General features: G+C 43.9%; 1 protein-coding gene across 1 annotated transcript; it reads left to right on the forward strand.

Moving 5' to 3' along the window:
* The first annotated feature begins 21,046 nt into the window (after positions 1–21,046).
* On the forward strand, positions 21,047–101,404 carry Ryk (receptor like tyrosine kinase). Its single transcript, XM_051140750.1, has 15 exons — positions 21,047–21,230; positions 49,023–49,144; positions 55,092–55,191; positions 58,389–58,523; positions 60,509–60,562; positions 65,871–66,015; positions 71,874–71,974; positions 77,159–77,284; positions 79,728–79,814; positions 82,934–83,003; positions 87,951–88,083; positions 89,266–89,375; positions 89,533–89,692; positions 99,051–99,187; positions 100,297–101,404. Exons 1-15 carry the CDS (start codon positions 21,047–21,049, stop codon positions 100,406–100,408), a joined length of 1,776 nt encoding a protein of 591 aa, XP_050996707.1. The 3' UTR covers positions 100,409–101,404.
* Positions 101,405–144,179: the final 42,775 nt, after the last annotated feature.

Here is a 144,179-nt window from a genome sequence, read left to right on the forward strand (position 1 = left end):
AAAACAAAACAAACACAAAACAAACCAAAAACAAATGAACAAACAAACAAACAAAACAAAAACAAAAACAAAACAAAAAACCCCAAAAAAACATGGCTTCTAGTGTTAATTTCTTCTTATTACTTGGCCACCTAATATATATAGTAGAGCAAATTCTGCCAGTGTTCAGATTTTTTTAAAAATAAGCAAGCATAAAGAACCACAGAGCTTCTTCTTGCAACCTGAGGGATGCCTTCTGCTTCTATCCATGGATAGTCTGATGAATTCTTGGTTTTTAGAAAAACAGTCATTCTAAGGTATATGCAATGCATTTTGACAACAGAACAGCCTACATTGTAGTTGGATTAGGTAGCATGGGTCCATGAAATGTGTGTTTGCATGTTTGAGATACAGAACCAATGAGATGCTAGACCTCAAAAACTGTTTTTGATGGTATGAGGCTTCTGAGCTTGAGAGATTTTTATTACTTTATTTGTACAAGAATAGTTTTTTTTTTAAAGATTTATTTATTTTTATGTATACAGCGCTCTGCTTGCATGTACACCTGCACACCAGAAGAGGGCATTAGATCACATTATAGATGGCTGTGAGCCACCATACGGTTGCTGCGAATTGAACTCAGGACCTCTGGAAGAGCAGTCAGTGCTCTTGACCTCTGAGTCTTCTCTCCAGCCCACAAGAATAGTTTTAATAGCTGAAAAATTAATGCCACCGATCTTGGGGTGTGAGTACTTACTTCACTGGGGCCTTTGAAATGCCAGTTCACTCTCTCTGTCTGGTTCTCCTGGCTAACGGCATGGCTGCTGTCCTGGTCTATCCCTTCAGCATCTTCCCAAGGATTCTCTCCATGGCTCTCCTCTATAAAAGACCTTATTTCCTGAAATCCGTGTGTCATGTGATCTGAATCAGCCTGGCCATTTCACATCTTTTAGATTATTTTGGTAAATATCCATAGATTCTAAGTGTCTTCTTGATAATACTATTGACAAATGAGACTACCACCCTTTAAGGATCTCCATGGAAGGTTTTAGAATTCTATTTGATATATTGATGAAATACGTTTACATATTTTCTTAAGGATCTGGAAAGACAATTCAATTTTTATTATTATTATTATTATTATTATTATTATTATTATTATTATTATTATTATTTTGGTTTTTCAAGACAGAGTTTTTCTGTGTAGCCTTAGCTGTCCTGGATTTGCTTTGTAGACCAGGCTGTCCTCAAACTCACAGCGATCTGCCTGCCTCTGCCTCCTAAGTGCTGGGGATTAAAGGTGTGCGCCACCACCGCTCAGCTTTCTATTTATTTTGATCTCTGCCTTTTATGTAGAAGAACTGCCTCAGTTGTCCGATGGTCCTCAGATTCCCTTTCATGTTTAGGGGTGTAGTGCTAAAAATTTAATGACCTTTGACTGTCGACCTTTACCCAGAGCAATCTGAGTAAGAGAACACCAAATGCCAGTATCTTTAGGCATTTTCTCTTAGATCAGATTTCCTGGGGGGGGGGGGGCGGGAGTTCCCTTCCAGGTTTCTGAGAATGAAGTGTAAGAAGAGAGCTGAAGGTGCAAAGAGGGGTCTTCCTATTCAGTATATCACTTCTACTTTAGTTTCCCAACTCAACTGTCGTTGGTTCCTGTTGTCCTTTGTCCTTTCCAGAACACCATCTTCACATAAAGGAGACTGCATATCTATGTTTCTCCTTGAGATAGTTTATCCTCCCATTCCTAGCTCTTGCTTTCCCTCTTCAGAGATGCCTGCAGCCTCTGGCTCCTGAGTTTTAGCTAAGTCAGTTGCTGTCACTCATCTGCCATTAGCTTTCAAAATATCGCCAGTTGTTGCTGTCTCTAGTCTCACTTTCCCTTTGCCACCTGGGTTTGTGAAAAATCCACTTCCTGCTATTTCATGAAGGTTTGTGGAGATTGCTGAGATAAAATTTGTGTTTAATTTACCACCATTTTACTTTAAATATAATTTTAAAACTTGTTCTTTTTATCTTTATGTTGGTGTGAAGGTGTGTGTGTGTGTGTGTGTGTGTGTTTGTGGGTGTGTTTATTGTTTTTTGGGGTTGTTTTTTTGTTTGTTTGTTTGTTTGTTTGTTTGTCTGAGACAGTCTGTGTAGCCTTGACTGTCCTAGACTTGCTTTGTAGACCAGACTGGCCTGGAACTCATAGAGATCCACCTGCCTCTGCCTCCTTGAGTGCTGGGATTACAGGCATGCACTACCACACCCGGCTGTGTATATGTTTATTGTAGTGTGCTTCTATATGTGAACATTTGGAGGAAAGATGTCACTACCAGCTGTTTTCTTCTATTTTTGGACAGTCTCTTACTAAACCTGGAACTTGGGGCTCAGTGGGTAAGGGCCCTTGCCTTCAGCTGACACTGGATTTTAATCCCTGGAATTCACAAGGTGGAAAGAGAGAATCAACTTCTGCAATTTGTCCTGAAACCTTTGGTTGTGTTCCATCGTATGCTTGCGTGCCTGTGCATATGTATGTGCCATGTACACACACACACACACACACACACACACACACACACACACACACACGTAATCCAGAAGCTCTCCAATTGGCCAGGCTGGCTAGCCAGTGACCGTTAGGGATGCTCCTGCATCGTCTTCCCAGTGCTAGGCTCATATGAGCTTGCCACTATGCTCATGACTTACCACCTTCTTCTTCTCTTCTTCCTCCTCCTCCTCCTCCTCTTTTTCATTTTTAAGAGATATTTTATACGTATGAATGCTTTGTCTGTGTGTATGTACGTGCAACACGTGCAGTGCCTGTAGAGGTTAGGAGAGGGCCTTGGATCCACCTAGGACCTGAAATTACAATTGTGAGCTGTCATGTAATTGCTGGGAATCAAACCCAGATCCTCTGGAAGACCAACCAGTGCTCTTAACCCCTGAGCCATCTCTCCACCCTCCTCCTCCTCCTCCTCCTCCTCTTCTCTAAAGCAAAAGGGTCTCATTGCTTTTGGTCCCGTTATCTAATTTGGAAACTACCCGAACTAGATCAGCTGATGTATCACGTTAAATATCCTCTGCGGCCTTGTTCCATTTTCTCTCCACAGCTCAGGTTCTGCATACAACAGCCCAACCCCCTGGGCCACCTTCTGCTTTGCCATCAGACTGTGTCTGCGCATCATATCCCAGAGAAAGTAGAAGTGACAGAATGCGTGCTTCTTCACTCTTCTTTACCACTTCACGAAAGTGTCTACAGCTGTAGCCGTCCATATCTCCAACTCAGCACACACTGGCCCGCCTCTGCGACAGGCCCTTTCTGAAGCTGTCCAGGGTGTCTCAGGGCATCCTGCCTACCACAGAGACCATGGGGTGTCTTTAAGGACCAAGCTGTCTGCGTCTTTGGGAAATTGCCCCATTTCCCTTTGTGCTTTGTGTCTTTGACCTCCTTAGCACATTCCTTTCTAGTTAAAAACAGCTTAAAAGTTTCCTCTGTGTGTGTGTGTGTGTGTGTGTGTGTGTGTGTGTGTGTTGATAAAAATGGAACCCAGAACCTGACACATATTTGGCAAGTGCTCTACCACCAAGCCATATCCCAGCCCTAAGTTTCCCCCCCCCCCCCATGTTTAAGGACTCGCTCTAAATCTTTTTTGAGCCATGTGGTGGTGGTGGTGGTGGTGGTGGTGCATGCCTTTAATCTCAGCACTTGAGAGGCAGAGGCAGGCGATCTCTATCTAATATACACTGAGCCTACTGGGAAAGCCAGGCAGCCTGGTCCCCAGCCTCCCGCTCTACCATTTTCTGCTCAGTGCATCTTCTCTCTGCTGCAATGAGCCATCCAAGATGCTTGTGTTGTGCTGCCACGTCTCTCGTAGGCACGTTTCCATCGTGATTAGAATTGCAGTAGAGAAGAGGAAAGCTAATATTTAGAGTCCTAACAGAACACAACTGCTTCTTCCCCTGGGGCAGACAGTCCTCTTCAGCACAAGGCTCTTTGTTTGGCAAAACGCCTGGGTGGACACAGAAGGTGCGCCATTGTGGATATGAAACAAAGAGGGCCAAGCTTCTCTGCAGAGGACACAGGGACCGGAGGGACTGGAGGACATCTAGAAAGAGAGGAGCATCGAGGAAAGCCTTGGAGGGGAAAATACCACCTCATTATCTCTGGAGGAGGCTTCGGGGAAATTGGCTGGGCTGGGAGTCGGGGGGGGGGGGGTGGGGGGGGCGTGTCTCATGCAAAAAGCCCAAATGTCCAGTATGATCTTCCAAGACTCAGACCATTTCACACTGCTCTAAAGAACCTCACCATTTTGCTCGTAACCTTACATCTCGCGGATGAAGCTCTTTATACAAACACTTCCCTGTAGGAGCTCACAGACGGAAGAAGGAGACTGTGTTCTTTTGGATCTGCTAAGAGCAGAGAGCTGAGGCGGAAAGGGGCCTCTGCGCTTCTGGGGATTTTCAGTAGGATGAGATTGAACCACTGACCTGGAGGACAAGAGATGTGCGGAGATGGGCAAATCTGATGCAAGCAAAAGCAAGGCTTCAAACACAAGCTGTTTCTACTTCGTCACGCCTCCAGTCCTCTTCTTAGGGACGGCTTTACTTTAACAGTGTTGTTATGGTGCTATATGGTAGCCATGCTCCCTCAGGACCAGGCATAGGATTGAGATTTGCAAGCACAGTCTCATACCACTTTCTTCTAGGCCCACTGTGGAGCTGGCATTACCAATTCCACCCACAAGGGTTTCTGATGTGCTGGGAGGCATAGAAATGGAGGGTTCTAGGTGTTGGGGTCTGAAGTCACATAATCATGGAGAATCTCTCTGCTTGCTGGTCAGTACTCTCCCTTTACTCTTGGATAAATATTCAGCCCCAGTTTTTAAATTACCCTGACAAAAATTTGTTTTTTTTTTGTTTTTTTTTTTGTTGTTGTTTGTTTTTTTTTTTTAAAGATTTTAAAAAAGATTTATTTACTATTTAAACAGTACTCTGCCTGCATATATCCTTTACACCAGAAGAGGGCACTAGATCTCATCATAGATGGTGGCTGGGAATTGAACTCAGGACCTTTGGAAGAAGAACCAGCGTTCCTAACCTCTGAGCCGTCTCTCCAACCCCCAAAAGCTCTTATTTAGTCACAGTTCTGAACAAAACTAGCAGGCCTATCAATTCAAATGCAGAGAGCCGACTCCAGGGAAGTAGAGGAGGCCATGTTGACTTGAACAAAGTTCCTTTTATCCTGAGTCTGGTGTTCTTTCTGCTACATCAGAATCCTAGAATGAGTCTGCAGAGCTAACAATGCCAACAGATGTACCATGGGAGAAGTGCGCTGCAGCTAAACAAGCCTGAAACAATTGGGGTGATCACAGCTTTTAACATACTTCTCAGAATCTCCCATGCTAATGTGCATCTGATTCTCCCAAAACAGACACTAGTAGGCTGGGTTTTCCAAACTCAAGGACCTGCCATGTAGTGGTGGCACACACCTTTAATCCCAGTGCTTGGGAGGCAGAGGCAGGCAGATCGCTGTGAGTTCGAGGCCAGCCTGGACTACAGAGTGAGTCCAGTGAGTCCAGGACAGCCAAGGCTACACAGAGAAACCCTGTCTCAAAAAACAAAAATAAAAACAAAAACAAACAAACAAACAACAAAGAAAAGAAAAAATACCTAACAAACAAACCATTCAAATTCATGGATAAAGCATTTGCTGGAACAGCAATGAACCTCTTATGAAACTGGTATAGCATGGAACAGTTTGAGAACCCCAGCTGTCCATGCAGAAGAACACTTAATTTGCAGAAATAAGGGCACTGCTACAAGGAAGAGGTTCTGGTAATGTAAATGAACTCTGTAAGAGGTTGTGTTTCTGCAGGAAGAAGAGGGAATCTCCAGAGTCCTGGGACTCCAGAGAGAAAGAACACTGGGGTAACAAGATGCTACAAAGGGTAGGCTTTGGAGTAAACAGAACTTAGTGCGAGGGGCTCTGAGAGCCGAGCTAGATATCAAAGAGTGCATACTTTCTAACTAGCAAGGATGCCTCTAAGTGCAAGAATGACACTACCTTTATTTTATTTTCTCCAATTAAAATAATCTGTCTCTGAGGCCAGCACCACGGTCTGCAGCAAATCCTGTGACGGTCATTCCCTGTGTTCTCTCTCCTTCTCTTTGATCATTCTGGGAACCAAGCTTTCAAGTCAGTAACATTTGGGGGAGATGACTTTCAGTCTTGGGGTATCCCCTAGGATAGTATTGCCTCAGGTCTGCTTTTTCCCTTCTGGTGTCCAGGCATGTTAGCCTGGAGCCGGTGGGCTAAGCAGGAGCTCTGTCTTGGTTGGTAGGTGTGAGTGCGGGAGAAAACAGCATACTCCAGAGACAGTCTTCAGTGAAACAGCTCTCTTTATTGGGGGTGGGGGGATAAGGGCTATATAAACTTTGAGGAGTGGGTAGGGGATTTTGGGGGTGAGTGTACATCATAGGCTGGGGCTAATGTGCTGGAAATGCTTCATTTGCATGAAGAGGAATTCCAGGTGCTTGCTGGACATGACTTTATAGGGAGAGAGGACATTTAACCTGTAACCTAGCTGCCAGGCTACAGGACTAACTACGTCAAGGATGGGAGAGGTGGGAGTCATAAGGCTACATGAGCTGGGACATGCAGGCCCAGAACAGGAGGTAGCAGTCCTACTCCTGTTGGTCAGCTAGACTGCTGAATATCCTGACAACTGAGACTGATATTCCCCCAAAGAGCCCAACGACCCTTCCCAGCTGGAAATAGTAAAGAGACCTACCCCGACCACCACCACCTCTCCCCACTAGCCTTTCTCTCCTACCTAGTGTTGGGGGGTTGGTGGAAGGGAGGCAGAGTATAAGAAACCTATATAAAATAGTTTTAAAAAGTAACATCAACAAAAGAGCCTTCTTATTTGTTTTTATATAGAGTCTTATATAGCCCACGCTCTCTCAAGCTCACTATGCAGTAAAATATAACCTTTAACTTACAATCTGTTTGTCTCTACCTCCAAATCCTGGGATTATCTGTATATCTCACAGGTCTGCCTTATGCTTTGTTAGGGATCAACCCCAGGGCTTCATGCACACTGGTTAAGCACTCTACTGACTGAGCCACATCCGCTGGCCAAACACCCTCTTGACTGGGGAAGACATGTCTTCTTTCTTTGACTAATGAAAATATAGCAGAAATTAAAAAAAAAAAAAAAAAGAAAATATAGCAGATATCTCTGACAGCATTATTTTTTAAAAGGTGTCTTTTTAAACTTTTAAAATGGATTCTTTATGAATTTCATATCGTGCACCCATTTCTTGCATCTCCCCATCCCTCCATATCTACCCTCCATGCCTGCAACCTCCCCCACTAAAAAAACAAAAACAAAACAAAATCTTATCACAGAAGCTGCAGTATGTCACAACGTGTCATGCAGAATATCCTTTTGCCCACATATCTTTACTTGCAAATGTTTATTGCAATGAGTCATTGGTCTGGTTCAAGTCCTCTGGCTTCTGCTACACCATCAATAGTGTATTGCCAATGGGACTGCTCTTGGATAACCTGTCCTTGCCCTGTGTCATGGAGATCCTGCGGCTTTGATTCTGTGGGATCAGCACCTTCATATGTCCCAGCAGGTCATAGATGGGGTGGGCCAACCCAAAGCCCTGGATCTGGGCCTGGGTGGTAGCTGAGTTGGTCTGTGTTTTCTAAAAATGTTTTATGTCACAAAAACACAGGCAAGGCTCTTATAGTAGCTATTATTACATTTTTATTATCATTGGTTTGCTTTGAAACAACCCAGTCTCCAAGGCGCCGTGAGATCAAGAAAAAAAAAAAAAAGTAAAAAACAAAAAAACAAACCAAACCAAAACAACAAAAAAAACCCCAATCAATTGGGGGTGGAGGAGAACCCAACAACAGCAGCAACCAACCAACCAAAGAGGCAGACAGATTTAGGATTACACACAATATAGCTCATTATGAGATGCACTGACAGAAGTGAGGTCCTGGGATGCAACAAGACCAAGTAGATACTCACAGTTTGGGTCAGAAGGAGAGGGTGCATATATTGTTTAGACCAAGAGTGACCTCATAACAGCGGAATGTACCTGGTTTATCTTGCGTCAGTATCAAAGAGACAGGCACATTCCCAGAACCACGGCCCAGCTGTAAAGCTCCGCATGCCACTCTAACGCTTGTGTCGTTTTACAGTTTGCTGAGAAACTATGCAGGAAAACCCAACCAGGTTATTCTGGGGCCTGTCCTGTCTGCTAAAACTCAAGATGGCTGCCATTATGTCAAGATGAATTCATTCAATAAAGAAGCCAGCAGAAGGACACACACGTCAATGGGGGCCCTAGTTCCTGTGGGAAATCCTTCCGTTAATGTTTAGGGGAAACCATGGAATGATTCTGACATGACTGACAATGACATGCCTGTGATCTCTGCTGTAGCGCAGGTGTCTGGAAAGTGTCACAGCTGAGCGCAGGAGTGAGTGTGTTGATGGCAACGCAGGCGGAGCAAGCCGGGCCTCACTGCTTGAAGCATGCCAACTTGATTAAGCTATGGTGCCCAGCTGTTTGGTAAACACCAGTGTAAACAATGCCAGGAAAAGTGTATTTTAGATGTAATTAACATTCAACTCTTTAGACTCTGAGATTGCCTTCCACCGCTGGGCCCCTCTTAGTTGTAGCCCTGACAGCAAACGCTGGTTTCCAGATAACAAAGAAAGCCTGGGCTGAGGTTTCATTCTGCCTGAAGGCTTGTGAGGTAATCCTTCCCTCAATAGTCAATGCCTTTGGCTGCTACAGGTTTCAGCTTTGCCTGTCCCACTGTCATGTCATGTGAGCTGATTCCTTAAAATCTGTCTCAGGCTCATTGTCTGTGCCTTATCTTTCTCCATGTGTGTGCACTCATACTATTTTGAGCATGACCGTATTCAATGGATTAAAAACTAAAGAGATACCTAGAATGAATGGGACCGTGGGCTTCATTCCTGACACTGCAAAAACAAACGAATTTATACATGCATAAATAAAAATAAAATCGAATCTAAAGACCAGACAGAAATATGGTGCAAAAAGGGGTACACACTCCTTATCCCTCCCAAATCCCAAATTCCTTTCCTGAAGTCGGAGACAGCATATAAAAGAGAAGAGAACAGGGAGGCAGGAAAGAAGAGTTATAATAGCAGTAGAAAATTAGAAAGCGTCTAATCAAGGAAGAACAGTCACCTGGATCTGAAAGTCTAGAAAGTACTCCAGGTCTGCAGGGAACTTTCTCTTTCACCCCGGTCCCTGTGCATTTGCCCCAGGTAGTCATTCTCCGTGCACTACAGATTCACACATTCAAACTGTATTTTCATCCCTCTTCTTGCTCTCTAAGCTTCCCAGACCGCATCCATATACTAAAGAGGTTTCTCAGTTTCCTTTATAGCCCTAAACCCAGATGCACTCACTGTGGCTTGTTAACCCTGCGATGTTGATGGGCAGATGCTTCCCCCCAGCCCCTACCCCCAGGCCCCCTACCCTCCACCCCTGTCAACCTTTGTAATCCTATGAAAACCATGCAATGAGTGGCTGAGCTGGCTGGCATTTTTGAGGAATCACCTCCATCAGATTGGCCCATGAGCGATTCTGTGAGGCATTTTCTTGACTAATGATCAAAGCAGGAGGGTTCAGACCACTGTGGGTAGTGCTGCCTGTGGGCAAGTGGTCCTGGATTGTCTAAGGAAACAAGGTGAGCAAGCTGGAGGGAGATGTTTCATAGCCTTTCCTTTAGTTTCTGTGACCAGGTTCCTGTCCTGAGTCCCCTCAGTGATGAGCTGTGATGAGGAAACGTAAAGAGAAATAAATCCATTCTTTCCCAAGTTGCTTTTGGTCATAGTGTTTGTCACAGCAATAGAAGCAAATCCGGGCAGCAGCCTTGATTGTGTACCTAATGTGCAAAAATACCTCCAGACTGAAGTACTAGAAGTGGCACAAATATGCACTTGTGAAATAGACAGATGATTATAAAAGTGTATAGGAGACTCTAGTGGTTTTTGCGCCATCAATCAATTATTATGAAAGTACCTGTTTCCCTACACTGTCAAACTGTTGAGAGTGGACTAGCTAATCATTATATTAGATTCTAATGGGTTTGGAGGCATACTTTTAAAGTCTATTTTATTTATTTATTTATTATTTTATTTTTTGGTTTTTCGAGACAGGGTTTCTCTGTGTAGCCTTGGCTGTCCTAGACTTGCTTTGTAGACCAGGCTGGCCTCGAACTCAGAGGGATCCACCTGCCTCTGTCTCCCGAGTGCTGGGATTAAAGGCGTGTGCCACCACCGCCCAGCTTAAAGTCTATTTTTATTTTGGCTTCTTATGTCTCTTTTTCCCTTCTCCGCCTCTATCCCCTTCAACACCCCAACACCAGGTAGGGGAGAAAGAAGGTGAGTGGGGAAAAGAAGCATCATTTTCCTTAGCTACTTCCTGCTGTTTAGGGTTGTCCGGTTCCTTGGAGCAAGTCCAATCCTCATTTCAGGACATCTCGGACCTCTCATGAAATTGCATCAACACAAGCTGGACATGGTAGCGCATGCCTTTTATCTCAGCACTCCGGAGGTAGAGGCAGGCGTATCACTGTGAGTTCAAGGCCAGCCTGGTCTACAAAGCGAGTCCAGGACAGCCAAGGCTACACAGAGAGACTCTGTCTCAAAAAACCAAAAATAAAAAAATCGCATCAACAGCAAGCAGGAGCAGCAGGGGGAAGCACCTGCAGTCTTCTTCTTTCTCAGAGCCCCCAGCCTTTCTCTGGGCCTGGCATTTATTCCCGCTGGCAAAAGACCACACCCCCGCATGAGACAGTTCTCAGCTGACAAAGATCACATGCCCTCTCAGGAGGCAGTCATCAGCTGTGGACAAACTGGAGCAGCCCTCATATCCCATACCTGGGAGTAAAACAAAAAAACTGTTTACATATCATAACCCAGAACTTCCGTAACATGAGTCAAGTATGGATTACTGATCAGGGAAGGTTAAATTTGCTTTTTTCTCATGACTGCGATTAAGGAGGCCAGGGAGACCGCTCAATAGTTTAAAACACTGATTCCTGGTGCAGAGTTTGATTCCCAGCATCCACATGGTGGCCCACAAAAGTGGGCACTGCATGCAAATGATACACATATACAGGTGGACAAACTATCCATACACATAAAAAGATTTAAAATTAAGCATTTTAACACATTTTCAAATTATTTGCATTTTTCTATGAATTGTCTGGTGTTCACCTATGTTTTTACTATTGTTGAATGGTAGGTATAATGGTGTGTGTATGCGTATACATGTGTGTACACCAATGTCTGTTTATTTCAGCTGGGGAAAGTTCCTCACATAACACAGGTTTTTGACAGTGGTGATACTGCAAAGATTTCTCTCAATCTGTCTTCTGGTTTTTTTTTTTTTTTTTTTTTTTTGCCTTTGTTTATAGTTATTTTGCCACGCAGAAACATTTTATTTCTTATGAATGGATCTCAAAAAGAAATGGAAAAACCATGTAAAAGAAAGCAGATGCTATCAAATTAACAGCAAAACAAGATCAGAGAGAATCCACATGGTAAACCACACCCGGAGAAAGTCCCACTTTGGAGGCGGGAGTGATTTTGGAATAGTTTCAAGTTCTGGGTCAAGGGACTCAAGGAAGGCGGGGAGGGGGGAAGGGGGGGGACCCCTGGGCAAACACCAGCGTATTTAATTCGGAGCGTCTGGTTGAAGAAACCCTCATTTTGTCCCTTCTGTGCTGAGCAGGCAATTGCAGTAGGGTTGTCCCCTGGGGAGTGACTGTGAACTGTGACCAGAGAGGCAGAATGATGTCCTGGCAGCAAATAGCCCCAGGACAGAGAAAGCTTGGGTACAAGATAAGCCAGCAGAGGGTTTGCGTGCCTCTCAGAGCACACCACTGTCTCTAGAACCTGTGTGCCCCCCCCCCCCCGAGACTTAAAAAAGTTGACAGGACATGAGCATCTGTAGAGATGGTCCAGTGGTTAAGAGCACTGACCACTCTTCCAGAGGACCTGGATTTGCTTCCCAGCACCCACATGGTAAGTCACAACTGTCTGCAATTCCTTTCCCAGGCTTTTCTGGCTCCATAGGCACCGGACATGAAAATGATTGCTCAGATATAACATGTAGGCAAAACATCCATAGAGAGAAAAAAAATTTTGTTTAAAGGTCACAGTATACAAGCCAGGGTGGCAGATAGTCAGTGGCTAGGAACTCATGGAGGAAATCAACACCCTGAAAGAGAACAGATATCTTTTTTCCCCCCTGACATTCCACCAGTGAGAAACTTAGGTAAGTCGCAAGGGAGGCTGGGAGATTGGCATAGCCAAAACAGTATGCGTGTTGTCAAAGAGAAGAATGGATTCAGGGGACATCTCATGCCTGCCAGGAGTATGAATGTCTCTTCCTTTTGGCTCTAACCATATTCCCAACCCAGGGTCTAGGTGGTTACTCACTTACATCTTTTCTGATATACTGGTGATGAATCATAAACATGGACACCTCCTACTGACAGACCTCCAGCTTCCAATCTCCTGGCAGACAGTACTTCGAAGGTTGTCTATAATATAAACTCTTACACACATACATAGATAAATGCTTAAGGTCGACTCTTTGATGCGGAAGCCCTGGGTCAGAAGGTGTCTACACAGTCTTCATGCTCACTGGAGAATCTGCATCAGTTGAAACCTCAGCCAGCAATGTATTAAACTGTCAGTTTTCTCACACAGGTGACAATAGAATGTGTTAATAAAGTTTTGACATTTGTTGTACTAGTGAGAAATGTTTCCACACTGCAGTTTTTAATATGGCTTCCAACCAAACCAAGACTCCTGGTTCCTTTTAGCACCACAAGCAGGCATCTCCAGGCTTTAGCCCAGGGCACTGCATAGGAAGGACATGCTCAGTGGTTATGAGCATTATTGCTTTTGCACAGGATCTGGGTTTGATTTGCAGCATCCAAATGGCACCTTACAACTGTCCATAACTCCAGTTCCAGGGGATCTGACGCCCTCTTCTGGTATCAGGCACCAGATGCTCACTCACATAGTGCCCAGACACACATTCACATACAATTAAAAAAAAAAAAAATCTAAAAATAAAAATTTAAATAAAAATTATATATGTGCATATATGTATTTCTTTGAGTGTGTGTGTGTGTGTGTGTGTGTGTGTGTGTGTGTGTATGTGTGTGTATAGGACAGAGGTTGATGCTTGGTGTTGTCCCATCTCCAACTGCTCAATTGCTTATCTTTTGGGCACAAGGTCTCTCACTGAACCTGAGCTTGCTAATTGGGCTAAGATAGTTGGCCAGCAAACCCCAGAGATCCTCCTGTCTCTAGTCTCTTCGGTTCTGGAATTAGAAGCGTGTATCGAGACACATGACTTTTCTTTCTTCTTTCTTTCTTTTTTTTTTTTTTTAAGATTCATTTATTATTTATATAGTATTCTGCTCGCATGTACAACTGCACACCAGAAGAGGGCACAAGGTCTCATTATAGATGGTTGTGAACCACCGTGTGGTTTCTGGGAAATTGAACTCAGGACCTTTGGAAGAACCCCTGAGCCATCTCTTCAGCCCTGACATTTGTCTTTTTATGTAGGTTCTGGAAGATCGAACTCAGGTCCTCAAACATGTGGCAAGTGCTTCACCAACAGGGCAGACTCCCTAGTCATTTCAAATGCCAATGTAATGTTTTACTTTAATGAAAGTTGTATCATTTTTATAGCATTTCTTTTACACTTCGGGTTGGCTTTAATAACTTTGGTGTGTGTGTGTGTGTGTGTGTGTGTGTGTGTGTGTGTGTGTGTGTGTGTTATGCTTATAAGAGATAAAGACTACCAAGATACTGTGGCTGTTATAATTACTTGCCTGCTTTAGTTTCTGTTATTGTACAATTCATGCAATTGGTCAACTGTTTAAAGTACCATGAAAAATGTAATCCATTAAAATAAAATCCTGAGCAATCTGGAAGTCCAAGCAAGACCATCACTCCCCAGTAGAAATAGACATGAATTATTTATGTGGCTTTCAAGAGGGTAAAAAAAGAAACAAGTGAAATAAAGTTCAACAAGATAATTTAGCACAAAATATTTAAAATAGTATCACTGGAGGGCTGGAGTGATGGCTCAGTGGTTAAGAGCGCCGCCTGCTCTTCCAGAGGTCCTGAGGTCAATTCCCAGCAACCACATGGTGGCTCACAACCATCCATAATGTGATCTGATGCCCTCTTTGGCAGATAAAGCACTCATATACAAATAAAGTTTTAAAAAAAAGTGTCACTAGAATGTGACCGACATAATACAGATCAATGACACTTGTACATTCTTCAAAATCTGGTATATATTTCACCAGTAGCCTTTTTCAGTTCCTACCAGCCCTATGGCAGGCACTCAGTTGCCATGCATGCATGACTAATGTTTGGTACCATGGGCTGGGGGGTGCGGAGGGGGTGGCAGTTCCAGAGAGCTCTGTGTGGAGGGGTGGAGAGAAGGAGGAGGCGGAAGAAGGTGCAAGCTTTTGCTTTGCTTCACGTTCTAGTTTGCTTCTGAGTGGAATATACAATATGCAATATAGCATACATGATGTTTTCAGCAAATGGTTCCCCATATGGAAAAAATAAAATTGTGCCATGTGCTGCTGTGCATAAACATACATTCCAGATGGATGAAGAAAGCAATTTTTTTAAGAGAGGAAAGCACAAAACATTAAAGATATAACAACGATTAGTTGGTAGGTCCTTCTTAAACGAGACACAAGATACAGAAACTATAACAGAAAAGATTGTCAGCTATGAAAAATAAAAACCCAAATTGGAATCAAAAAAATAAGCAGAGTTATGGGACAATGGATACACGAAAAGAAACACAAATGATTAGAAGCCAATCAACCAACCAAAAACCATGCAACAGTTACAAATATTTTATTGTACTCACTATTTATTTATTTCTAGTGTGTGTGTGGGTCATGCACACACCATGGTACATGTGTGGAGGAGTCAGTTATCTTTTCACCTGCACGCCAGCCCCAGGAACAGTCAGCTCCCGGCACCGAATCCTAGCCGTCAGGCTTGCTTGGCAGGCACTTTTACCCACATCTCACAGCACCCCTCTGCCCCCAATACTTTAAAATGTAAATCAAAGTGCATACAAATCTCTCTCTGTACAAATTGGCTATGTAAAAGATATAAATGTACACAGAATGCTCAAGCTCACTAGTGATGGAAAGAAATAAAGGTCAAGCAGTAATGAATTACTTTTCTTTTTCCAGTTGCTGTGATAAAACAATGGCCAAACAAAACAATACAAAACAACAACAATCACCCCAAAATACTTGGGCGATGGAAGGGTTTATTTGGCTTATAGCTCACAGTCCATCATTGGGAGAAGCCAAGGCAGGAACTCAAGACAGGAACCTCGAGGCAGGAACTGAAACAGAGAACATAGAGAAAAGCTGCTTACTGGCTTGCTAAGCTTGCTTTCTTATACAACCCAAGAATGGCACCACCTATAATGTGTGAGGCCTTGCCTCATCAATCACCAATCAAAAAAAAAAAAAAAATGCCCTATAGACATGACCAAAGGCCAATCTGATGGAGGCAATTCCTTGTTTGAGGTTCTTTCTGCCTAGGTGACTCTAGCTTGTATCAAGTGACAGCTAACCAATACAAATGACCTATTAAGCTCTCTAGCAGAAATGTGCATTGGTAATAAGTCTTTTGGAGAGAAACTGAACAGACTGCACCCAATTAAAATGTAACATCATTTAGCTCAGTGATTTCATTTCATGGAGTCCGCCCTCTGAAACATCTAGCTATGTGAAGTAGGATATGTGTGCAAGGAAGTAAAGTGTAAGGTCTCTCAGGGGCCATCTCAATCTGGAGTACCCTGGCGGTATCTCTTGTCATAGAAGACTCCTTAAAATCTCAAGTTATTTTGATGAGTTAAGAAGAAGCAAAGCATGTGCTGGGCATGGTGGTGCATGCCTTTAATCCCAGCACTCAGAGAGGCACAGGCTGTGAGTTTGAGGCCAGCCTGGACTACAGATGGAATTCCAGGAGAGCCAGGGCTACACAGAGAAACCCTGTCTTGAAAAAAAAAAAACCCAAAAGAAGAAGAGGAGGAGGAGGAGAAGAAGAATGAGCAGCATCAGCATCAGCACCAGCATCAGCAAAACATGGGCTAGCAGTGGGTCCTGGTGGGTAGAGTGCTTGTGGAGCATGTATGAGGTCCAGGGTTCATTCTCCAGAACACGCATAAACCAGGCATGGTGAAGTCTGTGTGCAATCCTGGCTCTCAAGAAGTGAAGGAAGGCAGATCAGAAGTTCAAGAACATTATCAACCATATACTGAGTTTGAGGTCAGTCTGGGCTAGTGGCTCCCGGCTCAAACAACAACAACAACAAACTAAACCACAATCACGTAAATCATGACCTTACGTATGAAATGGGAAAATTTTAAACACAGATGTAGACCTAATATATATGGGTGTGTAAATCCCTAGAGACAGGGCTATGGGACCAAGCACCAAGCTAGGTCACGGGGAAGAACAGGGAAGGTGTAGGTGAAGGAGAAAGTCTGTGTTTTATGCCACGTACCTCTTCACTGATTGACCCATTTACAGTGCAGCTGGGTAGGTTGATGTATTATGTGAGGAGCGGGAAGGTTTGCAGAGTGGCATTCTCAGATGACCCAGCAGATGACGCTAGTGGAGATGTAAGCCAGTCACAGGGAGGGGTGGGGTCATCCCTGGCTCTGTGAACTCTGGGCTACCTACATATCTATCTTGGAGGGTATCAGCTAGTGGAAACACTGAGGCTGTGCCAGAGCTGTGCATGGGACGCCTGGCAACTCCATCTCACAGCCCCTAACCCACCTGCAGTGTATTTATTCACCACCCTGTGGCATCTCAAGCCCAAAGCTGGCCTGCCTTTAGAGTAGTGAACACCGAGTGCTATGTTATTTCCTGATTTTCCTTAGCTGTGTCTTCTGTAGAAGAGTAAGGTCAACTGTGGTGACAGGAAAACCCCAGGAGGTTGGTGTGTGTGTGTGTGTGTGTGTACACAGAGTGGTCATGGCTGTGGCCTTCATTTTGCCTGGGGGCAAAGAAACCTCAGGCTGAGGCCATGACTTCCCAGCATGGAGATGCTGAGGGTTATTGGGAAATATCAGAAATTGCCACCCGTACCTTGGCAGGGGACAGAAGGGAGTTAGAGGGTTATGTGGTGCAGAGACCTCTGTGTGTACATCAGAAAGAGTGCAATTGGAACCTGAGGGTTCCTTTTTTTGTTTTGTTTTGTATTTTTTCGAGACAGGGTTTCTCTGTGTATCCTTGGCTGTCCTGGACTTGCTTTGTAGACCAGGCTGGGCTCACAGAGCTCTACCTGCCTCTGCCTCCCAAGTGCTGGGATTGAAGGTGTGCACCACCATGCCCGGCCCCGAACCTGAGGGCTCAATAAGAGTGTTGCAATTTTACTCTTATTCAGAGATTAATATGTGAGTGTGGAAGTGAGAAATGAAGTTACATGGATGTCAGAAGGAAGGGCATTCCAAGTCTAAGGAAGGATTGTGTCCAAGTTGGAAGAGAAAGACAGCCATAGTAGCAGTCATGGTAGCTGAAGGAAGAAAAGCGAGAGATCCAGTCAGAAGGGAAGGGAGAGGTGGGGCCTGAGGCCTGCCCTCTCATCTCGCAAGAAGCTGGCCTTTTCTTCTTGCTGAGCCAGGGAGGCGTTGGCAGCGAATGACACACCAGGCTGATGTTTTACAGGATGACTCTGCCTGGCCTGGTGGGAACACACTGTGAGGGAGGGAGAGAGTGGTAGGCAGGTGCCTGGGGGGTGATGGGGAGGCACCTGCAGCAGACCAAAGAAGAGATGAAAGCCGAGCCTTTCTTAACTGAGTAGCCAGGGGCTGAGGAGATGGCTCAGTGGTTAAGAGCACTGGCTGTTCTTACTGACCCAGGTTCAATTCCCAGCAACCAACCACATGGCAGCTCCCGATCTGACATTTAAAATTTAAATAAATAAATAAATAAATAAATAATAAATAAACTGAGTAGCCAATACCAGATGTTCTTTTTCCTGGTCTGGAGTGAGGCCCAGCATTTGCATTGCTATAATTCCCAGGGGGTGCAGCTGATTTGGGAATCACATATGTGTGTGTGCGTCTGTTACATTTTCCTTCACAGCACTGATGAAGACTTGGTATTAGTGACTGCTCACTGTAAGGGCTCAAGGAAACTCTTTGTCATTCTTGCGTTTCACACCAGCAAAAATGTATGTTGGGCACAGGCTATGGGCCATGTGCTGGGTTAGCAAAGGAACTTTTGGAAGGTCTCTCATTTGAACTGTTGGGTGGTGTTTGGTGATGAAACTTCACACAAGAGGCCATTACAGGGAAGGATTCATCCTGTCAACAGTGATAATAACAGGCATGGCATTTACCCAGTGCCTACCCAGGTGTTTTATTTATAGCTTCTCCAATTAAATCCCTGTAAAAGCCCGGCAAGTCAGGCCTTAGTGCCTCTGTTTTACGAAAGAAGAAACCAAGGCTCGGAGAACTGAATTTTCCCAAGGCCGGACCATTAGTAAATACCAGAGCCTGGCCTGGCTTGACTGACAGCTCTGGAATGCACTGTACCATAGCGTCTCAAGATATCACTGGCCAACGATGTCACCGGATGTATGAAAGGCCCTCTGCAAGACTTGGCTTCCTTCCTTGGGATTATTATCTTGCTCTGAAAATGTAGCCACCATACCGCCTTAAAGATGCACCACCCGCCTCCTTTTGTGTTCTTGAGAAGAGAGCTCTGCTCATAAATCATGACCCAGCCTCCAGTCCTTCCTGGTAGAGCGCTGGCTCCTTACAAGGTAGCAGAGGCCACAGCTGACTTCTGTGTTCTTCATCTTTTACTGTTGGCAGGCTTTTGTTCAGTCCATGCTCACTTCCTCGTCTCTTCCTGCAGGGCTATGGGCACTGTGTTCTGTGCTGGGGAATTGAAGCTTGACAAATTGAGGCCAGCTTGTCTCCAAATGGAATCCATCCCTCTCACTAGAGGGGGGAAAAAATCCTAAGATCCAATACTATTCTCCTCCTCAGTCTCTCTCCATGCCCTGGCAGGGGATAAAAATAGTGTCTCTCAGAGCCTGAGTGTGGATGGGGCAACTGTGAGCTTGGAGCTGGGCTGGGTAGTGAGCAGCTGCTCTCTCTCTCTCCGCAGGCAAGGAGGGAGGCATGACGTCAGAGCACCGGCCGCAGGGATGGGATGAGCCTTGTCTGGAGGCATGCTTGGGAGCCAACCTGAGTGATGACTCTTGGAGTAAGCTTGACTGTTACGGGAGGGGGCTCCCCAAAATTCTTCATCATAGTCTCTGATGTGTATCAGAGACTCTTAACCTGTTTTGAGAGACAAGAGATGAAATGTGAAAATCACGGCAGTGTATATGTGAGCATCCATGCACACAGACAGCAATTTGCAGCCAGAAGCACACACTGTCACAGACACTGCATGTTTTGGGGGCGGGGGGAGATATTGTTTTTAAAATTATCTGTATTAACTGTAGGCCCGGCTAGCAACCAAGCAAGACACAGACACTTGTTATATTTTTAAAGTAGCCTTGGTTAACCTGGGGCAGGGCAGATCTCAGTCCTCTAAACTACCTCCCGTAGTAGGGCAGGCATGGGATCCCTGTCTCAATCCCATGCCATCTGCTTCTAAGAACTTCTATCAAGCCACCTCCCATCCACAATCCCAAATACTTGCTAATGTTCTTCATCTGGGCCGAATTCTCCATGCACGCCGCTGGCCATGTGCTTCTCCTCCATCTAACCCATGGCGGCCTTCCTCTCTTCACTTCAGGTCTAGCTCCTTCTCCTGGTGGAGATCCTTCTTCTTCCCAGAATTCCTCTCTCTCTTAGCCCCACCTATCTCTTGCCCTGCCCAGGTGGGATGGCTTTTTATTAAGCAAAAGGTGGGTCAGACAGCAAGTAGTAATTAGCATCAAAATATGTCAGATTATCCCAACAGGGAGAGGCTGGCATGGGCCACAGGTTAAAACTCAGGATGCAGGTTGGTTTAGAGTAAAGTAGATCTAGAATGAGAAATACAAATTTGTCACATAGAAAAACAAGCTTGCTGGGCTTGGTGGCACAGGCCTTTAATCCTAGCACTTGAGCAGCAGAGGCAGGCAGATCTCTGTGAGTTTGCCCAGTTTACAGAGCAAGTTTAAGGCCGATCAGGATACATAGTAGGAGCCTGTCTCAAACAAAACAAACAAACCGCCCAAAACCAAGTCAAAACAAAACGCACAATAAAAACAAGTTTATTCAAGCTTGCTAAGGTCTTTCTGGAAAGTGTGTGGCATGCAAATCCCAGGGAACAGACACGTGAACGTACAGGCTGACCTTTAATGGTGGGATAACGGAAGATTTCTACTTACCCGTACCATCTCACTAAACAGAGCAGCACGCTTTTCTTTTGAGATCACAGCCAAGGCCCGGGACGCACCTGGGGAAGAATGAAGTGACCAGAGGCTCACAGTAGACCAACCAACCCGTCTCCTCAACGACATGGGCTGGGGACTGGCTATCTATACAGAGGGTGCATTGAGAGCCTGGCCACGGAGCTTCATTTAAAAAAAAATTTTTTTTTTTATTAACTTGTTCCTCTTTAACTCGTTTCCTTCATTCTTTGCGCATTTCACACACTGGAACAATGTATGTTATTTATACCAACTCCGACCGGCGGCCCCCCACCCCGATTTCACTTCTGTGACGCTAGCGCGCGCCCCCGAACCAGGCGCTCTCTGTCCGGCGGCGCGTGCGTGCGCGTCCTCGTGCACGGCGGTCACGCGCACGCGCGCGCCTCCGCCGGCAGCTCGCCCCCACCCCCTCCCGTTCCCCGGGCGGCGGGTCTAAAGCGGCGGCGCGATGAGCTGGCCGGCCGCCCCCGGCTCGGGGCTGTGAGGCGCTCGGGGCCGGGGTGCGCGGCGGCGCGGCGGGCGGCGGACGCTCCTGCTTGGCGGCGGCCATGCGCGCGGGCCGGGGCGGCGTCCCGGGGACCGGCGGCCTGAGGGCCCCGCCGCCGCCGCTGCTGCTGCTGCTGCTGGCGATGCTGCCCGCCGCCGCCCCGCGGTCCCCGGCCCTGGCCGCCGCTCCTGCGGGGCCCAGCGTGAGCCTCTATCTGAGCGAGGACGAGGTGCGCCGGCTGCTCGGTGAGTGGCGCCGCTCTCGGGGCCTCGTGAGCCTCGCTGCACCGCCCGCGCGCGCTCTCTCCGCAGCCTCCCTGCGCGTGTCACTCTAGGCCGCGGAGCTCCGGAGCCTCCGACGCTTCGGACCCAGGTGGCCGTTCCTTAGCTTGCGGTGGGTGGCCCAAAGGCCACGCTGCTGCGCGCGTGCTTTCTTTTTAAGCGAGTGGGGGCAAGGTGAGCGGGGAGCCCCGGGTGTGTGGCATCCTGCTCACCTTGGGGCCGATCGGACCTGCAGCTTTAGGGTTTGTTTTGGGTTCGTTGAGTTTGACCTGGTGCCGCAATTCCAGGCCATTCGCCTTACCCTGCAGACCCTGAAGTGAGAGGAGAGGAGACCTTGGCTTTGGGTCCGTCTGTGGTTCCGTTTACCTGTTAGGCTCCGTTGTTTGGGGAGTTTGAAAAATGACTCTCCCCTCTGGCTGCTTGGAATTTTGTGGAGTCTGAAAATCATCAGCCTTTCGAGGAAGGCCGGGCCAGGCATCAAAAGGGAGGCTCTGATACTTGGGAATAGCCAACCTTCACCTTCTTTTGTGTATTAAGGCAAATCCTTTCACTTGGTCTCAGGGTGTGGCGTTTCTTGAGTGAATTGTTGGAAATGAAAAAGTTGTATTCTAAACATCCATTTTCTGTCACTTTTATTTTAGTGGGCGCACATGTTTCAACCCTTTCCCCCCTCGCCCCATTCTGTATTAGAGGGGTTTTCTTTTTTTCTTTCTTTTCTTTTTGAGACAGGGACTCTTATGTACCCCAGGCTGTTCTGGAACCCACTGTGTAGACCAGGTTGGCCTCAAGCTCACAGAGATCCATCTGCTTGTTAATGGAGTTTCTTAAGGTCGGTTGAGAGAGTTCAGCCTGGGAATGAAATTGCTTTTAGCAGACTGTTTAGACATTGTTATATGTATGCGTTTATACTCTTTAACCAAAGAAGAATTGTGTTTTTGTCATGTCCTATCTTAATCCTGCTTGTAGTCTAGGAGAAGTAGGTAAATTTGGTCTAGCAGAATTGAAACCGCATATAAGTTACTCTAGGAGCATGGAAGAAAGGCTTAGGAAAAAACAACGATTTGTAAAGCAGCTCAGAGGCATGCGTGTTTGTACAGTGTTGTTAAAAGAACTTACATAATTGTGCTTTTATTTACGTGAGCTTCCTCTCCTCCTGTCTGAGCCAGGATGGGAGTAGAGGGACCGAGACAGCTAGCAGCGGACACGGCCAGAGAGCTTGCTAGAATCTTGCTGTTAACACCTTATTTATTTATTTATTTATTTATTTGTGTGTGTGTGTGTGTACACCACGGTGTGTTCTGTGGAGGTCAGAGGAAAGCTCAAACTCTGGTGATCAGGCTGGACAGTAACCACCTTCACCTCCTGAGCCATCTTGCCGGGGCCTGGTAGGGACTGACACATGTCACTTCATCTCAGTTTCTTGTTACCCAGTGGGGTGTCATGGGGGGAAAAGTGAGGCTTTAAGTCACTTAGCTTAAAGCAAAATGGTTTATTTCATATATTACACATATAACAGATGCCCACACAAAACAGTAATTGCTGGCTGCAGACTTAAGTTTTATCGAAAGGCACGAAGCTAACTGTGCCTATGTAGAAGTTTGTTTATGGCACGTTGGGAAAGAGACCACTGCTCATGAGTACTTGAAGTGATTCCTTTGTAGCCAGGAACTGATTATCTTAGGACGGTAGCCGAGTCGTCGCCCGATGGATGAGCACCTTAGCAAGTATGTGCGGAAGTGGGCAGTGTGTGGAGTTGGAGCAGGAGCTTGCTTCCTTAACCACCCTTAGGTATTTCAGTTCAGTGCAGACTGAGCTGTCATATTACAGTGTGGTCTCCAGATCTTCCTCGTCCAGAGCCAGGGCCTCGCTCTGTCCCTTTCTGCCTTCCTCACGTGTGCTGCCGTTAAAGTGTTCCCTGGCTTTGTCTGGGTGGCAAAGAGCATGTATGTAGGGCCTCCCGACCGTGGCTGTCATGGTGTGCAAGACTGCCTGGAATAGTGCTTTTTGGGTGCTTACAAGCTTAAGTGCCTTCGTTTTACAGTGTTCCTAAGACTGCGGGTTCAGTATGCCAAGTGAGAACTTAGAGGTGACAGCTTTGTTGAACAAGTTGTGCTTGTAGGAAAAGTGTTTTAATCCAGTCACTATATGCATATAGTAAAAAAACAAAACAAAACAAAAAACCAATCAAATAGCAAGGGCTTAAACCAGAAACCATCAGCATCCTGCCTTTGGCCTTTTTGTCCTCCAGGCTTCACTCCCTCAGGGGTCATAGCTCTCTTAACTGTTCTTCTGTTTATTTCTTTTTCTTTTTTCTTTTGAATTTCTAGACTAGTGTGAAATGAGCATCGGTCTTCTGGAATCATCCTTGTACTCCATACTCTCCAGTGCAGTTTTTTTTTTTTTTTTTAATTTTTAAAATGATTTATTTTTATTTCATGTGCATTGGAGTTTTACCTGTATGAGGGTGTTGGATCCCCTGGAACTGGAGTTACAGACAGTTGTAAGCTGCCACGTGGTAGCTGGGAATTGAACCCTGTCCTCTGGAAGAGCAGCCAGTGCTCTTCACCACTGAGCCAGCTCTCCAGGCCATTTTTAAGCCAGCAGTCAGTATTGATACCACTGTGTATAAATACACTACCCTTTCCTCAGTTAAATATAAACTGGTAGTGTCCCCACCGCGACCCTTTTGGTTTTCCTCAGAGCAAATAATTGGATTTTAAACTTTTCTGATTTATCTGCTTTGTGTCTGTGCATATATTCCCTCAGGTACCCCGGGAGACATTCGGAGTGTCCTTTGATCCTCCGGCACTTCAGGTACCACAGCAGGACATCTGTTAGTTCCATTGGGCTCTTGTCAGCCACGGCTTGGTTTAGCATCATCCATCCCCTAGCGTCAGGCTGGACAGTAGCGCTTTGTACCTCTTCTGGCCTCTCTTGCTTGCTTGTTCTCGTTTTTTTTTTTTTTTTTTTTTTTTTTTTTTTTTTATGGTTTGCTTTTCTTTGCTGATTGTGTGTATCCTCAGTAGAGTGCGGCTAAGAATAGGGAAAGAGAAATTATCTGAGGCCCTTCGTGTTTGAAAATTTTCATTTTATTCTTACACTTTGTAGATGGTCTGGCTGACTTTAGAATATTTAGATTGAACATAGTTTTTTTTTTTTTCTTACCCCCACAAATTGGACAGTGTTTTCTCTTGTAAGAATTGCAAATGAAGGCTCCAAAGCTACTTCTACGTCCTTGCCTCTCCCCTCACAGTTTTTGGAATTTCGGAATGTTTTCCTGTGGCATTCTGAAGTTTTATAAGTGGACATGTGCTTTATTTGTTAATCTGGATGCAAAGCCTTTCGTTTTGGGAGTGTCCCTTCACATTTTAAATAAATTCTTATACTTTTTTAAAAAACTATATATATATATATTTTTTTTTTTTTTTTAACTGCGATGGCTGGTGTGTGTGTGTGTGGTGTGTGTGTGTGTGTGTGTGTGTGTGTTTGTCCTAGAGTTGAACTTTATGTTTTCTTATCTTGCCTTTTATTTCTTTGTATTGAAATTAGTAGACAGAATTCTCCTTCTCGATTTTATCTTCCCAGCTTTCATATAAAAAAATGATACCGATGTTTGTAAATTTTAGAATGTTTGTTCTCTACAATTCATTTCATCTTGTGAATGTTTTGTCTTCATTTTTCTTTGTTATTAACTTTTTGGGGCCTTTATGTTTAAGCATTTTTAGAGTTCTTCTGCTTATGGTCATAGATGTGTGAGCCATGGCTTTGTGCAGCAGAGAGTGAGAAGCTGAGATCTTTAGAGGGGAGAGACTCGCGCGTGTGCTGACAACCCCTGATGTCTGCTGCCGTGCAGGTGGTTTCAGTGGAAGCCTGTCCAAAACACCAGTACAGAATTTTGGATCTAATTAGGGCTCTGCTTAGTGTCTGTAAAGAAGCCTCAGGAAACTTCCTGCCTCTGGAATGCTGGGTGATAAATCAGCTGCCAGCCTTGGGTTACCTGGTTGGGGGAGGAGTGGAAGTTATCACCCTTCAGGCTGTAGACTCTGACTCCTGCTTAGTTACAGTTCACTGGGCTTGCCACTCACTTTATTAGACCCTGCTCTACTACTAAACCTGGGGACCTTTTGGCTTTGAATATTCGCACAGCGGCTTCCTCTCTGTGAGGCCTGAGCTTCAGGGCAGCCTTTGGTACCTCCCAGGTGCCTCTAGGCCTGAGCCTCTTTGTGTCATGGTGGTGGTGGTGGGGGGGGGGGTCGTGATCTCTCCCCTACCTTGCTTTTCATCATGCAAAAGTTTGTTAAAATATGTGATGTTTTTCTTTTCCTGTCCTGACTTGATACATGCGGTTCCTTTACTGTCTTAAGGGCTTGGGTCATGCTTCGCTGTGTGTTGGCAGCCAAGCTTGGGCCTTCCTGAAGCTGAGATGTGGCAGTTGTTTTGTAAGGACAGTGGTGGTCAGTAGTGGTAGACAGAGGGATGCTTATGTGTGGTGGTAGTTTCCCCATGCCAAATGCTTACCTGTGTTTCCAGCCTGTATACAAGCAGGTCGCTGAAGTAAGATTTCATAAACTAAGAACCTTAGAGGCAACAGACATGTATTTTTCACAGTTCTGGATGCTGGGAAAGCCAACATTAAAGTGCTTGGTTTCTGGTGAGGACCTGTTTTCTGGTCCCTGGGTATCCTAGCTGCCTCCTCACACACTGGGAGAGTGGAAAGAGCTCTGAGGTCTTCATTACAAGGGCAGTAATCCCACTCCTGTCTTTATGACCTAATCCCCTCCCAAAGGCCCTGCTTGCTTATCTGCTCATCATGGGGGCTAGAATCACATGAATTCTGGGGAAATAGAAAGGTTTTTACTTTAGCAAGGAGGAAATGGACTTGGAGTGGGTCCTTCCTTAGTGCAGGCCCACTGCCTGCTGTCCTGGTGGAAATCTGCCTGTGTTCTGAAGACTCCATATCTTTGGAGCATTTAATCCCTGTGGTTTCTCCGATGTCACTAGGCCCTGCCTCACTGCTATTATTACTACCCTTAGCAGGCTACAGTACTGGCTACTGTGTCCACATTTTAATTCTGAGGCTCTTGATTCAGGGTGTTATGGACATTGAGGAGAAAGCCAGGCCTTGACTCAGTTGTGTCCCTGGAGCAGCTGCAGTTAAGCCAGAACTCAGACAGTGCTGGCTTGTGGTCCTGGTTACTGTCAGTGTCCTCCGAGGTTGATTACCGTAACTGCTGGAGCAGTGCCAGAGGTTTGGGTGGGAAGGCACGGTGGTAGTGATGGCTGTGCTAGGGAGCTGTCGTCCGTAGGGGTGAAGACAGCTTCTGAGAGAATTTGGGTAGCTTGCTTCTCCTTTTAAACTAAACAGCTTCTGGGAAAGTCATGCTTGTTCACACCTTATTTAAAGTCAGTTCACACCAGTTTAGACATTTGCTCCTCAGAGCCGACTAGGGAAAGAAAACTGAAGCCAAATCAAGTATTACATACTGTAGAGGCAAGCACAAAGGATGATTAGATTCCTTACCTTGAGGCACTGAGGCTGTTGTGCGGGGGAAGACTGTCCCATGCAGGACTGTAGCTCTGAGAGAGGAGTTACATTGTGGATTGACACATTAGTAGAGGAGTGGTCACTCTTGACTGTGATCGATAGGGCTAGGTGATGTGCAGGGTTCCTTTGCACTGTGTTTGTTGGTGGAGGCCTTTTTTTTTTTTTTTTTTTTTGGTCAGAATAATTACTTTTGAGAGAGAAAAGAGAGGCTTTAAGAGTTTGGGTGACGGGATCCCAGGAAAGAAAACATTAACATCTTATCTCAAGGTTGAGCTGGACAGGCAGAAAAGTAGTTAAGGCCAGGCAGAGAGCACAGCATAGCGTGTGGAGGCAGACGAGTGTGAACTTCAGAACTCTGAAGTGACTGGGGTGAAAACAGTGAGCAAACTGAGAGGCAGAGAAATCAGCCAGGAGGTCTGTGGGTGGTGGGCCAGGCATCTGAACTGTTTCTTAAGGAATGGGAAACCAGAGGAGTGTTTAGGCAGCACTTGGGAGGTGGAGGCAGGAGGATCATCAGGACTTCCAGGCAAGCCTTGTATACGGGAGACTCTGACTGCCCACCTTCCCACTCCACAAACAAAACAACAATAAGACCCAGCCAACAAAACAAAACACTGCAGAGCAAGTAAAGCAGAATTTAGAAGGGAGAATGCAGTCAGTACTGGGTTATAGAATAGTCCCAGTGTGTGGCTCCTTGTCCATACTAAGACACCTGTCATGGCTCGTGGGTTGGAGGAGCAGGTGAAGACGCGGGATGGATTTATGAGGAATTTGCGGTTAATTGGGAGGTTCAGCAGGCGGAGTTGTCGGGGCTAAAGAGAAGGTATTCTCTAGAGTCCACGTTTTAGATTTGGGTGTCTGAACCAAGGGACCCTGTCTCTATGGGAAAGGCAGTTGAGGAAAAGGAAAATGGATGAGCCAAGTATTCTCCCCTGCCAAGCTCCTCTCTGCCCTCCAACATCTCAGGCCAAATGCTCGGCTGGGGAGGGGTAGTATCTTCCCTGCCAGTGGTCTGGCATGACCTGCCACAGGGCAGTTTTGGCAGGAGTGGGTTAGCATCCTGAAGTGAACCCTTAACCCTAGGCGTTATGTTGGGGTTGGTGGTATTGGCACGGCTTAATCTGAGCCCATGTGTTCTTCATCGGAAGAACGGGGCTGAGACATTGTGCAATTGTGGGTTTGAGTTTCTTTCCCTCTTGCACATATGAGGGAAAATTCTGTCCAATTATGGCTAAACTCATCCCCTATGAGTCACATCCTGAGTTAATTAGTGAATTCTGAAGGTGCTGCCTAAAATGCTGCTTGGGTTTTAAGGACCACTTCAAGAGTACAGAACTGAGGTGCTCCCCAGCATTGCTTTGGGGGTCCAATGCTATATGTCGCTGTCCTTGCACATCTTCCCAGCCTGAGAAATAAGAAAAACCTGCCCTTGAGACCAAACCATTAAGTTACTCTTAAATTATAGTAAAAGCACACTTTCTGTGTGTGTGTGTGTGTGTGTGTGTGTGTGTGTGTTACCCTTGTTGATGTAAGTTTGTTCTAATCTGGATGTTACTAGACAAGGTTCCATTGTGTAGGTCTACCTAGGGTGTCACTCGCCAAAACAAACGTGTGTGTAGGGCTGAGTTGTATAGTAAGCGCTTGCTCAGGGTTTATTTTGTGGTTCCCAGCAATGACACTGCTGTGTGACTGTCCTTCTTTAGAACACTTTAAGCCGGAATAGAGTGCACACAGCTCTTAACTTGGGAGATACCTGTAATCTAGAGAGAGCAAACACATCTTACGTGTGCCAGGTACTTCACACGTGTTCTTCAGCAATGTCACGGAGCGTTGCTCACTTTCTAAGCAGCTAAAGCCAAGATTCTGGAAAATTACATAATTTGCTGGAGGTCTCAGATGCGTGCAGTTGCTTGGCTCTGAAGTGCATGCTTTGTGCCCGGTTGCTGGGTAGGTTAGCAGTCGCCTCGGCTCCCAGTGAAGTCCGCTTGGAGCTGCAACAGCATGCATATTCCTCGATGTAACCTTACTCGCCAGTGTAGTGAGCGCACCGTCTGATCCTCCTGCCTCCTCTCCCAAGCCCTGGCTTCCTGGGTACCCACCACTCCTGTATTGTGTCATTGAATGTCAGGCAAGCGCCGTGCCAGCTGAGCCAGGTCCTCAGCCTCTGCAGTTGATCCGAGATGGAGCTGAGATGAGGCTGCCTCTTTCTTGGCTTCTGAGTACTCTGCTTTCATTGACTGCAAGGTGCACAGCTTGTAACATAGTGGGCGCCCTCAGTTAACAGAAGGCTTTCCCCTAGTGCTATCTTCAGATACAGTGACGGACAAGAGGTGATGCTGTGACAACACAACCCGCTTAGCAGTTCAGTCCAGCCGCAGAGGCGCTGTGGTGAAAAGGGCCAGTGGTTTTTCTCTTTTCTAGTGAAAGCCTTAGATTTTCTTGGAGGCAGGGGTCTGTATGGTAAGTGTACATGCTTTGCCAGAAAGTTCCTAGGTTTAGGGTGTCACAGAACTCCTGGTGAAGTTCATGGATGTGCCTGAGTCCTGTAGAAGCTGGCATTTGTTACATTTTGTATGTTTATTTCCTTCATGAATTAAAAAACCAATTATCATGGGGCTAGAGAGACTGCTTAGTAGTTAAGAGCACTTGCTTTTGTGGAGGACTTGGGTTTGATTCCTGGCGACAACATGGTAGTTCACAACTGTCCGTAACTAGTTCTGGGGATCCAGTGCCCTCTTCTGACCTCAGGCACCAGACACACACGTGATGCTCAGATGTACGTGTGAGCAAAATTCTCATACACATAAAAAAATCTAAAAACAACATTTAAATAAAAATTGTCTTTAAGAGTTAATTCTGGGGCTGTAGAAATGGCTGCGGGTAGAGTGTTGTACAATCCTTAAGACCTCAGTTTGGCCACCGGGACCCCTGTAGGAGAACTGACTCTTCACAAGTTCTCCTCCACACGCTAGCCCCTCCCCATAAATGAATGAATGTATGTATGTATGCAATTAAAAATTTCACTGTGCTTTAAGCTTTATGGACTTTGACATAGTGTCCTGTATGCACTGCATCAAACACCATATAGAGACTATTATATACTAAATAGTCTTACTTCCCTGAAAAAAAAAAATCCTATGAAGCCCGGTGGCAGTGTCACATGTCTTTAATCCCAGCACTTGGGAAGCAGCTGCATGTAAATTCCTGAATTTGAGGCCAGTCAGCACTGCATGGTAAGTTCCAGGCCAGGGCTATATAGAGATACCTGTCTGAAACAGCAGCAGCAGCAGCAGCAACAAAAAACCCTCAAACTCTTTGCTCTTCTTTTTTTTTTTTTTTTTTTTTTTTTTTCGAGACAGGGTCTCTCTGTGTCGTCTTGGCTGTCCTGAACTCACTTTGCAGACCAGGCTGGCCTTGAACTCACAGTGATCCACCTGCCTCTGCCTCCCGAGTGCTGGGGTTAAAGGCGTGCGCCACCACGCCCGGCCAACTTGAAGTGGGTTTGTTTTGTTTTGTTTTATGTTTGTGGGTATGAAACAAATGGTGAGAATTTGGATTGGTCCCTCTTATTATAGTCTTGAAATTAAGTCTACTTAATTTATCAAGTATGTTCATGGCCTGTATTAATATAGTTATATCTATCAATAAGCATTGTGACATTAAAAAAAAAAACAAAACCCAAATCCTGTGAAGGGGCATTTGCATTTATAACAACAAAAACCCAAACAAACAAAACCAAAGATCGAGGAAAGAAAATTTCCAGTGTTTATTTTTCTGAAATCCCTCTGTTACTCTCTGACCCAGTGCCTTTTTTTCTGGTCTGCTACATTGTAGTTCTCATTTCTAGAGTAGACTTTAGTCTTTTTTTTTTTCAAACTATCTTTATTACTGTTCTATATTTCTGCTGACGTTGTTGGCCACTTGGAGTCTAGTTATGTACTTAATAATAACATCTCTGTGCTTATTGTGGGTTCGTTTAGTTGATTATCTAGCTCTCTTCCTCCCTCCCCCTCCCTCCCCTCTCTCCCCATCCCTCCCCTTCCCTCCTGTGTGTGTGTGTGTTGAATATATATTTGATTGGACAGCATACCCTGTGAATGAACATCTGAGTGCTGAGTGTGTGTGTGTGTGTGTGTGTGTTACAATTTTGAGCCTGGCTCTATTGCTTGCCCTAGAACTTGCTGATAAAGAGCAACTGGGTGGCCGTCAAGGGAACCTCCTGTCCCCACCTCTTCAGTGCTGGAATTCCAAGCACATGCCACTGTGCTCAGCGTTTATGTGGATGCTGAGATCTCAACTCGGGCTCTCACGCTTGTGTAGCAAGTGTGTTACCAACTGAACACCAGCCTGCCCTCCTGCCTTTCTTTCTCCTCCTTTTCTGTTTTTGCTTTTGTTTGTTTTAGGCAGACAAATGTTCTATAACCCAGGCTAGTCTTGAACACGTGATCCTCCTGCTTCATTTTCCCACATGCTGGAATTGGAGGTGTGTGCCAGCATGCCTGGCTGCTAAATATTTATGTATTCTTTTAAATATTCTTAGATTTTGTTCTGGGGTGCAGTTTAATTACTTGGAAACAGTTTGGGCCTTGTGGGTGTTGCTTATAAGGCTTGTTGGATGGAACAAAAGCAGTACGCCATAATCAGGCTCATTATCCCCCACTCGTGAGTTAAGACACCCCTGTACTTACCGCCAACGAACCGTGAAGCACGAGGGCCTCCAGCCTGGCTGGTGGGAACAGATCCAAATTTGGAGCACTGGGTGCTGATCACTTTTATCCTTTCTCTGCCCTTGCCTGACTTCCTTAAATGCATGCTCCATCATGACTCAGATCAGCACCGGAGTGCAACCCTCCAGATCGTGAATATTTCATCTGGTAATCTGCTCTGTGTACCATATCTCTAGAATTTTATCTTTCTGGACTTTCATCCTTTAAACATTTATTTTATTTTTTTATCTTTTGGTTTTTTGAGACCAGATCTCACTCTGTAGCTCAGGCTAGCTGCTGCTCCTCCTCCTCCCCTTCCTCCTTCCTTCTTCTCCTTCTTTTTTTTTTTTTGAGACAGGGTTTCTCTGTGTAGTCTTGGCTGTCCTGGACTTGCTTTGTAGACCCGGCTGGCCTACAGTTGCCTCTGTCTCTCTGGGATTACAGGCGTGCACCACCACTGTCCAGTTCAGGTTAGCCTCTTGAGTACTGAGATTATAAGTGTGTATCAAAGCCTAGTTTACCTTTGTTGATTCAGTTTTTTCCTTGAGCCCCCCCCCCCCCCCAATCTCCCTACTCCTATCTATCCATTATCTATTTATCTACCTGTCTGTCTATTTTCTATCTACCTGTCTATCTATTTTCTATCTACCTAGCCCATCCATCTATTTATCTGTGTGTGCACACATGCCACAACATTCATGTGGAAGTCTAAGGACAGCTCTGAGGAGCCAGTTTTCTCTTTCCACTCTGTTGAATTTTGGTTATCAAACTCAGTCATCAGACTCTGTGGTGAGTGGTCACCTGCTGAGCCATCTCACTTGCCCTCAGCATCCTTCTCTGCACTCTAATTGTAGAGCTCACCTACTTGTGGTCTTTGTTCCAGGGGTCACTGTTGCTTGGTGGGGGTGCTTTAAACTAGTGAATCAGTTATGTCCAATCTTGATTATTTCAGATGAGAGAGACAATCAAGCTCTTGTTACTCCAGTTAAATGTTTATTGTTTGTGTCTCCCCCTAAGATTAATTCCTTAATGATTTATTAGAGGAAAAATATAGTCCCTCTGAAAGAAACAGTGTGCAAGGTTTGGCTCTGTTTGTGCACACACACTTGTGAGCATCTAGTAGGTAGCAAGTATAGGAGGATATTGGATTGGGAATCCCCATGTTTGAGTGTTAATTCCATCCCTCCCTTCCATTCTACGTGGGTAGCATGTGTGGCAGCCAATCTTGATGGCCAGCTTGGCACCCTTGGAAAGAGGGAACCTCAAATTCAAGAGATGGCTCAGCTGTTAAAGGCTAGGCCCACAACCAAAAATATAAGAATTGCTTCAGCCAGCTTGGCCTGTGGACATATTTGTGGGGCATTTTTTGACTAACAATTGATGTGGGAGAGCCTAGCCCACTGTAGGCTGTGTCACTTCTGGGCATGTGGGTCTGGGCTTTATAAGAAAGCTATCTGAGCCGGGTGGTGGGGTACACCTTTACCCCAGCACTCGGGAGGTGGAGGCAGGTGGATCTCTGAGTTTGAGGCCAGCCTTCGTAGGAGAGTTTTTCTGTTTCTTAGTGTATTCTGCTTCATTTGCTGCCTGGACTTCCCTTGTTGATTGTGACCTTTGGATTATAAACTGAAATAAAACCTTTATTCCCCAAGTTGCCTTGGGCCATGGTGTTTATCACAACAACAGAAAAGCAAACTGGAGCAGCATATAACTGAGGATTCTTTCTGCATATGTAAGACGGGCTGCTCTTAGCAAGGGCTGTAATGCATTTGAATATGCTGCATGAGCCTCAAAATTTTAGTCACTGGTGCAGATTTCTGTATCTTTGCATTAAAAAAAAATATCCCAGACATTTTGGGCTGCTTCTTTTCTGGTTGGGCTCTGCCAAAGAAGGTAGGCTGGCACATCTGTTTGGTTATGAAAAAGGACTGGGAGTAAAGACACAAAGAAGGAACCTATTGGTCATCCCTAGGAAGTCAGGCACTTGAGCCCCTTTCCTTACTTTCAACTGCATGAGGAAACACTCCCCATGGCCTGAGCCAACAGACAACTTAAGCACAACCCTCTGGAATGTCTATTGTTTGCCAATACTGGTTTTTTGTTGTTTTGTTTTGTTTGTTTGTTTGTTTTGAGACAGGTTTCTCTATATAGCCTTGGCTTTGTAGACCAAGCTGTCCTCAAACTCACAGAGATCTGCTTGCCTCTGCCTTCTGAGTGCGGGGGTTAAAGGCATGCTCCACCATTCCCAGCTATTTGCCACTATTTTCACAGGACCAAGCCTTAGGTTACTTGGTCACTTAGATATTTGGTTGGTTGCCTTCAGTAGCAATATTCTGTTACACGTGTAACATGACCTTATTTTAGGAGCATGGGATGTATATTTCGGTGAATAAAATAGAAAAGGAACCTGGCCTTGTGGAACCAACTTTTGACAGAGAGCTATGGGATTTGCCTTTGAAAAAAAAATTCATATAGCTTTGAAACTGAATTCCTGAGATAGCAAGCACTCTTCTTCTGCCTTTTGCTGGCAGGGAAAAGCGAAGCTTGTGAGTTTCTCTGTGTTTTATGATAACAGCCTAGAGAAACAAGCAAGTCCTAGCCAGTCCGGCCTCTGGGGTAAAGTGTGCTCTGTTTGCAGTGGGGGCAGTGCTGGTGTGAAGCAGTGGGTACGTTCTCATCTCTGTGGCTGTGTCAGTGGTACAAGTGTGAACTGGTCAACTCGTTCTCTTTCTTTAGTCAGGGAACAATGCCAATCTATTGTCCAGAGTCTGTCTTTCCAGATGCTAGGGATTCTGGCCTCTGTGGCAGGGAGGTCGTGTTTTACATTTTTGCACTGGGGCACGTGTGTTCTTGAAAAGGATTTGGGAAGTACCTTACATACTCTTGGCTGTTGTACAAATCACATGTAATCATAGTTTTTAGGGAAATTTTCTTATGCATTTTTGTTTGACCTATGTTTTCATGGGAAGTAAAGTTTTTTGTTTTTTGTTTTTTGTTTTTTGTTTTTTGTTTTTTGTTTTTTTTTTTTTTTTGGTTTGTTTTAAAATTTAAAGTCTCAGCCATTTGCGGACAGTATTTGCTGATTAGATAAGGTGACAATGCAACTATTTGAAATCAAATGACAGTACTCTTCCTCCAAGTCTACATAGCTTCTTCCAAACACTAGCAGAGACAAACCAGGACACAGATTTGTGACGATGTCTTTGAGTTTCTGTGATGAGGTATCACAGAATTACCATGGGTTTTATGGAGACAGGGCTTAGTCTGAAGGAGGTAGCCTGAAATAAAAGAAGTCCAAAATGAGGGCATAGTGATCTTTTGTTGGTCATAGCGCACTCTCTCTTTCTTTTGTTAAAACACCCATGGCTTGCCTTGTATTCTCTGTTAGTGCCATTCTGCCAAGATATTTAAGGTTGAAAGAAATACATGAAGCAAATACTGAGTGTGGTGGAGTAGTATATGAAAGTTCTCAGTTTAGGTCTGGAGAGATGGCTCAGAGGTTAAGAGTGCCGCTTGCTCTTCCAAAGGTCCTGAGTTCAATTCCCACCACCACATGGTACTTCACAACCATCTATAATGAGATCTGGTGCCCTCTTCTGGCGTGCAGGTGTACCTGCAGGCAGAACACTGTATACATAATAAACAAATACATCTTGAAAAAAAAAAGTTCTCAGTTTGCATGACTTGTGCTTGAATAGCCACAAGGTTTGAAGACTCTGCTTTCTTAATTGTGAAAAAAGAAATTCTTTTCCTGCCATCAAACATTGGCAGTTCTCTGCTGTGAGCCACTATGTGTATGCTGGGAACCAAACTCAGAGCCTCTGAAAGAGCAGCCATCTCACCCACCCTGGCAGTCTTGGTTGTGTGTACTTAAATACTGGTTCTCAGTAAATTGTTTCAGTGTACTCTATGGGTGTAACTAGATTTACTAGATTTTGATGAACAAATGTATTTATTTTCAGTTTATTAGTTTACATAAATTGGAAACATTTGAAGAGCACTTTACTTTCATTTTCCATCAGCAAGTTTATTTATTTCGTGGTTTAAAATATATTGATTACTTTTCTCTGATTAGACCTAAAAGATTGTCTTGACTTCATGGTTCTTTTTAAAGTTTTGATTATATGTGGAGTTACAGATGATATCGTAGAATACTTATTCTTTGCTGACATTTGGAAACTACTGCCGTTGTCATAAAACTATAGAATTTTCAGTGGAGGAGAGGATTAACATCTACCTCTTTTGTCCTATAGTTGAGAAAGTTAACTTGAAGGTGATGGCTCAGGGGTTGAATGCCAAAGGCCTTCAACTGCTTAGTCTGAGAGCCAGGAAGAGAAATCTGCACCGTGAATGCCAGCTTAATTCTGTCTCCACAGTGTTATTTCTGTTTTCTTATTTTAACTGATTCCTGACATTTTTAAAAATAACTTTTTAAAAAGCTCATTCTGTCAAGTTCTGTGAAGGTAGCACTCTTCACTGACGTGCAGCTTGCCAACAGAAGGACAGCATTGGAACTGGTAGTTAACTGTAGTAGGGTGCATAGTTTTCCTCCCAGTCCCAAGCTCCCGGGTAATGACTCATGAGACTCAACATATATTTACAAATACCTAGGCCTTATAGCTAGGCTCTTGTGACTAACACATAACCCATTTATACTAATTTATATTCTGCCATGTGGCTGGTTACCTCTGCTCAGGAAACATGCATTTGTCCTCCTCACATCTTTCCAGGCAAATCACCTGGGCCTGGCTCTTTCCCAGAATCCTTTCTGCCTGCCAGATGTCCCACCTTCTATTTTACCCTTTCCTATAGGCCGTAGTTTTTGTTTTGTTTTTAATTGTCAGGCAATGCACCCATACAATACACAAGATATCCTCTCTATAGTTAACTTTAAAGTTATTTGGAACAATTTTTAATTAGTAGATTATTAAACTTTGTATTAAGCTGGACAGGCCACCCTTAAATTTAATTTGGGATGTAACCCTGTATAGTGAAAAACATTTTTCTTGATGGGGTCATGAGAATTTTGCAGGAATAACTTAAGTTTTTCCAGCATTAAATATGGGTTGTTTAAAAATTAAATCATAAACAAATGCTATCTTTGTTGTTGTTGTTATTGTTGTTTGTTTGTTTTGTTTTTTTTGAGACAGGATTTCTCTGTGTAGCCTTGACTATCCTGGACTCGCTTTGTAGACCAGGCTGGCCTCGAACTCACAGCAATCCGCCTGCCTCTGCCTCCCAAGTGCTGGAATTAAAGGTGTGCGCCACCGCTGCCCGGCTTATTCTTTCTTTTGAGAGAGTAACATTCCTACTTTGCTGGAATTGGCAACAAGAAACTTAAGTCTGGTTACTGAAGTTGAACAGTTGAAGTGTTTATCCTAAGTCAGAATGGTAATATTCTTTGCATTCTGATGACAGATGCCACCTAGTCACTCCGTGGCCTTTGCCTTGTCTTCCTCCACAGAACCTTTCCTACTCTGCCTATTCTACTTTCCTGTTTTGTTCCCTCCTCTCTTGGCTCTCCATTTTTGTATGCTAGAGACTCAGCTCTTGTGTGTTCTCTGAGTCTCCATAGTGCTGCTGCTTTTTAAAAATTATCTACCTATCTATTTATCTACCAATCATCCCTTATCTGTTTACCTAGCATCTATCTATTATCCCTCCATTATCTATCTATCTATCTATCTATCTATCTATCTATCGTGTGTGTGTGTGTGTGTGTGTGTGTGTGTGTGTGTGTGTGTGGTGTGTGGTATGTGTGTGAGCTATGCACACACAGAAGTTTGAGGAAAACTTGCAGGAATTGATTATCTCCACTTTTTGGTTTCTGGGCGTCAAACTCAGGTCATCATTTGTGGCAGATACCTGTACATGCTTAACGTCTCACTGACCAGGTCTATGTATTATCTCAGTGGATTCACACACTGTGTGGTGTGTTTTGTTGGCTACTTTCACGTAGCATAATGTTATGGAGGCTCACATATATCTTTTTATTCTGTTTTTATACCACAATTTACTTCTCATCTTTCATAGACATTTGAGTTATTTACACATTTTGGCTGTTATGAATTATGGTGTTGAGAGTATGTAAGTATCCAATTGGATATATGTTCAAGTTACATGTGTACGTAGACTAGAACTGAGGATCATCTAGTTACACTGTTTAACTTTTTGAGGCATTGCTAGAGGTATTTTTGGTGGCTGACTGTTTTGAGTTCCTAACAAGACTTCAGGGTGCTATTTCTCTGTGTCTTTGCCAACCTTGCTATTTTCTGCCTTTTTTTTTTTTTTTTTAAACTTATTCTGGGCAGTATGGAGTACTTCATTTTTGTTTTGGCTTTCCTAGTATTGAACAGCGTGGAACATCTTTTCATGTAGTCGTTGATGTGTCTTCTCTGGAGAAATGGGTGTTCAAGTCCCTTGTCCATTTTAGATTGCAGGCTTAGAGTGTTGAATTGTGAGGGTTGTTTATATATCCAGAATTCACAGGTTTACCAGGTGTGGTTTGCAGGCATCATCTTCCATCCCATCTGTTATCTTGTTTTTGTTGTTGTTTTATAATAGTGGATGTGCTTTGGGTTTCTTGTTTTTGTTTTTGTTTTTTGCATAGAATTTTAAATGTTTTATGAACTTGGGATTATTTACATTTTTCCTTCCTTCCTTTGTTTGTTTGTTTTGTTTTCAAGACAGGGTTTCTCTGTGTAGCCCTGGCTGTCCTAGAACACTCTCTGTAGACCATAGTAGCTTCAAAGTCAGAGAGAGATATGTCTGCCTCTGCCACCCGAGTATTGGGGTTAAAGGCATGTGCCACTACCACCTGGCTTGGTTGATCTACCTGTTTAATCCATTGCTTGTGCTTTTGGTATCCAATCTTAAGAATTCATTACCAAGGTTATAAAGGCATGCTTTTATTTTTTTTCCCAAAAGATTTATGGTTTTAAGCCTTATGTTTAGGTCACCTATTTTGAATTAATCTTTGTATGAGGTGTGAGGTAGGGATCCAATTTCATTCTTCTGACTGAATATCCAGTTAATCCCACCACTATTTGTTGAAGGTAACTAGTCTTTCTTTGGCAAGTGATCTTGGTACCCTTATCAAAACTTGAGTCTTTACATTTTGGGGGAGTGGTTATCAAGACAGGGTTTCTCTGTAGTCTTGGCTGTCCTGGAACTCGCTTTGTAGACCAGAGCTGGCCTCAAATTCATAGAGATCTGCTTGTGTCTGCCTCTGAAGTTCTGGAATTAAGGAGGTGTGGACCACCACCTCCTGGCAAGTCTTAGGAATTTTATAACTTCATTTCTGGGTTGAATTTTATTCTGTTGGTTTACATGGCAACCATTATGTTAGAACCATTGTTTTTTGTTTTTTGTTTTTTTAACTTTTTGAAATTATAATCACATTATTTCCCCCTTCAACCTTCCCATATATCCCTCATTCATCTCTTTCAAATTCATGGTCTCTCTCTTTTTTAGGGAGGGAGGAAGGGAAGGAGAGAGAGAGAGAGAGAGAAAAGAAGAGAAGAGAGATTCTAATATATAAATACAACCTGCTCAGTCTGCATAATGTTACTTACATGTATGTTTCCAGGGCTGACCATTTTGTATTGCTGTGCTTGTCGTTGGAAGACTATTTCTCTGGCTCTCAGCATTCCTTAGTTGCTTGTAATTATTTCTGTGGATTTGAGGCCTCATGAGCTTTCCCTCATCCATTTTAGATGTCTGTTGTTGTCCTTGTTAGCTCATGTTTAAGCAGTCATATTGGCGAGACTTTATGGATGTAGCTTCTGATATTCTCACAGCAAACTCCCTGTTCCTCTGGTTCTTACAGTCTTTCCTTCCCCTCTTCCGCAGTGACCCTTGAGCCCTGGCTGTGTAGGTATTGTGTTGTAGCTACATCTGTAGGGACTGGGCTCCTTAACTCTGCATCTTGATTGGTTTTGGTTTTCTGTAATAATCTGTTTCCATTGTAAAACAGAAAAGCTTCCTTGATGAGGGGGTGAAGATTTACCTGTGGGTATAGGATAAATATTTAGAATGTGGTTAGTGATTGTGCTGGTTTAGTAAAGTGGCAATTGTAGGTTGTCCTCTGAGATATGTGACCTCACTAGCTGGGGGTAGTTGGCTAGGTCTCTAGGACCAGGGATGATCTCCCTGTTGTTGAACAAGCAGGCTTAAGTCCAATTAGAGAGCGCTGGTTACCACTAAGGTAGGTGTGCCGCCACTGTAGTTTTGATCTAAGTATCTGTGTTGTTAGTTTTGAAACTGTGAAATGTGATCTTGTATACATTTGCTTTTAAGATTGATTTGACTATTTGGAGCAACTTTGCAATTCCATATTCATTTGAGGATCTACTTTTCTATTTGTGCATAAAAGGCAAGTGGAATTTTGATAAGAGATTGCACTGACATTGTACGTTTGGGGTATATTGTCTTTTGACTAACCTCGTCTTCCATCCCTAAACATGTAATGTTTTTCTCTTTGTTTAGTTCTTTCAGTATTTTTTTTTTTTAACTTAGTTTTTCACTTCTTTGGTTACATTACTTCCTAGGAATTTTATCCTTTGGGATGTGGCTATACATGGAATTGGTTTCTTAATTTCCTTTTGGAATTGTTCTTTGAGGAACCAGCTCTTACCGTGCGTCTACTTTCCCTTCTATTGCTTTGCCCAGGATGATGACTGCCAATCTTCTTCTCTTTTGTTGTGTGATCTTTACTGTATATGTCCTTTAGTATTGGAATTGAAAGACCTCTACAAAGTGAGCCCCAAAGACTTCATTTTCTAAATCCAATTATCTTTACTTACCTTCCTTTATTCCCCCATAATGCCAGAACCTGTTCTGATTTTCTTTCAGCTTTTTGGACCATGATGGTCCCAGTTTCTCAGAATCTTTTCTAAAGGCACATGTTGGAGTAAGTAACCCTGAGATTGATTCTGTTCTTGTCCTGACCCAGCACCGAGCCTTCCTTCTACTGCTTTTCCCGGTTCATGATCTTAGAGCATTCCTCTCCTTATGGTTTGCAGTAAAGCTGGCTCACTGACGCGCTGTGGAATGTGTTATTTTCCTCACTGCCTCACCACCACTCCTCAGTGTCCATGCTTACCCCACTGTTCCCTATCGGCCTAACCTCTGCCAGCCCCTCTCCTTGAGCTGAGTCTGCATTTAATTACAGTGGTTACAGTTGAAGCACTGAAAATTGCTAACAATTGGGGAGGGGTAGATTGTATTATCTTCATTTGCCTTTTTTCCACTTGGAGTATATGATGGGAAAGGAAAGAAAAAGGAAATTAAGTCCAGAAATATAAAGTATAATACTCCCTATAAATTTAATATTTGTCAAATACCAAGATAAAGTTGTTAAGAAATTTTTATTTCATTAATTTTATTTCATGGATGTCAGTGCAAAACAGTTTTTATTGACCATTTGGAAAATATATGTTCATAAAGAAAAAGAAAAATAGTAAATGTTCATTACCAACTTTTGGTAAATAATCTTTCTAGCCTGTTTTCCACACTCTTGTTTTTCTTTATGTGAGTGAGTTCTTATAAAGGTGAGGAAACTGGGCAGATTGCACTTTATAACCAACATGTGTTTTCTGTCTCTGTGTCTTTTCACTCATTGGTCACCACATGTGGCCTGGACATTTTCTGCCTTATGAAGTTGATTGTGCATTTCTTTACAGCTGATCACTTTTAAGATTAAAAAAAAATATATACTATTTATATACCTGGGGAGGGATGTGGAGGTCAGAGGGCAACTTTCAGGGGCTCTGCTTTGGGATCTGGGCATTGGATTAGCTTACCAGGCTTGTCTAACAAGCCCCTTTACCCACTGGGCCATCTTGTTAGCCCACTGTTTTGATTTTTGTTTGTTTGTTTGAGAACACTGTCTTATATAGTCCAAACTAACTAAAAACCTGGTAAGTAGCTGAGATGCCTTGAACTCTTGCTGCCTCCATACCCCAAATGCTGGAGTTACTAGTGTGTCACCAGCCTGGCTGCTGATAACTTTATATAACTGTCTGGTGGATGATTTGAGAGATATTTCTACAGTGTACCATCTTAATGTGTGCCTTAATTATAGCTATACTAATTATGGATGTATATGTCTTCTGTTCTCTGTATACTAATTTCATAGTCCAGTTATCCCTAACATTGAGTTCTTTATATTTCTGTGTTTAGAAATGTTTTACCTTAAAAAGGATTCATTTATTTTTATTGATATGCATGTTTGTCTGCATGTATGTATGTGCACCATGTGGGTGTGGTGCCTGTGGAGACCAGAAGAGGGCATCAGATCACCATGAATAGTAGCTACAGACAGTTGTGAGCCACCATGAGGGTGCTGGGAATCAAACCTGGGTCCTCTGCAAGAGCAGCCAGTGCACTTAACCACTGAGCCATCTTTCCAGCCCCAGAAACACTTTACATTTTGATTTAGATCAGTGAAGATTGACAGTTATTTTATCATCATAAGTCTATCCTCAGTGTAAATGATTCTCTGTTCCCTGTTAAAAATGAAACTTTTATGCTCTCTCAGTGTGATTTAGAGTTACCTACTGGGGTATGACTATGTAATGGGCTGTTTTCTGAGCCCTCTGAGAATGAGTTTTCTTTGCATAGGATCAAAATTTATCTGTTAATGGACTTTCTTGCCGGTCTCTTCTTCCCTGGAAAATTCTTGCTTTGTTCCAGCATTTTAGGGGTTTTCCATGTCAGTTTCCACAGCTAGTGAGCAGGGCCACTTGGAAACTTTCTTTTACATCAACCCCTCGTCAGTGCTGTAGGTGGAGATTTTTCCTAAAATTTGGTCTTTTGTTTTAGCAATTACTAACTTTTGCTTTTTGGTATCTCTTGGTATTTTAAGGGAAGGTAGAGGGAGGGCTTTCAGCTATTAATGAGTTGTCATTACAAGTGTTAGCTTTAATATACTAAAGATGATGTCTTCCAGTAATTTTTTCTTTTTCTTTTTTCAAGCAGGGTTTCTCCGTGTAGCCATGGCTGTTCTGGACTTACTTTGTAGACCAGGCTAGCCTCAAATTCACAGAGATCCACCTGCCTCTGCCTCCTGAGTGTTGGGATTAAAGGTGTGTGCCACTGTGGCTGGCTTGTAATTTTTTTAAGTGAAAGAAATTGAGGTGGGCAACCATGTACAGCCTTTTTTTCCTAGCTCTTATAAACCTTAATGGATTTTAAAAATAAAGTGTCTTAGTTGTTTTTCTGTTGCCATGAGGAGACACCATGACCAAGGCAACTTAGAAAAGCATTTAACTGGGAGCCTGCTTACAGTTTTAGCTGGTGAGTTCATGACCATCATGGTGAGGAGCAAGGCTGCCAGCGAGTGGGCATGGTGTTGGAGCAGTAGCTGAGAACTTACATCAGCTCCACACCCACAAGGTACACAAAGAGCTAACCAGAGTGGCATGGGTTGTTGAAACCTCAAAGCCTGTCTCCAGTGGGGACAAGGCCACGCCTCCCCGCCCATACCAAACAGTTTCATCAGCAGGACCAAGCATTCAAATATATGAATCTGTTAGAGCCGTTCTCATTCAAACCACCACAAAAAGCAATTGGATTTTGGCTTTAGTGACTTGCAAAAGCTTGTTTTTTTTTTTTTTTTTTTTTAAAAGATGAGGTCTCAGTATATTGTCCTGGCTGCTCTGGAACTCACTATGCAGGCTCTACCTGCCTCTGCCTCCCAGATGCTTGGGTTAAAGGCTTGTACCACCATGCCTATCCTTCATAGAAAACCTCAGGAGAAAGAAAAGAATAAAAGATACATTAAAAAAAACGCTCATAGTCCACTATTTAAAATTAACTACTTAGTACATTCTGGTATTCACTTTCTTTTAAAAAATGGAACATGCATATTGTGCACATTTATATATCATTCATTGTATGTCTAACTTTAATTTCTTGGACAGATATTGAACACTTTTAGGTGCCAGGCATTTTTGAAAATTTGCTACATACTGTTTGCATCTTCCCTGTTTTCATGTCTTTTCTTTCTTTTCTCTCCCCCTCCCCTTCCTTGTTCCTTCCTTCCTTCCTTCCTTCCTTCCTTTTTTCTTCTTTTCATCAGAGTTATTTTTGTGTTGCTGGGACCAAAACCTTGATGGAAGCAAGTTGAAGAAGGGAAGAGTGACTTTGGCTTTCCATTGCAGAGGGTCCAGTCTGTCAGACAGGGAGGCGTGGCAGCAGGAGTGCAGGCAGTGGCTTGTCCACATGGCAGAACAGGCCGCCTGGAGCCAGTGCTCTTAGTCACCTGCTTCTGAATAGGCAGGGCCTGCTCCTTGAAGGCTCCCTGCACAGCCTTCAAAATAGAGGCACAAGCTGAGCACCTAGCATTTAAAGCATGAATCTGTCAAGAGACCAGAGTCAGACCAAAGCAGTGTGAATGGGGACTGGTTGAATTATTGAAAGGCCATACTCCCTGGAGTACTGCTTTTAGGTGGTCTTCTACAAAGAAAGAAATGTGTAGGATCATTCTTACAGATGTGGCTGTTATTTGTTTATTTTGATTTTTTGAGAAAAGGTTTCTATATGTAGCTCTCACTGTCCTGGAACTCACTCTGTAGATCAGGCTGGCCTTGAACTCACAGAGATCCATCTGCCTCTGCACCACCGCCCAGCATGACTGTTGTCCTGCTAGGAATTTATATTACCTATAAGTTTATAGTCACAAATTGCTGCTACACTCTGCCCAGCATTCAGTGTTATATTTAAAGAACATAAGCATTTCTGTTATAATATGAAAACCACTCCTAAGAAAACTTTCGAGAGTGGGTATTGACTAAAAATAACAGGATTATGGTGAAAAGAAGGTTCAAGGCAGACCACTCAAGACTTCTACTATTTCAGACCAGAGAGCACTAACAATAGTATAATTGGTACCTTATGAGGTAAGGTGGGTCGCCTAGTCAAACCACTTATTGTGGCTAGGGCTGCCTGAGAGCAGAGCAAAGCTATTAAAGGGTGAGAGGATGGAAATTGCAGGCCTGATGGTGGTGAGCTGTGGGGCTGCTCTAGAGTGGTCCAGGGAAGTACAGCCTGCCCTGCTGTGGGGCTGCTCTAGAGTGGTCCAGGGAAGTACAGCCTGCCCTGCCAGGAGCCATGCGCAGAGCAGACTCCGCTCCTCTATAGACAGAGCGCTTATGCATGTGCTCACCTTTAATATTCCTGAAATGGAGCTGACAGGGCCCTGACTTGGCAGGGGCTGAGTTGGTTTGAGGTCTTCCATTGGAATAAAGGATTCTCTTCCTGGACTGGCCGTGTTGTTGTGTTATCAGGAGCAGTTCCTTATTTCCTGGGAAAGTATTCTGTGTTGAAATTTGGAAATCAATTACTTACGACTAATCTTTTTCTCTAAAATGATTTATTGGTGCTATCTTATTTTGTGAGTCACAGGTTTTGTTTGTTTGTTTTTGTTTTAGTTTACAAAAGATAAAAAAATCTTTGAGTGTTGTCTTTCACTCCTCTCAGAAAATTGAGATAAACTTACATAAAATGGGATGCATGGATGGATGAGCTTTATGTATTCAAGTAGATTGCTCTTTAAGGACTACCGAGATGCACTTAGTACTTGCCTAGCCTGGGAAGGCCCTAAGCTCAGTCTCCAGCAGCACCAAAACAAACAAACAAACAAATAAAAACCCACATGCATGCACATATGCTTACCTTGGGGCTGGAGAGGCGGCTCAGCTGTTAAGGGCATGTACAACTTATGCAGAAGACCCAAGTTCATTTCTCAGCACCCACCGCAGGAGGCTAACAACTACCTCTATCTCTAGCTCAAGGGCTCCAACACCCTCTTCTGGATTCTGCAAGTAGCTGCACTCACATGTGCACATACTCCTCTTCCCCCAAGATAAAAATAAAATAAATTCTTTATATACAGCTTTATGATTTAGATTCAAATCAAGATATTGAGCATTGCCATTATTACAGAGAGTTCCCTGTAACCCCCATCTCTCATCCTTCTTTCTAGCTGGCCACGGTTCAGAGTTTTATCACTATAAGTTAGTTCTGTATGATCTAGAAGTTTTATCTAAATAGAACCAAATAGTTGGTATTCTCATGTGTCAAGTTTCTTTCACTCTGAGAAGTCCATCCTTGTTACAAAGCCTTGTTTTTATTGTAGAGCAGTATTCCATTGTTGAGTGTAAACAGTTGGTATTAAGGTCAGTGTGGGCTGAGGACAATTGCGTTGTTTTACTTCTGCTTAGTAAAAGGCTTGTGAACATCTGCACAAGTGTTTTGTGGATACAGTGTTTTCATTTCCTTTGTGTAATGACCTCAAGTGGAATTGCTGGCCATAGAGTAGGTGTGTCTCTAATTTATAAGCCACGGTTAACTTTTCAAAGCAGTTGAGCATTTTTTCACACTCCCAGGGATGTTCTGAGCTGACTTGCCAGTATCAGTTGTAGTTATTCTCTTGGGTGCCAGTGGCTTTCATTGTAGTTCTAACCTTTGTTTTTCTGAAGATTAATGATGTGTTTTTAGCACCTCTTCACATTTTCATGGCCCCGTGTATATCTTACTATGAAATGCACCAATTTCCCTTCCACTCATATAGCGCAGTTGAACAAAGTTTGCTTAGGTCGTGAGAAGAGGCCTGGGCTTCTTCAAGCCCATTCCTTGTGGTTTCTCTGCACAGCCCTATCTAAAACACAAAAAGAAGGCTGACCAGCATTTAAAGGAGCAGCAGGTCTTTCCCAGAAGTGGAGTGTTCTCCTAAAAGCACTTGTCTAGCACAAATTCTCCACTGCTTGTTTTTCAGATTGTTTGGTAGATTTTTGTGGTGTTCTACACCTGTGATGTCTTGACATTGACAAGGACCCTTAGTGCGAAATTGAGGAGGAGTAGGGGCATTCTTACCTTGTTAATGATTTTAGAAATAAGAATTTAAGAACTCACTATTGAGCATGCTAGCTGTATGGCTTTGTAAATGTTCTTTACCAGACCGAGAAAGTATTTGCCTATTCATTATTTGTTTTTATCAGTATAGGTTTTCAATCTGAGATGTTTTGTTTAGAAATGTGTTTCCCAGGTTGGCCTCAAACTTGCTAAACAGCCAGGGATGACTTTGAACTCCTGACCTTCCTACTTTCTGACCTTCCAGCACTTGCACAGTGCTGGGATTACTAGTGTGAGTCACCAAACCCGCCTTTATTATTTTTTCTTTTTCTACTAATGTGGTGAGTTACTGATGTTTTAGAGGTTATGATATGTGTCCCCTTCTATATACTTTTCATATTTCATAATTATTCAAATCATGAGTCCACTCTTTGGGTTCTGAGGAGCTGTTAGGCTGTTGCTGTGGTTATGGGTTGTGTGTCTTCTCTCTTGGCTTTTGTTTTCTATATATGAAGCTTTCTTTGTTGCAGTGTATCTTTGGTATATAGGGATTCACAGTTGTAAGTTTTCCTTGTTTTTTGTTTTTTTGAGACAGGGTTTCTCTGTGTAGCTTTGGCTGTATCGGACTCGCTTTGTAGACTAGGCTGGCCACGAACTCACAGCAAGCCGCCTGCCTCTGCCTCTCGAGTGCTGGGATTACAGGCATGTGCCACCATACCCAGTTTTCACAGTTTTAAGTGTTATTAGCTAAAACTGGGTGTGGTGGTGCATGTTTTAATCCCAGCATTTGAGAGGCAGAGGCAGGCAGATCTCTGGGAGTTGGAGGCCAGTCTGGCCTACAGAGTGAGTCCAGGACAGTCAAGGCTACACAGAGAAACCATTTCTTAAAAAGCCAAAAAAAAAAAAAAAAAAAAAAAAAACCAAAAAACCAAAAACAAAGAAAACTAATGAGCGAGTCATTTCACCTTAAGTTATAACTGTGTGCTGTTACTTCTGCCTCATCTATCTTTCCATTACTTGTCTGAACTTTGTTTTAGCCCTGTCTTTATAAATCTATCTAGATTAGCATATCTCAGGCTTGAGTGATTCTTTTTCTTTTTCTTTCTTTCTTTCTTTCTTTTTTTTTTTTTTTGAGACTGGATTTCTCTGTGTAACTGTCCTGGACTCACTTTGTAGACCAGGCTGGCCTGGAACTCACAGAGATCCACCTGCCTCTGCCTCCTGAGTGCTTGGATTATAGGTGTGCGCCCCCACGCTTGGCTTGAGCGAGTTTTTGTTAACATTATTTTTATGTATATAGGTGTTTGCCCGCGTGCATGTTTGTGTACCTCATATGTGCAGTGCCCACAGAGGCCAGACGCAGGCATTGGGTCCCCAGGACTAGAGTAATGGACTGTTTGTTGTGAGGTGCCATGTGGGTGGTGGGAATCGAACTCAGGTCCTCTAAAAGAGCAATCAATATTCTTAACTCCAAGCCATCCAGTTCTTAGATGAATTTAAATTTAATTATTGTGATTATAAGTGTTTTCTTTGAATCCGTCTTCCTTTTCTATCAAGTCCCTACATCTCTCTGCCTCCTTTACATCCTTCTCTACCACCCCCAGCCCCACCTTATGTTCCTCAGCATTTCCAGTCCTGTCAGTAGGAGAGCCTTCTGTACAGGCTTCCAGCCTCCTCCTGGCGCATCTGGCACCCCCTGTAGGGTGTAAACAACAGTGCTACTCAATTTTGACTTAAAGGTACTGTCAGATCTGGGTCAGAAATGACCCACATCTTTGACAGGTGAACTATCTGTGAGAGAGTTGTTGGTCTTTCTCTGTGCTTAGGAAGTCTGAGGTATCCAGCTTGACCTCTTTATACCACCATAGGGGTGCAGACCTGCATGCTCAGTAAATGTGCAATTTAACTTCCATTTGTCCTACCTGAGTACTAGGGACATCTGGACTAAACAGTAAATAAGTTTAAAAGAAGTTACTCTGCCATTATTCTTTCACTCCTTCGGTTCTTTGCCTGTCTCTAACTCTTGCTAATGCCTCCCTCTCCCTTTTGTCAACAGTGCCCAGGGTGCAAGTTCACTGCCTTGGTAGCACCAGTGATCAGCTTTGTTAGTACTATTGTTTTATTTTTCTCCTCCTCCTCCTTCTTTTTTTTTTTTTAAATTGTATTTTTCACAAAAGGTTGATTTCCACTGAAGGTAGTAGTTCAAGGTTTTCTGCAGGAGCTGGAGTGATGGTTTAGCAGTTACAAGCACAGACTCACATGGTAGTGGCTGACAACCTTCTGTGACATGAGTGCAGGCAGTCTCCCTCCTTTTTGAATCTTTGTAAGTCTGGGCCAGCGATGGAGGCGTGAGTGGTGTTTCTCTGAGAGGCACCATTTTCAGAAGGCAGAGTGGCTGCAGGTGGTCTTGGCATGACTGTCTCAGAAGGAGAGCTATTTTCTGTGTGTCCGAGTGCCAGTCTCTCTGTCTGTGGGCTGTGACGCTGCAGCATCCTGCCTCATGAGGCAGCTCACGTGCCAGCTGTTGGCAGCGTACACTTGTGCATCAGGGTTTGCTCTCTTCACTCTACAGAGTATCTGTAGTACTGACAGCTGTTACATTGAAGACACTTGGATGGCTAACTGTTCTTCCTTTTTTTTTTTTTTTTCTAGGTCTTGACGCAGAGCTTTATTATGTGAGAAATGACCTTATCAGTCACTACGCTCTCTCCTTTAACCTGCTAGTGCCCAGTGAGACAAACTTCCTGCACTTCACTTGGCATGCAAAGTCCAAGGTAAGAGCTGCTGGCAGACGCATGACAAGCTCACCCAGTCTCCAGAAACAAGGGCTGTCCCTGGGGATGGATCTACCCCTCCACAGGAGGGGCAGTGGTGCTGTACTGTGGAGCACTGGGCCTTTACAGGTTTATATCTTACAGATATAGTCTTGACCCTGTTCCTCTAAAACTTTAGATTTAGGTGGCCACAGGTGGATGATCAATGCATCACACAGGACTGGGTCCTTTCAGGATTTTCCAGGGGCATCTGGATCTAGCACAGGAAGAGGGCAGTTGGATCTGATGATGACCCTGCCTTTAGAGAGAAGCCATATATGGCTGGAGGATGAGTGTTGTGGGGCATGGGGAGAAGCACTGCTGAACTGGGTCTCTGAACACACTTGGTGACTGACTTGGACCTAGTTTTCCCATTCACAGTGGAAGCAAGGTGCAGTGCATGCATCCTCCCATGTCACCGTGCTGAGCCTCAGTAACCCCAGAGGCCGAGCTGAGCCTGGTGTACTTATTGGAGAATTCCTCACATCCCTGACTGCCTAGGTTCTTCCAGCCCAAGGATCCTTTGCGTCCTCATTTTCCAGACTTGCCAGATAACACTGTTTGTACTGTTTGCTCCCCACTCCCTCCTCACCATTGCCCTTGAACTATTTGAAAACCGGTTGAAAGAATTGTGTTCCCTCACCCCTAAATACTTTAGTCTGCAATTTCTAAGGACACTGGTGTCATTTACATAATCAAAGCATAGTTATGAAAACCAGGAAGTTTAGTGTCTAACTCACAGCACTCACAGTCCATCAGTTCCTGTCAACATCTTCATGGTTGACGTTTCACTAGTGATTGATGCTGCTTTAGTTTGTGTCAGTTTGAAGTTTTGTTGCCCTGTCCGTGTGCTTCAGCCTCTGAAGTTAATAGTGATGGGGAACCTGCCTTGGAAGGGTCTTCTATGAACATATACGCTTGCAGGGGGAAACACTGAAGATGCTCAGTATAGCTCTAATCATTCCATTACCTTGTAGACTTGTTTCTTTTCTTCTTTCTTTCTTTCTTTCTTTCTTTCTTTCTTTCTTTCTTTCTTTTTTTTTTTGAGACAGGGTTTCATTCTATAGCTCTGGCTGTATGTAGACCAGGCTGGCCTGGAACTTACAGAGATCTACCTGCCTCTGCCTCCCAAGTGCTGAGATCAAAGGCGTGCGCCACCACACCTGGCTAGAGCATGTTTTAAAACTGCACCTTTGGGCTCCTTCTTAATGATATTGCAGCCCCTAATCCTAGTTCTCAGGTATGGTGCCTGGTGATTTTTAGCTCAGTTGACTAGTTGCAGTTTATTTAAAAAGTTAATCATATGAGTAAGCAGTGTATGGCTATGGTACAAATTCTGAAGGCCTGTATGAGTATCCAATGAAAAGGAAGGTTTTCTACTGTCATAGTAGCATGCTGAGCAAGCCCATCCAGATCTCTGTCATCATCGGCCATTGTTCCCTGATTCTTGCCTCGTAAAGAAAGGTAGTGTATGTGTGTGCAGTGTATGTACCCGTCAGTGCTTCCTGCTTTTGTGTGGTGCAGAGTTCTGAACAGTGTGTCCTGGAAAAGGATCTCTGTTCCTTTGTATTGATTTGTGTGTTTCTCCCTTCAAATAACTGTATCATATTTTCTTGTATAGTTGTGCTTTGGTTTATTGATCATGTCCAGCAAGAGGAAACCATGGCCCAGGTTTGGGAAGGACTTGCTTAAGTGAGTCTGGAGGCAGAGAAGCAGGAGCTATGGGGGAGCTAACATATCTGAGTCACCTGAGAGGGCAGGAGTGGTATGTTGGGGTCGCTTATCACTTGACTCTGAGATGTTGTCATAGACTTCAGAAGGAGAGCTGTCTCTCTCAATTTCTAACACTCTGTCAGAAACTCTCAGTCTGGACTGTTTAAGCTCTTGCCAGAAGATGAAATACTTGCTTCCGAGGATCTCCAGACTCCCTGGCGTATCACTCCCAACAGCGCAGATATTTCCACATCAGTTTTTCCACATCAAAGGTTTTTGCTGGTAGTGTTCTCCAGTGTTTACTTGACTGGTCTTGACAAAGATTTCCCTCAGAGGCTGGGGCTGTGTGCGTCTTTTTCTTAATATTTAAGTCACGTGTGCCTCAGTGAGTGGTTGAGGATGTGTTAATTGTATTTTAAGATGGGAGTAGAACGCTGGTATTGATTCTCTCCCAAGAGTAGACTACTAGGCGGTCTTAACAGATAATTAGTTTCTTGTATGTTCCAGGACATTCCCCAGTGTTCAAGAAACAACATGCAACCGTGTCTGTTAAGTGTCAGTAGCTATGCTAGCCAGCCAAAAGGCAGAAACATACTAAGACGTGGCCGAAGACTCCTACCACCCACTCTCCTTGGTCTCCGTCCAGCAGAGTCTGCGGGGAGCTTGTCAGAGTTCCAGCAGCTGCCTCTGGGGGCCAGCCTGCTGTGTCCCAGTGGAGGGAAGTAGCTGTGAGAAAGGCAGCTCTGGCAATTTCAGAGAAATTAAAAGGCCGTTGACTGTAGGCAAGCACATTCGCTTTAGATCTGTGTTCCAGAAGGAGATGGCTTCACTCATCCTCTACCTATTCACATAGCCATGTGTTCCAGGAAAGGAAAAATACCAAACATGTTTATTTTTTTTAGCTTATTCAAATATTTATATTTTCTCTAGTTACTTTCCTGAAGTATTTTGGCTCATTTATTTTCTGATACACAACTGCTGTTCGGAGTTTTTTGTTTGGTAGGCTGTGATGTTTTTAAATAGATCTGTTTCTTCAAAGGTGATTGACAAATGGTGTTCTTTACAGATCAGTACATGCCAAAGTAGAGAAAATTGGATTTCAATGAATGGAATCCTCTTCTCTGACTCCAAAAACTACATTTAAAAACTAGGTAGCCTGAGGACCCCAGTGTGAGGAGAGAGCTGCATGTGATGCTTCCATGTGCAGTAGTCTATCAAGGAGGGGTCTTAGGCTGAGGGCAGCCTCTTCACTTCTGACCGTGTGTTCCAGTCAGCTGCTGTTGATTTTCTCACTCCTCTTTTCAGCCTCTTTGTCACCTCTGCCTGTGTCCTGGCTCCTCATGTTGCCTGCCTCCACTTACAACATCATTTCTTTCCCCTTTCTCCCTCTCCCTGTGGCCACCCTGAGATAACCCTGCTACTACTCTTGGCCCTTGCCCTCAGCTCTGCCATTAGGGCCCTTTGACTCCTTGGCTGTGCTCAGTCTTTGCTAGGGTTTTTGGTCCCTGGGCAGCCATTTCTCAGCTTATAATAACTGAGACTTTTAATAAAAGAGTCTAAAAGAGTGGGGGGATCTTCAGGAGGGAGACTGAGGGACAATGCTAGGGAGGAGGGAGTTTCTGGAAAAGCTATTAATGCCATGGACAGACAGAGAAGAGGCAGTATGACAGGGGCCTCCAGGACAGTTCAGGCCCTAGCATCAGGACTGACAGCATGGCAGGACCTCTAGAGAGCGGAGGCATCAGAGCCATATGATGGAAGTGGGGTCTCAGTGTGTGTGTTTTTATCTGAGGATGGGGTAAGTTTCATAGCATTTGCCTGCAGGCAAGTTCTCTGATTCCCAGGCAGTAGGCGGTGATGGGAGTGGGGACCCGATGTGGCACCAAGTAACTCGCTTCCCAGGTGAGAGTTTCTGGGAATGTCTGTTAGCTAGGAATTCAAAGACAGTGTCCCAGCAGGGTGCCTGTCTGTGTCTGTGAGAGGAGGCTGCTACAGGTTGTGGCCTGAGCAGAGGCTGGGTTCTAGTGGCGTTCTACAGAAACTTGTTGAGTTTGGTGACAGGTAAGCTCAACTCTGACCACGTGGTGACCCTCCCTCAATGCTGAGGAGGGTATGCCTGGTAGGCAGTCATAGAGGAAGGAGAGTGAGAGACAAGCTGAAAGTTTATCCTGGCACAGGGAGGATGGAGCCTTCCTTGGGACTGGATGGAGCTCAGAGGGTCGATGCTCTGACAGGATGAAGAGCAGCCATTAAGCACAGGACTGCGGGGTCATCATGTGTAAACGCTGCTCTCCAGCATTTCATTCCCTCAGCAAGCTGAGCCAAGGCCAGTAGGGCTGTAGGTGCTGCTGCCAAGTGTGTAGGAGAGGGAAGAGCCAAAGGTGTCAAAACGACTGTGTCAGTGATGTCCCTTTTGGGGCACAGGCTGTGGGAACGTGAAACCAAGTGGTCCTGGCTGTGCTGGGAAGGAAGGGAGGAAGTGGTTTAATTGACCACTGCATTCCCCCTCTACAAGCGCAGCCCTTGGTCATAAACATGCCTCGTAAATGTTGGCTGACCTGGAGTAGTGAACACAGAGAACTGCTTTTGTAGGGACCAGGGTGGTGGCCAGAGGTAGTGCTGGGGTCTTGGATGTAGGGACCAGGGTGGTGGCCAGAGGTAGTGCTGGGGTCTTGGATGTAGGGACCAGGGTGGTGGCCAGAGGTCGTGCTGGGGTCTTGGATGTAGGGACCAGGGTGGTGGCCAGAGGTAGTGCTGGGGTCTTGGATGCAGACAGTGTTTTTGTATCTGTTTTGGACATGAAGAAGTTGAGTGGTGTGCCAGTGAACCCTGAATTTCAAAATTAACAGAAACATGGCAGGAGACAAAATGAGCCAGCTGTCAAAAACTAATCTTAGAGTCTTGTCTGTTAATGTGGAGGGCATGAGACATGCCACTATGAGTAGCCGTGAGCTTCAGAATAAAGAGCGTGATTCTGCACAGGATGTCTAGAGAGGGCCTCAGCGCCTTACACGAACACTGACCCTATGTGTGGGCCCAGCGGTCAGGAAAATAGGAGGATGCCTGGGGGGAATGCTACATTGAGGGAGATGAGAGTATGAGAGGCTGTGTAGAAGAGGGAGGTTCCTCACACCAGGGAGAACCGGACTGCAGCGGTGTTGGCAGCTCAGGAGGGTGTGTGTGAGAGTCCCTGGGGTGAGCAGGCGGCTGGTGACTCCTGAGAAGTGCAGCTTGGCAATGGGAGAGGCTGCCGAGGCTGCTGGGCCGTCAGTAAGCAGAGGGCCGTGTCACAGGCGTGTGCTGATGTTAGTCAGTGTATTTGCTTCCCATGCTGTATGATCCTCACTTTCTAAATGCTGAGGCTTATTTGTGTAGGTCATATGGCCTCGTGATTCCACATCCACGCTGGTTTCCTTCATGCACCCTCCGTGGCTTTATGGTCCTGTTCAGAGATCACATGGCATACTTACATAGTCAATGCCTCCTGTTGATGTTTTGTTGCTGGAAAGCCCCAGGGTGCCTCAATGATAGCTCTCTAGCACCCCTCGGTGGCAGACGTGGTGCTGTGGCGAGCTAAGTAAGAATGAATGCTTCCTCTCCAGGGTAGCAGTTAAGTCACTGGCTATATCATTCTTGCCAGGAAGGCTGGTAGATTTTAGGGAAAAGGGTGGTCCTGTTTTAGATACCAAATAGACGGTGGCCTTCAGGTTGAATTTTTATTTGTTTGAAAGTTCCCAGTTTTTTGTTTTTTTTTTAAAAGACAGGGCCTCATTTTTGTAGCCCTGGTTGGCCTAGAACTCATATATAGACCAAACTGGCCTGGAACTCACAGAAATCAATTACATCACCTGCCTCTCCCTGCTAAGTGCTGGGGTTAAATGCCTGCTCTTAGGAATCGTTTTGGTACTGGATTGTTTGCACCTGTGCACAGTTCAACTAATTGCTTACCTAATAAGCTCATTAATAAAGTCCTTTCTGAGCTGGGCATGGTGGTGCACGCCTTTAATCCCAGCACTCGGGAGGCAGAGGCAGGCGGATCTCTGTGAGTTGGAGGCCAGCCTGGTCTACAAAGTGAGTCCAGGACAGCTAAGGCTACACAGAGAAACCCTGTCTTGAAAAAAACAAAAACCAAAACAACAAAAAAAGTCTTTTCTGTTGCCACAGGTCCAGTGTTCTCTCTCTCTTCATTTTACAGGTTGAATATAAGCTGGGATTCCAAGTAGACAACTTTGTGGCTATGGGCATGCCCCAGGTCAATATTTCTGCTCAAGGGGAGGTCCCACGCACTTTATCAGGTGAGCCAGTGGAGACAGACTTAGCATACTGCTTTCAGCCATCTCCCTCATATCCCTACAAGGACAGTGCTTTTAGTGAATTGTTATGTCTTTGTAGAAGTGTCTTTGATTAGCTTGTCCTTGTCTCCTTTGCTGCATTGTTGGTATCTTCATCTCAGTCCCTGCCTCTGCCTCTGTCCCTGCCTCTGCCTCTGTCCCTGCCTCTGCCTCTGTTCCTGCCTCTGTCCCTGCCTCTGTCCCTCCCTCTGTCCCTGCCTCTGCCTCTGTCCCTGCCTCTGCCTCTGTCTCTGTCCCTGCCTCTGCCTCTGTCTCTGTCCCTGCCTCTGTCCCTGCCTCTGCCTCTGTCCCTACCTCTGCCTCTGTCTCTGTCCCTGCCTCTGCCTCTGTCTCTGTCCCTGCCTCTGTCCCTGCCTCTGCCTCTGTCCCTGCCTCTGCCTCTGTCCCTGCCTCTGCCTCTGTCCCTGCCTCCGCCTCTGTCTCTGTCCCTGCCTCTGTTCCTGCCTCTGTCCCTGCCTCTGCCTCTGTCCCTGCCTCTGCCTCTGTCCCTGCCTCTGCCTCTGTCCCTGCCTCTGCCTCTGTCCCTGCCTCTGCCTCTGTCCCTGCCTCTGTCTCTGTCCCTGCCTCTGTCCCTGCCTCTGCCTCTGTCCCTGCCTCTGTCCCTGCCTCTGCCTCTGTCCCTGCCTCTGCCTCTGCCTCTGTCCCTGCCTCTGCCTCTGTCTCTGTCCCTGCCTCTGCCTCTGCCTCTGCCTCTGTCCCTGCCTCTGCCTCTGTCTCTGTCCCTGCCTCTGTCCCTGCCTCTGCCTCTGTTCCTGCCTCTGTCCCTGCCTCTGCCTCTGTCTCTGCCTCTGTCTCTGTCCCTGCCTCTGCTTCTGCCTCTGCCTCTGTCCCTGCCTCTGCCTCTGTCCCTGCCTCTGCCTCTGCCTCTGTCTCTGTCCCTGCCTCTGTTCCTGCCTCTGTCCCTGCCTCTGCCTCTGTCCCTGCCTCTGTCCCTGCCTCTGCCTCTGTCCCTGCCTCTGTCCCTACTCCCTACCCCCAACTATTGGCTTGGGTGGCCATTGTACATTGTATATCACCACAGGGTCATCAAGGCTGTCAGTGCCTCCTGCTCTAGTCAGCTAGCACATCGCACATTTCTCAGATTTGCCCTGTGTCATTTTACCACTTGCTCTTGCCTGCTGCCCATGGCCCAGCACCCCAAGAGTCCAGTCTGTGTTCAGTTCTCATACCCAGGCCTTTGCACATGCCTCAGCATTGCAGCAGTTCCAGTTTGTCTATAGTTTTCACACCCAGGCCTTTGCACGTGCTGGCCTCAATTTGGAATCATCGTCCCCTTATTTCTCCCTGTGAATTTCCACTCATCCATTCTATAAGATGCAAAGTCTATGCCATCCCTTTCCTGTCCCACCTCCCATTGGTAACTCCTCTGTGTTTCCTGATCATACCAACTTGCATGTAATTGTTAATGAATTCATTACAGCACTGTGGTTCCTTGCACAGCAGTTGGTATGCCATAGGTGCTCAGTATGTGTCTGAATAAATGGACTGACTGCCTTATTATAGCTTGTGAGCGGACACCTTGAAAGGTGTCCTAGGCAGCTTTCTGTTGCTGTCACAAACATCCCTGGGGAGGAAAGGGTTTATTTCAGCTGCCTAGAGTCCATCTTTAAGGGAAGCCAAGGCAAGATCTCAGAGGAGGAACCCGGAGCCAGGGACTGAAGCGGAGATGATGGAGGATTGCTGCCCACTGGCTTACTTCCCATGCCTTGCTCAGTTTGCTTTATTGTATAACCTAGGACCACCTGCCATGGCTGGCACTGCCCACATCAATCAATAATCAATAAAATGCCCCACAGACATGCCCAGCCAGTCTGATGGAGGCAGTTCCTTAGTTGGAGATTCCAGTCTTAGGGGACTCTGGTTTGTGTCAAGCTGATAAAAGCTAAACAACACTGAAAGGCTCAAAGACTTGGGGGGCTTTAGAGGGATGCTGGTGCTGGTGCTGATGATGGCAGTGATGATGGTCATGATGATTTTAAAGAAAGCTACTGGGTGTTGTAGAGCTTTTCCTGGCAGTTTTATTCACCATGCTTAGTGTCATCTCATACAAGATCAGCTACGATTCAAGGCAGCGCTAGAAGGCTGGTTAATTTTGTGGATCAGCAAGGATGTTCAGAAATGTCTGAATCTCTAAACAACTCATATAGAAGGTGAAACAGTATCTTCTAAACTTGTAGGGAAGGAATCTTAAACTAAAAAAAAAAAAGTTTACTAAAATGTACTATTTCATCAACATTTCTAGAAATACCTTTAAAAGCTGATCCTATTTAGAAGGGCAGGGTTGTTTTTTTATTCATAGCTGAGAACTAGTCAGTTTAATTTATGGGTTTATTATAATTTCCTCCAGTAACAATGTCTTTATTTCCTAGGTGTATTTATGAGTAATTCCTTTTTTGAACGAGACAGGTTTTAATTAAATCCGCATATACATATTCCACAGAGTACTTTCAGACATGCTGTATACCTGTCTGTTCGTCTGTGGATATGTTTGTTACTGGTGGTGTGTTTATATACTTGCCCACCTGTCATGTCATAGCTCTGAGCCCAACAGGAACCCCACTGCCACCAAATTCAGTATGGCTTTGGTTTCCGTTTCCCCACATTAGCCAAACAACGGGAAAGAATGTCTCTACCATAGGAATATGATGACATGTTTTATTCTGGGTCTCTCATACCTGCCCTGCAGACAGCACTACACGTGATGTTGTCAACACTACCTTCTTGACACTTACATCCTTTAAACTGCTAGGAGCAATAAATCAATGCATTCGGTCCTGTTTAGTCTTTCCTTTTATGCTGTAGTTTTGTTACTGTTGCTGGTGAGATTGGTAAGGCTAGCAGGGTTTGCCTGATGATTCTGTAGCTTTAGTATATTGCAGAGCAGAATGTATAAGACAAGCTAGTGTAGTCAGAATCACAAGCAAGGACTGTCCCCTCATCTGTGCCTTGCTTTCCTCCTGCAGTCAAGGAAATACAAATGTCCAGAGCTATGGCGATGCAGGGTGTGAGAGCTTCTGTCTGGTCTACTTCTTTAGATGTGTTTTCTTGTCTTGTTTGATTAGAAATAAATGAAAATATTGAATGGTATTGATCCTGATTTTTAGGACACTAAAGCATTTTCTCTTATTTCTTTTGAACAGTGTTTCGGGTCGAGCTTTCCTGTACCGGCAAAGTAGACTCTGAAGTTATGATACTAATGCAGCTCAACCTGACAGTAAATTCTTCCAAAAATTTTACAGTTTTAAATTTTAAACGAAGGAAAATGTGCTACAAAAGTAAGGAACTTATTTAACAAAATGTGTTTCATGTAGATAAGAGGGCAGTAGAAGGTTGTTGTCTGCTTACTGATTTAATTATGACTAAGTCTTGGTTATAGTTGCAAGAAAAGGGAGGCACATTAGTAGATGAAGTTCTGGGGTAAGCCCCAGATAGTGTGTAGCAGGACCCCACTCAGCCCCTGATTCTCTGCTCTGCCAGAGGCACGTGATTGTGTCCATTAGGAGTGGAAGTGGTGCTGTGTAGCGGGAGGGTAACCCTCACAGGCGCACAGCAGCGGGAGGGTAACTAACCCTCACAGGCACACAGCAGCGGAGAGCTGAGCATCTGCTTGATGGATGTGGGCTCTGCAGGACCTTTGCTTTGGGGTCGTGTGGGCCTGGGTTAGAACCAAGTCTCTATTGTTTTCAGGATGGGGGCTACATTATCACACCTCTGTACAGCTCAGGCTCTGGTCTGTAAAATATGCATGATGCTGTTTCAGAGAGGTTTTAAAGGATAATTAAATCTAGCCCAGAAATAGAAAGTCACATGTGGGCACTTAATAATTAACCGGTGTTTAGGAATTGAATTATATTGTCTATCATTCGGGAAATCACCACAAATACTAGTGAGTTCTAGCACAGCAAGCTGAGTTCTGAGAATTTAAGTCTCCTCAAGGCCATCTAATCTCCATGTAGGCAGAGGAGAGGTTTCCAGAACTTATAAATAGGTAGAAACAAAATAAACCATAAACTCAGCTATGTTTCCCATGGTCTGTGCCTTACATGCCAAAACCCGTGTATTTTTCTGACATCAACTTCAGGTCGTATGTTTTCTGAAAGTGAGTGACCTGGTCAAGGTCTGACAAAGTCCTGCAGCTGAGAGGCAAGCCTGTATTCTTGGTTTCTTTGTGAAACTGTCTATTTACAAATTTCCCAGTTGAAATTAGTGCTGGGTATTGTTCAAACACCCAAGGTCCACAAGCGACTTACAGTGGCAAATGCCATGACAGAGACTAACGGAGAATCTATATTGCACTGAAAGCAGACGTTAAAAAAAAACTAGCGCCCTTAGCTTGAGTTCTGTGAGTTATATACCTACTTCAGTTTAAGTTCAGAGCCTAAGGGGACTGTGGAGGCTCTGCTCCAGCCTAGCCTCTGTGTGATTGGCATGAGGACACCTGGCCTTGACCGAGGGCGTGTAGGCTTGTATGACTGGTCAGTGAGGATCGATGGATCGCAGGGTTGGACCCAGGTGTGCTCGGACAGTGCCTCAGCACTGAGATATAGCCAAAACTCTAGTTTAGAATTTTTATTTTAAGACAGGGTTTTGCTAAGTTACCCAAGCTAGCCTAAACTCACTTTGTAACCTAGTCAAGCCTTGAACTTGCGATCCTCTTGCCTCAGCCTCCTTGGTAGCTGAGAGTAAAGTGTGCACCACCATGCCTGACTTCTGAAGACTGTCCCATTTTAGATTTAATATATACCTCCTTACTTTGGTAGTCATATTTTGTCCACTTTAATCATAAAATTTTTGTTCATGACTCTTTAATATGTAATTCTATTGGATTTATCTAGTTTCCAAGCCTATGACACTTAAAAAGCTGCACTAGCAAGCATGCCTGATCTGTGTGGAATGTTAAGAGCTGTTACTCCCTAGAAGGAATTTCTGTAGCTTATGGGTGAGAATTAGGGTCAGGAAGTTTTGTTCCTCTAGAACACTCTAGAGCCTTCCCATTCAGCCGGGCGTGCCATGGGTTCCATGAAGGCAGCGTAAGTTCGTGGGTTTCCCTGTGCTCTTGGCATGGAGTGCATTTCTCTGGGGTCTAAGTGACTGGCAGAGGCTGTTTCTAGACTGGTGATTGTGCTGAGGCTGGTGCAGGAGTTTTCTTTATCTTACAACTCATGACTTAGCTCAAGCAGTGTTCAGGAGGTGCGTCACTGTACAAGGACCTTTATGGAAGACAGTTTCTAAAGTATCTTTTCTTTCCCTGTTTATCCAGAACTTGAAGAAGTGAGAACTTCAGCCTTGGATAAAAACGCTAGCAGAACTATTTGTAAGTGTCACTGTTGCTTTCTCCATCACGAGAGTGAGGAGTCCCCGAGTGCCTGTGAGCAGGGCTGCCCGAAGCTTGAAGCCCTGTTCCAGGGCGGCCTCGGTGTGCTGCCCGGTTCCAGGGCGGCCTTGGTGTGCTGCCCGTTCTCCTGGCCCTTTGTAGATTGATTCATAGAGCAAATGAGGCTGTTAGGATATTGAAGATTTTGAGAATTCAAACTTAAACATACTTTACTGCAAACTAATGTTTTAGAAGCAAGAATTTTGTGTTGTGGTTTTTCTCAGGTAGGTCCAATAAAGGAACAGATATTAAAAAGTGTGTGTAAGACCTTCTTTAGCAGAGTGGTTGAGGATCTGACTCGTGCCCTGGCCCCAACCCTTAGCTAATTCATCTAGGTGAAAATGCAAAGTTATGTTATTTATTTCATATTTTATTTTGAGATAGGGAGATGACTTGGTAAAGTACTTGCTATGCAAACATAAAGACGTGCGCAGATTCCTAGCACCCATGTGAAGCCAGGTGCTCTATACTCCTGCAGTGTCAGCACTGTGGGGGATGGGAAGGTGGGAGGTGGTAGACGGGCAGAGACAGGCAAACTACACACACACACACACACACACACACACACACACACACACAGAGAGAGAGAGAGAGAGAGAGAGAGAGAGAGAGAGAGAGAGAGAGAGAGAGAGATTGAACACGAGGGAGACTGACTGCCGCTCTGCTTCAGGTTGGCCTGGAGAGCTGTACGGGCTTGAGGGTGACCTTGAGTTTCTGATTCTCCGTCCTCTACTCTGGAGTGCTGGGAATTGAACTCGGCGACTCAAACATGCTAGGCAAGCACGGTACTACTAATAGAGCTACACTTCTAGCCAAGTTTATATCATTTAAACACATGAAGAAAACATTTTGCTAGGCCAATTAGATTGATTTATTTGTTGATTATATTTAGACACTATTAACAGGCTCTTACATTTTCAAGGGAAATGTAAGTATACTGAGGTATACTTGCTGGTGGACGTGCTGGTAGACATTTGTGTCTTCACTGTCACATGTACCAGTGCTCCTCCATGCATTACTACTTCCAGTTTGATGGGTTAGGAGGTTAAAGTGTTCTAAAGCACATCCCCAACAGCACATCATTTTACTCCTGAATATGCCACTTAAAAGTCCCTAGTTTCCAACACATACATTTAATTTATCACATACAGCAAAATACCAGTAATTCTGTAGCAACTTCTCCTGTCTAGTCCATGTTCAAATTTACCTAATTGTACCTAAGCCATCTTTTTATAGTTTCCTTCCCCGAAATCAGAATCTAATTGAAGTCTATACACACTGTGTTTGGTTAAAATGTATTTATATTAATCAGAAACACCCCTTCTTTATTCATTGATCAAATTGTCTTTTTGTTCTCTAGAATTTGTCAGAGTATGCATCCTTCTTGTGTTATCTAACCAGCGTCTAACTCTTTCTTATAACTGGTTGTTAAATTTTGCCCTTGATTAGTCTTAGGGTCACCTCTTTTGGTAAGAATATTTCATGGGTGGTTCTGTGTGCTTCTTTTTGTCTTTTTAGCACCTCAGAGCACAAAGTGTCTGCCCCAAAGTAGGCTTTTTTTTTTTAAAGGCAAAAATAATATGAGACTTTCCACATTATTTCCTTTAATTTATCTCTAGAGAAAAAAGAAAAGAATTTCAATGTCACTGCTTCCCAAGCTTACTTAAAAACTTTTGGTGCCTCGTTTGGTTTTTTTTTTTTTTTTTTATGCTCTTAGATTACACTCACTAAGAGAGCAATATAGAATTGCTTTCGTCCTTTCTTGCTTTTTCCCTTCCAACTTTTATCACTCTATTCAACATTTATTGAATGTTGGCTTTAATCTTGCTCTTTCCCTTCTAACTTTTATCACTCTAGTCAACGTTTATTGAATCTACAGTGTACCAAGTGATAGGACTGAGGCAGAGGGTTACACTGAGCAAACAACCCAGCCTTGAGGCTCCTAAGAGTGTTCCAGGGGAGATGAACAAGCACCAGGCAGGGACAGCATGGTAGGCCGAGTGATCAGGTGGGCAAAAGCTGCTTTGGGACCCGGAGGAGGGACATGTAACCTCCTCTGAAGGAGAGTGACAGCAACTGTCTAAGGAAAGTGTCTGAGACCTAAGAGTAGCTAGATTCTGAGAGGTCAGTGTCAGAGTGAGGAGTCAGAACCAGGCTACATAGGCTGAAAGCCTGCCCAGCGGACCTCTGTGCCCTGGCCACTGCTTGGGTCACATTGTCCACACAAGTTTTGGGACTTTTCTACCTCTGCCAAGACTTTACAACTCTTCCATAGCACGCATACGTTCTTGAGAGTCTTGTTTTCATTTGGTCCACATCTAGCTGTCCCCCTTGGTCTCTTGGATTATTAATCTTTTAGATTTTAATTTTTTTCACTCAGAGTTTAATTGGTTGTTGGTTTTTGAGCAGAGTTTTACTATGTAGTCTAGGCTAGCCTCAAGCTCAGAATCCTCCTGCTCAGCCTTCTTCCCAGTGCTAGGACTACAAGCGGCCATGTCCAGCTTGGGGTTTAGATTTTTGAAAGCAATCTTGTTTCTCCTTTTACTGTTAAAAGAAATATGATGCTGGTGGATATGGGTATTAGTGGGGCCTTTTCTGATACTGCCTCAGTTCCCAAATAATGGACACAGAGATCCATTGGGTTTATTCCACAAGCTTTAAGCACTATAACTGAGCAAATATTCATCTGTTCTACCTCAGTTATGCTAGTCTGGCTACTTCCCCAGCCATTTAGTCTCACCCTGGTCATTCCTGCTCTATCTTTGTCTCTCTGTCCTCATGGCGCCTTCTTTTTCTCTTTCTCCTCCTTCTCCTTTTCCTTCTGGTCCCTGCCTGAGACGCCCTGACTGGGCATGGGAATCCTGCCTCCTGTCTCCTCTGCCCAGTCACTGGCTATTCAGCATTTTGTTAACCAGAGATAATTGGGGAGCATTCTTTATGTAACATTGATACAGGAGATTGTTCATAGAAATGACAGTGCCCACATCCAGACTGCAACCAGGTATCAGGGCACAGAAATCAGCATATGAATACACAGTGTACAAGACCATCCCCCAACAGGATATTTTTAGCTATTCTTTAGGAATTTCTCATATGTACACAACATATTTTGATCTACTCCCCTTCCAATTCTTACTGGATTTCCTTTCCACACACGCATTCCTCCCTTTAAAAGCTGTAATTATTTTGTCTAGACCTACATTCCCATATCTTGTTTGTTTGTTTCTTTGTTTTTGTTTTTGTTTTTGTTTTTTGAGACAGTATTTCTTTGTGTAGCCTTGGCTCTCTGGACTCATTTTCATATCTTTTTCTGTGATAGAGTGAGTGAGTGAGTGAATGAGTGTGTGTGTGTGTGTGTGTGTGTGTGTGTGTGTGTGTGTGTGTGTGTGTGTGTGTGTACATGCACTCGTGTGTGCGTAGCACCCTTAAGAGAAGTCAGAGTTTAGGAGAGTTGGTCTTCTACTTGTTTGAGTCAGGGTCACCTCCCCCTTGTGGTAGGAGTGCTGTATTACATGTGCACACCACCACATCTGGCCTCTGTGTGGGTCCTTTAGATGGCCAGGGTTGTGCTTTAGTCACTGAGCCATTTCCAGTGCCCAGTGCTTATCTGTTTTTTGTTTTAAATTTGGCATCTCTACACAAATGTGTGTTCATAAATTCAAACTTAACTTGCACACAAGGAAAACCACATCTCAAGGATCTCAGCTTTCTCCAACCTGTTTCTTTTCTACCTTTTTAATGTGGCTTCCAAGTGATTCCTTTGTTTTTCTTTCATTTTTTCTAAAGATTTATTTATTTATTTATTCATTTATTATGTATACCATGTTCTGCCTGTATGTATGCCTGCAAGCCAGGTGAGGACATCAGATTTTATTACAGATGGTTGTGAGCCACCATGTGGTTTCTGGGAATTGAACTCAGGTCCTCTGGAAGAGAAGCCAGTACTCTTAACCACTGAGCCATCTCTCCAGCCCCAAGTGATTCCTTAAGCCAAAGCTTTGATCCCTTTTCCTGTTAACCTTGTAAGGTTCATCATCTGCTTCAAGTCTACTGATGCTCTGCCTTCGCCGACCCTCCTGGCAAAGCCACTGTAGTCTCTTTCTTGGCCGGCCCCCTAAACGCTCTGATTCATTCCTGCTTCTGCTTGTACACCCTCCGTGACAGCCTGTGTCTCTGCTTTGCTTGATACCTTGCAGAGATTGCCCATCTCATTTAGAATAAATTCCAAATTCCTTGGGTACTTTAACAATAGGATCATGATGTGAATGTACACAGTTGAAACATCTGCAGATCTGTCTCACCAGCTTTGCTCATGGTGTGTGTACCTTTGTTCCTGTGAGCCCCTTCACAATATGCCTCCTGCTAACCTCTGATCAGCCTCAGTGTGTGTGTGTGTGTGTGTGTGTGTGTGTGTGTGTGTGAAAGAGAGAGAGAGAGAGTGAGTGTTGTATGTGTGGTGTACTCACTCGTGTGTTGAATTAATTTCCCTATTCCTGAAGTGTTTTTGTCTATAAATAATGTTAGCTGTATATAATCATAGTTAATCAATACAACCTTTTTAAAAAGCTAGCTGCGCAGTTTGAGGAGAGCCTGGTCTACAAAGCAAGTCCAGGACAGCAAAGGCTACACAAAAAAGCCTCTCTTGAAGCCCCTCCACCCCCAAAAGCTAGCTGTGTATAATTATATTTAATTCAATAGAACCTTTTTAAAAAATAAAGCAAAATCATACTTATTGATTAAAAGAACCGTGCTGTCTGCCCAGCAGGGTGACTGTTAGCTGTGTTTAGCCTTGAAGCTGTAAATTCATTAGCATGATATAAAATAGAATATGGTGAAGTTGTTCTAATTGTTTTTCATATCCATAGCCAAGGTGGCAAGTGGCTACTGTGTAGGACAGTATATTCCAGTTCTTTGTTCCTGTGAATATGCTACAGAACTTTGTTTTACTGAAGGGCATTCTGTGGGACAGCATTGCTGTGTGTCTTATGTCCTGGGGTATTTTGTGTATACTGCTTGTGAGGGACTATGGTTCTTATTAGCTAGGAATTTTAAATTCTTTTCTTAAAACTATAACAAAACCACCAGAATTTGTGTGAGCACTGCACTGCAGTTATCTGATTTTATCAAAGACTGAGTGTGATGGAATGCAGGCCTTTTTGTGAGGAACAGTGTACTTGCTGTGTCAGACTACAGACCACTCCGTCTTCTTTGTGTAAAAAGCCTAACGTGCTTTTCATTTTTGTTTCAGATGATCCTGTACATGCAGCTCCAACTACTTCCACGCGTGTGTTTTATATCAGTGTAGGGGTTTGTTGTGCAGTAATATTTCTTGTAGCAATAATATTAGCCGTTTTGCACCTTCATAGTATGAAAAGGATTGAACTGGATGACAGGTACTGTACATGCTTTGGGAAACACGTTACTTGCATATGCATGAGTGCTTACCCACCCCCACCTCTCCCCATCTGTGCACGCTGGTACAGGGGAGGAGGGAGGACGATCAAGCCCCAGCCAAAGAGGAAATAAGATGCCTTGGTTACTACAACCTTTATGGTTTTTTGTTTTTATTTTTATCTTTTACATTTTGTGGAGTTATAACCTGGGGGAGAAGTAGAGGTCACATTATGTTTTTCATCTTCATTATCCTGACTCCTCCAGACTCCGATTGCCTTTTTGAAATTGCTCCAGCCCCCTCCTTCCCACCCTCCCTCCCACCTGCCTTCTCTCCCCATTCCCCGATTGACTATCTGCTGTGCTTTAAAGTTTCCTGGGTGATCCTAATGTACAGCAGAGTAGGAACACTCTAGGTGGATAATTACACGAACTGCTGGGATTGCAAAGATTAATGATACGCTTCATGGTGTCAAGCTTCTTTGATGCTAACCCATAATTATAGCATAGAGCTGATGACTGTGATGTGTATGATGTAGTGTGGGATGCAGAAGGTGCCCGCTTAGCCTGGTGAGTCAGGGATGAGGCGTAGCTAGAATGCAGCGGGAGGTAAGGATGGAATGAGAGACACGTGCTCATAACCCACAGTCTTTACTGACTAAAGACATTCTTAGCATTGTATTCGGCCTTGAACTTGGAACCCTTTCTACCCATCTTGCTGAATCCTTAGTTGTGACTTGTTGGGTGATCCCTACCCCTCACTCTGTGCCCTGCACCTTACCTGTCAGAGCGTTTGTTCCTACTGGGGCTGTGGACTTCCTGCTAGTCCAAACCCACTCTTCATATTCCAGATCCATAACCATCCTTTCCACAACTAAAATGTTAGCTCTTTCCAGGTAGGGAGCAGAGTGCCTTCTCTCCCTAAACTCAGTCCTAACACTGTGTGGTAAACCCATGAGGTAAGCGTTCACTCCTTATTAAACAAGATCTGGGAGCTGGTTGGATTCAGTACTCCTAAGTGCTTTGGGTCCAGCACTCAATACTTCACCTCCATTGTGCTCCTTCCCTTCCCTGAGTAGAGAAGGGAGAGAGAAGTGATGGGAGTGCAGTGCTCCTTCCCTTCCCTGAGTAGAGAAGGGAGAGAGAAGTGATGGGAGTGCAGTGAGACACATCCAGGTGCTCTGGTTTGCTTGTCTGTTGCTGTTGGTAAAACACTGTGACCAAACCAACATGAGGAGGAATGGATTTATTTCAGTTTACACTTTCAGGGCACAGTCTACCAGTAAGGGGAATCAAGGCAGGAACTGGAAGGCAGGAACCTGGAGCTGAAAGCATGGCGGATGGATGCTAACTGCCTTGCTTTCTCTTTCCTGTTCAACTATCTTTCTTACAGCGAAGGCCTACCTGCCTAGGGTGATGCTCACAATAGGCTGGACCCTCTCACATCAATCATTAATTAAGACATTTCCTCATCTATGTAGGCACAGGCCATCTGATTGGGCAGTTCCTCTATTGAGAGTCCTTCATATGACTGAGGCAGTATTAGAAAAGGCCCCTACTAATTCACTATCTTATAGCTAACAAGGATAGTGGGTGCTGTATTTCAGACTGTTCAGTATACACTGTGAAAATGGAGCTCATTTGATTTTACAGAGGAAGAACTGGCATTTGGAAGCAGCTGGGGGGATGATAGGATTTTGTATGTGATTTTGAGAGATGATGTGAATGATGAGAGTCACTGATGAGCCCGATAGGCATGCGCCGCACTTCTGGTTTTCTGAGGCAGGGCCTCATGTAGCCCAGGCTGGTCTTGGTCTCGAACTATTGATCTCCCTGCCTTTACTTCCTCACAGGCACATGCTGTTAGACTCAGCTCATAGATCTGTTCTGATGCCCATAGAGTTGTGTTTCCCCTGGCTGCTGGTTTGTAAAGGCCATGCTCAGAGCGATGCGGTGTGCGAATTGTGGGTTCTTCAGGTAGTCCCATGCAGTTATGACATACCAGGCGACCAACAGCACCAAAGAGACTCCTGTGCTCCTCTCCACACACAGTCTTCTTGCTAATTGCTATCAAGACCCAGAAACAGACTTAAGGACAATGACTTCTGGGACTGTACTGTTACACTAGCACAAAGCAGGAAGGCTTCATTCTGTCATCTCTGTATTGTAGTTACATAAAGTGTGTGCTGTGTGCTAGGCCCTGTTCCCTGGGAGCCTTCATGGCACCCATGGTGCTATGAACTCTTGGGGTGGTAGATAGCTCATTCATTGTGAGCACCCAAGAGCCAGCGTCCTGTCACATATATAGTGTCTTTGAAGGCAGGAAGTATAGCTGTCCTGAGATGTGTTCTCAACAGGGACACATGGAGTCCATGTATGTGGCTTTCCCTCTCTCCCAACGCAGCAAACTGATCTGTTGTCCATTACACCAGATGAGTCAGTCCGGAAAGGGCAGAGCGTGTCTCCCAAAGAGAGCACAGTCTGCAGCTGCCCTCTCTGTGTTCTCCTCACTTGTGACTAGGAAATCCACTCCTTGCATATGAGAGCTTAGGTGTGCTATTTGGTCGCAATTTCACTTTTCTTTTCTGTTTTTCCTTTTTTTTTTTCCCCTAGCAGCCTACTAACCGCATCATTAAGTTGGCAAAGTGTTGAGGTTTTTTTTTTTTTTTCCTTTCTGTATTTGTTTTTACATTACTGTTGTAACAGATTGGCACACATAGTAACATACAGAGTCTTTTAGAGTTTCTCTTGTTATCTTCTTTGAGCCAAGGTTTCTCTGTATCCCTGCCCTGGAATTTGCTCTGTAGACCAGACTAGCCTTGAACTCAGAGATCAGCTTCCCTCTGCCTTCTGAGTGGCAGGACTAAGGGCATGTGCCACTGCTGCCCAGCTTAGAGTTTATGTTGCTGTGATACACCATCCTGACCAAAAACAGTTTGGGGAGGAAAGAGTATATTTCTGTTTGTAACTCTCAGATCACAATCATGGAGGGAAATCTGGGCTGAAGCCCAAGGCAGAAGCTGATGTAGAAGATACGGAGGAAGGGGTGCTGCTTATTGGCTCCCTCAGCCTGCTTTCGTATATACCCAGGACCACCAGCTCAGAGGAGGCCCCACCCTCACTGGTGGCCCTCACACATGGGTCATTCATCAAGCAGGGAAATGTCTCACAGGTCCCTCTGATGGGAGCATTTTCTCAATAGAAGTTCCCTCTTCTAAAACAACTCTAGCTTGACAAAAAAAACCCCAAAACAACAATAACAAAAACCTATCCAGGATACACAGCAGCCCTTTTGAATGAAGAATGAATAGAAGCAAGAAAGTCAATTTATTGCACTAAGTCACTCCTTTTTCATCATGTATCAGCAGCAAGCATTCTGCGTGGCTTCTCCCCATGGCTTCTTTCTCACCGAGTAGTTAGCTCACTGTGTTTTGGGCTCTAAGGAACCTATTTGGGTCCATTTGGTAATGGAGAGGCCAGAGTGAACAGGCCCTTAGTTGTCCCCGTAGAGTATGTGGTCTGCCTTGATGAGACACTCTGCTAGAAGTTCCATTGGGTGGGAAATTATGTTCACTTTTGAGTCCTGAGCAGCCAGAGCAGTGCCTGTCACATGACAGACACTTGATAAATATTTATTGAATGAATGGATAAATAGATGACTCACTGAAAATAGAGAGTAAGAACTTAGTAGTTTGAGGATTTTTGTCTAAATTCTTAGCTTATCCTAACTCAAGGTGCTTACCTGCTTATGAAAATCAAATTTATTTAGACTAGTCTTAGACTTTTAAATGTTAGCAAATATACATTTTAATCTTTTCTTCTTCCTGTGATGTAGCTTGGAAGGTGTAGATTTTCATGGGTGTCAGGGCAGGTCTCTGAAGGTCCCTTGCTTTTTCTTATAATAGTAAGTTTTGGGTTCCAAAGAATGTTTCTTTTCTCCACTGTTGCTTTGCTCGTTTCTTACTAGTGCATTTCTCACCCAGTATCTGTTAAGGAAATGAGAATGTGACATAAATAGCCATAAAGCTTCACAGCTCACCCTCGTAAACATTTTTAGGTGACACAAGAGTGCCACCTACTGTTCAGTTGTCAAAGTTTAATAGCCATAGGCCCTGTTCTTGAACTTTCACATATCTCATAAATTTGAGCATCACAGAAGTCCTGTGAGGTAGGTTTTCTCACTCCACTTCTGTGGAGGAATTCCTCATTTGCTTCCCCTTTGAGATGCAGCCTTCCCTCCTCTTCACTCAGTGCTGAACTTCTCACATTTGACTTTTAGTGAGATTGCTGAGAAGTACTTACTTGGCAACAACACAAACCCTGTAGGTCCTTCTCGTTCTAAGGTTGGGGAGTTGCGGCCATGTTGGGAGTAGCTTATGCCCTTCTTTCCGGAAGAGTTTGAGGCTCCAGAAGGATTGACTCACTCGCCTGAGCCGTGCAGCTGGTGACGTGGGCAATTACAACTTACAGGTTTATGTTCTCCATTTGCTTATGGCCATCTGCGTATGTAAACCCACATAAATCATTACTTAATAACTTCCAGAACTCCAACCACAGGATGGCCTGACAAATGTTACATTCACTGAGTTGAAAGTCCCTTCAGTCAAGTTGCTGGGAAGCCGAGCTCCTCCTGCAGGCTCACAGGAAGGAGTAATAATCTGAAATGTGAGCGACTCCAGGGAAGGCATGCTGAGGGCATCTCATTAGACAAACAGGCATTCCGCGTGGAGGATGTGCAAAGCCAGGGGTCCTGTGCACACAGATGCTCTCCCAGTGTTTGTCAAAAGACACCCCATCTTAGCACCATCATAGTTAGCCATCGTAGTAGGTAACTCTAAGTTGCACTAGTGGTAGAAGGCTACAGAGATCTTACAATACTCATTACTTGTATGTTTTATGGTTTACATTTTTCACATATGTATGTTGGGCTCTTGAAATTGAAAAAATACAAATTCACATGTAAGTGTTACAGATTAAATAGCAATTGATCACCAGTTCCATTGTAATCACTAGGTTTTGAAAATACAGTCATATGGTGCAAAGAGCAGTCAGTCAAAAGGTGGTTCATATATAATACATTTGGAGCCTCTGGTGGGCTCTACCGCCTGCCACTGTAGTTAAAGAAGTCCTGCCGGCTGTCTGGTTTTAGTCTTTGGCCTGAATCTTTCTGCTTTACTTCTCCATAACTACAAAATTAACCTGGAACAAGGCTGCTACCCACCGAAAAGATGGAAGAATGTGTCTGGGAGCCACTGATTTACAGTGATTACAAACACCCGATTAACGAGATTTCCGCCCACCACCTTCAGGGTCTCCCTTTACTTAGAAAGTATGATGTAATATAATGTTTCAAGTTCTAGAGACTTCCGAGAACCATGAATTCCAAAAGTGGGATGGGGGAGGTGATGATCAAACGAGTGTGATTAAACAACAAGCCAGAGAGGATGCCATGTCCCATGCTCTGCACATGGCACATGACTTAGTTTATGACTTCTTGACTAAAGTGTGTTTGATTTGGACCACTACTTAAAGGGGCTTGTTTTTCTCCCAGTTCAACTGGACGGCATGAGCTCTTTTCTAGAGAGATAAGCCATAGTTCCCTGACATACCTTGTTCTGAATAATTTTGCTCTGGTTACATGCTCAGTCATTTTGGAAGAACAAATTAAAGACAGAATTGAGCCCTGCATTATGAAGTCACTTAGGAGTGCAGTATGGAGAGATGATGAAGATGTTTGCATTTATGTGATCTTTTTCAGAACTTTAGGCAGGTTATAAAACTGCATGTACTTTATATGTGTGGAAAAGAAAGTTTTCATTGAGGCTCACTTGCCATATTTTTCTCTCAAAATTATTTGCAGCATCAGTGCCAGCAGTAGTTCCCAAGGGCTGTCTCAGCCATCCACCCAGACGACTCAGTATCTGAGAGCTGACACACCCAACAATGCAACGCCTATCACCAGTAAGAGTTAATTTAGTTCTAAAGCTGTCTGCGTTATGGTCTCTGTGTGTGGCCCTAATATGGTTAGAGTATTTGTGGAATAAAGGTACAGGCATCTAATTTATGCAAAAGTTGGTTTGATCTTCAGTTCTTGTTTCTTAGAGCATCAAATACAAATTTGGAGTATTTAAAGTAAAAATGCTTGTTAGAGTTACTCTTGCTTTGGGGAGATTTCCATAGTTAATTATATTAGAAGAGCCAGTAAGTCAGTTTTATACAAATCTATACTGAAGGTTTTCAGGTAGTTATATGAATAAGCTAATATTCTCGTGGGGCATGTGAAGACTTTGCATTGGTTTTACTCATCTGATGTTGGAGTTGAACCCAGGGTCTTCAGCATGCCAGCTGTGTCATAGAGCTCTCTACCAGTCCTTAACACTGACTTCTAATCTTAATACAAGTCTAGCTACCATTTCTATGTTATGTGCATGGAAATTTTGTTTTGTTTTGTTTTTCAATATGGGTTTCCCTGTATAGCCCCAGCTGTCCTGGAACTCATTCTGTAGACCAGGCTAGCCTCAAACTCAGAGATCCCTGTGCCTCTGCCTTCCAAGTGCTGGAATTACAAGTGTGTGCCCCACCACCCCTCAGCTCCCCTCCCCTCCCCTCCCCTCCCCTCCCCTCCCCTCCCCTCCCCTCCCCTCCCCTCCCCTCCCCTCCCCTCCGCTCCCCTCTGCTCCCCTTTGTGCCATGCTGGGATTCCTCACACAGGCTACAAGTATTTTACTACTGAGTGACTAACTTCTAGCTTCTTTCTTCTTTAAAATAAAAAAATAAATAAATAAACCTTGTCTGTTTGTGAAACTGTCTGATTTGGGTGCTGGGAACTGAACTTAGGTCCTTTGGAAGAGCATTGGATGCTCTTAGCCACAGAGCCATCTTTCTAGCCCTAATTTCCTTCTTATTAACAAAATTTTGATGAATGTTCTTACCTAACTAGTTTTTATCTTAGGATGGCCTGGAACTCTTAGCAGGCAGCTTAGATTGGTCTTATATGGGTCACCATTCCCAGCCCATTTTTATCTTCATACACTCAGGTATTTTGGGAAAAGTAATTTGGGGGAGGGGGTATTCTTGAGACAGGGCTTCTCTGTGTATCCCTGGCTATTCTGGAACTCACTCTGTAGACCAGGCTGGCCTAGAAATCAAAGATCCACCTCCCTCTGCCTTCCAGGGATTAAAGGTGTGCACCACATAGCCCAGCTAAAGTTTTTTTTTTATTAATTGACAAATTTATTATATACAATATGATATGAAATACACATGTAATAATGTAGTCTTTGTTGGAATATAATTTAGATATAGTGGAGGATCAGTTAACATGAAAACAAAAGAACAAAACATAAGAGAGAGAAAGGCCTAAATAGCCAAAGATCAGGTCTTGGCTTGGAAAGGCTGCTGATTAATTAGGATTTTGTAGGTAGTTTGCTATATTCCTTGGATTGGCATTCTCCTATTAATAAAATTAGATCAAGATTGTCTTCCTCCCTGTCTTGGTCAATATTCTATTACTATGAAGAGACTCCACCACAAAGTTCACTGTCATAAAAGAAAACATGTAGTTGGGGGCTTGCTTACAGTTTCAGAGGGTTAGTCTGTTCTCAATGGCTGGGAGCTTGGACAGTAATTGAGAGCCACATCCTGATCCACAGGCAAAGAAAGTAAGCCTAGGCCCGGGATGGGTTTTTGAAACCTCAAAGCCCACCCCCAGTGACGCACTTCCTCCAACAAGGCCACACGTCCTGATCCTTCTAATCTTTTCAAACAGTTCCACTCCCTGGTGACTAAGTATTCAAGTATATGAGCCTATGGGGGCTGTTTGCACTGAAATCACCATACTCTCAGTGCCCTGTTGTGGTCTTTCTAAAATGTTTCCAATACAAAAGAGTAAGAATTGATAGGAGAAGGAGGAAATTTCAGGTCCGGGTCAGGAAATGAACCGGGCAAATCTGAGACATGTTGCTGAGCAACATATTACTGCAAATTGAAGCTCCCACTGATGAAGGATGGAGCCATTGCGTACACAAGAGAATAATGACTGCAGTGAACTGGAACGAAAGATGTGGAACAGTCCACAAATGTATAATGGCTGAGATTGCTCAGTGTAATTGGTAACTAGGGCTCCATCCATACCTTCTTATTCCGACAGCTGGCTAAATGATTTGTACTGCAGGGTAACGAGCTAGTGCTGGTAGATTAGAACAAATGCGTCTTTACAGAAGGCTCCCAGCTAGAGAATGGCAAAGGATTAATACAATTAGGAAATGACATTGACAATTCTTAACAAAGTACTTGATTTAGGAAAGATTGTCATTGATGAAAAAAACCCTAAGAACAAAGGGAAATGGAGGCTTTACCATTAGCTAGCTCAAATCCTCCCCTAAATCCACTGATATACTTAAGAGTACAAAAAGTGTGACAACCAGATATTTTGTACCTGTGGATATGTTGTTGCAACCCATAATAATTAGCCTGGATTTAATCAAGGCTGTAGGACTTGGCAGCTGTCATGAAAAGGGACAGAGGAGGAAGATAAGTGATACGCCAGCTCTACGTAATTGATCTGTTTCTTTCACTAAGACAGTAGCAAGAAAGAAGAGGAGACAAGAGACTTAATAACAGCACCTACGGTCACTCTCGAGAAAGAAACACAGTGAGCCTTCCTTCATGAAAGAAGCTGCCATAGTAGATGTGAAAGTCATTCCTGCTCAGAACAGGCACACTGTTGCTTTTAATGCTGTCATGCCAGGTTTTTCTTATTGGGGCCTGTTCTTACTTGTGAATATGACTTTATAAACTAGATAAGTCAGTGAGTATAAATGCTAAATTTTTTTTCTTTCAAGAAAGTGAAAATACACTTACATATTAAAAATTTGTTAGTAATGAACATTATCATAAAGAACCAGATTACTTGTTTATTAATAGATCCTGAAAACAAAACACTGGAAAAATTTTAGGCTTTATTTTTATTTTATATGTATGAGCGTTTTGCCTTCATGTGTATATGTGACCATGTGCTGGAATTGTCTGCAGAGGTCAGAAGAGCGCATTGGATCCCCTGGAATTAGAGTTGCAGATAGTTGTAGGCTGCCATATGGGTGCTGGGAATGTAATCTACATCCTCTGTAAGAGTAGCAAGTGCTCGTAAACACTGAGCTTTCTATCCAACTGCACAAAATATTGCTTTAAAAGCTTGATAAATATACATTTGTGCTGGGCGTGGTGGCGCACGTCTTTAATCCCAGCACTTGGAAGGCAGAGGCAGGCAGATCGCTGTGAGTTCAAGGCCAGCCTGGTCTACAAAGTGAGTCCAGGACAGCCAAGGCTACAAAGAGAAACCCTGTCTCAAAAAAAATTTTTTTTTTGTTTTATGACTAGAAAAGGAAGGCCATGCATGGCTGTGCACACCTCTAATCCTAGCAGGCAGAAGGCAGAGGCAGGTGGATCTCAAAAATAGTAGTAGCAACAAAAGCAGTGGGGTGTAGTGGACACACCTAGAATCTCAGTCCTTGGAAAGCTGAGGAGGCAGATTATGGGTTCTGATTCAGCATGGGCTACTTAGTGAGATCTTGCCTCAAAAACTAAAGAAAAGGGGGCTGAAAAAACATTTAAAAATATGCTGGCCAAAAATATTTCAAGATAGCAAAATAGAACAGACCACAGATCCAAGATTGACAAAACTTCTTTTTCTTTTTTTTTTTTTTTTTAAGATTTATTTATTTATCGTATATACAGTGTTTTGCCTGCATGTACACCAGAAGAGGGCACCAGATCTCATTATAGATGCTTGTGAGCTGTCATATAGTTGCTGGGAATTAAACTCAGCATCTGTGGAAGAGCAGGCAGCGTTCTTAACCTCTGAGCCATTTCTCCAGCCCCCACTTGAAGTAGACTTAAACATATAAAAATGACTCATCATTGGGTACAAGCATTGCCTGATGGCATCCGTTATAAAATCCTACAGTCCTGTATAGTCCTCCAGAGCCCTCCAGCACCCACTGTTATGACCCATTAATTTTTAAAATTTAAGATGTAATTGTATTGTCTTTTCCCTTTCCTTCCTCTAACCATGCCCACCCCTTTCCTTGCTTTCTTTTCATTATCTATTAAAGGTAATAAGTCATAGAAATGCCATTTCAATTTCTACCTGCCAACACCGGTTCTTCTTTTTATCCTAATTTTTTTTTTCTTGACATGAAAACTTTAAAGCTGTAAATTCTGTTTTTGTTGTCATTGTATTAAGAATGGATGGAGGGGCTGGAGAGATGGCTCAGTGGTTAAGAGCACTGGCTGCTCTTCCAGAGGTCCTGAGTTCAATTCCCAGTACCCACATGGTGGCTCACAACCATCTGTATTATCATCGGATGCCCTCTTCTGGTGTACATGAAGACAGTGTACTCATATACATAATAAATAAATAAATAAATAAATAAATAAATAAATATCATAAAAAAGAATGGATGGAAATTGAGTGAACTTAAATTTGAACCTCACATTGGCATGAGCAGGCTAGACTATGGGAGAGAACAAACAAGAGTGATTAAATTGATGATGTATTTTATTAGAAGTGATACTTTTCAAACATATTTTCACTTGAAAAGATCTTTTGTTACAGGATATATTGAAAAATCATTTAGGAAGAAACACTAAAAGAGGCACTAAAGCCTGTAAATCAAACCTTGTGTCATTTGTCTCAAGGACATTCAGAGTGATAGTAATTGTGATTTTAGCATTTCTTGTTTTAACATTTGGGGGTAGTATTTTGGTGGATGGCACTGTTTTTTTTTTTTTTTTTAAATATATATATATCTTAAATTTATTTTTATTTTATGTGCATTGATGTTTTGCCTGCATAATGTCTATGTGAGAGTGTCAGATCCTAAGCTGCCATGTAGGATTTGAAGCTGGGTCCTCTAGAAGAGAACACAGTGCTCTTCAGCCCTGAGCCATCGCTCTAGCCCCTTTCCTTAACATTTTATGTGCCTTTTATCTGTAACTTATCTGTTTGTGTGTACAGTTGTTTTGCTTCTATGTTGCTTCGTTATTCACTGCTATGACCTAAGTCCTCGGGTTACCAGTGACTGGCGACCCCAGTGCCACAGCAGGGTGTTCATGTTGCTTGGTCTGGCCTTGTTGGCTCCTCAGGCTACCCTACCTTGCGGATAGAGAAGAACGACTTGCGAAGTGTCACGCTGTTGGAGGCCAAGGCCAAGGTGAAGGACATAGCAATATCCAGGGAGAGGGTAACTCTGAAAGACGTGCTCCAAGAAGGTACTTACTTTCTCAGTGTTTTTAGTTTTGTTAAAAGTAATGATTTCATTTCCCCTTTCTTTGGACTTTATTCAGTGTTCAATTTATTCAATGAACATGTTGATTTTGAAGTGTGATAAAACCACATACAAGTATTTGTTATATCTATCTATATATAAGTGTATTTTATTTTTATTTAAAGTGATCAGTACCCAGCAGGTGTATTTGAAATATTCAAATTAGTTTACTCTCTCGTGGGTTGTGGGTGATCAAGTGGATGGATGGGCTTTGGGGTTAGACTCAGGTTCCAGGCCCAGGATTTGTAGCCTGTGTGACCTTAGAGAAATCACACAGTATCTTAGAATTCCTGTAGACTAACAGTGTGGAGGTCTTGATCACTCTTAAGCTAGTTCAGACATGAGATGAAATGATGCATATGAAAAGCCAAATTTGTATTTGACATATCCAGTTCTCTTTCCACCCTGCTTGCAGGTCCTAGCTTTCTCTTTTGAATTTTAAGGTCTTGATGAAGGAGATGGTGAAATTAACAATAAAATACTGCACTGAACTTTTCACATTGATAGATGGCAGATGCTTGTTTCCTTGACCCCAGATCATTCTGGGAGTTTTTCGTCTGTGTGAACCAATTCTGTTTGCTGGGACTCTTGGAAGCTAGCCTCAGAGTGAGGAACCTAAAAAGCCTTAGAAGTAAATGGTACTTAATGGAAGCAGATTTTTATATCTGGTCTGTTTTTTAGTGTGTGAATGCTGCTCCTGCCGTTGTCCGTTTTTAAAGAAAAGCTAGTTTTCAGATCTATCTGCAGTCTAAAGAGAATAACCAGGCCAGACAGCATTTCCTACGGAGTTCACGGTTATGTTCATAGGTTCCTGAGTCTCCAAACAGGATGGAGCAAGTAACGTTAACTTCAGGTTACTTGCTCATAATTTGAGAAAATTTGAAACCAGCTGTTTTCCTTGGTGTTTTTTTTTTTTTTTGAGCCATAATAGTGTTGGTTTCTTGTTTTTTGTTTTTGTTTTTTAAAGAACTTTCGCTTCCAGAAAAGAAAATATGGCTGGCTATGTTTTGAAAAGTGGCAAGGTTCACTGGAAATCTGATAGGTACAAATCAAACAATAGTTACATGCCACTTTTCATCTGTCAGATTAAACAGATATCCAGACAGGGTAGGAGGGAATAAACTGTTTCGCATCGTGACCTGTGGTGAGGTGACCTCTGTGCACACATACTTTAGTGTGAGCTTCACCCATAGCTGCTTTTGCTTTTATTTATTTATTTATTTTTAAGATTTATTTATTTATTTATTATGTATACCGTGCTCTGTCTGCATGTACACCTGCAGGCCAGAAGAGGGCATCAGATCACATTGTAGATGGTTGTGAGCTACCATGTGGTTGCTGCGAATTGAACTTAGGATCTTCCTTCGGAAGAGCAGTCAGTGCTCTTAACCTCTGAGCCATCTCTCTCCAGCTTTTGCCTTTAAAGTCTGTGTTTGGAATATGTGAAGCGGGACTAGGGGTGGAGACAGGAGGCAGCAGGAGGTCTGTAGTGGCTGAGCAGGTAGAAGGGAGAAGCTCCTTTGACTACACTCTTCCTGCAGCATCTGTGTCACTCAGTGTCTGTGACTCATTGGGACCTTCCTCACAGGCACAGTGACTTCAGCACAGACAGTGAAAGACATTAAAGCCCAGGGTGTGTGTGGTGTCCGTAGTTAAGCTAAACTTTCAGGCCTTTCTTTTAAATTATGAAAGAAAGAATGTAAAAATGGTCTTCTGAGAAAGAATAACAGGTCATTACATTTTTTTTTTTGAGATCATTTCATTAGGAACCTTTTGTAAAATTAAAATTAAGGTTTTATTTTTTTTTAACCAATCATGAAATTACTAATAAATCTCTATGGATTTTCACATTCCTGTTTTAACTACTGCTTTGCCCCCACAGAAATGTCATTATTTCTTTCTGTCTTAATAGCTGTTTAGGAACACACCTGACCCATAATGACCTGAGAGTCTGGCCACCTTGTCTGAGACTGAGTGGTAAAAGACATTGAACAAACCCCTGTCTAGAGCCAGGATTTGCATTCCTTGACCCTTTCTTCATTAAAGTCTGCATTGGCAGAAAGGAGAGGCCAGTTTTCTCACTTCGTTATTGCTTTGAGGGGACTGCCCGGGCTCACACCTGTGACTGCCACATCGTTCCTGATCGTGTTGCTAGCTTACTTAGGGAAATTAAGAAAAATATTCTCATATACTTAGTTTAGATGTGGGATTTCTCAAGGCAAGCTGCTTTGTAGTCACGAATGACTTTTAACAGCTTTGGTCCAGTTTATTCTGGAGTGAGAATTAACAGCAACCACGCCTGTAACAGTTTGCTCACATTGCTAGAAAGCTTTGTGATACTGTGCAGATCATCATGTGTCCTTATTGACTGTTATTTTTCCTCTTAGGTACTTTTGGGCGTATTTTCCATGGGATTTTGGTAGATGAAAAAGATCCAAATAAAGAAAAACAAACGTTCGTAAAAACAGTTAAAGGTAGGTTTTTGTTTTTTGTGTTTTTACATGCTGTTTCCATAATAGTTTTCTTGTAGATGACTGAAGCTAGCAAGACTCTGTCCCCTGTCTCAGTGCATGCCAGACCTTTGGAATTAGTCTGTACTAGTATGACTAATAGGCTATATTTTGAGAATTATGTTTTTCTCACCAGGTATAGAAAATAGTTCTCTAACCTACTAAGCATTTATTAGATATGATCCCAACTTTAGTTAAATTACGTAGTTACACGTGCTTAACTTGGCTCTTGCTATAGCTAACTTTTTTTTTCCTGTTAAAACTCTCTCATACCATCTTTATCCTACATAAGAAGACGTTGCCATCAGTTTTCTTTTCAGCACACATATAAAAAAATAATGCAGTGCGCTCAGATCCACAGCACCTTATGTAGATATGTGCTGTTTATCTTTCATTCCCTGTCCCTCTTGTTCTCTTTCAGGCCTTATAGGACCCTAAGAGATGCCTGTTCAACACAACCCCAACTGCTACCCCCAACCCACTCTGTGGGTGAGCGGTTGTATGTTTATATGCAGAGGCCAGGAATCAACCTTAGGTTTCTTTAATCAAGTGCTAGCCACCTTTTTTGTTTTGTTTTGAAATTATTTTTATTTTATTTTATGTATATGAGTGTTTTGCCTCCATGTGTATATTTGTACCATATGGGTGTCCTAGTCTTCAAGGAGTGTGTTGGCTCCCCTGGAACAGATAGTTGTGAGCCAACATGTAGATCCTGGGAATTGAACCCTGGTCCTCCTGAAAAAAAGCCAAGACTCTTAGCCACTGAGCCATCTCCAGCCAGTCCATGTTGTTTTTAGACAGGTCTCTCTCTGAGACCGGGGCCTTTCCAGTTAGGCCAGGAAGCCTGGTTAACAAGCTCCAGGGCTCCACTTGGATCTGCCTTAACAGTGCAAGGGCTATAAGCACATGCCCCCATGCCTGGCCTTTCCACATGACCATCGAGTTCATTCCTTGTGCTTCTAGGGCAAGTGCTTTACAGACTAGGCCTTCTTTCCAACCCACTATTTTGCAGGACTGAGGGGAAATTACTTTTGGGGTAGAAGGTGACAACATTTTTTGAGATTTACAAAGTTAAATGATAATAATGGTTTCTAAATTTTTGTAAAGGCATATGTGAAAAGGTTGGAAGGCTTACGTATGTTATTTCTAAAAATTTGGGCTTTACTAGTCTAGGTAAAATGTCTGGCATTTATTGCCTGTAATTTAGCAAAATTGCCCACTTAAGGCTGCTGCAAACACTTAAAGCCCTCCATGTCTTCTTACCTTGTCTAAGCAAATGGGTTAACTTGTGTTTCCTTTAGTGTTTGTTTACCAACTCCCCTTAGCTCTGAAAACATTTAATCATTTGTTAGAGTATAGTGGGCTGACTCAATTTGAAGGATAGTTTATATGACTCTTTTTGTATTTTCCTCTTTATAAATATGAGGTTTGAGCTGCAAGTTTAGTGGCTGAAGTTTAGTTAAACAGCTGCCTTTTGTTTTCTTATTTTTCTTAAGGAAATATCTTAATGCCAATACCTTTTAGATTTATAAATACTCTATGGATGTAATGAATCCTGAGTTAACAAAAGAAGTTTCCACACAGAATTGATTTGATTTAGGGTTGAAAGGAAATAATAATGATATGAAAACACAGCGGGGACCCTGCAGTTCTGCGATAAGCCTTCTCTTCAGTGCTGGAGCCGTGGCCACTGCCTGGCTTCCTTGTAACCACTATGCTCTCTCCTTAGTTGGAGGAAGCAGGAGAAAGCGCAGTGAGCCCTGAGCAGCCACGGCTGTGTAGGGCCGAGGGCCGTGCAGTAGGCGCTCGGAGCAGTGCTGCATGACTGAGGCGTCCCACAGTTTCTCTCTCAGACTTGAAACTTGTGAAGTACTGCCAACAGACTTCCCTCACAGGGCTGTGGGCTTTATTTCATCTTACTGCATGTTGCACAAATAGCAGTTCTACAAAGAACAAGTTTGGGGTTTGAGGGTTTTGTTTTAGGGAACACAGATATTTTTAATGGGGAAAATGGAAGGTTTTTTTTTTTTTTTTTTAAAGTTTAATAATTTTGAAGGGAGAACTAATGGCTATCCAATGTCAAGACTAAAGTCAGATATCTTGTTATCTGGGTCAAAACCCATGAATTTAGAGGCTAATAATAAAATGAAGCCAAGCACAGTACAGCTTCCCTGCCATCACAGCATTTAGGGCTGAAGCAGGAGCATCAGACGCTGGAGGCTACCCTAGGCTACACAGTGAGACTTGGTAAGTTCAGAAAGTCTAAGCAGTACAGAAAGGTGCAAAATATAGGTTATCCCATCCCAAAGTAACCAACATAAAGAGTATATGGTTCTTTCCACCAGTCAGGGAAAAATATGCTCCAGGGTTTCTGAGTTTTCAAGTAATTTTTATTTTAAAACATAATGATCACACAGACCGTTGCACTTTGCTTCTCAAATTCAGTGTGCAGCTTCCACTGCCGATGCAAGTAAACCTCTCTGTGTGGGTGGGGTGCTCCAGGGAGCCTACGTGGCTCTTGATGGCTGAACATTTGGTGATGATGCCTGAGCAAGCGCATTCTCAGGTTTGTCGGTGTCGCTTCTCCCATCCACCTTCCAAGGACTTTACTGATGAGCCTGTCTGCACACGCTCTGACCCAAACTGGCAGGCAACTGAACATTTTATCCATATCACTCTGATGGGGAAATGGCCTCTCCTAGTTTAATCTGGGAATCTTCACTTAGTAGTGAGACTGGAAGTGATTTTATAATTTTGTTGGGCTCCATCTGGGCTTCAGTATTCCCTAAATGTTTGTATAGTGTCTTACAGAAGAGGGAATGAGCCCTCTGGGTGCCTCAGGTGTTTTCCTAATCTGCTGCCGCCTGTCCTGCATGGCGTATGGAACCTTACCACATTCTGTCATCTGCTCAGGAGTTTGTGTGAGAGCTGACCTCTTCAGCAAGGTTCTGTCAACTGCCTTGGAACTTCAGGCTATTTGTAACTTACAATGAAAATTTACTTTAGAGTAAAAGATATTTACTAACGAAATGTTAGTGTCAAGAATACAGTGTTATTCACGGCAGTGTTGTTTCTTTGTATAGACCAAGCTTCTGAAGTTCAGGTGACAATGATGCTTACTGAGAGCTGTAAGCTGCGAGGTCTCCATCACAGGTGAGAGCAGAGGCCGCATCTCAGCACCAAGCACAGAGTGACACTGTGCTCTTACTTATTTATTTATTTTTTTAAGAATGTTATATCTGGTTCTGAATTGAGTTCTTTTGGAAGAGCTTCATTTTTTTTCTGAATATAAAGGTGAGTGCATACTTATTGAACACAATTTGCAAACAGTAAGGGATGAGGAGGAAGAGAGAGAACAATGACTAAGCCACATAAGTATTAAATGGGCACAGCTAAGTGCTCTAAAGCAGTATGTCTGTATTTATGCACCTCTCTCCCTTTAAAGAATGTGGGGCATACAGTAAAGATAATTATGATAAAAAATGTAAACGTATAGAATGCCAAGTGACGAAAATAGTTAAGCACCCTTGGATGCAGCAAGGTTAATGGTCTGCTATGTTTGCTGTGTGGGCTCATGTGAATATATGTGTGCCTATGCCCATGGGTGTGTGTGCCTGTATGTGTCTGTTTGTGGTAGAGATTGTTATATAGAAATAGCCATTTATGTATTTGTAGAGATATTTTATAATAAGTTAGATATCTCAATACTTAAATGTGTTTCCAATATACATTTTGTTTGTTTGTTTGTTTTTGTTTTTTTGAGACAGGGTTTCTTTGTGTAGTCTTGGCTGTCCTGAACTTACTTTGTAGACCAGGCTGGCCTCGAACTCACCTGCCTCTGCCTCCCGAGTGCTGGGATTAAAGGCATGTGTCACCAGACCTGGCCCAATATACATTTTAAAAGGACAATATTGTTATCTTTAATAAAATTAGTGCATTTAAACACTTTTTATTTTATGTGCATTAGTGTTTTTCCTGCATGTATGTCTCTGTAAGGGTGTCAGATCTTGGAGTTACAGATAGTTGTAAGCTGCCATGTGGGAACTTACTTACACGGTCCTCTGGAAGAGCAGTCAGTGCTCTTAACCACTGAACCATCTCTCCAGTCCCAATTATTGAATTTCTTAATATAACAACAACAACAAAATCCTGTTTTTAGGTTTTATATGTTGGTAACTGTAAGTCTCTGTCTCTATTTAAAAAGGCTACTTTGTGGTTTATTGAATGGCTGTACCACGTTTTATTCAACTCATCTCTTACATATGGTCTTAAAATCCTAGTATGATTTCACAAAAGGTACTTGTAGGAAGAACTTTTAACACCTTCTTCTAGACCAGCAATCATTGGGGACAGCAGCATCAGTATCATGGCAAAGTATTTGTTTGTTTGTTTGTCTGTTTGTCTGTCTGTTTTGAGACAGCAGTTGAGACAGCCCTGGTTGCCCTGGAACTTACTGTATAGACCTGCCTGCCCCTACTTCCCAAGTGCTGGGATTAAAGGCATGCACCTTTAAGTATAGCTGCTAAAGTTTTGATTTTTTTAAAGTATCATATAGAGGTCTGGGAGGTGGTACACATCTATGACATAAAGTTGTTGGGGTGCAGACAAGTAGGTTTCTGGGGCTCATTGGCCAACCTAGCTGAATCATTGTGTTCCAGGTCAGAGAGACCAAAATGAAGAACAGTCAAGAAAGGCACAAGATGTTGACCTCTGACCTCTATGCACATGCTCAGACATGTGCATATATTACACACCACAAGTACTGTTTAGACTCAGTTTAATTTGTATAACTGCTGAGAATTTATGAAAAATTTTCATGTCTGAAAAGTGAACCCTGACTTTGCATGTTGAAAGGGTCTATGGACTTCTGGGAAAGACAAGCGATGTGCGAAGAGGGCACCATCAGTTTCTATTTCAATGACTTGGACAACTGCCTAGTCCTGATAAAAAGTATGAATACACAGAACTTCCGTTTTTTCATTTTGTTTTTATTATGTTTTTTGAGGGCTTAAAAAAGATGACAGCCACATAAAAATAAATACAGTGGTAGTGAAAATGAGACAGAGTTTTGGCATTGTGGTGGTAAAAAGGAAAGCAGGGCAAGAGTAAAAGATAACTGTTTGGGCTTGGGTTAAACAACATAATTCTGAGCTTCTGATCAGCTGAGATGAAGGCGACTTAAAGTCCAGTAAATCTCAGAAGCAGAAGAAAAAGAAAACACACTTTGTTTATAGTAGGAAGCTAAAAAGGTTTTAGTTTCAGATCCTAAGACAGATGCAGCATTAGGTTTTATTATATGATGTAATACTGACTAATATAAAAGTAAATATTCATTTTTAAATTCTCATTGAAGAAGAAACCAGGCTTTTGAGAAAAAGTTGAATGCAGTATTGAGGAACAGTGTGGGTGCTCCTTGGAGGAGTTAAGTTACATAATCCAAGAATGTTACCTTCCTTTGGCCAGATTCATCCCCAGGAGTAGACATCCTCCTCATCTGTAGAGGAATGGATAGGAACGCCACTGCCCTCTCCCTGCCTTAGGCTATATTTACTTAGGAAGGAAAGTTAGTTATATTTGCTTTAAAAAACAAACAAACAAATAAAAAACAAAGAGCGCCTCTTTAATCCCAGCACTCGGGAGGCAGAGGCAGGTGGATCGCTGTGAGTTCGAGGCCAGCCTGGTCTACAAAGCAAGTCCAGGACAGTCAAGGCTACACAGAGAAACCTTGTCTCGAAAAACAAAAACAAACAAACAAAAAACCAAAGAGCATGTTTTGTTTTCTCAGCCTTTGGGCAGTGCTGTGAATGGGAGCTTGATGTCAGTTACACAGAGTCTAGAAGGAAGTGCCAGCAGCAGTTTCCAAAACCACTCTACTGTGCTAGCTGAGAACTTACAAGCCAGTTCTCTCAGCCGGTGAAACCTGCACCCATCTGCACAGAAGCATGCAGCCCATGTAAATGCAGACAAAGGCAGATTTTTCCCAAGTAGGTGTTTTAGATCTGCGGTAGCCCTGAGCGTGCCTTGGCTCGACAACTTTGCAGACAAGCATTCTTTCATGCAGCTTTAGGCTCTGTGTCTTCGCAGCACCTTGCCATGATGGATTAGCTGTCCCATGACACCCCACAGAACAGAGCAGGGATACTGAGTGTCATTGGACACTGAATGAGAGGGGAAGCTTGTAAAAGCAAGCTTGTTCAGTTCGTTGTCTGTGAAGTGACATCAAGGCTCTTAGTTTTAGGAATAAAATTGTTAGTATGCCACATTCCTTGGTACACTTCATCTCACCACAACTTTTTAACTGAATAGTTACATATTTAGCTGAGTATTTTACCATGGATGTTTGTTTGTTCACTTTGATTTAATTCATTAAAACTGCCCATTTTGCACTTAGAGCTGAGTTAGGCATAAAAAGTGTCTATGATGCAGACTCAGTACAGGCAGCAAGGAATGTCGCCTGTTTCCACAGGGCACCTCCTTACCCAGGGCACCTCCTTATCTGTTCTGTAATTCAGAGGGTTTGCTGTGTGTTCTTACATTCTGTGATGAAGGATTACAATTCACCGACACATTTAAAGAATCTTGAAATTCTATCTTTTGTTTGTTTTTTGCTTTTCCACTGGAACTTGTAAGCATCAGTTTTAAAAATCAGTTTAAAAAAAAAAAAAGTAAATAGTTTTTTAATTTAAAAATAATCTGCTTTCATTACTTCATGTCTGAGAACCGTAAGCCATTTCTTGTGGATTGAAGTCCCCATTGGCCCAGCATGCCTGGTGTTGACACTTACTAATGCTGACTGGCATACAGCTTTAAGGGTTGCACTGTGCTCGGCATGGGAGACCGTTGTGCCCAGCCTCCACGGCCCACCTTGTCTACCCTCCCAGCACAGCTCCTTTACACCCATCCATCCGTCCTTAGATTCTTAGACCTTTCTCTTTGCCCTCCTTTCCTTCGTAAAATGGGCAGAGTGAAGAGCAAGCATTGGTCCTTTGAAACACTTTTATAAAGCTTATTACTGCTTCCAGAGTAGTTTATTTTCCCTTTTTACTTTTTATTTTATGTGTATGGGTGTTTTGCATATATGTCTGTCTGTCACCACATACATGCATGTTCCTGAAGGGCACAGAAGAAGCATTGGATCTCCTGAGAGTGGAGTTACATGCAGTTTTGAGCTGCCGTGTGGGTGCTGGGAACCAGGCTTGGTCCTTCTGCAAGAACATACAGTACTCTTAACCATCAATCCAGAGGATTTTTATTCCTGGGGTTATAGAATAAAAGGCAAAGCAGAAATTTACTGTAGCTTTACAAGTCAAAGAGAATTCCTTGGTGCATTTCTGCAGTTTCCCCTCTGTCTTTGTGGCTGTCCTGTGAGTGTGTGTTTGTGTCTCTTTTCCTTAATTCTTTTCATGTTGTCTTACTGTCTCTCTTTGATCATTCAACTATAACGTGTTGTTTCATCATTCTTGGGCATTCGTGTTATAACTTTAACTGTTGATATCCCATTGACTGTTCTTGTTAATGTAGGCTTTTATGTTTCTTATTAAATTTTTTTCGTATTAATTCTTTATGAAACAATGCCTAGGAACATAATTTACTAAGAAATACGAGTGCTTTTAGGTTACTGTTACATGTGTGTTTCAACTATGCATTAAATGTAATGACACAGGATGTGACACACTGAATATATAAATTGAGTCTATGATTATGTCTGACTTAGTAGACAGGAGGTAATTATTTAAATACTTATAACCTAGGGGAAAATTGATTATTCCCATGTATCAGTTGGCCTATCATTACACAGGTGTGTGTCCCACGATAAAGTGGACATGATTGTTCACCACATGCTTGGTTTATTTTGCAAATTAGAACTGATTGTGGCGAGTGAAATCCACATGTTGCAAGTTTGAAAACTAAGGCCAAGTTGGGGAGGTGGGGAATGGCGTGCATTTGCGTGTGTGTGTGTGTCTGCCTGCCTCCCTGAGGGCTGGGATATAGGCGTGCAGCTTGCCTGTTTTGCTCTCGATTATCTTTATTACTTTTAAGATAAACTGATATGGTTTTAGATTTCATTTGTATTTTTCCCAACTTCTTGCTGTATTCTAGGAACCTCCTTCCTATTACCCATGTGTGCATAGAAGAGGGAGAAAAGCCCATGGTGATCCTGCCATACATGAACTGGGGAAATCTTAAATTGTTTCTACGGCAGTGCAAATTAGTAGAAGCCAATAATCCACAGGTGAGAAAATTCCCCTAAATGTGCATAGTTTCTGATGTCTTTGGGATTAGATATTAATAACCATATACACAGTGTCTAAAGACCTTCAACAAAAAACAATCAAAAAACCTCAGAATGAACCAGGAGATATTTATACGCTGTTGACTTAGAGGAAAATGAGCACAGCGTATGGTTCCCCAACGGAGCACCCTTGGCTGATGCTGGTTTCTGTTGTCCACCATGTGTTCATTCATAATCACCTCTGATGCCCTATGACAGCATCTCAAAGTCCTTTCTGGGATAACGTCTGAAGACGTGTCCAGGATTTCCCTTCTAGGAATAGAAGCCATTATAGAGCTATCTGACCATATGTGCCAACAGCAGTGATGGTTGGAGGTCAGGATTGTGGGAGATAATTGGAAATATTCTTAATGTACCTGAATGTAAGATGCCGTCATTTAAGAGTTTCTCGTTGCTACCTGTGTACGTGACTGTGAGCCTCTGATCAGATTCCAGACATGTCATAACAGTGAAGACAGTCTGCCGGGTGCTCTATTTTGTGATTTTGTGAAGTTGATTTTAAGATTTATAATGGCATAGTTATTATAGTTAATAAGAAAAATACACTCAGATCTGCATTGAGTATTTGGATTAAGTATATGATATGTTGGTTAAACTAAAAGAGTAAAGCTGTGATTTGAACCGTGTAATTGGAGGCTGTGGCCCATGAGCATCACCAGGGGAAGAACTCCCTCCCCAGCCTGCAGTGCTGGTGTGCATCTAGAGAGGAGCATGTCCGTAGAGAGGCTTGTCTTAGCAGAATGCCTCCCCCCCCCCCCAAGAGGGAAAGTAATCTGATAAAACCTACTACTATAAAAGAAGAGAACAAGTCCTGCTTTAGAGATTCTGTGTTTCTTGAGTACGAATCACTGAAAAGCTGTTCTGTAATGCTGATTTTAGAGAGATAAATGCAAAAGATAAGTCTCATGATAAAGTCACATAGATGGTAAATCCCATTAGAGAACAGGAGCTGTTATAATGGAGGAAGGAATACAGTGCTCCCAGAGCACATCTTGTTTGGGAAATAGGTTTTAAAAACTCAGTAAGTAGGTGCAAGGAAGAGTTTTGGGGTGGGACTGTGGCAATCAGATCGCAGACTAGCTTTGTACTATCTGCAAACTGTGTTGTTTTCTGTTATGACAGGCAATTTCCCAACAAGATCTGGTACACATGGCTATTCAGGTTGCCTGTGGGATGAGCTACCTGGCAAGAAGGGAAGTGATCCACAAAGACCTGGCTGCTAGGAACTGTGTGTAGGTGTCGGGGGCTTGCTATGTCGGAGCAGATGGGTTGTGCTGCCTGGATTTGGGGTTCTGTCCGGGAGTCTCAGTGGGACTCAGGCTGTTTATAGGTAATGCTGGGTCTTCTTAACACCCCGATGCCTTTCATGTTTGTCTTCTTACTTCTCAGCATCGACGACACTCTTCAAGTGAAAATCACAGACAATGCCCTTTCCAGAGACTTGTTTCCCATGGACTACCACTGTCTAGGGGACAACGAGAACAGGCCAGTGAGGTGGATGGCTCTGGAAAGTCTGGTCAATAACGAATTCTCTAGTGCTAGTGATGTGGTGAGTACTGGAGCCCCGTGCCAACTGCATGTGGAGGAAAGCTTTCTGCTTCTTGTTACTGTTCCTTGACATTTCACCCGGGGTGCACGCATTATGCTCATCATCTTCCCTGTGCAACTCTCAGAATGACCAGGCGGCTACTAAAGCCCAGAATGCCTTGCTTTCCGGAGGGGCCTCTTCTTCTCATCTGAGTCCGGACACTGTGTGTGTTAAGTGCCACTGTAGTTCTGTCCCCTCATCCAGATCACACAGTGGGCCCTCCTCCGCAGTGATGTGGTTTCAGAAACTGCATCTACTCATCTCTTGTAAGTTTTCCATCCCGCTGTTTGGCTCTTTATTCTAGGTCATAACCATGCTAGGCATAGAGGCATATGCCTATAATCCCAGCCAGAAGGCAGAGACAGCGGGATCATGAGTTCCAGACACACCTAGGGTACATAGTGACTATATCTCAAGAAAAAAATGAAAAATATACGTGTTTTTGTAATCTCTTGTCTGTTACATATTATAGCTGTGTATTTGGAAATTAGGAAAAAGGTTTTGCTGTGAAGGTCCCTTAATCATCACTCCATAATATTGTATTACTTGTAAAGTAATTGAGATTTGATCTCATGTTTCAACATTGAGGAACTTGGCTTGTGTTTTGTGTCCCTGTGTTTTTTATTTATTATTCAGAGTTGCCTTTTCATCTCAGTTTGTATGCTTAACGCTTTCCCTTTTAATACTGTATTACTGACACCAGTTTTACTAGTTTCTTACTTATAATGATTAGTTTCATGCTTTCCGTCAGTGTATTAGTTCTTGCTGGTTGCTGTAACAAATTACTACAACCTCAGTGGTTTAAAACAGTAGATTATTCGCTCACTGTCAGTTCTAGAGGCCAAATATAAAAAGTAAACACTTTTCCCATTAATTAAGGTGTTCAATGTATATATTGTCAAAATTTTTTTTTTTTTTTTTTTTTTTTACTTATTTTAAAATTAACTATTCTCTTAAAAAAAAACAAGCACCGAAATTTGAAATGGGCAGTGTAGGCATGCATGGTTATAAGAATGGGTGTTGCCTGGCTGAAAGAGGAGCTACCGGGCCGACAGCAGAGGGAGCCCGCCTCATGTTCCTCACAGAGAAGCCTACGGGCATGCTAGGAAGAAAGTGGCAGGTGGGGAAAAATAAATGCAATCTTAGATACTGAACCCTAAGGGTTCAGCTGGAGGATACAGAGAACCTGGTCTAGGCTGTCTTGCCAGAGCTGCTTTTATCATGAGATAGCTTTTTTTCTCTAACATTGATGTGCAGGAGTTAAAGTTCGATTGAAATTGAAATCAGTAGATGTATATAGCTTGGCTGAAATCACAGTTCTATGAACTTAAAACTGTTTGATGGGCAGGGAAAAGGAGACATTTCTTAGATGATAGTCTGCAGGAATTTTATGTTATTTTAATTTAACTTCAAGAGACTTGGAAACTTTAATTTTTTTCTTAGTAAAAGGAATATTGATGGGTAATATTCCAGAAGGGCATATAAGATGTCTGGAAGTGCCACAGTGTGAACTGCTTATGTGATGTCCAGTGGTGTGTCAATGTGAATTACTTAGTTGATTTGTTTGTTTTTGTGTAGGTATTCTATTATGTAATTAATCAACAATAGCATTTTTATTTTTATTTTATTATTTTATGTATATAGGTATTTTGCCTGCATGTATGTCTGGATCCCTGGAATTGGAGTTAGAGACAGTTGTGAGCTGCCAGGCAGGTGCTAGGAATTGAACCTGGGTCTTCTAGAAGAACAGAAAATGCTCTTAATTAGTTCAGGCCCAACAATGGAATTTTAAAATCACATTTATGTTCACATATGTCCTAGGACTCTTAGAACAAACTGAGTGAATGGGATTCAAGTTAATGTAATCCATGTCTAAATGACACAGCTAGGCCAAATGAATGGGCTAAGTGAATATAATGCATGTCTAAACAGCATAGATAGTGCCTGAATGCACTGCTCTGGGCTACTGAACAGCATGCTTTAAAAAAAAAAAAAATCACAGAATCATACTTATAATTAGTGATCTTTACAGTCATGATATTTTATAAAACTTGTGAGCATTCATTTATGTAAGAATTTGTCTTAGTCAGAATCAAATATTTTTTAACAGCTTTATTTTTTTGTTATTTAAAAATTATTATTATTTAAAAAATTTTCAGTTTCCAATTGAAATTTTATACAATATATTTTAATTGAGGTTTCTCCTCTCTCATCTTTTCCCAGATCCTGCCCACATTTCCACCCATCCAACACCTTGCTTTTCTCCTCTCTTTAGAAAACAAACAAGCAAATGTAAACAAACAGCAGAATTTTAAAAAAGAAAACAACAAAGAAACACTTTAAGAAATACATATACAAATAAAACACACCCATAAAAAACAAAATCAGAAATAATATACAAAAGACCAGTAAGAATAAAAAGAGTAATAATGCCTAAACAAAACAGAATGAGAACGAGAGCACCACTGAGTTGTTTGGTTCTGGCCTTCACCACTGAGCGGGGGCCTGCAGGCAAGTGTTTACATACCCAGTGAGATCCACTGCAGAGAAATGACTTTGCTTTGTAAGCGGTTAGCCATCGGAGATACCTTCTGGGTTAGGGATTGTGTCCACTTTCCCCTCTCAGCCCTGGGACCCCATCTGACTTAGACCTACACAGGCCCTGTGTCTGCTCCCCGATCTCTGTGAGTTCATATGTACATCAGTCCTGTTGTATCTGGAAGACACTGTTTCCTTGGTGTCATCTATCTCATAGCCTTTCTGCCTCCTCTTCCACATAGCTCCTTGAGCTCTGAGAGGAGGACTTGATGAAAACATCCCATTTAGGACTATGTGTTCTCAAGTCTCACTATCTACATGTTGTAGGTCTCTGCATTAGTTCCCATATACTGCAGGAAGAAGCTTCTCCAATGATGGCTGAGCAAGACACTGATACGTGTATAGGCAGAATGTCATTAGGAGTCACTTTATTGCTAAATTCCTTTTGCATAACAATAGTATTTGGCTTTCTTACAGACCGATGGTCTCTCTAAACTCAGGTCACCCAAGCATAGTCAGGCTTGAGTTGTATCTCATGAAGTGGACCTTAAATCTAGTCAGATAGTTGTTGGTTTTTCCTACAACATTCGTATCATGCAGGCAGATCACCATTGTAGATTACAGAGTTTGTCCCTGGGTTGATGGTTACCTTTCTCCTCCTGTAATGTGAAGAGTACCTCTAGTGCCACCAACAGAACACTAGTCAGTAGGGGTGAAGGGTCTAGTTAGGCACCAGTGCACTTCTCCGTGTTCAGTGAGTTCTGTAGGCATTGTCTTCAGCAGTGGGGTCTTCCCATCAATCTGTGGAGATCAACCAATAGCCTTGGCAATAGCATGAGTTGTTTGGGGTTCTCATGGGGCCCCTTTTGGCAACAGCTCAATTAAATGTAACACATTCATGTCACTGATGGTTTCCCTCGGTGGTGAAAGATGTCTAGTTGGGGGATTCTCTTCTCCATTATTTGGTCATTCCATTTATATTTCTTTCACATATGTATATATTTTAAGAAACATGTACTGTAGGTGTCCATATGACCCTCAAGTGGCCCAGCTTTGTTTTGTTTTAAGCACTATGAGTTTAGTAATGGACATCTTAGCAGAATTCTGCAACTTAGACTAGCAGCCCCCATTTCAACAAAGTTTTCATTCTTACAGCCCAGGCTGGTCTTGAACATGAAATCTTGCCTCAGCCTCCTAAATGCTAGGGTTACAGACATGTGCCATCATGGGTTAAATATTCTGTTTCTGTGTTATTCAAAACTGTTTTTGAGTTAGGTTTAGCATGTCATTATAAGAATGTTCCTTGGTTACATTTAGTGTTCAGATTTTTCTCTCTTAAATTCTTACAGATTCATGCACACGGATACCTCCTGTAAGTGTCTTTTGCCTTGAATAACTGGCACTGAAAGGACTAGTTTTGTCTTTTCCTGTGACTGTGATTCCTGTGACCATGTAAAAATTCTGCCTTTCAGTTTGGGGCATTAAAGATTATTAAATTCAATTAAATTACATCCTAATACTGGGATTGAAAATGCCAACAACTCCGTGGACACACGTTGAGTTTGTTAGTAATCAGGCAGCGATACTGTCACCCCTAAAGGTCCTGATGACGATGGGAAAACAGGCAGCTCCAAAGCCACTCCAGAAGCATGTTGATGGAAACACGTCACTACTCCCCAGGACTCAGGCACCTTCAGGACGTGTGTATGTACGTCCTGAGCGTGCGCTAGGTGTTGGTTTTTAAAGGGGATTCCTCCTATTCCCCTCTCTCTTCCCTAATAAACCTCTTAAGAGGATCTGCTGCATGGCGTGATTCCATTCCTCCTTACAGCTCTGCCGTTCACTTCCTAACGGTTCTTTTGCCCTCTTTGGGTGCAGTTGCCGTTTCATTCATTCACTTATTTGTCTATTTTATTTTTCAAGACAGGGTTTCTCTGTGTAACCCTGGCTGTCCTTGAACTTCCTCTGTAGATGAGGCTGGCTTTGAGTTTAGGGATCCACTTGCCTCGGCCTCCTGAGTGCTAGGAGGTAGGGTGTCAAAGTTGAACTCACTATCATATTTAGGGGGTACTAAACAGTTTTCACCATCATGTACTAAGAAATGTAACCCCACTCCCACTGGAATCTGCACATGTAAAATGTACACTTGCAGGTGTGTAAAATGCACACTTAAAGGACCCTTTTCTCCTTGAAAGAACTTTACAGATCTGCATTTTTTTTTTTTTGTAGTTAAGAATTCTTCATGATTTGGTTAGAAATACATTAGTTTTTGTTTTGTCATTAAAGTAATGCATTTGTTTGTAACTCTATCTAGAAACATCCAGTATTTCGGTACGTTAAGATTCTGATAATGTCAACATCAGCCTTCAGCTGTTGGCTTAGGGAGTACATATGAGATCCAGCTACTTGTAAATATCTGTTCCAAGATGTGACACCACATAGGCACTCTGAAGGCCGAATGGACATTGTTACTGTTCTATACTTTCCTCAAATGTAGGCACAACCACAGATTTCTTTGTGACTTTCTTTTCCTTTATTTGAAAAAATGCTTTTTGATTGATGACTCCTTTGGATTATTTAGATAATTATAGCAGCTAACAGCTTAGCTGTCAAGATCTACCACTGATTGAGTAGTGAATGCAATCAGGAAAGCACAGTTGAGAGTTTCATGTTGGTTTTCTTGTCTTTATGGTACTACATTGTATTTAAAAAGCATTTTCTTGGGAAAAACAAATCAAGGAAATGACTTCCATGCTACTCTTATCAGCATGACTTATGGTACTCAGGGGATCCTTTTTTAAAAGGCATTTGAATAGTTTTTAGGTCACAGGGTAAATCAAATGTGCCCTGTGTGCCTGCTGGTTCTTTGTAAACAGTAGACATTGTCCTGGGAGAAAAATCTGTGGTTCTTCAGGGCTTGCATCTGTGGTATGGTTCATCTTACCCCAATTTGTCTAGTGCTCTAGAGGCTATTGCTGTGCACTGAGCAGGCTCACTTGAGAGACCCTTGCGTTTACAGTATTTCCACCAAGAGCAGTCTTTGGAACCATGGTGGTATCAAAGAGAAAGCTGCAGTTACCGGAAGATGCTTACTATTTTTAAAAGTATAGAACTCCTTCTTTTGTATATTTTCCATTACTAATTTTACAGGAGTGCTCAGAAGATTTGCAGTAGTTGCTTGTTTCCTTCATGGTTGCAGTTTTACACACCAACAATCTCAGTCCTAGTATTTAAGTATCAGATTCACAGTAAGAGATTAATATAAGGACAAAAGAACATGTAGAGATGAAAGGATCAGTTCAGACCTTAGTTTGGAAATAGAGGTTTAACATTTAGTATTCTTGCTAGGCCTGGTGGCGCACGCCTTCAACCCCAGCACTTGGGAGACAGAGGCAGGTGGATCTCTTGAGTTTGAGGCCAGCCTGGTGTACAAAGTGAGTCCAGGACAGATAAGTTTATATAGAGAAACCTGTCTCGAAAAAAAGTTAATATTCTTGATGTTAAGATAACTGCTTAGTTGTATTACTGTGATTTTAGTTGTCATGATCATTTTTTAAGAATAAGAAATTACCTGAAGAACAGTTCGAGCATTTCCAGAAGTGAGCATCTTCCCCTTCAGTGTTATCTGTAGCTGCTGAACTTTCAGGATCTCATGAGTCTCTGAGCATCTCTCCTGGTTGCTTTGGAGACTTATTCTTACTCTCTGCTTTATTTCTCTTAGAAGACCCCAGTGTTCAAAAGAAGCCGTGTATGAGTGTCTGTTCATGGAGAAAGTGGCATGAACAACCAGTTCTGTGTTAGTCTTGAGTTGTGTTGCAGATGTCTAAGGATTAGTCACACTACCAGCTACAGATGCTGATTTTGAGGTTAAGCGGTGTCTTAGTAGGTTAAGCCTGATAGGCTGAGTAGCTCAGGACACAGGCTGTATTCTTCGAAGCTCTGAAGCCTGAGAAGTCCAGCTTGAGGGTACAGATCAGAAGTGTTCTTCCTGCTGTGTCTTCACACGACACAAGGAAGATTGGACTTTGCTGAGGTCTTTAAAAGGCACTAATCTCATTCCTGGGAGCCCCACCCTTATGATGTAAACTCCTCCCAAAGCCCCACCTGCCAGCTCCATCACACTAGGCATGGGGAGTGCAACCTGGGAATGGCGAACAGTAAGTCTGTCATGTTCTGCTACTGGGCCTCCTAATTCACATCCTTCATACAGTAGATGGCTTTCATTCCCTCCTGACAGCCCTAAAAGCCCTAGCTCATTTGCCTAAAACCAGTCTCATCAGATCTGAGTGAGGCTTCAGCTTTAAGTTTTGGAAACCAAGCAAGTCACAGACTTCCAAAATGCAGTGTTGGGGAGGGTTTAGTTTGGTGCATCTGTCTCCAAAAGGATACAACAGAAATGAAAACAAACAAAACAGTGGTAAAACCCAGCAAACAAACACAATAAAAACTTAGACTCAGTTCTCTTTAGCTCAGTACTATGCCATCCAGGTCGACCTACAGCTGCTCATGAAAGTTCATTTGTGGCTCTCGGTCAGAGTCCCATCCAGGCAAGGCAGAGTATAGAGTGCATTTCATTGTACTGCTTTCCCACTGAATAGTAATATTTATTTACTCTAAGCTACCTGGCTCGGGGAGACTACTGTGCTAAAGCCAGTCTGGTGTTTTAAGTTCGCAGAGTAATGACACAAAAGTTTTGCCATCCAGTGGCCTCAGCCTCATATGTTAAGATGAAAACAACGGAAAGCCATGTCAGTATATATTGTTAATGAAAAAATAGTTTTTGTCCTTCCTCTTAAATAGCAAGATCACAAGCTATGTCTCAGGGCTCATGCCTGTAATGTCAGCATTTTAGCAAGATGAGAAAGGAGAATTGCTGGAGTCTCAGGCCAGCCTGGGTTACAGAGAAAGACTCCTACCAAGCCCCCCAAAATAGAGAATAGCATCCATCTGTACCTCCTTCTGCAAAGTGACCCCAAACTCTGATGGCTCTGGTGCTCACCATGTGAAAGGACAGCAGATTCCAAGAGGCAGTGCTGCTGCTTGAGAGTTCACATAGCATTGTGTAGTGGGTTGGAGTGTGTTACCTCCCCACCCCCATTCTCCAGCCGGTATATTGGAAACCTTAATCCCTGTAACTAAGAATGTGACTTTAAGAAACACCAAGGACAGCTGGGCATGGTGGCACATGCCTTTAATCGCAGCACTCAGGAGGCAGAAGCAGGAGGATCACTATGAGTTCAAGGCCAGCCTGATCTACAAAGCAAGACCAGCCAAAGCTACACAGAGAGACCCTGTCTCAAAAACCCAAAACAAAACAAAAACAAAAAAAGAAACACCAAGGACTGCCGGTGGCCAGCAGAAATTGGAACTAGGAAGAAAGGGGTCACTTTTTGGAGTAATTTTTAATGTTATTCCATTGTTGCTTTTTGTTTGTTTTGTTTTATATAGATTCTGTTAAGAAGTGTGGCTGTTGTTTACTAATGTAGGTTGAGTATCCTTCATCCAAAATGCCTGGATTTTTTTCCCAGTCTCAAGAATAATATATATATATATTGAGATGCTATGGAAATGGTACTCAAGCCTAAACACTTCTATTTTGTGTAATATTTGTAATGATTTTGTGCATGAAACAGTTTCATGCTGTGGAAATTTCTTCATTGTCACGCCAGCTCTGTAACTTCGATTTTGGTGCAGTTTGTATTAGGGACGTTCAACCTGTGAAAGACTTTAAAAAAAAAAAATCCATGTATTTTACACAGTGTTTCCAGATTTTGTTAATACTGAAAAACAATAATCCCAAGCTTAATGCACTGGGCTGGGATTTCACAGAAAGGCTTGTATTTGCCTGTGTGCCCCACCCCTCAGTGCTGCTCTTTCACTCACTGAGAAATGTGTGATTGGGCATGACTTTCACCTGTTTTCTCACCTTAGAAACCTAAGCTACCAGTGCAAGTTTCTCAGGGTTTGTTGTGAAAACCGAAAGTGATTAGAGACTCATTGCAAATACTTGAGAACTTTTTAGCTGTTGCACAGGCGGTGTTCTCTCTGCACAGCTTCCATTGTTGTGAGCTCCTCCAGGTGGCAGCAGGCTGGGGGTCGTCCCATCCAAACCCTTCACAGCAGTGTAACAGCAGCTCTGGGTACGCGTGGGGCCCGTGTTCCACATGTCTCCAGGCCTGGGCCTTCTCAAGAAGGGAAGGCCTCGTCAGTCCCTAGTGCTCCTGCTGCCTCTGCTCAGCTTCTCTTCTTACTGGTCATTCACATGCTGGTTTTGAGTAAATCTGACCTTTTACTCCGCTGGTGTAATAGGTGTTTCAGGGTGTTTCCATGTCAAGATAGACCTCGTGATGCACTTCTGTGTGCATGATGCCAGAGCTCTATCCCCAGCTCTGCAAAATAAGCAGATCAGAAACCCGGACTTCTTATGTTTTATATAAGCTGCACACTTCACTTATTGAGGATGTTCCATCGATTGAGATCATTTTCTATTTCCCAGCATAATTAACTAATTTTGGGGTAGCATGATATATGGCCAGTTTAAAAAAGTGGTTTCTTCAAACAGACCCAATTACTCAGAACAAATAATACTAGTATTCACATTAAAGAACATTAAAATGTTTTCTTTCCTACCCCAACTGGAGAAACTAACCAGTATGGTAGATGCACAGTACTCATCTTCTTTAAGAATTTGTTCAGCTGCTATTTTTGACCTGTAGCTATCTGTAGTCACCAGCACCCAGTTTTTAAATGTCCCCTCCTTATGCTGCTTTTCCTCTCCTAGTGGGCTTTTGGAGTGACGCTGTGGGAGCTCATGACTCTGGGCCAGACGCCCTACGTGGACATCGACCCCTTTGAGATGGCCGCTTACCTGAAAGATGGTTACCGAATAGCCCAGCCAATCAACTGTCCTGATGAACTGTGAGTTTTTGGATCTTGGACATGAGCTTTGATGCATTTTACTGTTTTATTATAAAAGTGGGAGAGCACGTTCCTGTGCTCACACAGAGCCTTCCCCTTGGAGAATGATGACCCTGCAGATGGGACTAGACCTTGTGGAAACAGCAAAGTCACTTGTTACTGCTCTTGGCATCTTGTGTCAGTGGTGGATAATCTTAAGTTACTAAAAGTTAACCTGAGAATCTAACATAATAGTGAAGAAACTGATGGCATACTGTGTGAGTTATCTGGCTTGTTTAAACAGTTAAAAAGATACAGTATTTAGAAAAACTTTTCTTGGGGTCCAAATTTGAATCGCCAACTCCCGCTAAAGACATGTATCATAGTGTTTGTGACCTACAACAGGGGTGTGTGAAGAAAGGCAGATTCCTGAAGCTCCTCGCAATCCTAGCTGCATCTGTGAGCTCCAGGTATTCTGTCTGGAAAAAGAAAACGAGAGAGGACAATACTCAACAATGTCCTCTGGCCTCCACATATATGTACACAACCACACAGACATGTACATATTCCACACAGTGGTAAAAACACACAGACACACATCTCTCTCATTATGACCATGACAGGCATCAGTTGATGCTTAAGGAAGATGCTCTGGGCTAGTGAGTGACAGGTACTTCCTGCCTCCTGCCATCATGTGGTTGACCTTATCTGTCTTGTCAGTGGAGCACTCAGGGGCTGCTTGGGGAAGTGGAAGCAGAAATGAATGTTGTCTGGAGAGGCCCTAGAACATTTCTCTGCCAGTTTTAGGCAGCAGCTTTGCTACAGATCAAAGAGTCCTGATTCCTCGGAGTCTTTCCCCAGCTGTCCAGGCTGACACAGGCCACGGCTCGGTCTTCTGTGTATCTACATGAAGCTCTAATTCTGATGAATATATTTTGTATTCTTAGGAAGAATTGAGATTACCGTGTGTAATCCCAAATCTCAGCCTGTAATTCTGAAACTGCTGACACATAGCACAACTGCGTGATTGTCTGTAGGGTGCCCTCTCCACACCACCCTTGAACAGAACACGTAACTGGCAGCAAACTGACTGAGGCCGTTACTAGCCACGTTTCCATGTCTCTCCGCAGGTTTGCTGTGATGGCCTGTTGCTGGGCCTTGGACCCAGAGGAGAGGCCTAAGTTTCAGCAGCTGGTCCAGTGCCTCACAGAGTTCCATGCCGCTCTGGGAGCCTACGTCTGACTTCCCTCCCAGCCCCACAGCCCGGAAGAAAGTGCCTGGTGCAGATGCTTCATGCAGTGCAGTGCCTGCAGGAGCATGTCTGCCTCCCAGAACACCGTGCCTTAGGAATGCTTTCAGACCTGAGCTTTTAAAGACCGACTTAATAATGTGGAGTATTTTTTAGATACCACTTTTATTAGGTTGAATGGAAAAGGGTTTTGTAAATTTCTTGGCCAAAAATTTTTTAAAAATATAGTTACTTTGGACTAGGGGGTGCATTCTTAAAAAATAAACAGTTTTTAAAAATATTTAGACACAGATATTTGGAATAGCTGTCTTAGTGCCAACTGCTTTTATTTTATGTTTTACTTCATTGAGGTAATGTAGGTGACTCACCTTTAAAGTTATTTTAATATTTTTGTCACTACTTTTGGGAACAGTTTGTCTTCAAAATGCGGTACTTTTCTTAGGGAAAACAGCACAACAAGGTGTCTGATTTGCCTTATACAAGGAAAGACAATATATTAGCAGAAGGAAAATTGAAGAAAAGGTAAAGAGAAAAAGAAACTACAAAACAAAAATAAAACATATTGCCCCTGCATGGAACATGGCTTTTGTGAACATGTTTAGTGAAAATGGTGGCTCTGCTCTCTTGTTTGGGGAAGCAGGCCTGAGTTTGTCACATCTCACTCAGCTTTCCTGTGCGCTGGAAGAAGGCTGAGGGCAGATTCGTAGGAAATAGTAGTGATCTTATTTATTTTCGCTCTCTAGGCTAGGAAATGATGCAGTTCCAGACAGTGAGCCCTCTCTAGTGCTGTGGTCCCTCTGTGCATACCTGGGCCTCGCCTCTCGAAGAGCTGGTGCTTCAGTTGTTGTGGGTTTGGGGTTTTTTTTGTTTTTTATTTTGTTTAAATTGGTAATTTTTATGCTTATCTTCAAGGCTGGCTTAAGTATAAATTTGTTTTTTAAAAACACTTGAAAAATTAAAGGAGTCATTTTATATGCAGGTATTCAAAATACTGCTCCTAATGTGTGATTGGTGGTTGCGTCTCAAAAGTCTTTGAACATGCAACAGCTAGATAGTCATATTTTTATCCTGTGAGAGTTTGACTCAGGTTACAAAACCCTAACAGAAGAGCAGCTGGCTCTGCTCAGCCTCGTGGCATGTTAAGAAGTTGGATAGCTCTTACAAGGAAGTATCACACAGAAACATGTTTCCAGAGCCAGTAAGTACTATGTATGTAGTTATGCACAGGGTTAGTCCACATGAGGGAAAGTTCTATGGTTCTGTGAACAGCCTGAACCAGCAACTGCCTGCCTCTGTGTCCATCCTCTCAGGGATATAAGGGAGAACGTGGGTCTGTTATATTAAAATAAGCCTTACGACTGAAAAGACAGCTTCCACAGTACAAGGCTCCCACAAGCAAGCCGGGCGCTCAGTGTCCTGCGTACAGTGTCCTGCGTATGACCTAATATGTGGTATTTTGTTCATGATGTACTTTGTCCCAAAATGTCAGGGTTTTAAATGCTCCCATTGAACCTTTTGTAGCTTAGAGGCTTTGTTAATGGCCTGTACCTCGGCATCCAGTCAACAAGCACTGGTGTACACATGGCCTGCGTAGAGCAGTTCTGCTCACCCCTTTTCCAGCACTCGGTGCATTTGTTTCGTTTTCAGATGGAAACAATGGTGAGAAGTCATAGTTCTTTGTATAGAAGTTGTTTTAAAAAGGCAACGTGCTGGAGCCTTCCTCTTTTTGTGCCAATCTATATTTGGGCTCGCAAAGTTAAATATGTTCTCTGTATTCGGCACTGTGAAGTCTACCTCAGGGCGCCTTTGCTCTCACTTTGTGATCTAACGACCTAGGACCTTTGGCCTCTGGAGACAATGCAGAAATCGGCCGCATGCCTATGCAAAAATTCGTAGTGAAAGAGTTTAAGCCTTCACCTAGTGACACATAAATCTTGGACTAGATCTTAAGTGTTTATCTTTGCATGTACAAGAGGTTTGTTAACATAACTCTTTTAGAGTCCAAATCTCACTTTGTAGCCTACAACACTTGATGCCCAGGCCTCAGCCTCCTGAGCAGTAGAATTATAGATGCGTAACACCACGCCCAGCTAGACATTTAATTTAAGTATATGTGTGTGTGTGTGTGTGTGTGTGTGTGTGTGTGTGTGTCTTTGTCTGTGTCTTCCTTAGTTGGCCTCCACTGTATTATTTTGGAGCTCACTGATTGTCCAGACTATTGGCTAGCAGGCTTCAGGGCTTCTCCTATGTCTTCCTCCCCAGCGTGGATTACAGGTTTACACAGCTGCACTTGACTTTTGTGTATATGCTGGGGATTGAGCTCAGGTCCCTATGACAGGTGCTTTACTACACCTCCCCAGTCGCCCCCATCCTACCCTCCCCCCCACACCCCTGACCTAGAGGTTTGTCAACTTAAACCAGTTGTACTTAATCACAGGAGGAAAGTGTATCTAAAGAGTGTGAGGATTTGTCTTCAGAGCCGGGCAGGCCCGAGGGAGCATTCATTGGTCACCGTTTCTGGCTTCACGGAAACACCGGAGTTAGCATTATGAGTAAAGATCTTTCGGCCCCAAGTTGTCTGGAGCCAGAATGGCCTTGGCCTGACCAGGTCAGGAAGTGCAGCGCACAGTACGTGTGTTTGAGTTCTGTGTTGGAATCTCCAGGCAGTATCCCTCTGGCCTTTGCTTCCCCCCTTTCCCTCAAGATCCATAGATGCCTTAGCTGAAGGAGAGGGTTGTGTATTTGACCTGACGGCCATTTTGGTCACCTAAACAGACTTAGTTTGTGGTAAGTGCTCCCTTAGGATCCCCCTCACCTCTTCTGGGAAGGCAGGAAAAGGAAGAGACAGGAGCCTGGCCTGCTGGCTTTGGTGGGAAGCTCCCCACTCCCCCTTCCCTGGCCACTTCGGTCTCTGCACACACGTTAGGCTCCCTTTGTTGCTGGCCTCGCCCTCTGGGCCCCTCTTGAAGGAACGCTGTTCTCTTTCCACAGGATGTGGCCCTTAGGTGCATTAAAACAATATAAGATCTGGAAGCCGATATAAATACTGGATTTTCCCATCACTGCCTCAGCTCAGTGCTGTGTTTTAGAGATGGGAAGCTGATAACCTGACCTCCTCATTTTACAAATGAAGGAAATGGAACGCACTATTGCTTGCAGATACAAGACGTACAACAGGCTGTGTCTTGTGTATTATAGGAGGTGGGTGTGCTTTTCAGGAAGGGGAATTGATATGGTAGGACACCAACCAACACTCCATCAGTTTAGTAGAGTCAGGTGAGTATAGATTCTTGTATTTGGTCTTCTGAACCCACGGACAGAGTGCTATTATTGGCCAAAGTATTCAAAAATGAAATTACCAGGAGGGAAGGTCCAGACGTAAATGGGCAGGTGTGCCATGAGGGTCTAACATGAAGAAGTTCAGACTGTGGTCTGCAGGAAGTAGAAACTCAATAAAAGTGTCACATCAGAGAGAGATACAGCCATATTTGTTTTAGTTGTTGCCACTGTACGTCGTGCATGGCACTAACCACCAGCAGTCCTGTAGAGTGGCCTTCTTAGTTCCATTTTACAATCAAGGAAATGAAAGTTGAGCTCAGTTGCCGAAGTGTTACTTTGTTTTAGTCCAGGGAGTTTGGCTAAAACACTGCCATTGAGATGAGAGGAAAGGCTTCGCAAGGGTGGCAGGACATCTTAGGAGACCCTGCTTGTTGGTCTCCATTTCTAATGATAAAAATGTAGTATTACTGATGGAAGTGCAAGGTTGGCTAAGGGCTTGCAAGCCTCATAGGAGCTTGAGTTTTTTCAGAGAAATTAGAAAGGGAGCAAATGAAAATGGTGCACGGCTATGGTAAGTCATGTGGACTCTGCTAAAACAAATAGTAGGTTAAGTAAATGCTTCTTACATTGTAGTCCAAAGGGAGGAGGGTGGCTACATCCCAGGTCTCCCTTCATCCTGCCCTTCCATACACAGACCATTTTAATGTGGCTGCGTGGCCAGTGCTAGATTGCAACCGCAACACTGTAGCTCCCAGAAGAGGGTATGGGCTGCAGTGAAAAGTTGTTTCCTTATCATTAAGTGATAGAAAAGCATGCCTCCCTGCCCTGAGTCACTTCTGCTGACATCCATCGGGAAAGACTTGGGCACCAGCTGCAAGGGCATCATTTAGAAAAGAGTGTTACTAGGCAGCTGGCTGGGAGGAAATGGATTTGCAAGCAGCAGTCTACCAAAGAAGAGAAGAATTGACAGAGGAGTTACTCACACACAGGTTGGGGTTTTCTGGACACGTGAGGCTAGCAGCACTCGAGAGTTTAGGCTGGTGGGGAAAGAGAGTTACCTGGCTGTCTTAGGGTTTTATTTCTGCAATGAAACACCAAGTTGGGGAGGAAAGGGTTTCTTCAGCTTGCACTTCCACGTTGCCGTTCATTACTGAAGGAAGTCAGGACAGAACTCAAGCAGGCCTGCAACCTGGAGGCAGGAGCTGACGCAGAGGCTGTGGAGGGGTGCTGCTTGCTGGCTGGCTTCCCATGGCTTGCTCAGCCTGCTTTCTTATAGAACCCAGGACCACCAGCCCAGGGATGGCATCACCCACTGACCAGTAATTGAGAAAATGCGTAACAGCTGGATCTCATGGAGGCATGTCCTTAACTGAGGCTCCTTCCTCTCTGATGACTTTAGCTTGTGTCAAGTTGACACACAAAGCCAACCAGTATGCTGCCCAGCTAAGCAAAGTATCTGGACCAAGACACTGAAGATCTGAGCACCTTAAGCCTATGAGTTTCCAGAGTAAATGTGTGGCTAAGGCAGAAAGTAGGTGAATGAGAGCTGGTGGTTGGTGGCTAGAGTTGAGTCTTGATTGGAGCCCAAAGTGTCTTAGTTATGGAAGATGAGCTCCCTGCACCCATGGTTTGGGGGGTGAAGGGTTTGGGGTGGACCAGTCACAGCGCGGCCGTGGGCAGCAGTGGCATCCTAGCACACAGCACCCTCAGTCATCTGTTGGCGTGCTCTAACACAATACCTATGGTGCCTGAGGGAAAGAGGAGAGCGTATGTTTACTTAGTTTGTGGAGGTTTCACTTCACACGGGGCCAAGATCGTGCTTTTGAACTTGTGGCAAGGCAGGATGACATGGCAGGTCACACATGGTGGACTAAACGGTTCCTTGATGGCAGAAACCAGAGAGAAAGGAGATGCCAGGGTCCCAATATTTTTTTAAAAGGCATGACTCCTTTTGGCTGGAGGGTCTGTAAATAGGCCCCAGCTCTTAAAGACTCTACTAACTCACAATTATGCCTTGAACTGGGAACCAAGCTTTTTTTTTTTTTTTTTTTTTTTTTTTTTCCTCAAGCTGGAGGAAAGGGTTCATTTCTTTTACAGTTATGGTTCATCCTAAAGGGAAGTCAGAGCAGATGATCAAGGCAGAAACCTGGGTGTTAAAGGTTATTTTTATATAACTGCTTGTTTCTCTTACTTTATTTCTTAAACTGGCTATCACACAAATAATTGAGACCTTTTTGTTTATAAAGCTTTACAACACAGTTTTGAGCAGTTTAAGTCTGTTCTTAACCCACTTTGTTATCCTGACTCCATCTTTGCCAAAATCCTCACACTACTTGCCTTTTGGTTCTTTCTTTGCTCCAGCTGAATCTTCTTCATCTCCCCTGCGCCTCTGCCTGTGGCTCAGGAACCAAGCTTTAGCACATGGACCTTTGCTGGGACATTGGCCCAACCTGTAGCGTCGTCTGGTCCCTGACCCTCTACACATACCATATCTTTCCTACTTGCCACCCTGAATCGGTTCCTCCACACCTACTGCAGTTTAGGAAAGGCTCCTTGTTGTGTAAAACCCACCTCTCAAGAGGTTCTGCTGTGTCTCCAGCCTCTCAGAGTCTCCGCTTTTGGTCTGGTACACATTGCCACATGAGCCTCTGGGGGACATTTCACATTTAGACCACTTGGTAGGCTGAGCCTGATCTCACCTTGACTGTTTTCTAAGCAGCTGACCATGCTAGAACCCCTCTTGACCCAGGGACTATCTAGTTGGCACTCCAGCCTCGCCAGCATCTCTCTGTTGCGCCCTGCCCCTGCCTGCCCCTCTATCCCCCTGCTAGCCTCTCACCAGCTTCCCTTGAACTCAGCTCTAGTCAGCAGCTCCTTGCTGGACAGTGTTCTGGGAGATCTTCACTACCAGAAGAGCTTCATATTTGCCCCCACCCACCCACCCCCGCCCCATGCTCTTCCTGGGCTCCTCAACCTTGTTCTGTGTATGGTGTTCTCTGCTAATGCCTCTCAACTTCCATCACCCCTCCCTGCCTTCCTGTTGGGAGAATATTGAGTTGCCTCCTCCTCCTCCTCTCCATTCTCAGTGTCTGCCCTGACTGGGCCCAGGACCCTTCCTTTCTGGGGTACTGGCTCCCTCTGTAGGCCCCAGACTTCACAGGTGCCAGATTCACTGACACTTGTCAGTACATCCTCCTGCTTGAAAGGCCTTTCTTCCTACCTTCCTTCCTTCCTTCCTTCTTTCCACACTTAGCTCTTCTGCTCAGGGGTCCACCTTTCCTATCCCCCAATTTTTTTATTCCTGTGGTTCCTATTTCAGTCTTGAGTCCCTGCCCCTCACTTTTCTGTGCTCAGCACCTGGGAAAGACCATCTGACACCTCTCAACCCTAATATTGAACCTAGTCCCTCCTCTACCCTTCATAGAGCCACCAGGGACCCACCCTTACTGCTTCATAGCTCTTCCTCAGTCATCCGTGGGTTGAACTTGTGGACTCTTGACTGTCCTCTCCAGACTCCGTTGCCTCAGGGCAGCTTCATCTGCTCTCTCAGGAGCATTGATTATAAGTGGTCTTTGATTATGTTTTGATGATCACTTAGGCTCTGACAGGTTGTTGTGGTAAATAGTTTTGTTCAATCAGCAATACATATAATCATGAATGGAGGTGTGTGTGTGTGTGTGTGAGAGAGAGAGAGAGAGAGAGAGAGAGAGAGAGAGAGGGAGAGAGAGAGAGAGAGAGAGAGAGAGATGTCTATTGTAAGTTCTCGAAACAAGGGCCACTCCACCCCCTCCTCTGCAATTTCCTTTGGCTTAAGAGTTTATTAAACATTTCTTCTTGGAGTTGCTCATTTTACTGACTAAATAAAAGTATTCCTTCTCACTGAGAAAATGTACATATATGGAATTCATTATTCTAAAAGTTTGTATTGGCCAGAAGAAGAAGAAAAAAACTAAATATATTCCAAAGGCTTAGAAGAAGGTGTCCAGACACAGGACTATCAAACAGAGAGATGGCCTTATCCTCAGTGTTGACCTGTAGAGGGAGCCATGTATAGAGTTTTGTTCTTGTTTTTTATGAAAACCCCACTGGTAGGGGGCCATTCTCACAGTGCCGGTACCTCTCACACTCTTGCCAGTCACTACTCAGCCGACACTATCCAGCTAGCCCCAGGAGCTGCTTTCCTAGTAGAAGTAGAAACTTTTAACACTTGACCCTGATGTCTGCATGCAGACCTGCCTGAGACCACAGGGCGCCTGCTGGGGTTGGGCTGCAAACTTGGCTGTGAGCCACTGAGGAAATGGCCTGTGACCTGACATCAGCCATGCCCTGCTTCATCAGTTCCCTCACAAAACGTCACCTAGAATGCCAGGCCGCAGAGTTGACAGTTGGCTGACCTTCCCCAAGGGCGGCACTTCATCTACAGAATGGTTTTGCGACAAATGGCCTGTGTCTTCCTGACCTTGGAAATTGGGTTCCTTGTAAAAAAAATTTTTTTTTGGTAGTGAAATTAGTACAGGACACCTTGTTATATACTTACAAATACACTTCCTTACTAGGCATAGGTTACTAGACAATTGCTTTGAAGTTGTTTACTGGAGTTCTACTGAAATGTAGATTTTTCACAGCCCTGTGTACTTGCTACAGTAAGCGTTTGATTTTCTTGCTGTTTGAGAGAAAATGTCAAACTCTGAATATAGGCTTTGGATTTATTGCTGGGTCAATAAAGTCTTAAGAAAACTAGTTTTGCCAGGCGTGGCACTGAGGAGGCAGAGGCAGGTGGATCGCTGTGAGTTCGAGGCCAGCCTGGTCTACAAAGTAAGTCCAGGACAGCCAAGGCTACACAGAGAAACCCTGTCTCAACAACAAAAAACAAAAATCAAAAAAACTAGTTTTGAAGGCTTCTATGGCCTCTTCCTATTCCATCAACCTGGTCTCTCAGGTATATTTGGAAAACATCCTTTCTCATGTTAACTCTTAACTCAGAGGGACTGTGATCAGCTCTCGGTGTCATCTCTGCCCTTATCCTCTTTCAGAGAGAATGCATAGGTTTAAAACTCAGTAGTTATGTTTTTCTCTAATAGAGGCACATCCATCCATTCATCTATATCTATCTATCCATCTATCTATCGACAGCGTATTACTATCTATCCCTGGCTGTTTAGGCTGGCCTCTAACTCATAGAGATCTGCCTGCTTCTGCCTGTATCACAAGCATGTGCTGATATGCCCAGCAAGGCTGCATTTCTTAAAAATTTCCTTTTTACCTAAGTGACTACTTGAATATTTGTATTTTGAGAACAGATTGTATTCCTGACTCCCTATTATCTTTTTATAAAAACCAAAACCAAAACCAAAACCAAAACAAACCAAAACAAAACAAAAAAAACCTATGTTAAGCCAGCAGTGATGGTGTACACCTTTAGTGTTTACTGACAGAATTATTCTAAGAGCCAGGGTCATCATAAATCTCACTTACCATCAGGCAAAGGAATGAAAGGAAACACGTTATCTTCATTGTGGGTTCTGAGCTGGCAAGAAAAGTGACTCCCAAGGAATGAACAATCCCAGGGTGGTAACTGCATGGACTGAAGTTTGAGATGTACCAATCACACGGTCATGGTTGAGGGAAGCTATCAGTTGACCAGTTAGCGTTAGAAGAAACCAGTGAGAAGCCAGGTGTGGTGGCACACACATGTAATCCCAGCACTCAGGAGGCAGAGGCAGGCAGATCTCTGAGTTTGAGGCCAGCCTGGTCTACAGAGCAAGGGCAGCCAGGGATATTACACAGAGAAACACTGTTTAAAAAAAAAAAAAAAACAGGAGGAGGAAAAGGAGGAGGAAGAAGGAGCCAGTGAAATAAATCACTAGGAGTAAATATAGCAAACAGGACACACATGCTTGATCCAGAGCCTATAGATTTTGATAAACAAGGAATAACATCAGAGAAACTTCTAAAGTAGAGGCCTCAGGTCAGAGTTTTGCTAGAATAAACTACTGGTTCTGTGGGTTCTGTACAGTCATGAATGAACTCTATGGTCCTGGAAATGACACAGCTGGAATGACAGCAGACCCTGCATTGCTCTCACCTAGTCTTCCCCAGGTCAGCCAACATCTGTCTTCTTCCTAAATAGGTGGAGTTGTGTACGTATGCACTGTAGCAGCTGCGCCTCTTGTACGGGCTCACAGGTGGCTGCTTAGAGGCAGACAAGCTGTGATAGTTACTGTTAGTTCTGTCAACATTGTCTGGGAGAAAGGACTCTGGGTATGTCTCTGGAAGATTACCTTGATTATGTTAGTGGCGATGGAAAGATTTGCCCAATGTGGGTGACACCATTCCCTGGGTGGGACCCCGAAATACTTAAATAGAGTAAGGGAGCTTAACAGCAACGTGTGCCCATCCTTCTTTGCTTCCAGCCCATACTTTTCACTAGAATAAGCCCTTTCTCAAGTTGCTTTACATTTTTTTCCACAGTCTTAATTATGTTGTGTGTGGTGGGCTGTGCATCTATCCATGCCATGCCACAGCACATGTGTGGCCACCAGAAGATAGCCTGTGGGAATCGGTTCCCTGCTTCTACCGTTTGGTACCAATTGATGGAGCTCACACCATCAGACTTGAGTCACCTGGTAGCCCATAATTTTACTTTTGTCAAGAGTGTTTTATATCAACAGCATAGTGTTTTAAGACACTGGCCACCCTCCATCAGCCATGCCCTGAACTGTAATTTAGGACCATGAAGTCTTGTTTTCATTTGTTTGTTCAATCCCACCTCCCACGGGTCAGACTCCTTCCTGGTCCTACCGGGTCAGGTTCTCGGAACCTGCACCTTGCCTGAAAGCCAGGCACAGTTACACATTTCTGTGCTCCCAGAACTCTAGAGGCCGAGGGAGGATCCCTACTGGAGGCCAGCCTGAGCTACATGGAAGCTTCTTGTCTTACCAAAACAGACAACACAAAAGGGGGAAATGTCAGTTCAAGGGAAGAGAGAAAACCACCCTGAACATTTCTGGAATCCCAGACCTGGACCATGAGTTTCCCTTTTGAATGAAAGCCTCAAACCTCACACGGCCCTCGGCATCCTTGTGCAGTCTCATTGCTGTTATGATTAGGCTCTAGAATGTCTCCCCCAAAAGGTTCCTGCACTGCTGCTATGGTTAGGACCTGGAATGTCTCCCCCAAAAGGCTCATGTATTAAAGCTTTGGTCCCCGGCTGGTGGTGTTACTTGGGACATAGTTTGTCACAGTGATGAAAAGTCAATTACACTTCACGCCTTTTCATAGATTTACAAGCCCCCTCCCTCTCTTCCTCTATCCCTTCCTCCCCTCCCCCTTTTCATCACTGTGGCAAAATATGTGACAGAATAACCTAAGAGGAAGAAGGACTTTAGCACATGGCTTCTGAGGTCTCAGCCTACACTGGCTTAGCTCCTTTGCTGTGAGCCTGAGACACAGCTGGGCATCCTGGCAGGAACCCTACTGGAGAGAAAAGCAGTTCATTTCGTTTCACAGCAGATGGGAGGCAGGGAGAGACAGAGGGACAAACTACAGTCCCCAAGGACATGACCTGTGATCTACCTCCTCCAGCTAAATACCACCTCCTGAAGTTCCTGAACTTTTTTTTTTTTCCTGTAGTTTAAGCTGCCCAGCAATTTTCTGTATTACCCAAGTTGACCTCAAGACCTCCCAAGTGAGCTGGCATGCCTGGTTCCCTTCTTCATTTCCAGCCTCACCTCATTTGGAGACCTTAGGAGACACCAGAAAACACATCTGTGTTCTTGATGCTACCAGTGTTTGAAATCATCAGCACCTGTTTTCACATCTGTCTCTCCCTCTAGGGTGGGCTTGCATCCCAGTCTGAGAAAGGCCAGTACCATCTGGTGTCTGACCCTTGCTCACTCTTGACTTCTCAAGGACTCTGTTTTCTCTCTCTATTATATTTGCAGTCTCAAACTGGAGTGAACATCAGCCACCTAGAGTCTGGAGTGGAGCCTGTCATCCAGCCTTTCAGTTGTTCCAGGCTGCTGCTGTTTTTGTTGCTGCTGCTGCTGCTGCTCCTAGTCTGAAGATCACAGTGACCATAATGCAGCAGTTTTCAGCTCTTACTACAGTCTCTTTTTTTCTTACTACAGTCTTAAATTTGAGTGAATTTTTAAAAACCCACCCAAGATACCCTGGCCATGGCCCAGAACAAATCAGTATTTAGGCATCAGTATCTTTTTTTAAAAAATGTTTCCTACATAATTCCAATGTGTAGCCAAACTTAATAACCAATGTAATAATTCCTTTTTCTTCAACTTTTGTTACACACACACACACACACACACACACACACACAACCACACACATGGGTGGGGGTGCAAGGAGGAGAGGCAAAGGCAGAGAGATTGAGTGAGCACAGCGTGTGCAGGCATGCGTGCTCCATGGTGCATGCGTGGAAGTTAGAGGGCAACCTTCAGTTGTTGGTTCTCTTCTTCCATTGGGTGTCAGGGATCAAGCTCAGACCATCAGGCTTATGAGGCAGCACTTCCAATCACCAAGCCATCCTTCTAGCCCACCAGTGTAGCAATTCTAGTGAAGTTCTTAGTTCAGGATTTGGTCAGCTGGAAAGTTAAACACACCCATCCATAAAGCTAAGGTAGGCTTCACCTCTGCTGCTCATGTTATCTTATCGCTCACTGTCTCCAGGTTTCTATTACTCTGATAAATGTGATCAAAAGCTACTGGGTCAAGAAAAGCGTTGTTTCTTCTTAAGACTCTGGTCATACTCCATCACTGGGGGAAATCAGAGCAGGGACTTGGGCAGGAACTTGGAGGCAGGAACTAAAGCAGAGGCCATGGAAAAGTGCTGCTTACTGGCTTGCTCCTTAAGACTTGCCCAGCAGGGTTTATTATAGAGCCCAAGACCACCTGCCCAGGGGTGGCACAACCTCTGAGGGGCTGGTCCCCCCCCCCATCAATCATCAATCAAAAAAAATGGCCCACAGGCTTGCCCATAGGCCAATGTGGTGGGGGTGTTTTCTCTGTTTCCTCTTCCCAAATGACTCTAGCTTGTGTGTGAGTTGACATAAAACTAGCCAGCACTCTCATCCCGACAGTGAGACATGGTCAAGAAGTAATGGGGGTCGGGGATGACTTGCAGATGATTTTGTAATGAATCCAAAAAGTAGGGGGAAAAAAACCAATCATCTAATAAAACAAATGTAAAATACTCATAACTATGAGACCTAGCAAAGAGAACTTACCTAAGTGTCTTACTTTCCAATAGCTAATAATAAACAGAGTGATCATTTCTTTAAAAAAGAATTGGATGAAGAGAGCTTTTTAAAAGGCTGACATAAATAAGGAATAAACAAGTCAACAAACGCTCAACACACGCATGGCTTAGCAGACCGAAAACAGCTCTGATTACATGGTGATGCTGACCGTTTCTCATGAGGAGATCCAAGATCATAAACATGTCAGTCCTCCCCAAGTTTACTAATGCAGCCTGTGTGGTTACAACACGGACTTGGCAGGCACCATCTCTCATTTATCTGGAAGAGAAACGGTTAGGTAAACAGTGCATATGGCACTTCTGCTTTGCAGACTAGGAAACTGAGGCACAGTGGGCCCATTTCCCAAACACTTCTGGAACATGAGAACCCAGGAGGGAGAAGCTGAGAGTGGGGTGGGGCACAGGGGGATGATCTCCAGTTCACAGAGTTTGGAGTTTTGATTGGCAAGCCAAGGAGCCTGCATCTGAGAACAGGAATAAGGGCATTTGTTGCTTACACTCTTCCTTGCTGCTTGTTTATGGTAAGGGGTAAACCGACTACAGCTAATAAACATCACTGAAAAGTACACAGAGCTCTGAGGTTGAAAAATGAGGGAACTGACCCATGTCAGCGTCAGAACGTCTGGGCGACATTGTGGTTGGATGGGCCCCTGAGATCTGTTGTACTGGTTTACAGAGAGTACTCTGTCCTTTTGGGTCCGTAGTCCTACAGAAACAGCCAAGCATTCTAAAGGTGCTCAGTTTCCACTTTACATAACACTGTGAGAAGATACATCAGCACTGATGATTTTTATTTGGGATGGTTTGGGACACTTTATGGATGCAGAGGGCCCAGTGCCTCCTAGTGATGCCGCAGCTTCATAGCCTGGTGAGGCAGATGTCTAGACTCGTGAGCAGGCCAGCTCCTGTGTTCCAGCTCCTGTGTTGGCCATGGCTGCGGGCTGTGATAGCCTGCTTTGTTGGAGACCAGCCTGAGGCCTGAGAGGAGAGGCCGTGGGATCATGACTTTCCTTCCTTCCTTCCTTCCTTCCTTCCTTCCTTTATTTATTTATTGATTGATTGATTGATATGAGTGTTCTATTTGCATGTAGGCCAGAAGAGGGCACCAAACCCCATTATAGATGGTTGTGAGCCACCATGTGGTTGCTGGGAATTGAGCTCAGGACCTCTGGAAGAGCAGCCAGTGCTTTTAACCGCTGAGCCATCTCTCCAGCCCCCAATGACAAAGTCTTTTAATTTTTAATGAACTCCAAATTACTGATCTATTTTATTGCTTACACTTACCTAATGTGTGTGAGAAATTGTTTCCTGACTTCTAAGACTTAGTCTACTGATCCCTTCCACGAACTGTAGTTTCAGCACAATTCTAAGTACTTTACAGTTTTTAATATTTACATTATGACCCACTGCAACTTACTTTTTACAAATGATCTGAGGTGAAAATTCAAGTTCGTGTGCAGATACTCTTATTTCTAAACCATCTGTTAAAAATAATTCTATTTTCCTTATTCTGTGATCTTGACCAAAAAACCAGGTGGATCCTTTTCTAGACTCTTTTGTTGGTCGCCACGTTTATGCTTTTGCCGTCATCGTTACTATCTTATTGCTTTAGATCTGTTGAGTGTGTGGGAGTGCACATGTCTGTGAGGCCAGAGGACAACCTCCACGCTGTTATTTAGGAACCATCAGTCTTGCTTTTGGGGATCTGGGCCTCCACAGTTAGGCTAAGCTAGAAACTCTTGGAATGGCCAGTGTTAGTGTAGGCTCAATTTTCTTAGCAAATATAGTTTATTACGAACTTATTAACCGAGAGTACTTCACTTATAACCCAATTAAACCTAAACAATAGGAAAAGGAAGATTAAAGAATACAATAATGAAACCATAAGGATATCAGTTCCAAGGAGTGATTCTCCTGGCGTAATCAGCAGGATTTCTTCTGCTGGAACCTGGAGTAACCAGAACCCGAAACCTCAGCAGGAGCTGGAGCCTTGAAGCCTTCCCTCAAGTGGTTCTCTCTAGGAGCATCTCGAAGTGGATCTATGAACAGCCAAAACTATCCCAAATCTCCAAAGGCTCTGCCTCTTGTTTTTGGCTCACATTTATACCTTCTCAGAATTTGTTCAAGGATATTTTTCAGCTGGTAAATAACCAATCTCCCCTACATGGGGGTTCAACTTCTAAAGGGATAAACATCAGCTGCTCTCTCACAAGTCTTTTTCTCATCCCCCACTTGTGATCTAAACAAAACAAAACAAAAACCATGTTTATCTTTCCTTCGTGTTAGTTATCTACCTGACAGGATCTAGAATTTGCCTTTTCAGTGCTGGGATAACAAATGTGTACTCTAGGGTTCATGTCTTTATTTGAGTTCTGGGCATTGAACTCTCTTCTTCATGATTGTCAGGCAAGCCCTACCAACTGAGCCACCTCCTTAGGCCACACAAAGCCATCTCCCTAGGCCACACAAAGCCACCTCCCTAGGCCACACAGCCACAGCATCTGAAGTCGGAGAGTGTGAGCCTCCTAACTCTTTCCCAAGATTATTTGAGATATTCTGGCCCCGTGCATTTCTATATGAATTTTGGATTCAATTTGCCAGTTTCTGGGAAAAGCCAACTAGGATTTTGCCTATGCCCACACAGAATCCTTAGGCCACTTTGATATTACTGTCTCAGCAAAATGAAGCCTTCCAGGCCATGGACATGGGACACAAACCCTGTTTAGAGACCTTGACATTTCTTTTGTACCTATCTGTGGGAAACCTTAAGCCTACTTTGTTAGGTTTATTTTAAATATTTTCATACTTAGAAATATAAAGTTTTGCGAGGTGGTGGTGGTGGTATATGCCCTTAATCCCAGCACTTAGGAGGCAGAGGCAGGCGAATCTCTGATTTCAGGCTAGCGTGGTCTACAGAGCAAGTTCCAGGACAACCAGGGCCACACAGAGAAATCCCATCTTGAACACACACACACACACACACACACACACACACACACACACACACACACACGTATATTATGTGATGCTACTATAAATTGAATTGTTTCCTGTTACTGATAATTGGTATACATGTGCAAGCAATGACTAGAGAAAGAAAAACTTCTGTGACCTAATCTTAGGGAGGCGCCAACACTTCATGAGTTTTATCTCCGGAAAGCCCCCTCAGTGAGGTCCTTGGGGTGAGACTCAAAGAAAAAGCACCACATGCTTCAGGCAAGGGGGTGAGGTAGGGATAACCCACCTTGAAATACACCCGGAGCCTTCTGTGCTCTCCAATGGAGGCCACACGTCAAAGCAAACTGCTTTACAAAAGCCTAAACTGACACCCACCCAGAAATAGAAATTGTCAGGTCTAGCTCACTCTGGCTTTCCAAGATGACCTAAGAACCTATGTAGAGTGGCTGTGGTGGGGATGAAGCACTGTGAGGCCCCAGCCCGAGCTCAGGGTCTAGATGACGTATATGAAGACACGGTGTTGACTGCTTCATCCCCCCTCAGCTCTCACCACATTAACAGCAATCCTATGTAGTGTGAGCCACAAGCCTCGGACTATTTAGGGAGGGCTGTGCAGGGAAACGAAAAACCAAAAGGGGACCAAAATGTATTCTGACGGGCTGGAGAGACGGTTCAGTGTGTTAGAGCACTTGATGCCCCTCCGGAGGACCCAAGTGGGAGTCCCAGCATGCATGCCAGGTGGCTCACAGGTGGCTTGCAAATTCTATCCCCCTCTCCTGGACTTCATGGACTACTGCACACAAGTCACATACAATCCGCACAGGTATACACACATTTTTAAAAAGCTGATAAAAATGTGCTTGCAAAAATCACACTTCTTAGAATAGTTACTAAAGAAAACAACAAAAATGAATGTTGACAAGACTATGGATAAATCAGAACTTTTAATCATAAGGAATGCAAAATGATAACTGCTACAGATAAACAGTGTGATGATTCCTTTAGGCAAAGAATAGTAGCATTGCCATGTCATGCACTAGGTGAGGTGTTTGTGCATGTTTGTTCACTGTGGGAGCAACCAAGTACAGCATACCTGTAAATAATATTATATACATAAAAAATCCAAATAATACAAAGAAAATTTAGTAGAATTATAAAGTTTACCAAAGTTGCTGGCTACAAGTTCATAATAAAAGAAAGCAATACATAACAGAAAAGAAAGCATAACAAGGGGCTGTATACAAAGTCAACATTTAAAAAAGCAATTAAATTTTATATACTAGTGTCTTAGTTAGGGTTTCCATTGCTGCATGGAAAACTCTATGACCAAAGAGGAAGATGGGCAAGAAAAATGTTTATTTAGCTTACACTCCCAGATTATAGTTCCTCATTGGAGGAAATCAGGAAAGGAACTCAAGCAGGGCAGGAACCTAGAGGCTGGAGCTGATACAGAGGCCATGGAGGGTGCTGCTTACTGGCTTGCTTCTCATGGCTTGCTTGCATTCTTTCTTGTAGAACCCAGGGCCACCAGCCCAAGGATTGCATCACTCACCATGAGTTGGGCCCTCCCCCATTGATCACCAATTGAGAAAATTCCTAACAGCTGGATCTCATGGAGGTGTTGACTCAATTGAGACTCCTTCCTCTCTGATGACTCTAGAGCTTGTGTCAACTTGACACACAAAACCAGCCAGTATAGCTAGCAATAAATAATCTGCTTTGTTTTGCTTTTCAAGACAGGGTTTCTCTGTGTACTCCTGGCTGACCTGGAACTCACTCTGTAGACCAGGCTGGACTCTGCCTCCTGAGTGCTGGGATTAAAGGCCTGAGCCAACACTGCCCAGCTATACAATCTGAAAACTAACACGAAACAATAGTAACTGTCCCTGCCCTCTTCCTGTGTTGTGTGCTCTCTGCTTCCAGGCTCACAGGAGGTGAACAGCTCTGCCTCTCTAATGCTCTTTAGGCCATGTTGCCATGTTTCTCCAAAGGCTCACAACGATGGCACCAACCAATCATGGGTCCAACTAAATCTTTCTTCCTTCTAAGTTGGTTTGCTCAGGCACTTTGTATCACAGTGACAGAAAAACTGACTAACAGAAGGACTGTATCTTGGACTAGTCTACGTGCACACCTATTAAGAGTATTGTGGGTTTTTTTTTTTTTCTTTTAGCTTTTTAGATGGGGAATTTATTTACTGACTAGTTTCCTTTTAACACAGTAACATCTCAATCTTATATTCTGTGAGTACATCCAGCTTTGTCATGATATATTATTCTTATGTATTGCTGAATCGGATACAGTAGCATTTTTGAAAGGACTTTTTTAGATTATGTTTGTGTGATAGTGGCCCCTAGTTTTCTGTCCTTATACTTTCTTTGTCAGGTCGTGGCGTCAGGGTTTTGGTATCAGTACCAAGATAGGATAGATGATGTTTTCTTCAAGGTTGTCAAATACAAATAAGCTGAACACTGTGAATGTAACTCTTATATAATGGTTTTCCTGGTTGTTTCATAATTGATCTTACTGTATGGAGTTTATTATTATTATTTTGAAATTTATGATTATAAAAAGAAAAAGGAGACTTTTATTGGACTAAAATGGGGGAGATGTTGAAGGAGGGTCTTATATTCTGCGATTTCAGATGCTGATTTCAGTGCCCTAAGATCTGGTTACTGCCCTGCCACCACCATTGTTATGAATGTTGAACTATCTCCTATAACCATGTGATGTAAGGAATGTTCCCCAATTATCCCTGACTGGCTAAGAAAGATGCTGAAGACTCTGACTGGGCAGAAGAGAAGTGGGCGGAGTGTAGGCTTCCATGCTTGGAGAGACCACAGGAGGATGGGAGAAGAGGCAGAAGAGGTAGCAGGAGGAGGGGAAGCTGGAGAGAAAGGATTCACCGTGAGGCAAGATGGATAATGAGATGTGCCTATGGGCCAGACTGATGGAGCAAAAGCTGCCCAGGAGTCATCAGATTGGCAAGTGATTGGCTTTTATGTGGGTTTTAAGGATACTAAGAGTAGAATAGCTCAGAATCTGCTCACCATAATACCTACAGCTTAAAAATAAATCATAGTCTCTCTGTGTCTATTAGTTTGGAAGCTAGTGGGCTTAAAGAAAATGTTGGTTTTATTAATTAATATTCTACAGTGAGCCACCTTATATGGGTGCTAAGAATCAAGTTCTGGTCCTCTGGAAGAGCTGCAAGTGTTCTTAATCCCTGAGCCATTTCTCCAGCCTCAGTCAGCTCTTGTCATCGATTCTTTCCTGATTTATTCACTTTATGTACTTGTGGTTCCACACAGTCTATTACTTTTCAGAAACATCACTGGAGGGGAGGGTCCTGTTTGCTACAGTATGACAATTATTAGGCTGCTTCTACATAGCTCACATCTGGGTGCTCCCTACTTGCCCCGGTGTCCCATTTCTATTTCCTTGCCTTCGTCTGGAGATATTTTAATAGTTTCATTTCCTTTGCCTGCTAGTGGTGTTTCAATTATACACATTTGCATTGTTAGTTGTTTTTCAGGCCATCATAATCATCTTTGGTTTTCTGAAGATGGATGCTAATCAGTCTCTTCGCCCACTCCCTGGGTAGTGGAATCGCAATGCTTCTCCTCTCCCATGGCTGTCAGGGACAATCTGTTCCATTGTGGTACATTTCCCTCATAGCAGTTAGCTCATATGTGATTGATAAATGGTGATGTCAGAATAATTCATAAAGTCTACTAGTCTGGGCAGGATTTCTCCCAGTGCATTGGTGTTTTGAGGCTGTAAGAGGCAAGCTTTCTTATTATTAAAGATGGAGTTTTAGTAATATGTGAGGACCTTTAGGGAAAAGATGAAGAGCTTGTATAACTGTCCAACAGCAATGCAAGAAGGGTCAGTTGGTGGCTTCAGAAGCCTCCAGAAGGTTTGGTAATCCACCTGGGGAGATCATAGGGTAAATGAGGAAACTGCAAAGATACTTCCTTGTGAGTTAGAATAATGTTTGATTGATGGAGAGGTCTACTCAAGTTTACTTTTTAAATTTACTTAACCTTGACTCACTTTGTAGACAGGTTGGCCTTGAACTCACAGCAATCTACCTTCCTCTGCCTGCCTCAGTTTGCTTACCTTCTGTAACATGATAATTTTACCTTTTTTCTGTGCGTCGTCCTACGAATTTCAACACAGCCAGGGGTTCAGAAACATCTGCACCATCAGGACACATCATGTTCAAAATGTCATCCCATTCCCTCCTTGTTACTCCTGATTGCAAGATTTTCTCCCCTTTGTCATTAGCTTGGTGCAATTTCATGAGATGATTTCTTGTTGCTTACTTTCTCAGTTCACTGAGCTTCTATCTATGCAGTTACAATTTTTACACTGGCGCAGCCTGCGTCAATCTTCCTGTCGTCCTCAGATGTTCTGGTGTATTGGAGTCATATTCATGCATTCACAGTTAGAGGTGACCCTGGGGTCCTATAAGCAGTACTATGGGGTTCTACCTCCAGTCTCCTTTTTTTTTTTTTTTTTTTTTTCACCCTTCCTCTTACTTCCTGTTTCCCAGAGCCTCTTGTCTTGGTTTTCTGGCTGTGACTAAAGCCCCACTTTTAGTTTCCGGCTCCCCACAACTATACTCCTGTTTGGGGCCCAAACACAGAAAGACAGAATTATTAGGAGTTTTCTCATCCTCGTGGTACAGTTTTGAACACTCTACTAAAGGAACAAGACTCCTGAGGCTGCAGGGATGTCTCAGTGGTTAAGAGCACGGGCTGCTCTTGCCGAGGACCCAGAGCTTGACTCTCAGCACCCACATAGCAGCTCACAGCTGTCTGTGGCTCCATTTCCAGGGGATCTTACTCCTGACCTCCAAGTACCAGGCACACACATGGAGCACATACATATGTGCAGGCTAAACAGTCATTTAAAAAAAGTTAAAATAATCCCAATTAAAAAGGAGAATTAGATCTCCCCCCCCTTCCATAACTCTCCTGAATGTTGCCTATTAGTGACCCTTGCTTATTTTCCTTTTGAGTGGTAGCTCTTTTGTTTCTTCTTTGCACTTGAATTTCTGATATGCCTTGCCTGTTATTTATTTATTACCTGATCTATATGATGGAAATATTTCTCTTCTGATCTGTCATAAGTTTTTTTTTATTACAGTTTGTTTATTTGTGTGTTTAGTTTTTTGTTGTTGTTGGTTTTTTTGTTTTTGTTTTTTGTTTTTTTTCAGACAGGCTTGATCTATGGGCAGGACCCTGGCCATCCTGGAACTCACTATGTAGATCAATGGGGCTTCAAACCTACAGAGATCTGCCAGCTCCTGCCTCCCAAGTGTGGGGGTTAAAGGCATGTACCACTATACTAGGCTAAAAATTGCATTTTGGTATGATCAAGTTTATCAGTTTTTCTCCCTCATAAAATTTGTACTGGGGATTAATTAGTTCTTCTCTTCATTCTTTCTTATTTTTAAAAATTACTTTATGTATATGGATATATTGTCTGCATGTGTGTCTGGGCACCATTTGAGTGCCTGGTCCTCATGGAAGACAGAAGAAGGCATAGATCACCTGGAGCTGAGTCACAGACAGTTGTGAGCCACCATGTGGATGCTTGGAATAGAACCTGGGTCCTCTGAAACAGCAAGCAGTGCTCTTAACCACAGAGCTATCTCTCCAGCACTTCCTTCTTCCCTCCCTTCTCCCTCCTCCCTCCTTTCTTCTTCCTTCCTTCCTTCCTTGACAACTCAGATGGCTGAGTCAGTAAAGTGCTTGCCATGTAAACATGGCAATCTGAGTTCAGACCCCCAGCACCCACATAAAGAGCTCGGCATCGTGGCACACATCTGTAGTCCCAGTACTGCAGGTACAGAGACAGGCAGATTTCTGGAGCCTGCCTAAGTCAACGAGCTCCAGGTTCACTGAAAGATCGTGTTTAGAAAAATACGGCTTGATTGAGGAAAGGAAGACATCCAACACCAGCCCCTGGCCTGCATACGTGCGAGTGTGCACGCCCACACACGCACACACATACGTGTGTGTCTTATGTAGCATAGGCTGGCTTCAAACTCTTCTATGGTTGAGAATGATCTTGAACCACCAATCCTCCAACCTCCACCTCCCAAGTTTCCAGACTAGAGTTGTGCCACACCACGCCCAGCTTAAGGGGCACTATAGATTGCACCCAGGGCTTTGTGCATGCTGGTCAAGCATTCTCCCAACAGTACCGCATTCCCTGTCCCTCCAAGAACTCTTCCTTTATCTTCTAACTATAAATACATTACTCTAAAATTTCTCTGGTGCCTTTATAGATTTTTTTTTTTTGGCTTTGTTTTATATTTAGTTCTTAGCGTCTCCCAGAGTTTGTGTTGATGGAGAGATAAGGTGAGTTTATCCTGTCTTTCCTTCCACAGTAACATCCAATTGTCCCTACACCACTGGCCAAATATTTTAACCTTTAAAAACTCATTTACGTCAGGCATGACGGCAGATGCCTGTCATACCGGCGCTTGGGAGACTGAGGCAGAAACCTTGAATTTGAGGCCAATCTGGGATGCGTAGTGAGTTCTTGGCCAAACTGGATTCCAGAGCAGCATCCAACATCACAAAGCAAAACAGAAAATGCACCTGCCATGTTACCTTTACTAAATCCACTTCTCTTTCATGTGTCAATTTAATTCTGTGTTTTATGTTCACGTTAACTAGGAGCTTATTTATACCCAAATCAATATTAAACAGTTATATTTATAGCTTGATTAATGTACTTTATTGTAAGATTCATTCTGTCCTTATAGACTTTCACATTTTTACTTGATGAGCTCAGGGTCTTATGTCAGTCTGAAATATTTTGCAGGGGGATGAAACGCATGTGTACCAAGTATGGACAGATATTTTCTTTGCCATAATCTGCTAAACAGTATAGCAACTACTTACAGCATTTAATTTGCAGTATGCATAATAAGGAATCTGGAGATAGCTTAAATAACATGGGAGAATTTGTGTGAATTATATACAAATATACATCCATACTATAGAAAGGACTTTGAGCTTCCAAGGCACAGGAGAGAGTTCTGGAGCCAAGCCTCAGTGGATCCTGAAGCAGCACTGCAAGGACATTTTAGAGAACCAGTGACGTTATAGGGCTGTCCTATCCAGTGCCATGGTATATGTTCATTATAACAAATTACTTTTTTATATACATCAAATTATTGTTATCCTTCTTATATTTATTACTGTGTCTCTCATACATGTGCGACATTACCTCGTGCGCATGTGAAAGGACAGCTGCAGGGGCCGGTTCATTCCTTCCACTGTGGGTTCTGGAAATAGGATGCAGGCAGCCAGGCTTAACCCACCAACCCATCTTGCCAGATCATGTCCTTCAAAAATGTAGTCTATTTCATATATAAACGACTTCAGCAGTTCTAAATAGTATTTTATAATAATACTTTTAAAAGCCTAGAATTAGAAGTTTTATAGATTTTTGGAAAATGCAATAGTGATTCTTCCATTATAGTTCCAAAATTCTGTGTCAGGCTGCCCTACCTCTTGTTCTGATTTATTATTGTTTTTATTATTATTATTATTAGTTTTTTCAAGACAGGGTTTCTCTGTGTAGCCTTGGCTGTCCTGAACTTGCTTTGTAGACCAGGCTAGCCTTGAACTCATAGAGATCTGCCTGCCTCTGCCTCCCGAATGCTGGGATTACAGGTGTACACTATCACGCCCGGCTCTGACAATTTCTTAATTTGTTTTATGGGGCTTTCCAATGTACATTATTTTATTGCCAACAATAACAGATAACTTTGTTTATATAGTCCGGACAGACATGTGGCTTCTTCATCCTGTTTGCAGATTGTCTGGGACAGTCCTCAATCATTAGCAGGGACAGCTCCCATCCACCCTCACTCTTCCTTGATTGGAGCACGGCTCTCTGTTTCTTTGTGTGCTTTGTACTTTATCATTTATTTATTTAGCTGCTATTTGGGATTAAAAAAAAAAACAACCACCCCTCCCAGTACTAACCTTTGGCCCAGTTCAGGGCTTGTAGGGCTCACAGACTTTCCTTATCTCGTGTCCCTGTGGTCCACCTGAAGAACTGCAGAGGCCACGCCCATGACATTGGGCATAAGGTCCATCCTGGTCCTTTCCTTCTGAGGGAGGAGCCCCACCTTGGTGGAGAGTCTGCCTGGATAACCTGTGCTGTGCTGTGCTCTGCAGAGGGAGGGCCACGACTAGATCTACCCACCTCTGAAAATCTCCCTACTGTTTTCCCTGGAATGTGATTTCAGTTTTCTGACAGCCCGTGTGCTGTCTCGTTGCTCACTGGCATTCTCCCAGAGGTATTCTGGTCCGAGTCTTGTTAAGAATTAGGGCTTGGGCCTCCTAGTGCGACATCTTTCTGTTCTCACTTTCCTCAAATAGTTTTCAAATAGTTCAAATAGTTTTTTGAAATAATTTAAAACATGATTTTGATAGTTCCCCCCCCTTTTTTTTAAACCTAAAAATAACTTAGGAAATGGAAGATTATTTTATCCATATGTCTGCGCCTTGCTATTATTTTATTACTACTTTGTAATTATGTTTAACTACAGTTCATGAATATGGGTGGGGCTTTGGAGATTTGCTTTGTAGTCTAATATAGGACTTATAAAACTTTTTCTATTCATGCCTCTTTTCATAATTTCATTTTGATCACCAAGGTGTATCGGTATAGATATACAAATCAATTATTTACTGATAATAAATCATAAGGAAGATTTAAAAAAACAGTTCTTTGGTATACATATAATTTTGCATTTGTTAAATACAAAATTATACTAATGGGATGGATATGTTTATTTTCCTAACACGCTTCTGTTTGAAGATATATGAAAGTAGTTTGATACACACTAAGGACTGATTATGGGAAAATGACCTTTTAAAAAACATAATGAAACCAACGTGTTTCTAAATGAGCAGGAACTCACAGTAGCGCCAAACTTGCACCAAGCCATCTCAGTTACGGCTTGTCGTCTTGTGTGGCATGCACAATGCAAGGTGCACGCGTTGTGTGTCAGAGCCAAAGCTTGCAGGGTGGTTGCTCCATGCAACACGGGCAAGCACGCTGGAAGCAGCTTGGATTGACAAAAATGCGTTTGGCTTTGGGTTCATTTTTGGTCCTGTGCATTCAGATACTTTTAGCAGAGGTTTTAGCAGAGGTTGCCAGACTTTTCACAACCCTCACATTCAGTTGTGTGACCCCCCAAGTGGGTTGTGACTTATTTTTAAAGGATTTGCTATAATGGTAAGTTTTAGGATTACACCAGGTTTAAATTTTTGTTTGTTTGTTTGTTTGTTTGTTTGTTTGTTAAGCCGGGCAGTAGTGGCACACGCCTGTAATCCCAGGACTCCGAGAGGCAGGGGCAGGCAGGTCACTGTGAGTTACAGCTTGGTCTACAAAGTGTGTCCAGGACAGCCAAGGCTACACAGAGAAACCCTGACTCAAAAATAAATAACTGTTCATTTTACTTTGAGTAAAATGTCTCAACTTTCTCTGGGTCCTATCCTCCTTAATGGTTTTTGTGAACCATTACCTCTTATGGTAAACTGCATGATTTTTCTAGTTCCTTCGAGAAATTTTGCGGAAACTGATGAGAACTCCTTGAAGTCATATTTCCGCACCAGTAGGTGTGCAGTTGCGATGCATATCTGCAATCTTAATTTCACAGAGTCTGAAACACGTTCAGGAGTAAAGACTTATAATTGCTATGCTTTCTTGTTGATGAGGAATATAATCTTTTTTAAAAATACATCTTATTCAATACCTTATTATGCGTCTTATTAGACACCCTTCTATGTCCCACTTTATGGTTTGTAAGTTTCTATTCTAATTTTTTCTTTAATTCATGGACCTGTTTTTATTTTATCTATTTATTTCTAACTTTTCATTCATTGTTTTACAATTGCACACACATTTAAAATATATATAATATTTTTGATTATGTGTACGCTTGTGTGCCGGTGTGTGGGTATTTGCATATGAATGCGGGTGCTTGCAGAAGCCAGAGGTGACACCCATACACACACACACACACACACACTAGCACATGCACACACATACATACACACATGCATATATATGCATATGCATATATATATACATATACACACACAGACATGTTGGAAGACACACAGTCCAAGAATGGAGTCGTATGAGGATTCTGAGTGCTTGTGTGAGAGAACGCCAAGAAAACAAGGGTCTTGTCACCTTAGTTTCTTCCAAACAGGAAATTGTCCTTGGACTGTGTTTGCATGCTCCTTCAAGGTGTAGTGGCTAGGAGTGAGATCACTTCAGACAACGCAGTACTGCTTGCTGCTGTTCCTCAATTAAATGCTTAACCCATCCTTTACGTGCTTCTATGGAAGAGCATGTTTTGGCCACAGGCGCTTGTCCTCATGATTGTACGCAGCTTGAATTCATACTTGAACTTTACTCGGGTGACCTTTCTTAATCCTCAGAGGATAAATTGTCTGGGACTCTGAAAAATGTTGGCTATTGCATGAGTCTTAGTCTGCCTCATTTATCAGTTCCATACTCCCAGGTCCTACCACCTTTAGAATCACACACACACACACACACACACGCACGCACGCACGCACGCACGCACGCACGCATATAATATACTTTGATCTTATTCACTCGTTTAGCATTGATTGATGAATCTCTTTACCTAGCCTTTTAATTTAAAACTTCTCCTACTTTGTCTCATATATTGTATTTTTTAAAAGAAAAACAGTGTAGTTTGGGCCTTTCCAAATACAATCTGATGGCCTTTTAAAAACAGGCAAATGATCCCAGATCCACTGCCACAACCAACAACATCTCAGTTGTTGATGCCTTCAGAAGCCAAAGACCCACTAAGAACACGCTCAGGTGACTTTGGTCCGACATTACTGAGGGCAGAGGCAGCACCCTAAAGTTCCCCGTGGGAGTGTGGCCTCCATTTCTTTCGGAACGGAAACCTGTTCTTGATACAACTCTTTGATTTGTGAGCGCCAAGACAGTAAAAAGGCTCCGAGCTTCTCTCTCAAGCAGCTCTGTCTCAACGGTGACCCCCCCTCACCGTGTACCAGCGTGTGTCTCTGCTTTCATTTCTCTGTCTCTTGCTTCCATAACTCTCTGTCCCCATGGTCTCCCTAACTCTTCCACATTTAGTCAAGCCAGATATACAGGTCACAACAACAATGATTGTTACACGATGAGCCTGGAAACCAGGGACAGGGAGAAAGGATGATGGCTCGGAGTGCAGCACAGCAGACCTCTTAGGGATTTTCCTAACATGGCAATGAAGACCAGCAGCCGCGAACACTGTCTTCCACCCCGATGGTCCTTACCATCTGGGATCCTTTTGCAGCGGGAGCCTAGTCATAGCCTCTTACTGCTTGGATTTGATTTGTATGTGTAATTAGGACCAAAGCAATGCAGTTTGTACTTTCTTCTCTATTTCCACATTCTCTTACAGCTTGAGGCCTGTGTGCCACCGACCTAGTGCCTTTACTTTTTTGATCTCTGGAATGACAGAGGCAAGGTCATCAAAAGTTAAACTGTCAGGGGATGGTGGCTGAGGAGAGACGAGACATTGAGGCCTCGGACCAGAACGCAATGTGGATGTACGGTGTAGGGAGACTCTAGCAAACTCTCCTACTCCATCACTGTAAAATGCCTTCCTTCAAGACTCACTACGTATACATGTATGTATGCACACATATGTTTTCTTGTTCACTTAGTATGGTGAGGGGGGCAGAGAGTTGATAACCCACAGGATGATACAGGTTCAACCTAAGAGGCAGATGATGGTAGAAGTTGTGGACCACAGTGTCAGGAGGATTGGCAGCAGACCCAGGCTTAGGAGGAACCTTCCCTAGAGAACCAGGGGAGCTATTTGCAAGACCTTAAAAGGCAAGGGAATATTGTAGGGGAAGGAGGGCGAGAAAGGAGGGATTCTAGGCAGAGGAAGTTGACCTCCAGAACGGAGCAGGGCTGAATCTAGGAGAGTCGAGCAATGTTGAGAGGCAAGCCAGAGGGCCTGAGACCATGGGGCCTGTGCACAGCGCCTGGGGCTGTAGTCTGCTTCATCTCCCTGCCTACTGTGCTGTCTCTGCACTATGCTGTCTAGGGGTCTCTGTCACCAAACAGGTGAGCAGACTCTCAGTGTGCCCTTGGCTCCATCAGCAGCACACACTCCCCTTTTCTGTGCTCCATCTCCCAGGCTTGGCACTCTAACCTAGTTATCAGCCCAGGTCTCTCTCTAGACATCTTACTGTGTTAGTAAATTAGTTCCCTCGGAGCATATGAGCCAGGGCTGGAAATGGAGCTCAGTGGTAGAACACTAACTTAGTAACATGAGGCCCTGGGTTTGGTCCCCAGCACTGGAAACAACAACAACAACAAAAAAGAACCAAACTAAGAAATTAAAATATATTCTTTGAGCCGGGTGTGGTGGTGCACACCTTTAATCCCAGCACTTGGGAGGCAGAGGTAGATGGGTCTTTGTGAGTTTGAGGCCAGCCTGGTCTGCAAGTGAGTCCAGGACCACCAAGGCTACACAGAGAAACCCTGTCTTGAAAAACCAAAAAAAACAAACCAACCAAACAAACAAAAAAACCCCAACAAAACAAAAACAAAAAATAACAACAACAACCAAAAAAAAAAAACCACATAATCTTTTAAAAGGGGAAGAGGGTATTTAAGCCACATTTGTCTGTTTTGTGCTGGGGATCTAACCAGGGCCTCACTTATATCAGGCAGACACTTTAACACTGATCCCCTTTTGTTTGTTTATTCATTTGTTTTTGTCACTTACAAGCTTAAGTCTTGATTTTTCAGACAGGCACCTGTCTGTGCTGGCAAGTTTTCATGCCACCTTGACACAAGCTAGGGCGACTTGGGAAGAAAGAGTCTTAACTGAGAAAATGATTTCATAAGTTTAGCCCGTAGGCAAGCAATTTTCTTGGGGTTGATGTTAGGAGGGTCCAACCATTATGGACAGTCCCACCCTTGCCTTGGCGGCCCTGAGTTGGCAAGCCACAGAGAGCAAGCCAGTGATAGCACCCCTCTGTGGCCTCTGCTTCAGCCCCTGCCTTCCGGTTCCTGCCTGACATCCCGGGATGATGGACCACAAGTTGTAAGATGAAACAAATCTTTTCCTCCCCCGTGTTGCTTCTGGTCACAGTGTCTTAACATTGCAATAGTAACCGCAGCTAAGACACTGATGTTCATCAGTGTGAGGCCTTTTAAGAGAAGGTGGCTAGAGGAGACTTGCCCTCAGAGACCAAGTTAATCTGTCTCCTGGGCATGGAGAAGTGTCACAAGACCACTCTAAGCAGGAAAGAAACACCAAGGTTTGCAAGAGGATACGTAGGAAAAATAGTGAAACCCACCTAAAGGCTAATTAAGGAATAGTCTGTATTGTAACCATCATGTCTGTCTCCCTTTCTGATGAGATGATTGTTATGGGGGAGGAGCAGAAAGTGGAAACATGGGGAAGAAAATGTGTCCCACCAGGAGTTTTGAAGAGAGGGGAATGAAGGAAGCTGAGGGGTAGGGCAGTAATACACTACTTCATCAGGAACACCTGTCCACATGCGGCCTGTGATCCCTTTGCCCGGGCTGTCGCATCCCTGTAACACCTGGCTAAGCTCGAGGAAAGGCTTTGAGTACCATGTTTTGGGGAAGCCCTATAGCAGTGGTTTTCAACCTGTGGGTCATGACCCCTTTGAGGGTCAAATGACCCTTTCACAGGGGTCACATATCAGACATACTGCATATCAGATATTTACACTAGGAGTCATAACAATAGCAAAGAGCGGTTATGGAGTAGCAGCAAAAATAATTTTACTGTTTGGTGTCACCACAATATGAGGAAGTGTATTAAAGGGCCATAGCATTAGGAAGACTGAGGACCACTGCCTTATAGGGTTTCCAGCTGCCTTCTGAGCTGTCCCTTTGGCTTGTCCCTCCATGTGTGCTCTGCAGCCTTGGTGCATCGGCATCTGGGTGTACCTTTTAAATCTGAACTTTAACTAGATCCTCAGCTGATTTGTTTGCCCGTTAAAATTCAGATATATGTTCTTGGAAGACATGGGGGGGAAGAGGTGGTTACTACACAGTGCGCAAATTTTATTTCTTCTTTTTAAGCTCCTGCCCTCCTCATAGGAATCTTTTCTCCTCTGCTAAGATAGAGCTAGGCCCTGTGTGTGCAGAGAGGGGTGAGAGGTCCCTTTAGAAAGGGTAACAGCTAGCGCACGCCTGTGATCCCAGCACTTGGGAGGCAGAGGCAGGTGGATCTCTGAGTGTGAGGCCAGCCTGGTCTATAGAGCGAGTTCCAGGACAGCCAAAGCTACACAGAGAAACCCTGTCTTGAAACACCAGAGAGAGGGGGGGGGGGCTGGAAAGATGGCTCAGAGGTTAAGGGCACTGAAAGAGACCTTTTCCAGAGGTCCTGAGTTCAATTCTCAACAACCACATGGTGGCTCCCAACCATCTGTAATAGGATCTGATGCCCTCTTCTGGTATGCATGAAGACAGTGTACTCATAGATGTAAAATAAATTAAAAGAAAGAAAGAAAGAAAAAAACAGAGAGAGAGAGAGAGAGAGAGAGAGAGAGAGAGAGAGAGAGAGAGGACATAGGCAGGGGTGGGGTGGGAGAGAGAGGGAGGGAGGAAGAGAAGTGGGGAGGGAAACAGCTATTCCTTTTACCAGGATGGGGCTGAAGCTGAGAAGCAGGGCAGCAGAAGGAGCTGCCTTCAAGAAAGAGGCATGGTCTCAGGAGACAGAGAAAGGAAGCCTCTCCCAGCGCTCACCTATTCCCAAGGCAGCATCACCCCCACCAGCCAATGAACAGTCAGTCCCTCTCAGGGGTTCTTTAGAGACACCCCCCTCCACACAGGGTCTTGTCTTCTTATGAAGTATCTGCACGTTTAACTCTTCAGCCAGGACATGTGTACCACATCAGGGATGGAAGATTGAGACAATTCCAGAGCCATGGCCACTGTCCTGCCCTGTGTCATCACAGCAGAGAGCTGTGCAGAGCCCTTCTTCCCCCTCAGAGATACCCAAAGCTCAAAGCAATTTACCTGACCTGACGGAAGCTGGAGAGGTGGCTCAGTGGTTAAGAGCACTGGCTGCTCTTCCAGAGAGCCCACGGGTTGATTCCGGTGCCTACGTGCTCACTAACAATGATCTAACTCCAGTTGCAGAGGAGCTAATGCTCTCTTCTGGCCTCGGAGGGCACGAAGCACACAAGTGGTGGACAGACATACATGCAGGCAAGTTTTACTAAAAAAAAAAAGAAAAGTTTTAATAAAAAAGAAAAAAATGCTTTCCCCCACTGCAGCGGTTTAAATTAGCCAGGAAGTACCAGGTCCCTCTAGAGTGATGGCCCCTACCGGGTGTGCTCAAGCTATTCCTGTCAATACTTGGAATATTGTACTACTGCCTACTCAGTAAAAGTTTCTAGAAGGATGCAAGCATGGCGTCAAGGGACATGTTACGACCCTTCCTTAAGTTCAGTGCCTGGGCATCTAACACAATGCCTCTGGTGGCACCTTGGCCTGTTTTTAGAAAACCAGAGAGAAGGATTCCTCTCTGAAATATTTTTATATGGAAATTACCAGGCACGCCCTTGGGGGTATAGAAATGTATCATCTCGTATGTGGACGCGTAGACGAGGGGGCAGGAAGGCTTGGGAGATGCATGCCAGGGATAACACATTTCCTCCCGGGGTACTCAGCAGCTTCCTGTGGTTTCTGGAGTTCACAGGGCCAAAGCCCTGTCCCTGGCAGCCCTAACAAACATAGGCTGGCCTACCAGTGATCAGTCAGCCAACTAAACAGACAAGTAAGTAATAGTGACAAGTAGAGGAAGGTGATTTAGTCCATGTGGCAATGTTGGGAAGAAGAACAAGTAAAGTTGTCCAGTGACCCTCACCACCCCCAGATCCATCACTGGGACCCTGGTGGCAAGCTGAGGTTTCAATAGAGGGCAAGAGGTGGGCATAGCTAAGCAGTCCCAGTAAGGGTGTGGTCCTTCCCCTCACTGGGCCGTCATTAACACTAGTCTCTTCTGCAAGGTGGTCTGACAAGTTGCCAGAACTCTGTGACATCCCTTCCCTGGCTGGCTGGCTGGCTGGCACCAATGCTCTGGCCTTTTTTCTTCCCCTAGATGAGACTCCTGGAGAAATTCCAGTTTCCTGGGATCCATTATCTCAATAGTCTGGGAAGGGGAGTAAGTGTCTCTTTGGAACTCGGCACGCCTGCCAGGACCACCTGGGTGCATTGTTTAAGGCAGCTGTGTCTCCAGCCAGTTCTGTACGGAGACAGATGTAGCCTAGCTCTGCCAGTACATGGTGTGATACAAAGCTGAAGGGTGAACAGGCCTGACGTGCCCTGGGCTCGTTTTATTGTTCCCTTTATTCTGATTTCTGTTTTTTTCCCTCACCTTCCTGAGGAGTGAGTACCTTCTCTTTACCCTTTAGACTGAACTTCATGTACTAATTACTTATCACGGTGACTAAATACCTTACAAAAATCAACTTAATGAAGGATTGGTTCTGGTTCAGTTTAGAAGGGAAGGTATGGTGGCCCTAGCAGACACAGCTGTGGGGGCAAGAGCAGAAAGTGGCTGGTCACTTTGTGTCTAGAGCCAGGAAGCAGGGAAAAACTACTGGTACCTGAAGGAGAGATAAACATGTTTTTTGTTGTTGTTGTTGTTGTTGTTGTTTAGATCACAAGTGGGTGATAAGAAAAAGACTTGTGAGAGAGCAGGTGATGTTTATCCCCTTAGAAGTCGAATCACCATGGGTATATATAGGAGCCAAAAACAAGAGGTGGGGCCTTTGGAGACTTAGGATAGTTTTGGCTGTTCATCCCTCCACTTCGAGATGCTCCTAGAGAGAACCGCTCAAGGGAAGGCTTTGGGGCTCTGGGCTCTGGCCTCTGGCTGAGGTTCCAGGTTCTGGTTGTTCCAGGGTCCAGCAGAAGAAATCCTGCTGATTACGCCAGGAGAATCGTTCCTCGAAACTGATATCCTTATGGTTTTGTTATTGTATTCTTTAATCTTCTTTTCCTATTGTTAAGGTTAGTCAGGTTATAAGTGAGGTACTCTCGGTTAATAAGTTTGTAATAAAATATATTTGTTAAGAAAATTGAGCTTACATACTGGGCGTGGTGGCGCACGCCCTTAATCCCAGCACTAGGGAGGCAGAGGTGGCAGATCGCTATGAGTTGGAGGCCAGCCTGGTCTACAAAGCGAGTCCAGGACAGCCAAGGCTACATAGAGAAACCCTGACTCGAAAACAAACAAACAAACAAAAAAAGAAAGAAAATTGAGCTTACAGGTACCCAGCTGTCTTCCTCTTTTACCCCTTTTATGAAGCCTGGCATCTTAGCCCATGGGATGGGGCCACTCACATTTAGGATGCGTCTTCCCTCCTTAGTTAAGCCTCTGTGGAAATGGCCTCTCAGACACACCCAGAAGTGTATCCCCTCGGTGGTTCCATATCCTGTCAAGTTGACAAGGAAGGCTAACCACCATCACAGTGGGTGAGAAATGAAGTGGATTTGATTCTTGGCCCAGGAAAGGAAGTGATGATGACAAAGAAGAAAACCCTACTCATCCACATAAAGACTTCTTGTCCCCAGGGCAAATGTAGAAGAGGAGGCGACGTATTCTTGAACAGGGGACTGTGAGGTCCCCATGCTCTGCAGATAGTTGATGGCTAATTAGCTTCAAGGTCCATTGGACCAGAGCCTGTGTGGGTTGCACAAGGTCCTCTGCCTAGCATGGTACCCAGCACATGACGGGTATTCAAAGCTTTCCAGTGACTTCATAACTAAAGACCGTATGTACATCGTGTGCACAAACCTAAGAGTCACTAATGGGAGTAGTTCTGCCTCCCTGCCCATCTGAGTGGACAGGGGGCCCCTGAACCTCCTCTTCATTGAAGCAGAAGGCTCTGCTCTAGGACCTCTGTTGTAGGTGACAGTCCTCTGAGTCAAACCACCACCTTGGGGAGCTCAGCTGTGCTCCTGATTCTTGCAAAAGATCATCCCGGTTGAGGTGATCTGACAGTTTACATGATAGAGGCCAGAGACTCTCTCCTGAGTATTCAGCTGCTCTCTAACCCCACCCCCACCCCCACCTCTCCACCCGGCACCCCAGCACCTCTGCATGTGGCCTGGGGGAGGAGCTAGAATTTATAGGCTAGGGAAGGCTAAGAAGTGCCCACCCTTGTTGGGTAAGGTTTTCCAGCCACGGACAGTCTTGGGAGGAGTGCCACACCCCTGAAAGTAACCCCTCACCTAGGCTTAATAGAGACAACTGGTTGAATCCTGCCCAGGTTCCTCACTGGGCCCTTGGAAAGAAAGGTAGACCTTGCTTTTTTTCCACCCAGGGAAGGAAGTTTAACAGCAACTTCACCACGCCTGGCCTCAGGAGGCTGCTTCCTTCCTGCACACAAGTTCAGCTTTCTTGAGACAAAGACTGGAGTCAAGATCTATCGACATAGAGGGGGAAGCCCTGGGGTGCCTTGCTCATTGGTTGACTCATCCTTCCCTCCATTCTACATGCATTTTCTCAGCATGAATATGGTGCCAAGGGGGAGAGGCAGACAAGGCCTGTCTCTGTCCATAAGGGTCTCAAGGTCAGGGCAGCAGGATGCACACAGAAGCCAATGGGCACTGAGTGGTGGGGTAGTCAATTCTCCCTCTCCAGTCTGTATGGCCAAGAGGAGGGTCATTGACCCTTTTCATTGTAGTCCAAACAAAAAGGCCTAGGTACTGTCCTAAGGACGCATGTCTCCCATAGTGACATGAGAGCTATTAATCCCTGCTGAGACAGCTCTCACTCCATGAATTACGAAAAAGGTGCGTTTACAAGTATAAGATGTGATGGCACAGGGGAGAGAATGCCAGCAGACGCTGACACTAACCACCTTGCCTTCCAGCACCATCTCCCAACACTGCCCGTTAAGAACTGAAGGCTCCAGCCCTCGGATTTTGGGAGGGCCCACTCAAACAACACTTGGGTACCACCTTCCCCCACCCCTCTGAAGTGATCAGTTCTCAGAAGAATTGAGTAGTCACAGGAGGAGGAGATGACGGCTAGTTTTCTGTTTCCACTTGACTAGGCTAAGGGATGCCTAGATAGCATGTTAAACATTATTCCTAGTTGCGTCTATGAGGATGTTTTTAGAAGAAACATTTGCGTCAGAGACCATATAAAGAAAACCACCCCAGGCAATAATATGAATGACATCATCCAATACGTAGAGAACCAGAACAGGACAGAAAAGCCTAGGAGCCTGTCCCCTCCATCTTTAGATGTCAGCACCCTTGGTTCTTAAGATTTAGACTAGGAAATAAACAATTGGCTACAGGTTCTTGGGTTTTATGACTCAAAAGTATATCAGCATTCCTTGATCTCCAGTTTGGACGTCAAAGATCATGGGAGATCTCAGCTTTTGTAATTGCACGAGCCAGTCTCTCATAATAAAATCTCTTCCCTTATGTTTAAGGTTAGCCTGTTGCTTGTCTCTCTCAAGAATCCTAAGTACGGTTGCTGGGGAAAGGTAGGCAGGTGGGCAGAAGCGAAAAGAGGCGTGTGGGCCGTGCTGCAAAATCCCCAATCACTTGCCTTTCAGTATAAATTCCGTGTAGGATGACTACATTTCTCAGTGTTCCCTGTTTCTGGATGGGGCCTTGTGACAGCCAATGCAGTATCATTTCCTGGCCGAGAGCCCAGGCTGCCTCATGAACTCTTTTGTTGTGGTGGTGTTTGAGACAGGAGGGTCTTTCTATTATGTAGCTCTGGTTATCCAGGCTGTCCTATGTAGACTAGGCTGGCCTCCAACTCACAGAGCTGCCTCTGCCTCTTCCTCTGCCGTGATTAAAAAGTGTGCGCCTCAAGCCGGGCATAGTGGCACATGCCTTTAATCCCAGCAGAGGCAGGCGGATTGCTGTGAGTTCGAGGCCAGCCTGGTCTACAAAGCGAGTCCAGGACAGCCAAGGCTACATAGAGAAACCCTGTCTCGAAAAACCAAAAGAAGAAGAAGAAGAAGAAGAAGAAGAAGAAGAAGAAGAAGAAGAAGAAGAAGAAGAAGAAGAAGAAGAAAAAGCAGGCAAAACACCATATAATATAAAATAAATAAAAAACAAATTAAAAAAAAAAAGTATGCGCCTCCATGCCTGGATGCCTCATGAACTCTTCAGCTGCTTTTGGTCTTTCGGCTCCCTGAATACAGAGGACCTAGCTGAGGTGACCAAGAAGCCACAAGCTAGGAGTGACCGCTCAACCAGGAACACTCACTGTGTTTGAGTAGGGGAAAAAAAAACCCATAAAACTATATTGCGACTGGCTTCTTGACTTTATAAAAAGATGGTTAAAGGCAGTGAGAGCTTGTTGGGATAAAAATCCCAAACTATCAGCCACTGTCTTAGTAGTTGATTGTAACAGTGCCCGGGGTGGGGGGCTGGTACTAGAGCCTGGAGAAGGAACCCGTGTTCTCAGAGTCAACTGTTTGGTAGAATCGTTGCTTTGTCAAGAGGGGAAGGGGAGGGCATATAGTGCCAGAGCCTCAGGCCCAGGCAGGAGCAAGGTGAGCGGTGGTCTGGAGAGTGGACACAGGTGTTATTAAGCAGGCTGGCAAGACAGCCCAAGGATGTTGTACACTCTGGGAAGAATCAGCCATTATCAAATTAGAAATACAATAAGTTGAGGCATTCTAAAATAAGACGGTAGTGGAGAGATGAGAAGACAAGAGTATTTTTTCAAGCTCTAAGAAGAAATAAAGTAGCCAGGTGACGGTGGTGCACACAATTAATCCCAGCACTTGGGAGGCAGAGGCAGAGGCAGAGGCAGAGGCAGAGGCAGGCTGATCTCCCTGAATTCGAAGCCAACCTAGTCTACAGAGCGAGTTCCAGGACAGCCAAAGCTAACAGAGAGAAATCCTGTCTCAACGCCCCCCCCCCAAAGAAAAAGAAAGAAAGAAAGACTAAAGTGAGATTTTTTTAAATCTCAGAATAATAAAGGCTCACTAACACTTCCTAACTAAGTAAATGTTCATGGTGAAATTTTTAATTCAGCTTTTTGTTCAAGATGGCCTCTGAGTAGCTTGCTGCTGTGACACTGAGAGACAGCAAGTGGTGGGCATGAGAAAAGGAAGCCAGTGCTGAGCTTTGAAAACAGGAGGAGAAAAGAATGTGTTGCGAATAATACCCGGAGCCAACACAGAGAAATTAGCAATTAAGTGCTTGAAGGAATTAAGTTTGTAATCTAGACTAGCCTCTGCAACAAGGCAACAGAAATGGCATGGTATGTTCAAGATAGAACAGTCGTCAGAGTGACGGTGGCGGTTGAGTGGAAAAGCGAGCCTGGGCCACACATTCCTCCAAGCACAGAACGTTTTGGGATCAGTCTCTTATCTCTCAGCTGCCAAGGTGCTCGCAGCAAGTTCCAAGAGAACAGGCCATTCCCAGGGAACTGGACGGGTTGCCTCCCACAGCCTTTGACTCATAAGGTCTCAGGATATACTTCAGCACTTGAATGACTAATCGAGACTTCAGGCTTAGCCTTTCACAAGATGGATGTCCGAGATTCCCATTTGTGAACAAGATGGATTAACAACGGACCAGGGTTACTTCCACCCTAAACAGACAAAACTTCTTCACAAGTATGTAACACGTCTTTCTTAAAGCATTAGACACTCAGCACTAAGGTGTGACTGAGCTGCACCCCACCGTGCCCCAGCTGACTGCACAAGGGTGAGCTAGGGAAAACTAAAAGAATCTGCCTAAACTGAGAAGATAGAGCTGAAAGGGTTTGACTTAGCAGAGGAAATCATTAACAAAGAGAAGCTGTAGGAAGAAAAGTCTAGAATACACAGGGGGTCCCTCAGGCATTTAGAGTACAAGAGAAAAGGTCACGCAAGGTAGGGGGAAATATACCCTAAAAAAGACCAAAGGGGAGGGGGGAAAAAAATCTCTATAGCTCAAGGAAAGAAAGCATTCCAGCTGTGCCGCCTAGAATGGAAACTTTTGTAGTCGGGCGGATTGCATGTGCCTTACCTCAGTGACCAGAAAAATGTATTCCCAGATTAAATGCTACTGTGATTTAATACAGTCAAATTTAAGAGCAAGTCTTAAAAAGACTTGATCTTGGTGTTGGGCGGGTGGCTCAGCAGTTAGGGGCACCACACCACTCCTGCAGAGGACCAGTGCTTACTTTCAGCACTCACATCATCTATCTCAGTGCTCCCACCTCATAACTCTGGCCCCAGGGGATCCAATGCTCTTTTCTGGCCTCTGTGGGCACCTGCACCGGTGTGCACATACCCACATCAAAACACAGAGAAATATACACATAATTAAAAATACGTTTAAAAAAAAAATCACTCTTCAAGTGATTAAACACGTCTCATAACAAATTCCATGCATGTTTACAGGAATCCCAAAGCATGTGGTCCCAGGCAAGGCAATGCTGGCGTACACGGAAAAGATGATCGGATATGAAAGGATGTAGCAAGAGACGATCCTCAATGAAAAGAAATTGTTGTCAATAAGAACTGAGCCAGAACTTACACAGGCGACAGAGTCAGCAGGCCGGCGCCTTCACACGGCACTTCACTACACCTTGGGGGAAGATGGAGGGACGCGTGACTGACGCACTAAAGAACTATGAGAGCGAGACTGAACTTAGACAAGGAAATGCCCACATCTGAGGTTCATTTTTTGTTGGAAATGATGGGTTAGCTTTCAGAGAGAGACGATAAGGGAACTGCAGACAATGATAAAAGCCACCTGGAAACACGAAGGAAAAATGCTCCAGACACACACACACACATGCACACATACACACACATGCACACATACACACACATATACATACACACACACATACACACACACATGCACACACACATACACACACACACACATACACACACATGCACACACACATACACACACACACACATACACATGCACACATACACACACATATACATACACACACACACACACACACACACACACACACACACACACACACACACACACAGTCACCCATGCAGAGAAATTACAATGAGCTCTGAGGCAACATTGAACACCACAATGAATACATCACTGGAGTTCCCAAAGAGGAGAAATTGGACAAAAATAATTCTATAAAATAGTGACTATGGAGTCATGCTAAGCACTTTATGCTCAAAAAAAAAAAAAAAAAAAAAAAATGACATGACAAGGAAGTCTGAACCACAGCCTGAGGGAAGAGAGACAGAAGATGGCTTTTTTGTTGTTGTTGTTGGAATCAACACGAGCCAGACCAACATTTTAAAAACAGAGTTAACAGTGTTTCTTACCCAGTAAAAACGTCTTTCAGTAATGGTGCAATGACCTTCTCAGGTACGGAAGTCCCAGAAGTCATCGCCAAGTGCAGACTCACACTGCAAGAAAGATCAAAGAAGCCCTTGGAACAGGCAGGGGTGGGAATTTGCACAAGGGAGTGAAGAGGGCGGGGAACCACTACGTCCTGAACAAAAAAAAGGGCAGCTTTGGGGCTCACTAATCCCTTCAAGAAGAGCTTGTTTTATTAAAAAAAAAAAAAGCATCAGCATTTTTAATTGTGAAAAATGATGCCTTTCCTTTTCAGACCCGTGTGCAATTAGTTTGATCATATTCGCGTCCATTTTCTCTCCTCCTCCTCCTCCTGTTACCTTTCTCTTCCTTGGTAGCTCACCTCCTATGAATAAAAATAGCCAATAAATACTTTTAAAAGTGCCCAGCATCCTTAGCAACATTTCTCTTTTAAAAATAACATTTTACATTTACTTTTTGAATCTCTTACACATGTGTGGACAGGTACACTTCGATCTTATTCGCCCCCACTTCCTCTTTCCAACTTTTCCCAAGGACTCACCAACCTGTCTCCAAAATTCATGCCTTTAAAAAAAAATATTGTTATTTTTTTTGAATGCCTAGCCCTTTGGGTTGAATTAGTGCTGACCATATGCACATGAATGTTGGGCCATCCTCCATCAGGGCATGGGAGCCCTCCAGGGACAGCATTCTCAGAGAAAAGCAACTCTCCCTCCCTAAACAGCCATGAAATACCAATATCTACTCAGCTGGGGGCAAGGCCTCAGGAACCCTCCCTTGTCCATGCTGGGATTTTGAGTGGCTTGGGCCTGTGCAGGACTTGGGCCAGGAACCATTGCTGTGAGTTGAAGTCACATCGACCTTTCATAGCTTTCTTCCCACTCTTCCTTGATATTTCCTGAGATTCAAATTGGACACGGGGTTGATATGAATGGCCTGGCTAGGACTGAGCAGTCACAATCGCTAAGTCTCGGCACTTTAGCCAGTTATGAGTCCCTGCGTTAGCCACCGCCCGCTGACCAAGGCTGAGAGCATCACAAATAAACAGAGATGTTAAGAAGACAGTCTGACAACAGGGCGACTTTGCAAAACACCACCAGTGGATTCTCTCCCTAGGGTCTACGATCTCCACACTCACAGGCTTCTGACCAGGTTTATAGTGTCACACATGAATTCCCTTCTGTGGCTAAGGTCCCAAGTCCAACCAGAAGAGTGGGTAATGAACATATGATATATATATGTATATATATATATGATACATACACACACATACACACACATACACACACATACACACACATACACACACATATATAAGCAATGGAATTTTATTAAGTCATAAAGGAAAATGAAATTATGAAAATTTCACGGGAATGGGTGGATCTGGAAGTTATTATATTAGCTGAGGTGGAGACAGAAAGACAAATACCACATGTTCTCTCTCAGATGCAGATCCGAGCTTCTAATCGTTATGCTGTGTGTTCTTATGTGGGAGCGGGAGTAGATATAGGTCATGAGATGAGAAGGAACCATGAGAGGGAAGAAGGGAGCTTAAGGGAGGAAGGCAAGGAGAGCAGCAGAGCCCTTGGGACATGGAAGTGGGAAGGGACCTGCCGAGAGTGGAAGGCAGTGACATGGGGAGGGAAGCAGGAAAGACGATCAGCCAACACTAAGTGTGTGTGCAAATGACCAAGGAAACCTGTGACTTCGTATGATGTTTTAAAAGTTCTTCTTTCTCCTTCCCTGCTAACAGAGAATTGAGTGTGTTGGTGGGGGCGGGGGGAGGTTGTTTACGTGTGTAGGTGTACATGCACACGTGTGTGGAGGCCAGAGGTCAGCCTCAGGTGTGGTTTCTCAAGATCCACTCACTTTCAACTTTGAGACAGGGTCTCTCACTGGGACTCGGGGTTCACTGATCAGTCTAGGCTGATTACCCATAAGCCCCAGTCCCGCCCGTGCTCCTGGGTGCTGGGACTTCAAACACACATCCTTGTGTCTGGCTTTTATGTGAGTTCTGGAGACTGAATGCAGGGCCTTACTTAGGCTTCTGCAGCAAGCCCTTTACCAAGTGAGCCATCTCCCCAAGCTCAAAAGACAGTTTTGTGCTGTGTGTGTGTGTGTATCTGTGTGGTGGTGGTGGTGTATGTGTGTGTGGTGTGTGTGTGATATGATGTGTGTGTGTGTGTGCAAAACATATGGCTGCAAGGCCCTCATTTTACAAAGTCATTTTAAGGTAGACCTGGCCAATCTCTTCTGCATGCTGTAACTTGCAATGTGTTACTCACACATTGACAATGGAGGAGATAAGACCCATGTTACTGATATCAAAGAAGGCCAAAGGTGGGGGGGGGGGGGAAGAAAAACAGGAAAGAAAGGTCAGACAAGGTGTCAGCCATTTATCAGGTGAGGCTGCTTGTTTGTTTGTTTGTTTGGGAGGGACTTGTCTTTTGAAAAAAATTCTGATTAAAAGTTTATTTACATGTATTTATTCTGTGTGTACGTGTATAGCACAGCGGGCATGTGGAGGTCAGAGGAAAACTGCATACGTCTACGGCAGATGTAAGACCTGACATCGATAGAGCATGCGCGTAAGAAGCAGCACACACACAGGCCTGTGGAGTGGCTCAGAGGGTAAGGTGCTTATCGCCAATGCCCTCAAGTTCAATCCCTGGGACCCACATGATGGAAGGAGCAGACTGACTCCTTCAAGTTGCCCTCTGACCTCCCTATGCATGCTGTAGTGCACACACATGTTCATATCCAGTCTACAAGCACCACCCTGCCCTTGGTGATCTGCCGTAAAAGAGGAAAATTAAGATCAAAAAGGAATTTTTTTTTTTAAACTATAAAATCCCCCTCGAGAAATGGTACCGGGCAGTCATCTGGTAAAGGCTGCTGCCTGCAATTATCCTGTCTTGCAGAGAGAAATAGTGAACCAGCTGCCTACAGTGGAGCTGTGCAGAGAGTTTGTTCTGTCCTTCCCATCTGGCATCTCAACATGCTTGACCAACTGACCACACAAAGGAATTTCCCATTACAAATGTAGCCACATGGACTCTTTGTGGCTTTGAGTAGTTTAAGCCCAAATGTGCTGCTGGCTTAGAAGCAATACGAGAAAGGCTGCACATGTAGACACCTCCGTGTGATCGCTCAGCCTCATGAGGATTCCGGCCCTCTGCTCAGTCTTCAGTGTCGGTTTGGGAGCAGACAGTCCTCCCTCCATCTTTGGAGTAACCCATACATGACTTTCGGGGACATGCAGCAGCTAGGTGATCCCGTGATCTCCCCAGCTTTGCTTCCTTCTGCCTCCCAGGAATGTGGTCCGTTGGAAAGCATACCTCAGGGTCACCAGTCCCTGCTCTTATGGATCAGCGAGCCGTTCCTTGGTGTTTATAGAGCAAGAGACACGGCTTGAGACCACGGTGGAAGCAAAGAGGAAGTCCCGTTGCTATCTTGCGACTTCTGAAGAATGGCTGACATTCCTGGAGAAAATGAGCGGAGTCAGGAGTCTGTGGTCCTGCCTTCTAGGCTCCCCAGGTGCTCCGGGCGGCACCCCCTTGCCCCTCCCCCCCCAAGCCCTGCCCATGGGCAGCTAGCTACAGGGAGAGACGGACATCCTTCTCCAGGAGCTGGTCACAGAATGCCAGGAAGAGGAAAGCTGGAGGCAGAAGCCAGGATTGCTCACCACATCCAGCGAGAGAAGGGGTCAGCTGGGCGAAGCTTCTCTGTCACTTAATATCATGGGGACCAGAGTGTGGGCGGGCGTGGTAGTGGGGTGGGGGGCGGGAGGGGGGCAGGGTGTGGGGGTGGAGGGCGGGAGGGGGGGGCGGGAGGGGGCGGGGTTTGTATGGCTTGTCTCCTGTAGGCTTGATCTCAAGCCTGCAGTTAGCTGGCCAGTGCCCCCTTCCTCAGTGGCTTCAGAGACCGGTACATTGTATATATCCACATTTGTATGTACCGTTTATTTGGTGCACATAAATTAGCACTGGGATGGCACAGTGATTGAGCATAGAAGCTGTGCAAGGAGAGCATGCAAACTCGTGGTGAGCTCCGTTCAAAAAAATTAATTATTTTATGCGTAGAGGTGTTTTGCCCGTGTGTGTGTGTGTGTGTGTGTGTGTGTGTGTGTGTGTCTGCATCGTATGCCTGGCCATGGAGGTCAGAAGAGGGCACTGGATCCTCTGAAACTGGGGTTACAGATGGTTGTGAGCATTGTGGGCACCGGGTTCTCTAGAAGAGCAGCCAGGGAGAACCTGGGCTCTGTGGAAGAGCAGTTAGTGCTCTTGACCATTGAGTTTATACCTCCAGCCCACGTGTTCAATAGTTTTAACAAAGTGGTTGGCACCTGAGGAATGGCAAGGAAGGTTGACCATTGGCCTCCATATGTATGTACACACATGTACCCCGACAAGCATCCACATACAAACACACGTATGTACACACACACACACACACCGCACAAAGAATGGATTTAGTGCCTACTCAGCACCCAGTCTTATGAGCGCTCTGATCATCACCATCCTCCTCCTCCATCCATTTGTATTTGACAATACTTTGACAAGCAAGAGGCTCTGCGCCAAGCACAAGGAATTTATTGAGATAGTTTACAGACTGTATAGTAAATAAACCCGTCTTAAGTGTACAGTTTTATAGATGCCTAAAATAGGTACCGGATATGCCTGGATAAACGCAGTCCCTACCAACATAGAATGTCGTCATCATCCCCAGAAAATTCTTTAGGGCCCCATGTAACATCTTTCATCAACCTCAGCCCAGCTTTATCGCTACGGGTTTGCTTTGTCTTTCTAGAGAGTCCTAGAAATGCGAGAGCGAGTGTAGTCTGTGCTCTT

This window comes from Acomys russatus, chromosome 32 (assembly GCF_903995435.1).
Source record: "Acomys russatus chromosome 32, mAcoRus1.1, whole genome shotgun sequence".
Taxonomy (NCBI): domain Eukaryota; kingdom Metazoa; phylum Chordata; class Mammalia; order Rodentia; family Muridae; genus Acomys; species Acomys russatus.

Bases quoted from the DNA above. Each gene is read 5' to 3' on its own strand.
- Ryk (XM_051140750.1), top strand. From the start codon at position 21,047: ATGCGCGCGGGCCGGGGCGGCGTCCCGGGGACCGGCGGCCTGAGGGCC. The intron at 55,192-58,388 runs GTGAGCCAGTGG...TCTTTTGAACAG, and splicing joins GGTCCCACGCACTTTATCAG to TGTTTCGGGTCGAGCTTTCC. The intron at 77,285-79,727 runs GTACTTACTTTC...TTTTCCTCTTAG, and splicing joins GAAAGACGTGCTCCAAGAAG to GTACTTTTGGGCGTATTTTC.